Source organism: Artibeus jamaicensis, unplaced genomic scaffold, assembly GCF_021234435.1.
Source record: "Artibeus jamaicensis isolate MK-2021 breed Jamaican fruit bat unplaced genomic scaffold, CSHL_Jam_final contig_1285, whole genome shotgun sequence".
Taxonomy (NCBI): domain Eukaryota; kingdom Metazoa; phylum Chordata; class Mammalia; order Chiroptera; family Phyllostomidae; genus Artibeus; species Artibeus jamaicensis.
In genome coordinates this window covers 184,993-329,171 of record NW_026521250.1, presented here as the reverse complement: position 1 = coordinate 329,171, position 144,179 = coordinate 184,993, and the positions used below count along the sequence as shown (strand labels likewise).

At 43.7% G+C, this 144,179-nt stretch overlaps 2 protein-coding genes and 2 pseudogenes across 3 annotated transcripts; 1 reads left to right on the top strand and 3 right to left on the bottom strand.

Annotated features, from left to right (window-relative positions):
• Positions 1-30,555: 30,555 nt before the first annotated feature.
• On the bottom strand, positions 30,556-37,620 carry LOC119051575 (importin subunit alpha-1-like; annotated as a pseudogene).
• Positions 36,481-98,232, top strand: NLRP3 (NLR family pyrin domain containing 3). Of its 2 annotated transcripts, XM_053667072.1 has the most exons (11): positions 36,481-36,538; positions 54,601-54,734; positions 68,100-68,419; positions 71,424-71,528; positions 72,235-73,999; positions 75,985-76,155; positions 78,218-78,388; positions 79,551-79,721; positions 93,802-93,972; positions 94,438-94,608; positions 97,667-98,232. In XM_053667072.1, exons 3-11 carry the CDS (start codon positions 68,143-68,145, stop codon positions 97,764-97,766), a joined length of 3,102 nt encoding a protein of 1,033 aa, XP_053523047.1. In that variant the 5' UTR covers positions 36,481-36,538; positions 54,601-54,734; positions 68,100-68,142; the 3' UTR covers positions 97,767-98,232. The 2 variants fall into 2 exon arrangements, with proteins under 2 accessions (XP_053523047.1, XP_037004307.2); XM_037148412.2 differs by lacking the exons at positions 36,481-36,538; positions 54,601-54,734 and adding an exon at positions 65,794-65,871.
• On the bottom strand, positions 46,678-47,066 carry LOC119051577 (protein chibby homolog 1-like; annotated as a pseudogene).
• A 26,997-nt stretch (positions 98,233-125,229) lies between the features above and the next one.
• On the bottom strand, positions 125,230-126,198 carry LOC119035445 (olfactory receptor 2B11). The gene has a single exon (XM_037126762.2). It carries the CDS (start codon positions 126,196-126,198, stop codon positions 125,230-125,232), a length of 969 nt encoding a protein of 322 aa, XP_036982657.2.
• Between the last annotated feature and the right edge of the window lie 17,981 nt (positions 126,199-144,179).

The window sequence follows — 144,179 nt, the reverse complement described above, 5'->3', positions numbered from 1 at the left end:
CCTGTGCATTTCCCTTCATTTCAATTAGTTTAGCCTTCATATGTTCCTCTAATTTGTGACTAAAATGAACCAGTTCTGTGAGCATCCTTATCACCAGTGTTTTGAACTGTGCATCTGAGAGTTTGGCTATTTCTTTGTTGCTTAGAGTTATGGGCTCTGGGGCTTTGAGCTGTTCTTCTTGAGCCATAATGTTTTGCTCTGTTCACACCTGTTAGGTATGAGGAGCAGAGCCTTAGGTGTTCGCGAGGGTGGGGTCACCCAGGTCGCTGGTTTGTGACGCTGTATGTGGGGGCGGGGTCAGAGAGGGACAATAGTGATCCCCTCTGCTGCTTCTCGCCACTGGGGCCTTTGAGGTCTGTCTCAGTCTCACTGCCTGCTCCTTCGCAGGTTATCTGCACTCGAATGTGTGACTGCGATCAGCCCTCAGTGGGTCCACCCGCTTCTCCACACCTGGGAACTGCCCATGATGGCTGGTGCATCTGGGTTGTGTGCCCAGGTGGGTCACATGGATCTTTTCTGCCTGACCCCGCTCTGCTGCTGGCTCTGCTCCTCTTACCGGTTTGGATGAAGGGTTTGTTGTTGTTAGACTTCCGTATAGTTCAATTTTTGTGGTTTGGCTGCCTTTTTGTTGCTAAAAGTTTATTGTTTTTAAACTTGGTTGTGAGAGAAGGCAGAGTATTTCCACCTATGCCTCCATCTTAGCAGAAGTCCTTTCCAAACTAAACAGCTTTTGCCACACAAAGAAAACCATCAACAACACAAAAAGACAACCTACTAGACAGGAAAATACATTTGCAAATGACATATCCAATAAGGGGATTAATACCCAAAATTTGGAAAGAGCTAATACAACCCAATATCAACACAATAGTAACAACAAACAACCTGATTAAAAAATGGCCTGCGGTCCTGAATAGACACTTCTCCAAAGAGGACACGCAGAGCACCCATAGACAGAGGAAAAGATGCTCCACATCACAAATCATCAGGGAAATGCAAATTAAAGCCAGATGAGACCTCACACCTGTCAGAGTGGCTACTACCATCAATAAATCAAGAAAAAAGTGCTAGCAGGGATGTGGGGAAAAGGGAACCCCACTCACTGTTAGCTGCAGACTGGTGCAGCTGCGGTGGAGAACAGTATGGAGTTTCCTCAAAACATTAAAAAGTAATATTACCATATGACCCAGCAATTCTACCTCTGGGCATTTATCCAAATAAATTGAAAATATTTATTCAAAAAGATACATGTACCCCTGTGTTCAAAGCAGCTTTATTTACAATAGCAAAGATATGGAAGAAACCTAGGTGTACATCAATGGACAAGTGGATAAAAAAAGATGTGGTACATATACAGCAGAATATTACACAGCCAGATATATATAAAAAGAATGAAACCTTACCATATGCGACATTTATGGACCCAGACATTGTCATGCTGGTAAAATAAGTCAGGCAGAAAAAGACAAATATGTGAATTCACTTATATGTGTAATCTAAAAAAAAAAACAAACCCAAAACAAAACAAAACAGAAAAATGTTCACAGATACAAAAAACAAACTGATAGTTGCCAGAAGGACAGGGTGCGTTAGGGGCTAGGCAAAAAAGTAAAGGGATTAAGAAGTACAGATTGAAAAAAATTTTTTAAAAAGTACAAATTGGTACTTATAAAACAGTCACAAGGATGTAAGTACAGCATAGAGAATATAGTCAACAATATTGTAACAACTATGTGTGGTGGAATTAGACTTGCTGGGCATCACTGTGTAAGTTATAGAAATGTCTAGTCATTACATTGTACACTTAAAACCGATACATTGTAGATCAACTATAATTTTAGAAATAAATTTTAAAATAATAAAGCAGTTCTCTGCAGAACTTGCCCTCACCTTTCCCCACCCCCATCTTTCCCCAGGGCCCGCCCTCTCTCTGCCTTCCACTGGCTGGAAGCCTCTCCTTTGTCTTTTGTCCTTCGTGGTGTTATCCGTAATCCCTCTTTCTCCTGAGTTCCAAGGGCCCTTCTAGTGCCTCTGTAACTTCCTGAATAAGATTTTCCTTATAATCTGACAAATAATAATAAAGTGGTGTACATAGTGCGCACAGTGTACCCTCTGCATTGCCAGCTCCCAAGAGCAGACTGAAACAGCGCACCTATTCGTTGCAAAACTCCACGTATAAGTGGGCCCTGGCAATTCAAACACATGCTGTTCATGGATAACTTACTGTCACTAAATTTTTTAAACAGGCAATGATCCATTTCAGGAATTTTCTGACACTCTCTAGCTACTGGCGTTTCTAGAGACTTTTTCCACGTCTTCCTTTGACCCTTACCTTGAGATTTTCTGCCCCAGTTCCAAGGCGATGGTGAGGAGTTCCCGGACAGCAACAAACAGTTTTTGGGTGTCAGCAGGGTGCCTGAGAGTACACCTCAATTCTGACACTGTCTACCCAGAGACAGCATCTGTTTCCACAAGTGATGAGTACAGTCCTGCAAAGAGAGTTCAGTCCTCTGCACACACAGACACACGTGCACACGCAAGTCACAGAAGTCAGCTCTCACCTGTGCTTCTGACCAGCCAGCTACAGACTGGAGGTTCCAACTAGGGTGCCAATCGGAAGTTCAGGTTGTTTTCTGCACTTAAGACCAATTTGCCATAAATCACAGGTCCCCCCAACCTCCTTTAATTCCGTTAATTTGCTCAAGCAGCTCACAGAAATCGGAGAAACATTTTACTTACTAGATCACCAGTTCATTATAGAAGGACAAGACTCAGGAAATCCAGGTGGAAGGGACATAAGGACAAGGTATGTAGGGAAGGGGCAGGGAGCTTGCATACCCTCTCTAGTGGCACCCCTCTCCCAGAACCTCCCTGTGTTCACCAACTGGGAGCTCTCCACATCCTGGCTCTTGAGGTTTTGTGGAGGCTTCATTGCTGAGGCAGGACTGATTAAGTCATTGGTACTTCACCTCGAGCCCTCTTCCCTTCCTAGAGGTCAGGGTGTGGTACCAAAGTTACAATCCTCTAATCTCAGGCTGGTTCCCTGGAGGTCCACCCCCACACTTGGGTACTTAACAAAATCAACTCATTCCCATAACAAAAGCCACCTTTATCACTGTCCACACTAAGCAAATATGTACTTTGGTCATCTGAATAACCAAATATAGATTTCTTTTACAAATCAGTGTTGTAGCCCCATCCCTTCAAGCTCGATTTACTTCATGTGCAAATCAGGGTGGAAGTGAAGGTCCTTTAATGGGTAGAAACATGCCCCCCCACTCCCAAAAGATATGTTTATGTGACCTTATTTGGAAATAGGGTCTTTGCAGCTGTAAATGAGTTGTTAGGTAGAGATAAACTGAATTAAGGTGAGTGAGCCTGAAGTCCAGTGATGGGCGTCTTTATAGGCAGGACATGTGAATGCAGATGCACAGGATGAAGCACAGTGAGGATGGAGGCAGAGACCTGAGTAATGAATGTGTCCACAAGGCCAGAAACAGTGGAGCCTTCAGACAGACAAGCCTTGCCCCAACCTTGATTTCAGCGTCTGGGCTCTGGAGCTGACAGACGATAAATTCTTGTCCTTTTAAGTCACCTGGTTGGTGGTGAGATATGCGCTGCCAGCCCTGGGAAAGTGACACAGGCCTGGAAACACCCACCGTGCACAGTGCTGCCCCGAGAGGTTGAGAGGTTAGGGACCTTGCAGCTGGTTTACTGTGGTGTTTGTGGGTGATGAGTATTTGCAGTCTGTTGTTCACAGTCTTTTGTAGATAAATTTGGACCCTTCAATGAGACATGAAATTTGTCACCTTCAGCTTTTTTCTGCCTTTTATCTCCCACACCTAACTGGTTAAAATGACAGTGTCATCTCCCCTTCCCCTGCCCCCATCTACCTTCTTCTTTGCATTCTGGTTGCCTTTGTTCAGCCATCTCTCAGAATATTGAGATAAGGTCCAATGGCTTTGTTGTCCTCATCTCTGAGTTCATTCAATTTGATATTCATTGGGCATCAACTCAGAGCAGCCTGGGTAAGGGTGAGCAAGTGGGGCTTATTCCAGAAGACCTGAAAACCTCATAGTGTTATACCCAGCTAGGAAAATTACAGCTAGGGCATTACCCAACCCTAAATCTGCAGTTCCTGGAACAGGGTAATGAACAAACATCTGGGAACAATTGGGTTTAAAATTCTAGCCAAATAAAGTAACTAACCCCGGGCCCACCAGAAAGTGCCCGCCAGCAGCAGCACCCACCAATCAGGGACCCTCGCCGTTTTTAAATAAGCCAATAGCTAACCGCCACCTCTGCTTCTGTATGCCTTTGCTTGCTTGCTAGAAAATATAAATACCCAGTAGTCTGTAAGCCAGGCGCGACTTCCATTTTGTAGCTCTGAGTAGCTACGTGACTCTGGTCACAGTTGGGGAAGTTCGCCCCTGCGCAGGAAGATCTTTGGCCGTTAAAATTTTTATCAATTCGGTTCCGGACTCCGAGAGTGTGTATTTACCCGCCGATCGTCTACAACAGTAGGCATAGCAGGAAGGTAAAACAAGTGAACATATGGCTCTTCTGCAAAAAGGGAAGCATGACCTTTTGGGTAGAGCTCTCCTGGAGGACAGGTATGCAGAAGCCGCATCCCCTGCAGGGGTGTTTGCAGCTGGGAGGGGGATCTGCGGGTAAGGAGCATCTCAAGATAAATATATGTATTTATCCTCATCCAATGACATTTTTTTTCATTGCTTTTAGAGAGAGGGGGGAGGAGAGAGAAACTTTGATGTGAGAAAGAAGCATCCATTTGTTGCCTTTCATATGCAACTGGACCTGGATGGGGAAGTGGGTGGGGATGGCCCTCCAGCCAACTGAGTCATACCAGCCAGGACTCAGTGCCTATTTTTGCAGGGAACTGACAGGGTAGTCAGCAGGCAGGCAGAGCTCACCATCTACCTGGAGTAGCTCCAAGGTGGCCTTCGTTACTAGTGATGCCTGTTTAGGGTTTACTGGGTTTTCCAAAGCTTGAAAGCAGAGGAAAGGGCTTCTGGGAAGCTTATGCAAAGGTGAGCTGTGCTACTTGCTGGCTGGGAGGTGAAGTATGAGATCATCACACAGCAGGCTGAAGAGTTTGGATTTCACTCTGAAGCCAGCATTTCTCACACTTTTCTGCCTGTAGCCCAGAGAAAGACACACACATAAATATTCAGCTTAACAATCTCTGCTTTACTCTATTCTGCTAGAAAAAGGCTAGGCTGTTGTTGGCAATGAAAAAAAGAGGGCAGGGGAAATCTATGGCAAGTAACCTCACAGGTGATCTGGTCATAAATTCCTAACTGGGCAGGTCATGGTGGTAGTCTTAGGCCCCAGGCCTATGACTTTACTACCAAAAGTTTCCTCTTTGTCTTAAGCAAGCCTGGTGAGTTGATTCTATGCCTCTGTCTTAAGGGCAACCCCCTTCACAACAGCACTTGATCTCAACTGCCTGTCATTGAACCTCCACCTTCATGGAATCTTCCTCATGTTTCCCCATGACTCCAAATGCATAAAAGAAACCGCAAAACTGTCATTTTTCAAAAAGTCTGAGACACTGCTTCCCAGCAACTGTAGTCAGTTTGGCTCAAATAACCTTTTATAAAAATTCTCTGCAGGTTCTGATGCTCTTGCATTGCCAGTTCTCTCCTGACCTGAACTCCACTCAGGCTTCCTGCAGTGTTTTTTCAAGTAGAACTGATTTTGGGCTTCCATGTTTATCTCCGCATGGTCAACTTTCAGCAAGAATCCTGTCACTTTAACCAGAACGCTGAGCCCTTAAGAAATCTGACCGCGCTGGATACCTGGTCAGTCAGGTCCCTCAAGCTCCACTCCCTCCGGTGATGTGGTCAGCAGGAATGCCCTTAGGTCAGGTGGGTTTAGCCAGAACCCCTTTCCTGCATAGTCTCACGGTGCTCAGCAAGTGACATGGACAATTTAAATTTGTTCTTTAATGCTGTCAAAAGCTGTTGTGGGGGCTCAGAACCAGTCACCTCAAGATATGTCTCTGTGGCCCTGACAGGTGTGGCTCGGGGGTTGAGTGTCCCACCACAGAATGAAAGGTCAGGGCCCAAGTCTGGTTGTAGGCCAGGCCCCTCCCTGCTCTTGCTGACCCGTTTGGGTCAGGAGAGAAGCAACAAATTCCATGTTTCTCTCCCTCTTTTTCTCCCTCCCTTCCCCTCTTCAAAGAATAAACAAACCAATAAACAAAACCAGATGTGCCTCTGTGGTATGTGGGTTGTTTTGAGTTAGAGGCAACCAAGACCTTGTGGACTTGAAAAATATCTGCACACTTGACTACCTAGGAGACTTGAATTAGGGGCCTTGCCCATAATCAGAGAGTATCAGATAACATCTTCTGATGTAGCTACAGGGCAGGACAAACCTGGAATCTCTAAACATCCACTCTCACCCTCCTCCTGCACTGACCCTCTGAGGTCCTCAAGGCACCCTCCCTCTACCCAAGCACAGGATGTCTTATGCACCCCACTTTCCCTTTGTGTCTCTGAACCTCTCCTGCATGCAGGTCCCCATGCATAAGTATGCACTAAAGGCAGTTCTGCTAACCTGTCTCATGTCTGTGTGCTTATTAGCTCAGCCAGAAGGACACTGAGGGTAGAGGAGTGTCTTGTCCAACACTGTGATGGGTCTTTCAATAGAATGGAGTATAATGAAAGGTTCTCCTCAGGCCAAGGGGGACCAGAACACTTGAAGGGTACCAGAGTTTAGTTAGCATTTTTGGAAATCCCAGGAGGGATCAGTGTGGGTCGCTGGCTCACTGGCATGACAAGGAAATGACAATTATTTGGTTGAAGGTGAAAGAAGATGCCCTACAACGGTTACTGAATCCAGCAGTCACCAAAGGGGGCCCTTATCAGTCTTGGCCACTGTCAGGTTGTGCAAAGATATTTTTAGGCAAGAATTCTCCCCCAAATGCATGGAAAGGCTGGGAATCAATACCCCTCAGCTTGTAGTAGTTTGCAGATGTGGGCAAAAGAAGGGAGTGCTGTAATAAGTCACAACTTCTAACTACGCAGGTATGGTGGTAGCCTCCCACCTCTTCTCAACTTGTAACTTCTTGAGTGAGGTGTTAAGCCAGCCCTTGTGTATCTAGGTTAACACACCTTTAAGATGCCAGAAGTAATATCCCTTGAAAACACGCCCACCTCGAGAGAGCACAGAATCTTGTTAACTCTTATATCCAACTCCTGCCTTGCTTTCTCTCACCTCCACTGAATCTTCTTTACAGTCCCTCCTTAATTACAATACCTAAAAAATATTCTAGAGCATTTGAGACCTTGCTTCTTGGCATATTACATTAGTTGGGCTCAAGTAAACTCTTGTAAAAATTCTCCACAGGTTTGGATGTTGTTATATCAACCCAGAGAAGGAGCACCCCAAAGCTTGCATTGTGGACTTTAGAAATTAGAAAGTTCTGGCTCCTAAACATCACTCCAAATGTCCAAAAATATAATCCTGCACTTGTAGGTGGGCCTTTGATCTGACTCTTGCTGTTGACCTTCCTGGGAATCTCCAAGCTGTGCCAGGAGGGAGGCTGACAGAATACTAAGTGGTCAGAGGCACTATGTGTAACTAACTTGATGTGGAATGCCTGCCATCCTGTGTGGCTTTCTTGGTCCAGGTGTGCACCTAAGAAATGTTCAAACCTGTAGATAATTTTTTATCAGTTTATTTGAGTCAAACTGGCAATAAACATGTTGGGGAGCAAGACCCTAAATGCCCCAGAGAATGACAGTTTTGCAATTTTTAAATGCATTTGAAATTAAGGAGTAAATGTACAGAAGATTCCATAGAGGTGGGAGAAAGCAAGGTGGGAATTGTGATGGGGGAGCTCAAGAAGTTAAACATTTTTAGCTTTAAATTATAGCTAACAGGCTTAGTGATTAATACAGGTAGAAAGCTACTGTTCCAGGAAATGGGATGTATGATGGGACCCATCCTGCGTCCAGAAGACTGCCCAGAAATTCGAGGGTTGTGCCCCAGGAGGACTGAAGGGATCAAGACGGTAACTGAGCCATTGTGCTCTAGGGAGAGAATGCCCTTAGATCAGGATGCAGATAAATAGTCACAGACGAAAGGATGCTAGGAAAATTGCCAGACTGCAGATTTTATCTTTTTCCTGAATTCCAAAGCCCTTACCCATTTTTTTTCTTAAATTCCAAACCCTTTACCCACCCTCTTCTTCTTGTAAAAAGGTCAGTTTGAGACAAGATGTAAGACAGTGGGTCTTTTAGGATACATGATCCACTGTCTTCTCAGATCTCCCAGCACCTGAAAAAAATTGTCCATAAAGATTCAATCTGACTTCCAGCTGAGATGGAGGCGTAGGTAGACACACTGTGCCTCCTTGCACAACCAAAATTAAGGACAACAAAAATTTAGAAACAAAAAAACAACCAGAACTGACAGAAAATTGAACTGTACGGAAGTCTGACAACCATACATCCAGATCAGTAAGAGGGGCAGAGAGGGGTCACAGCAGAAAAAAGCAGTGGCTGGCAGACCCAGGCACTCAGGTGGCGGTTGGCAGACCCCAGGTATAGGGTGGCAATGAGCAGACCCAGCAAGGTGCACAAGGCATCTGGCTGACCATGGTCCCGCATTCATGTGCAAATCAACCAGACAAAAACAGGCAGCAAGACAGACCATGCAACCCAGGGCCCCAGTGCCAGGAAGTGAAGCCTAAAAGCACTGATTGAAAACACTTGTGGGGATTGAGGTGCCTAGAGAGACTTCCAGTCTCACAGGAGAGTTTGTTGGACAGACCAACAGGGTAGAATGTACACAAGCCCACCCAACCAGGAACCAGCACCAGAAGAGCCCAATTTGCTTGTGGGAAGCAGCAGAAGAGACTGAAATTCAAGAGAGAATGAACCAAGTGCCATTGTTCCCTCTCTGACTCCACCCCCACATAGAGCATCATGACCCAGTGACTGGTTTGCCCCGCCCTGGTGAACACCTAAGGCTCTGCCCCTCACTATGTCACAGGCCTGGCCAGACCCGCCCCCCACAAATGGTTCAAATGGAAGAACAGGTCAAAGCCCCAGAGCCAATACATCTAAGTGACCAAGAGATAGCCAACCTATTAGATGCATAGTTCAAAACACTGGTGATCAGGATGCTCACAGAATTGGTTGACTTTGGTTGCAAATTAGATGAAAAAATGAAGGCTATGCTACGTGAAATGAAGGAAAATGCATAGGGAACCAATAGCGATGGGAAGAAAGCTGGGACTCAAATCAATGGAGTGGACCAGAAGGAAGAAAAGAAACAACAAAACAGAAAAGAAGAAAGAAAGAAGAATTCCAAAAAAAAAATGAGGAGAGGCTTACGAACCTCCAGAACATCTTTAAATGTTCCAACATCCAAATCATAGGGGTGTCAGAAGGAGAAGAGGAAGAGCAACAAGTGGAAAACTTATTTGAACCAATAATAGAGGAGAACTTCTCCATTCTGGCAAAGGAAATAGACTTCCAGGAAGTCCAGGAAGCTCAGAGAGACCCCTTGGGTCTCTGTTCAACACCCAAGGAGGAACACACCAAGGCACAGCATCATTAAGTTACTCAAGATTAAAATGAAGGAGAGAATTCTAGAAGCAGCAAGAGATAAGGGGACAGTCACCTACAAAGGAGTTCCCATCAGACTGTCAGCTGATTTCTCAGAAGAAACCTGGCAGGGAAGAAGAGGCTGGAGAGAAATATTCCAAGTCACAAAATCCAAAGACCTACATCCAAAATTGCTTTATTCAGCAAAGCTTTCATTTAGAATGGAAGGGCAGATAAAGCACTTCTCAGATAAGGTCAAGTTCAAGGAGTTCATCATCAACTAATCCCTTATTATATGAAATGTTAAAGGAATTTATCTAAGAAAAAGGAGATAAGAATACGAATAGTAAAAAGACAGCAAACTCACAGTTATTAACAACCACACCTAAAATAAAAGCAAACTAAGCAAACAACTGGAACAGGAACAGAACCACAGAAATGGAGTTCACATGTAGAGCAAAAGGAGAGTGGGAGGAGGAGAGAGGGGGGAAAAGGTACAGAGAATAAGTAGCATAGACAGTAGGGAGAAAATAGGGGGAGGGCAAGAATAGTATAAAAAATATAGAAGCTAAAGGACTTATGACACATGGACATGAAGTAAAGGGGTGAATGTGGGTGGGAGGGGGTGTGCAGGGTGGAGGGGAGTGAAAGGTGGAAAATGGGACAACTGTAATAGCATAATCAATAAAATATATTTAAAAAAAGATTCAATCCTTCTCTCTGCTTACTGGTTCTGATTGTGACAAGCATCAAGAACACCCTGACTTTTCTGATTTCAGCTGGACTGCAGGATATTTAAGATTATATGCTTTCTAGAGGGTGATTCCATTTTAGGAAAGAGGGGTGTAAAAGTGGCCATTTCAAAGGTGTGTTAACTTGTATTACGGAAACAAGGGATGGGCCTTGATGAAGGCAAAGATAAGCCTTTTACTAAAATGTCATAGGCCTGGGGCATGGCTGCCCATCATGACCTACCCAGATACCAATTTTAATCAGGCCACCTGTGAGGTTACTTTCCTGAAGAACCCCTTTTTGTTCTCACAGATTTCACACTCTAGGAAGAGATGGTTTAAATGTTATTTTATACTCCTTTTTCTCTCTCTTTCTTCCATTAGAAGAATGTTTATTTAGAGAGTTATGTCCCTGGCTGGTGTGGCTCAGTGGATTGAGTACTGGCCTGTGAGCTGAAAGGTCACTGGTTCCATTCCCCATAAGGGCATGTTTGTGGTTTGTGAGGCCAGGTCCCTGATGCATGTGTGAGGCAGCTGATTGATGTTTCTCTTGCACGTTGAAGTTTCCCTCCCTTTCTCCCTCCCTTCCCTGCTCTAAAAATAAAAATAAAGTTACAGAGGGAGTAGAGGGAGATAGCTGGGCTTCGTGGGCTAGGGAATGAGTTACAGAAACAAAAAAGGGGACCTTGGAGCTTAGGAGAAAGAAAAGTGAAGGTAGTGCTCTGGAGGGAGGAGGGGAGAGGGTGCCTTCCATTTCTTGTTTTACGTTAGTTATTCTCAGGTGCAAGGCAGCAATTTACATGTATCCTTACTGTTATTTTAAATGAATCTGCATGTCTCACGGTCAGTTATTACTTACCTCACGACTATTTGGTATAATTCCTTTAAAAGCATTTTTTTAAATTTGTTGCTTCTACTAATATGGAGTTAATAAATTTCTGATAAATCCTCAGAAATGATCCAGTATCAAACTTCTTAACTAGGTTGAAAATAAGGCCCAGAAAAGTGAAGGAGCCACATGTAGGGCACTGGAGGAATCTCTGGGGAAATGACATGGGCACTTTACCCTGATTCCTAGGCTCATTGGCAAGGACCCTGCCTGGCCTCTACCATTACGGAGCCTTCCCTTCACTGGGCCACACACAGCAGGCCCTTCACCTCTATTTCCCATTGGAAGCCTGTGGCCTCAATGGTTCCTTCTCCCCCATCCCACCATGGCAATGGCCAAGGGCTCTGGGAGTTTCTGGGACCAGTCCCTCCAGTGGGGGATGCTCTTCACAGACCTTCCTGGGCCCCTGTGGTGGGGGGAGGGCTGTGCTGGCCACAAGGGAGGGTGTAAGACTGTGGCCACCACCACAATCCTGGCTGGGAAGGTGGGGAGGTAGGGTGAGCCCATCTCCCAAGCCTGTGGGCACCTTGATAGGAATTTTTGAGAGTCTAGAGATACCCACTGTTGGTCGCCAGTGGCCACTGACTCCGGGTGCCAGGCCTCAGTGATAGTGTTTTTGGACAGGGATTGGGCAAGAGTGGGTCAACCTCAGGCTGGCTGCAGTGTGTGGGTCTTTGACGTCGTGCAGAAAAGATTTCAAAGCTAGAGTCCAAGTGGTTTTGAGAGTCCGTTTATTAAGACTGGGGGCAAAGGAATGGAGGGTAGAAGAAGCAAAAGGAGAGAGCCTAGGCAGGGCTCTACTTTGCCTCCCTAGGAACTTTGTAGGAAAGGAGTGAGCCAAGGAGGGGCTGCTCTTAGCTCACTGGGAAGTCAGAGAAAAGGGGGCCCTGGAGACAGGATCAGGGGGAAGCCTGTGTGGAGCTGCCGCTGCCCACTGCTTCCCTGGCTGGAAGTCTCCGGGGGACCCTTACAGTGTAGGAGGAAGTGAAAAGTTCATGCCCGGGAAAGGGCACGGGCATGCCCTAGAGTGAGCCCGCACCGGGTCTTCGTCTTGAGGGTTTTTTAATCTTTCTTCTGTGGGTGAGAATCTTAGGGGAGGGATCCAGTGGAATATTCATCAGTTTTACAGGTGTGTTTGTAATATGCTGATGCATAAGAATGAGCACATAGGGGAGTTTGGGATTATTCTTTGGTCTTCTTTACTCTTTTACCTTTATCTTGGGCCTGTCTGGTTTTTAATGGAGTTTTTGTTATTTGTTCCTCTGACTTCATTGGGTTCAGTTGGCACAAATGACATTAACTGGGTCTCTGTCCTGTATCTCCCAGACCAGGGAGATTTAAGCTGTGTATTGTCTGCTCAGGGAGGAAAGGTACAAACCATTCACTCTCAACAGTTCTCGGTTAGGGGAGATAAGGTCATGCAATTCACCAGCTGGATGTAAGTTGGTCAAACTGTTTGGCTTTGTTTAATTTTCTTATCTCAGTTTCCCCATTCTACTTGCCCAGGACTTTCCCTAGCTTTTTACTGTCTTGTTACAATAAGCAGGGCAGGCCTTGGCCCACTGGGAGAGGTGGGACAGGTCTGAGGTAGCCCCTCCCATCCCCATAAGTGAATGGAGAGAGACCTCAGGGGTGAACGTTTATTTCCAAATTACCATGCAGACACTTGAAATCAGGATCCATCGGCATTTCAGTCCACCCATTTCTACAGCAGAAGGCTTAAAGACATTTAAAGAGCAAATAGTTTTCTTAGGGAATATCCTTGAAAAAGGAAGCTATGGCAAGGTATATAAATGTCAAATCTGCACAAAAAAGGTGCCGTTGTAAGTGACACATTCCTAATTGGGCAGATCTGTGTCCCACCCCAGGCATTTAACTTCCTTAGGGAGAGGCTGATCTTGGCCTGAAGCCCCTGTGCCCATTGTTTCTGAGCATCTAGGTGACATGCTTTGAAAGGCCTCCTTTTGGACCCTCCTTCTGAGGGAACCACGCTTAAGAGAGCACCGAATTGTAACTGTGCTGTACTCCAATCCCTGTCTTACTTTCTCTCACCTTCATGTAATCTTCCTTACATTCCTTCTCCTTTAAATTCCTTCCTTCCTCCATGATTTCAAATGCATTAAAGAATCTGCAAAAGCTGCTGTTCTTCAGGGCATTTGACATCTTGCTTCTTTGGCATATACATCAGTTTGGCTCTCTACAGGTTTGGGTGTAATTTCTTTTTTTCCATGGGCAAATGACTATGTTGCATACCTGAAATTAATGTAATGTTGTATGTCTACTGTAATGAAAAAATACATTTTTAAAAAAAGAAAGTGCCCTGGCCAGCGTGGCTCAGTCAGTTGGGTGACTTCCCACACACCAAAGGGTTACAGCTGCAATTCCCAGTCAGTGCACCTGCCTGGGTAGCAGGCTCATTCCTGGTTGGGGTGCCTGGGAGAGGCACCCACAGACGTTCCTCTCTCCTATCAATGTTTCCCTCCCTTCCCCTCTCTCTAAATAAATGAATAAAATCTTAAGAAAAAAATAAGGAAACCATGTCGTCTATATCTCTCAGTCCTGAGGCTTTTTTGTTGATGCAAGTTAAAGGAATAAGCAGGAGATAAAGACTGGACCTGCTTTAGCAGAGTGGGGCGGGGCAGAGGGCTGAGGTGCCCCCTCACAATCTGGAAGGACACTGAGACTCCCGCGGGGGTGGGCCCTCTGCCTGCAACTTCAGGCACCTCCAGCTCAGAGCTCCTGTCTCCTTCAACTATTTCCTCACCAGTATCTGGGCACAGGGTGGCTTCCCTCCCCTTTTTCCTCTTCTGGGACCATGGCCAATCTGCAGGCCTGTAAAACCTTTATGCTTCTCTCACTGGGGGGCATGCGTGCGGCACAGTTCGAGAGTCCACTTTCTCTGGGGTTGGTGGTGCAGCTCCACTGAGAGAGTGAGAATTAGGAGCCAGGCTTTAAACCTGGAGCTTTGCAGTAACCCCTCTTTAGGTCCATGAGGTGTGCAGGGCTCAGTCAAGTCGTGAGTCCATGCTGCCACCACAGCCGTTTAATGGAGAGGTGAGTGCAGATTGGCTGTCTGAGCCCATCGCCCTAGTTGGGGAAATAAGTCTACAGATCCTGGGGTTTCTGATATACGACTTTTGTTTTCTCAAGACCTGCCAGAAGTAGGAATCAAGGGAGTACCCAATAGCCCAGCTATTGAGGACTTCCCCACAGTTCTCCCCACAGTTTGATGGGTTCTTCTCCAGGACAAAAGAAGACAACCCCCACTAGCAATGTTTTGGTTTGGGTGTCAACCTGGCTTCCAAAAGTCCTCAGAAGTAAACACACAACCTATGTATGAAAAGCTACCCAAATACACGATTTGGAATCTACCCTAAATAACCAACATTAAGGTGCACTATGCATTTGAAATGATCCAAATATATGTTTCTTTTTTTAAGTATATTTTATCGATCATGCTATTACAGTTCTCCCATCTTTTTCTCCCCTTTTTTCCCCTTAGCCCTGCACACCCCTCCCACCAGCATTGCCCCCCCCTCCCTTAGTTCATGTCCATGGGTTGTACTTGTAAGTTCTTTGGCTTCTCCATTTCCTATGCTATTCTTAACTTCCCCCTGTCTATTTTGTACCTACCAATTACTCTTCTGATTTGCTATACCATTTTCCCCATTCTCCCTCCACTGCTGATAATCCTCCATGTGATCTCCATTTCTGTGCTTCTGTTCCTGCTGTACTTGTTTGCTTAGTTTATTTTTGTTTTTGTTCTCAGGTTCAGTTGTTGATAGTTGTCTGTTGCTGTTTTACTGTTCATAGTTTTGATCTTCTTTTTCTTAGATAAGTTCCTTTAACATTGCGTATAATAAGGGCTTGGTGATGATGAACTCCTTTAACGACCTTATCTGAGAAGCACTTTATGTGCCCTTCTGTTCTAAGTGAAAGCTTTGCTGGATAGAGCAATTGTGGATGTAGGTCCTTGCCTCTCATGACTTGGAATACTTTTTTCCAGCCCCTTCTTGCCTGTAAGGTTTCTTTTGAGAAATCAGCTGACAGTCTGATGGGAACTCCTTTGTAGGTGACTGCCCCCTTATCTGTTGCTGCTTCTAGGATTCTCTCCTTCATTTTAATCTCGGCTAACGTAATGATGATGTGCCTTGGTATGTTCCTTCTTGGGTCCAACTTCTTTGGGACTCTTTGAGTTTCCTGGATTTCCTGGAAGCCTATTTCCTTTGCCAGATTGGAGAAGTTCTCCTTCATTATTTGAGCAAATAGGTTTTCAAGTTCTTGCTCTTCCTCTTCTCCTTCTGGCACCCCTATAATTCGGATGTTGGAAAGTTAAAGTTGTCCCAGAGGTTCCTAGCCTCTCCTCATTTTTAAAAAAAATCTTACTTCTTTATTCTGTTTCAGTTGAATGTTTACTGCTTCATTCTGGTCCAAAGGGTTGATTTGAGTCTCGGTTTTCTTCCCATCACTGTTGGTTTCCTGTATATTTTTCTTTATTTCACTTTGCATAGCCTTCACTTTTTTGTCTATTTTGTGACCATACTCAATCATTTCTGTGAGCAACCTGATTACCAGCGTTTTGAACTCTGCATCTGATAGGTTCGCTATCTCTTCATTGCTTAGTTCTATTTTTGGAGCTTTGATCTGTTCTTTCATTTGGGCCATATTTCTTTTTTTTTAAAGATTTTTTTTTTTTTTTAATCTTTAGAGTAGAAGGGAAGGAGAGAGGGAGAGAAATATCAATGTATGGTTGCCTCTTGTGCGTCCCCTGCTGGGAACTGGCCTGCAACCCATGCATGTGCCCTGACTGTGAACCGAACCTCGATCCTTTGGTTCGCAGGCCCCCACTCAATCCACTGAGTTATAGCAGGCAGGACTGGGCCATATTTCTTTGTCTGGGTGCACCTCTTACATAGTAAGGAGCAGAGGCTTAGGCCTTTAGAGGTGGGGCAAGCTACTCATGGCACTATGTTGTGGTGCTGTATGTGGGGAAGTGTTCAGAGAGAGAACAAAGCTGCTTACTCAGCTCTCGGCTGGCTTTCAGTCACTTCACTGTCTACCCACAAGCAAATTGAGCTCTTCTGGTGCTGATTCCAGGGCGGGTATGTTTGTGTATGTTCCACAACCCTGTGGGTCTCTCCACTGAACTCTCTTGTGAGGCCGAGAGTCTCTCCCACTGCAACAATCCCCAGAGGTTTTTACAACCAGAGGTTTTGAAGCTTTCTTTTCCTGGGTTGGAACCCTGGGTATTGTGGTCTCTCTCATTCCCTGGTTGTTCTTTCTGGTTATTCACATGCAAATGTGGGACTGCCAGCTGCCATCTTGCCCATGCAGTCCTCCAGCTGTTGTCTTGCCACTAGTCCTCTCTGCTCCTGTTGCCTGTCTCTGCCCCCCCTAATGGTCTGGATGAATGTTTTTTCTTTAACTCCTTGGTTGTTGGACTTCGATTTTCTGGCAGATCTGGTTGTTGTTTTTTAAATTTGTTGTTGTCCTTTTTTTGGTTGTGCGAGAAGGCAAAATGTATCTATCTGTGCCTCCATCTTGGCTGGAAGTCCAAATATACATCTCCAAGAGGGTCTAGAGCAGTGCATGTTTTATTCAGAACAAAGACAAGCAAGACATTGAGGGAGGGAAATGTAAGATTTTGTTTTTTGCTCTTGCATTTGTATGTTTTGGATCACAGGACAAAGTTATGGTTAGAGAGGGGCAGTCATCACACTCTGCTGGAGTAAGTATTGTTTCCTGAAACTTCTTTCCATTTTATACATACATGCATCTTTACATACATATAAACACATAAGTACTAGGTGTGATGGTAACTGTATGTCTTTCTTTGGGTTTTTATTGTAAAACATGTGAAAGACAGTACCCATGTTAGACCATGAGTTCTTTATAGTGCTCAGTTGTGGGTTTTTTTGTGTTGTAATGAGAATGCAGCCTCCACAAACCTTCTCAAAGGAAAGAACTAGGCAAGAGTCTTCCAAACCAACTCTTCAGCATTTCCACCCATAGTATTACTCAGCAAGCTGGGGCAGCAGCTGCATCACTGGACACCCGTTTCTTTAAGGCTAAGGCTCCTAGGTCCTAGAATTTCTGGGGGCAGGGCCAAACAAGCCTTCCTTTTTCATAAGTTCCCCAGCTGTGTCTTTTAAACACAGATGTTGGAGGACCACTGCTCTGGGTGATATTGGTACATACTGAACATTTTCAGTCATTACCCATGGGTGCCATTGTATTTTTTTCTATGAGATATAACCGACATATAACATTGCTTTAGTTGTAGGTGAACAACACAATCATTTGATATATGTGCACCTATTCTTTAGTATCTACAAGTGATTGTGTCCAGGACCCCCAGGGACACTAAAATCTGTGGATGTGCCAGTCCCTTATGTAACCTACATCCAATTGTCTCTATAGAGTACCGTAACACATAATACAATGGGAATGTTATGTAAATAGTTGTTATACTGTGTTGTTTAAGGAATAACGACAAGAAAAAAGTCTCAGATGCAACCATTGTAGGCCTAACTACATAGTACATGACAGCAACAATGTAACTTAAAAAATATATTTTCCACTAGTTGGTTGAATCCTGGGATGCAGAACCCTGGAATCCAGAGGGCCACCTGTCTATATTGTGAAATAAGCTTAGTTAACATCCACCCTTATACAATTAACTTTTTTCTTTTTTTCATGATTTTATTTATTTATTTTTAGAGAGAGGAGAAGAGAGAGAGAAAGAGAGGGAGGGAAACATGAATGTGCAGTTGCTTCTTACACATGCCGTACTGGGGACCTGGCCCACAATCCAGGCATGTGCCCTGCCTGGGAATCGCAGTGACCCTTTGCTTTGTAGGCTAGTGAGCAATCCACTGAGCCACACCAGCCAGAAATGAGAGCTTTTAAGAGCTACTCTCTTAGCAACTTTCAGATGTACCACACAGCAGTGTCATCTGTAGTCACCACCCTGTACATTACATCCCAGGGCTTACTTATCTCATATGTTGAAGTTTGTATATTTTGACCTCTTCTACCCATTTCATACACTTCCCCCACCCACTGTGTTTTAACATGGACCTAAAGGAAAGTTTTATTGCAAGGAGGGAATATAAAGCCTGAAGCCTCACTCTCTGCCCAAGCTCCAGCTTTGGGGCTTTCGGGCTTTCAGGGGTTCCCCAACAGTGTGAAGGCAAAGGTGCACCTTGCACCTGGTGGTAAGTGGGGTGTTTTCAGTTATGAGCTCTCTGCACAATGTCCACTGTTACTGTTTGTTAGAAGTTGTGTACTCTTCTAAAATAAATTGGCTTGCTGACTCAAGGCTTAAAAATATTTTTCCAGGTACAGTACTACGTGGAGAGCCTCTCTGTCCAGATCCTGGGGGAGTGGTCCTCTCTGAGCCTCACTGGCCTGGGGCCAAAGACTGACTGCTGTGCAGTCCTGGTCTCAGGTATTCCTGAGGCGTCCAGTGGGTCAGGCCTGGAGCTTGCCAGGGATTTTTCACCCAGAGGTCACAGAAGGTGGAAAGGAACAGGGGGTGACAAAGGCACTATCCACTAGACAGTGGGGCTCCAGACCAAAGGCACAGGAGCTCCAGCCATGTAGGTGCTGTGGGAACAAAGCATCCACAACAGAATCAGAGGGACTGCACAGTGGAGGAAATGAAGACCATGAGAGCCATAAGCCCTAGACGTTTTAAAAACCAATTTCAAGGTCATGCATTTCCACCCGGAGGAGTCACAAGTCCCTCCCTTGCATCCACGGAGTTGAGCGAATTTCCCACCAGTTTCACTTTGCTGTAACAACCAGGGGGTGATAAGGTGCTCCGGGTGTCTGTAGCATTCAGGTTCCGATTCGTAGGTGAGTCTAGCCCTCAGCTTTAAAACGACTGCTGGCTCCTCCACCTGTGCTGGTGACACCCCAGAGCTACTCGAAGGGTATGAGTGCCCAGCCCACATGCACCTTGGTCGGGGAGTCGGGGGCAGTGGGGGGTGGGGAGGGGTGAGGTGGGGTGGGGCGGGCGGGATTGGCCCGACTCCACATGCCAGGCCGCCCGCGGCCGCGCGCACACGCCCCGGTCAAGTGCGCACCTGGTCTTGCACTGGGCAAAATTTTATTTTTCTTGTCTTTTTTCAACTTAACAGACTTACAGGTACAGGGATGACTTCGGCTGAGCAAGGCCAAGGCATACTTCGTGCGCCCTCTTGTGGACACACGTTGGCTCTTTGCACACCCAGGTGAAACGAAATGACCCCTAACCTTTCTCCCTTGTCCATTTGCAACAGTGAAGGATCACGAAGGGCCTTTTCTTCTTTCTGTTGTTTTTCTTCTTAATTTTCTCCTCCCCCTCCTCATATTTCCTCCCTTTCCTCCTTCTCCTCCGCCTCCTCTCCCCACCCCTTCTTGTGTCTCCCCTTCTGTGCACTGAATTAGGGATTGAAATGCCCTGGAGAGGAGTTCCAGAGGAGGCCAGAGGGGCGGTCTTACTGTCGCGACTAGCCAGTCTCATGGCTTTTCTTTTTAGTTGTTTGTGACAACGTTGTTGGAAGGAAATAAATTACAAAACTTTAGTACATCAATTGTCATTGTATATATAGTACCAGCGCAAATGTGAATATTGTCTCATACCATTAGTCCCCATATAATTGAGGATGCATCTTGCTAGATATATATGCATCTGTTTCAGATATCTGGGGGCATACTTTTGTATGAAAAGAAGATATTACTAACAAGGACTCCTGGTGGCTAACTGGGCTTGGTTATGAAAACAGGGCCTAACAGCTGTTTCTGCATAATAGCCTCTCGAGCACACTGCTCTGTAGGTAGGAGCCTGCCTAGCCTTTCTGCCAGCCTGGACTAGCACTTCAACAAATAGAATGAGATGGGCGGGTATATCCCCTTGGCCTTCACCAACCAATCAGAGTGGCTCTATTCTGACCAGTCAGTACTTTTTGGACCAATCAAACTTTGACCATTTGGAATCCTGATTTGCACGAGGATGAACCAATCCGGGACCAGGGATACGGACTTCTTTCTGTAAGAGCTCCTTTCTGATTCAGAGAGCCTCTTCCTGGTTACTTAAAGGAGCAGTGGAGCAGATTCAGCAGCGCACAGCTGCCCCACTAGAGAGGGGCCTGGCTGCAGGCTTCAGAGCTGGGCTGCTTCATAATGGGGCTGTAACACTATTCAGCTGTTTGGTGGCTGTGCCGAATCACAATTGATCTGTTTGCACCGAATAAAAATTCCTTCTTTATTGCACCCCAAATTAGGGGTTCCTGTTGGTGTTGAATTGGTGCCAATGACCACTGGTGACACATTTTAGCCAGGATGGCTCTGCGCATAGCCCTGGGGGCTGACCTGTGAACAAGGCATGTGGATTTCTTATACTTCAGTCATCTCTCTGTGTGTGTATTACCTGGACAAAAGAGGTTTGTTTGTTTGTTTGTTTAAAAAAACTTACTTTACTTAAAGTAGATCACAAGATACATATATTTGGCATGGAGTTTTCTTCACTTAGCAACACAATTTGTGTGCTTTGTACTATGAAATCATTCCCCATCTGTGGGCCTCCTGTTTGTTTTTATTTTCTTTGTACAACAAACACCTCTTCCTTGAGCACACCTGAACACAAATCTTGTGAATGTGGGTCAATATTTCTTCAGAAGAGACACCTAGACATGGTGACACCACATCAGAGGTGACTGCAAATCATGCTTTAATGCACACTCTCAGGACATGGTGAATGAAGCACACCTGTTTGCCCACTTTGTGGTCAGTGACAGATACGATTAGCAGAAACTTAATGTTTCTGCTAATCTGAGAGATGAAAAATGTTTTTTAGTGCTATAATTTTCTTTTCCTAATCACTGGAAAGACAATTATCTTTGTACATGATCATTTTTATGTCAGTGGCAGTCAGCATCCCAGATGGCCCTGATGCTCACACTTGTGTGTGACCAACAATATATGGCATAAAGGTGATTAGGTTCCCTTCAGGATCAGGTTATAAAGGGCCCGTGGCTTTCATCTAGTCACTTTTTTACTCTGTTTCCTCTCCCCTTGTGTTGTATTACCAGCTCTGGGAAGCCAGCATCTGCATCATGACCAGGAACCGAGTCTTCTCCCAGCTTGCCTGGTGCTACCTCATAACTGGATGCTCTGGATTTTCTGTAGCTCCTGGAAAGTGGGAGCCAGAGCCACCCACCTAGCCCCCTGCCATGTCTCTGACCCACAGACACCCACTTGTTAGACTTGTGGCAATAGATGGCTAAGATGATGCCTCATCTGCTTGTTTATTCTTAAGAGCCCTTTATACATTTTGGATATTAATAATTTATTATATAAAGTGAGAATCTTTTTACAAATACACCCTTTATCATTTATCTTTCTAACTTTATTTCTGGTGTCTTTTGTCAAGCACAAGAATATAGGAAATGTGAAGCTGACATTTCCAAAAGTGATTAGTGGAATAAATATTTTAAGCCAAAGTAGAGAGAGAATACTGTGAAATTAAAGAAGATCTTTGGATGTGTTGGGAAGGGTCACGACTAAGAGCCCTGAAACAAATCCGCACTCAAGCCTGGGGCTCATGCAGACCCATGGAGGTTTTGGCTTCATGGAGAAGGGTGTTTTAGGGGAGTGATGAGTGGAACGGATTTGGGGGTGCAGATATGCAGTTTAACTGTGACTTCCTGCCAGGTCTAATCCTATATACATATTTAAGTGCACTGTAGTGCAGTTTCTCACCTGTCAAATAATAGTTTTCACCATATAGGGTTATTGTATGAATAAAACATTTAATGGATGTGCTGTACAATGCTGTACTGACATATAACATTTCTAGATTACGGGGTAGAGCATTATGTGTAGCATATGTACAGTTACATAGGTACTATAGTATAATTTACAATATGGTCTACCATATACACAGTCATTGCTTACATGTAGCAGCACTATATTACAAGCTGTGATTATTCTGTAAATTTCAGTTCCCTTATCCATAGATTGGGGGTGTTGATATTGTCAATAGTGTACTCTAGACAGGATGGCTGTCAGGGTTAGTGATAATAAGAAACATATAGTTAGTATTTGTTGCTGTTTCCTGCCACGGAATTTCTAAAACCCTGGGAATTTACTGCATGATATAGGTGAGAGAAACATATTTTGTTCTTCACAATAAGCCCCTATCAACCTTACCTGAATTTGTGCTAATGAGGTGACTCAAGGTGGGGCCTTTGGGTAGCTTCAGCCTAGGGGCTGGTTGCCAGGAGAACCAACCATTTGATTAGAGGGTTGGAACTTCAGCTCCACCCCCAGTCCTTGGAGAGGGCAGAGAGGCTGGAGGTTGAGTTCTGTCTCCAGTGGTCAGTGATTTAGTCAATTACACTGACATAATGGAATCTCCATGAAACCCCTAAATGATGGAGTTCAGGAAGCTTCAAGATTAGGGAACAGATGCCAGCTCTAGGCGGGTGGAATGACTAGGGACAGCACGGAAGCTCTGTGACCCCTCCCCCAACAACACCAGCCCAATAGCTTTTGCTATTGTAACTGAGCAATCTGGGGCTTGTCCACGTGGCATTTTGATGCATGACCCAACAATTACTGTTGAAGGAAACGGGTTTTTATTGACAGGATTCCAACCTCAGGTTGGGGCACTAAGAGCACTACTGCTTGGAGCCCTGTTCTCCCACAAGACCCAGCACTTCCCTGGCTCCCCACCAGGCTATAAGCCACAACCATGCCCCGAAGTCCCCCACATTCTTATTTGGTCTTAAGCCTGTTGCTCAAACAGTCCTCCAACCCTTCTGGAAGGTGCTCTTGTGGATTTCAGAGTCACCATCCCCTCACTTCAGTTCTCTCCTTCAGGATCTGTGGTATATTGTCCTCAGCCTCTATGCAATGATTCAGGGAAATATGTGCTGTGTTACACTGGATCATGGTGGAGTCTGGAAAATCACACATCCCAAGAGAGTGGCTTCTCTGTAACATCCTTCAAAAAAGCAGAAGTCAGCACACCCAGTCACAGTTCAGTTCAGCTCCAAGCACCTCTCATGAATCTGTGCTTGGTTAGGCAGGTCCCCGCATGGCTCCATCACCCTTTCCTCTAAATGGCTTACAGACTGCATGCCTGCTTCTTCACTACACCAGGCTGCATGGTGGAATCCCCCTACTTCATGGCTCCTCCCTCATAGCTACCTGCTTTTCTCTCAACCCACCCTCATTCAAATGGTTGGCTGAAAACTTCCTATGTGACCCCTTATCTGGCCCCTCCTGTGATATTCTACATTTGCCAATTCCCCTGTATCTTTTACCTCCTCTGGCTGCCACATTTAGTCAGGGTAAGACTTCCCCATGACATACAGACACCTGAGGTGAGCATTCACATCCCCTGGCTATGTCAAAGCCACTACGCGTTCTCAGAGTCACTACTCCTTTCAGCAGCCACTTCCTTGCAGGAAAGACATGGCTATCAACTTGCCATTGTAATGCAAAGTGTCTAAAACACCATATTATTCCCCTCCCCCAATTAAAGTTTGTTGGGGTTTTCAGGGGGTCCATGCTTTGCACCCTGTTACACTATGTTTCTCTCCCGTTTGGCTGTTACTGAGTTGTATCCTGTACTTGGCAGAAGTCACGGCTGATCTGAGAGATACCAACAAGCTCTTTTCTTAAATATTGTTACATATATTGGGTGCATAAGTTTAATGTCATGACTAGCTTGAACATTATAGCTTAACATTAGTCACGCATTCAGTTTATAAAAAACCACCAGGTTTATAATAAACCAGTAATGTGCTTTCCTAAGTTCTGTGAGTTATTCTGGAAATTTATGAAACTTGAATTGGGGAGTGGGAATGGAAACCCTTGAATTTATTGTTAGTAGGATCAGTGACAACCTGAACTTGTGATGGGCTTCCGAGTGGGGGCCCTCTTCTTGTGGGACTGAGCCCTGAACCCCATGAGATTTAACAATAACTTCAGGTTGAGAGTGTCAGAATTGAGTTGTAGGACACCCAATTATTGTCCACAGAATCAGAAACTTGGTTGTTGGGTGACACATTTGGTGTCAGCAGTGGGAGTGAAATAATTCAGTGGGTTCTATAGGGGAATATTAATAAAGTGTTCTGCATTGTCCAGGCACATGGTTTTTATATAATGATTACTGTGAAATTACTGAGAAAAGGTGTTTTTTAATTGATATTTATAATTCAACAGATATTGTACACCTACTCTTTTTTTATTTGTTTTTTCAATATATTTTATTGATTATGCCATTACAGTTGTCCTATTCCCCTCTTCATTCCCTTCCACCCTGCACATCCCCTCCCTCACCATTCCCCCCCTTTTGTTTATGTTCATGTATCACAAGTTCTTTAGATTCTATATTTTCCATAGTATTCTTGCCCTGACCCCTGTCTATTTTCTACCTACTGTCTATGCTACTTATTCTCTGTACCTTCTCCCCCATTCTCCTCCTCCCACTCTCCTGTTGCTAACCCTCCATGTGATCTCCATTTCTATGGTTCTGCTCCTGATCTAGCTGTCCTCTTAGATTGCTTTTGTTTTAGGTGTGGTTGTTAACAACTGTGAGTTTGCTGTCCTTTCACTGTTCATCTTTTTTTATCTTCTTTTTCTTAGATAAGTCTCTTTAACATTTCATATAATAAGGGCTTGGTGATGATGAACTCCTTCACTCCTAAGGTGAATTTGACCTTATCTGAGAAGCACTTTATCTGCCCTTCCATTCCAAATGAAAGCTTTGCTGGATAGAGTAATCTTGGTTGTAGGTCTTTGGATTTCATGACTTGGAATACTTCTTTCCAGCCCCTTCTTGCCTGTAAAGTCTCTTTTGAGAAATCAGCTGACAGTCTGATGGGAATTCCTTTGCAGGTGACTGTCCCCTTATCTCTTGCTGCTTCTAGGATTCTCTCCTTCATTTTAATCTTGGCTAATGTAATTATGATGTGCCTTGGTGTGTTCCTTTTTGGGTCCAACTTCTTTGGGACTCTTTGAGCTTCCTGGATTTCCTGGAAGTCTATTTCCTTTGCCAGATTGCAGAAGTTCTCCTTTATTATTTGTTCAAATATGTTTTCCACTTGCTCTTCTTCTTTCTCTTCTGGTACCCCTATAATTTGGATGTTGGAACATTTAAAGAAGTCCTGGAGGTTCCTAAGCCTCTCCTCATTTTTAAAAAATTCTTGTTTCTTCATTCTTTTCTGTTTGGCCATTTTTTCTTCCTTCTGGTCCACTCTCTTGATTTGAGTCCCAGTTTCCTTTCCATCACTATTGGTTTCCTGTGCATTTCCCTTCATTTCAGTTAGTTTAGCCTTCATATGTTCCTCTAATTTGTGGCTAAAATCAACCAGTTCTATGAGCATCCTAATCACCAGTGTTTTGAACTGTGCATCTGATAGATTGGCTATCTCTTGGTCGCTTAGAAGTATTGACTCTGGGGCTTTGAGCTATTCTTGTTTTTGAGCCATAATGTTTTGGTCTGGTCACACCAGTTAAGTATGAGGGGCAAAGCCTTAGGTGTTTACCAGAGCGGGGTGACCCAGTCTCTGGGTTGTGATGGTGTATGTGGGGGTGGGGTCAGAGAGGGGCAATGGCGTCCGTTCTGCTCTCTCTCAGATTTCAGTCCCTGCTGCTGCTTCCTGCAAGCAAACCTGGCCCCTCTGGTGCCGGCTCCCGGGTGTTTGGGCCTGTGCACCCTCCAGGACCCTGTGGGTCTCTCCAACAAACTCTCTATGAGCCTGGGAGCCTCTCCGGGGACCTCGACCTGGAAAGTATTTCCAATTGGTGCTTTCAGGCTTTAATTTCCATTGCTGGGGCCCTAGCCTGAGTAGTCTGTCTCACTGCTTGCTCCTTCGCTTGGTTTATCTGTGTGCGAACATATGACCTTGGTCAGCCAGCCTCCTTGCGCCTTCACAAGGTCCGCCCATTGCCACCCCGTGCCTGGGATCTGCCAACCGCCGCCTGCATGCCTGGGTACCCCCTGCCTATCTTTCCTGCCTGACCCTACTCCGAGAGCCGCTGACTCCGCCCCTCTTACCTGTCTGGCTGAATGGTTCATTGCTGTCAGACCTCCTTACAGTTCAATTTTCTGTGTATTGGCTGCATTTTTGTTACTAAAACTTTGTTGTCTTTAAACTTGGTTGTGTGAGAAGGTACAGTGTTTCCACCTATGCCTCCATCTCAGCTGGAAGTCTGTACACTTACTCTTTTCAAAGCTTGCTACTGAACCCTGGGAGAAGCAGGCAAAGAGGCAACTGTGTGTAAGGTGGGTTGCAATTCTGCTCTGATGGTTAGGAATAAAGATACATAGAGAAACCTGGAGCTCCATGGCCCAGGGGCTCAGCCGGTTACAGCATCATCCCAATGCACCAAGGTTGTAGGATGGATGCCCAGTCAGGGCACATATAAGAATCAACTAATGAATGCATCAATAAGTGGAACAACAAACTGGTGTTTCTCTCTCACTCAATCAATTAAAAAAAAAACATGGACAGTGAGACAGTTTGACCTGCTGGGTCATCTGCTTCTTCCCCCTTCTCCTCACTTCTTCTGGGCTATTCTAGATGTGGGTATCTGAGAGTCAATTTATTATATATATGCCACCAAGATAGAGATAAAATTGGGAGTACTGGAGGGAGGGGATTTTGGGGCCATGCTCCTACCCTGGAGCCTGGAGACATAGGCTAAGCAGGCAGAGCTTTGTCTCACTGAGTTTGGCTGCTGTAACAGTGTCTCAGACTGGCACCTCCCACAACAAAGATCATGCCTCTCAGTTCTGTGGGCCCCAAGTCTGTGTGCAGGGTGCTGATGGGGTAAGTTTCATTCTTATGCCTCTTCTCTTGACTGATTGTTGGCTCTCCTCTCATGGAATGCTCATATGGCCTCTTCTTTGTCTTTGTGGAGAGAGACATGTCACTCTTGCTCTTTGTATGGGGGTACTAACCCCCATGAGAGCCTTCGCTTCAGGGTCTCGTGTGTCCCTGACCATCACCCAAAGCCCCTTTCTCAGACCATCCCTGTGGGGGGAGTGCTGCAACACATGGAGTTGGGGGGTCACAGATATTTAGCACATAACAGGCCTGAACATCTCATCTCAGTCTTGACAAACCACCTTGTGACCCCTGAAACCCCAGGTCAAGGTGAGTTGGAAGAGGCAGAGGGAGACAGACGGACACCTGGCTGTGCGGGGCTCTCTGTTCTGTGAGTCCCAGAACTGAAATATTCCTTCCTGCAGTAACCTTGGCCAGCTTCCTAATGATGGGATGCAGACAGTTCTCAGCTCCCTGGTTGGCCCAAACTGTGTGATCTAAACCATTAATTTCCATTAAATTAAAGACAGCAGGACCAGTTTTCACTCCGGAGTGCATCACATAGATTCTTTTCTATTATTATTATTTATTTATTTAAATTTAATTATTTTTCAATTACACTATTCTGTCTTTTTTCTTTTTTTAAAATTTTTATTTTATTTTATTTTTTTTATTGATTATGCTGTTACAGTTGTTCTATTCCCCCCCTTCATTCCCCTCCACCCTACCCCCCGGTCCCCACCATTACCCACCCTTTAGTTTATGACCATGTGTCTCAAGTTCTTTAAATTCTATATTTCCCATACTATTCTTGCCCCCCCATCTATTTTCTTTCTACTGTCTATGCTACTTATTTTCTGTACCTTCTCCCCCTATCTCCTCCTCCCAACTCCCTTGTTGCTAACCCTCCTTGAGATCTTTATTTCTATGTTTCCACTCCTGATCTAGCTGTCCTTTTAGTTTGCTTTCGTTTTAGATGTGGTTGTTAATAACTGTGAGTTTGTTGTCCTTTCACTGTTCATGTTTCTTTAACTTCTTTTTCTTAGATAAGTCCCTTTAACATTTCATATAATAAGGGCTTGGTGATGATGAACTCCTTGAATTTGATCTTATCTGAGAAGCACCTTATCTGCCCTTCCATTCTAAATGAAATTTTTGCTGGATAGAGCAATCTTGGTTGTAGGTCTTTGGATTTCATGACTTGGAATACCTCTTTCCAGCCCCTTCTTGCCTGTAAGGTCTCTTTTGAGAAATCTGCTGACAGTCTGATGGGGACTCCTTTGTAGGTGACTGTCCCCTTAGCTCTTGCTGCTTCTAGGATTCTCTCCTTCATTTTAATCTTGGCTAATGTAATTATGATGTGCCTTGGTGTGTTCCTTCTTGGGTCCAACTTCTTTGGTACTCTCTGAGCTTCCTGGATTTCCTGGAAGCCTATTTCCTTTGCCAGATTGGGGAAATTCTCCTTTATTATTTGTTCAAATAAGTTTTCCACTGGTGGCTGTTCCTTTCCCCCTTCTGGTACCCCTATAATTCGGACGTTGGAGCATTTAAAGATGTCCTGGAGGTTCCTAAGACTCTCCTCATTTTTTTGAATTCTTGCTTCTTCACTCTTTTCTGTTTGGCCATTATTTGCTTTCTTCTGGTCCACTCCATTGATTTGAGTCCCAGTTTCCTTTTCATCGCTATTGGTTTCCTGTGCAATTCCATTCATTTCAATTAGTTTCGTCTTCATATGTTTGTCTAATTTGTGGCTATAATCAACCAGTTCTGTGAGGATCCTGATCACCAGTGTTTTAAACTGTGCGTCTGAGAGTTTTGCTATTTCTTCATCACTTAGATTTATAGGCTCTGGGGCTTTGAGATCTTCTTGAGCCATTTTTGGTCTGTTCATGCCTGTTAAGTCTGAGGAGCGGAGCCTTGGACTCCCAGGTCACTGGGTTGTGACTCTGTATGTGGAGGCGAGGTCAGAGCGGGGAAATGGTGGCCCCCTCTGCTGTTTCTCGCAGCTGGGTGATGAGCAGAGCCTTAGGTTGTTCACCGGGGCAGGGCCACTTAGGTCGCTGGATTATATGTGGAGGTGGGGTCAGAGCAGGGAAATGGCGGTGCCCTTCGCCACCGCTTGCTGCTGGGGCTGCTGGCTCTCGTTCAATCGCCCACTCCCTTGCTCGTCTATCCACACACGAATGCGCAACCACAGTCAACCCGCAGCCCTGCTTCCTCACTGTTTCCCCGTGATTGCTCGCTGAGTTGCCCACCAGGTCCAACCCTGCACCTGGATTCCGCATGCCTGAGTCTGTCTGACTGAGTTTTCCTGTGCTACCCCACTGTGCCAGCTGCTGGTTTCGCCCCTCTTACCAGTCAGGCTAAAGAATTTGTTGTTATCAGACTTCCGGAAAGTTCAATTTTTTGTGTTCTGGCTGTGTTTTCTGTTGCTATTATTTAGTTGCCTCTAAACTTGGTTGTGTGAGAAAGCACGGTGTCTTCTCCTATACTTCCATCTTGGCGTAAGTTCACATAGAGTTTTTGTATGAATAAATGCAGTTCAATATTGCGCAGCTCCCACCTGCAGTGCTGGGCAATGGGATTGTGCTGGAAACCACTGTGTTTTCCCCCACCCACAAAAACGTCTGAACCTAGTTTTCGTAATTCTAGTTCAGTTTCTTTGAAGAGAAAACTGCCTGCTTTTTTAAGTGAGTCATACAACTTCTCTTTTCAGTCCTGACGTCCCTAATACAGTTTCTACATTTTTCTAGGAAGTTCTAACAGATATTTTCTCTTTAATTTGTTTATTTATCAGTTACAGTTGGTCTACAATAGATTCAGGAGTGTGGAACTTTTCAATTCGTAAGAGAGAAAATAACACACAGTAGGGGGTGAAGGCAGTGTGGGGAGCTTTGGAAGGCAGGCCTCCAGATGAGCAACTGCAGCTCTCAGAATGGGCAGCGAATGCTCATGAGAACTGCCACCTTCCAGAGTGTCAAATGATTTTTTCCCCTCTCATGAAGGGTTGATGAGACTCTCAATAAATAGTACAAGACACAAGATATCACACTGGACTGGCTGCATATGGGTGGGGAGGGTCCAGCTGCTCTGCACTGATGAGGACATTAATGAGATGTGCAGAGTATGAAAAAATGTTATCCCCTTAATGAAACTTGTTTGCTTATTTATTTTGGGGAACAGTAATTTTTTAATGAAAAATGTGTTAGGTTTACCCATTTGTTATTATTTTAAATAAGTCAATAAGCATTTAATGTTTTTTCTTCAATTAAAAAAATTTTTTGGTGAAACTTAATCTTTATTTACAAGACACTGTAAGATAGGAAATTCCACATAGAAATAAGAAATTCATTGAAAGGAGAAGTTTCATACAGTATGTACAGTTTGGAATTGTTCAAGTATAGTTTCATCGTAAAAAGTGCTACAATTACAAACCGCATTTAAAAAGTTCTTAGTAGAGAAACAGTAAGACAAACTTATACCAAACAGCACACAACAAACAACGTTTTATGCCTCAGCTGTACAATCTAAAAGTTAAAGGTCCTGGGAGTGCCATCCTGAACTTGGAACATATAAGCCATCAGAGGTAATTTCTGGCACAACATTTTGATCTTCCTCTTCCTTTACAGAGAAATACCTCTCAATCAAGTTTAATGAAGCTTTGTATACAGATTCATTTTTAGGGTTTTGTAGATCTTCAATTTTGTCCAAATCTCCACATTCTTCAATCATTATACTAAGTTTCTCAGTTTTGCCTAGTTTCTCAGCAGCCTGGAAACATTTGAAATGGCATCCAGAATAACCAGAATAATTTTGGTATCATTCACAGTTAAGAGGTTCACCAATGTTTCTATTATGCTACAGTGAACAAGGTATACAATCTGTTCAACTGTTCCACTGCTTGTATAGTTGGTCACAGCCAACAGCTTCCTTTTGTGTCTTAAAGTCTGCCTTAGACAGAACAACAACGAGGAATGGGTAGTCTATGAATCATGTGAGCCCATGATTCACAACTTGCTGTATCTGGTCCTGGCGGCCAGCTGTGATATTTGACATTGTCCATGTAGCTTGCTTCTACATATTAGTCTTAGAGTTCATAAACAGGCTGGGAAACATAGCAAGTGTTCCTGCATCTATTACAACCTGAGTCTGTTCATCTGTCCAAGTGACAATATTTCCTTTGGCTTTTAGTGCAGGAGTCACAACTGGCAATTTAGTAGCTCTGAGGAGCTTTACAAGCTGGGGCACAACTACTCTTTTCAATCCACTCATTTGGACCATCAGTAAGGTAGGAGATGGTCCAGCAGTTATCTGCTAATACTTCTGGGTCATCATGATGCAAGAGACAAACCAAAGTAGGAAGAATCTGCTCAACAGCATCTAATGGGGGTGCAGGATTCTTGTTGCAGCAAAGGTTTGACGGTGTCCAGGTAAGATTATGTAAGTAACCACACGCTAAAGATGACATATCAGGAACTGCAAGAAGAGCCAACAGTGGAACAACTGCACCATACTTGATAACCATGTTTCAGAAAACTGAACCATCACCTGCGATGTTTCCCAGAGCCCATATGGCTTGTTCAGTGATGTGAGCATGAAGAGATGCCAACAGAGAAATGAATGCTGGGATAGCACCTCCATCTACTACAGCCTTGGTCTATTCTGATATCCCAGAAGCAATGTTAGTGAAGGCCCAGGCAGATTCAAACTGAATGGGACTACAATCAGTTCTGCCCAAGAAGGATACAAATTTTGGAATTAAACCAGCCTAGATTATGTTGTCTATGCCTGGCTGTTTTCCCATAGAAAGCAATTTCCTTGAAGCCTGAGTAGCTTGGAGATGGCTTTCCAAATTGTTGCTATTTATGCCTTTGACAATGTCCTCAACAGACCAATTTATAGTGCCCTGGTTGCTGTAGGTTTTCCTGCAGCAGAGAAGTAACATTATCAGAAAAGGAGCTTACATTTCTCCTTTTCAGCATCTGTTCATCCTTAGCTTTTCTCAGCTCCACATTAACTTCTATTTGGTGATGCCTCATTTCTGTTCTGTCTTTCCCCTTGTTCTTAAACTTTTAAGGCAGGCAGCTGGTGAGTTAGCATTCTCACTGACAGATGTGGTTATGAGACAAAGGGCGATAGCTGCACAGCTGGCTTAGTTTTTTTGCAGGAGATGGTGCGAGGTGGACAGGCTGCAGTTTGGTTGCTCTGAAAATGCCCAATACTGAGCAGCACGAAGACTGTGTCTAAATTTCTGATAGAGTAAGTACATATCAATGTTATCCTTACACAAAAGTCCTGTTTTCTTAAAAAATATATTTTATTGATTATGCTATTACAGTTGTCCCATTTCCCCCCTTCATTCCCCTCCACCCTGCACACCCTTTCCCACCCACATTCCCCCTCTTTAGTTCATGTCCATGTGTCATAAATTCTACATTTCCCACACTACTCTTGCCCTCCCCCTGTCTATTTTCTCCCCACTGTCTATGCTACTTATTCTCTGTACCTTTTCCCCCTCTCTCCTCCTCCCACTCCCCTGTTACTAACCCTCCATGTGATCTCCATTTCTGTGGTTCTGTTCCTGTTCCAGTTATTTGCTTAGTTTGCTTTTGTTTTAGGTGTGGTTGTTAATAACTGTGAGTTTGCTGTCTTTTTACTGTTCATATTTTTTGTCTTCCTTTTCTTAGATAAGTTCCTTTAACATTTCATATAATAAGGGCTTGGTGATGATGAACTCCTTGAACTTGACGTTACCTGAGAAGCACTTTATCTGCCCTTCCATTCTAAATGAAAGCTTTGATGGATAGAGCAATCTTGGATGTAGGTCCTTGTCTTTCATGACTTGGAATACTTCTTCCCAGCCTCTTCTTGCCTGCAAGGTCTCTTTTGAGAAATCAGCTGACAGTCTGATGGGAACTCCTTTGTAGGTGACTATCCCCTTATCTCTTGCTGCTTCTAGAATCCTCTCCTTCATTTTAATCTTGGTTAATGTAATTATGATGTTCCTCTTTGGTATACACCTCTTGGTGTGTTCCTCCTTGGGTCCACCTTCTTTGGGACTCTCTGAGCTTCCTGGACTTCCTAGAAGTCTATTTCCTATGCCAGATTGGTGAAGTTTTCCTCTATTATTGGTTCAAATAAGTTTTAAACTTGTTGCTCTTCCTCTTCCCCTTCTGGTACCCCAATAATTTGGATGTTGAAATGTTTAAAGATGTCCTGGAGGTTCCTAAGCCTCTCTTCATTTCTTTTGAAATTCTTCTTTCTTCCTTCTTTTCTGTTTGGTTGTTTCTTTCTTCCTTCTGGTCCACTCCATTGATTTGAGTCCCAGTTTTCTTCCCATTGCTATTGGTTCCCTGTGCATTTTCCTTCATTTCACTTAGCGTAGCCTTCATTTTTTCATCTAATTTGTGACCCAAATCAACCAATTCTGTGAGCATCCTATCCTGATTACCAGTGCTTTGAACTGTGCATCTGATAGGTTGACTATCTCTTGGTCACTTAGATGTATTGGCTCTGGGGCTTTGATATGTTCTTTTGTTTGAGCCATTTTTTTTTTTTGGTCTAGTCGCGCCTGTTATATAGTGAGGGGCAGAGCCTTAGGTGTTCACCAGGGTGGGGCAACCCAGATGCTGAGTTGTGGTGGTGTATGTGGGGGTGGAGTCAGAGAGAGAACAATGGCACTTGGTTCATTCTCTCTTGGATTTCAGTTCCTTCTGCTGCTTCCCACAATTAAATTGGGCCCTTCTGGTGCTGGTTCCCAGGTGGGTGGGCTTGTGTATGTTCTAGGACCCTGCGGGTCTCTCCAACAAACTCTCCTGTGAAACCGGGAGTCTCTCTGGGCACCTCAATCTTCACAGGTGTTTTCAATCGGTGTTTTGAGACGTTGGTTTGCGTGGTCTGTCTTGCTGCTCATTTTTGTCTGGTTTATCTGTGCACAGATGTGGGACCGTGGTCAGCTAGATGCCTTGTGCACCTCACTGGGTCTGCTCATTGCCACCCCAAGCCTGGGGTCTGCCAACCGCTGCCTGCACGCCCTGGTCACCAGCCACTGCTTTTTCCTGCCACTACCCCTCTTACTGGTCTGGATGACCTCTTATTGGACTTCCATACAGTTCAATTTTCTGTCAGTTCTGGTTGTTTTTTTGTTTCTAAATTTTTGTTGTTCTTAATTTTGGTTGTGCGAGGAGGCACAGTGTGTCTACCTATGCCTCCATCTTGGCCGGAAGTCCCTGTTTGTTTTTTTTAAAGATTTTATTTATTTTTAGAGAGAGGGCAAGGGAAGGAGGAGATGGAGAGAAACATCAGTGTGTGGTTGCCCCTCATGTGCGCCCTACTGGGACCTGGCTGGCAACCCAGGTGTGTGCCCTGACTGGGAATTGAACTCACAATCCTTTGGTTCACAGTCCGGGGCTCAGTTGATTGAGCCACATCAGCCAGGGCAGAGTCCTGGGTTCTTATTTCTGAGAACAGATCTTGGAGCTGCTGATGTGGCCTTGAGAGTATTTTAGGCCCTGAACAAATGGACCTTCTGAGTCTCAGGTGACCTTTAATGTCTCTTGACTCTAGACAGTGGCAGGTGGCTCCCTGCCATGCAGGTTTCCAGGCACCTGCCTTAAGAGTGGGCATTGGTGAGGGTGGAGGGAGGGGCACCACCAGAGATCAGTGGTCCACAGGGTGGGGCTCCAGGTGGTAAAGACAGGGGATACCTCCTTCTCTGCTTCACCCAGGGTTTGGCTGCTTTTCTGTTCAGGTGTAAGAGACAGAGCACAGGGCCAGATTAAAATACTGCTTATATAATCTTACTAACCCATGTCATCCCAATTAACTCAATAAAAAAATTCTGCTGGTGGTGGGCGTCAGCCAGGGTATAGTGTTCCAGAGACCCTCACCTCCAGAGAGAGAACCAGACCCAGCAGAGAGGGATCACAGGTGCCCACAATCCCTGGAGCCTTGGACCCACCTTCCTAATGAAATGGAGCTGGCACAGCAGCCCCAGCAGGGAGCAGTACTGCCAGGCTGAGCAGCAGTGGTGCCAGGAGCCCAGTTCCTCTGCCTCTGAACACACCAAGTCCCCCAGCAAAGGGAAGTTGGCCCCAGACTTCAAGAAGTCAGGTTTAGGCCCTGGCTGGTGTAGCTCAGTGGATTGAGCTCGGGCCTGTGAACCAGATAATCGAGGTTCGATTCCCAGTCAGGGCACATGCCTGGGTTGCAGGTCGGTTCCCTGCAGGCCAGCAGGGAATGCACAAAGGGCAACCATACATTGATGTTTCTCTCCCTTTCTCCTTCCCTTCCCCTCTAAAGATAAATAAATAAATTAAACAAAAAAAGAAGTCAGGTTTAGGGACTGACTGCTCTTGCAACCAAATGACTTTTTTTCTCCCTAAATTCAAAATAATAACTGTTTATAATACTCCCACTTCTGTTAGTCACCCATTTCTCCCCCACATCTCCAAACAACTATATTAATATTCATCCAGACAGACATTGTCTTTCCCCAGTATCCCGTCCTCCACCAGCCTCTAGGAATGCCCAAGCTTCAAGACACCCTCAGTTCTCCAGGGCTGTTTGCACTACTCTCTCCTCTGAGCTTTTCCTCTTCTCTTCACCTGCGGGCAGGGGTGCAGAGCTGATTGCCGCTACCACCACGACCAGCAGAGGGCAGCAGCCGAAGGGGGATTCCTTGCCCCTAGGGAAGCACCTAGGAGAGCCTAGTAGTCTGTCACGGGCGGGGGAGGGAGGGAGGCAAGCACCTCAGCCTGGTTTGCTCAGAGGTCTGGGGGAGGAGAAAGTTCGGTGGCGCGCTGAGACCCGACCTCCAGAAGCGGCTAGTGGGGAAAGGGGAAGTGAGTGTGGGCAGGAAAGTTGTGACAGCAGTGCCAGCCCACTTCCATTTTTTTCTTTCATTTTTCTTTTGGTTTGAGAATCCCAGTGCATTTATAAAAGCAGAAGAAATGAGAAGCAGGATTGCAAAAGTGTGGTGTATTTTAAATGTTTACCTTGAATAAACCTCCATTTACAGAAAACTCAAGGTCCAGTGCAATAAACTTAGTTCTATGTCAAAAGAAAAAAAAAAAAGTAATGGGAACATCTGACCCAGCGCAAGGTTTGAATGCTTTTAAAAATTGATTTATTTAATCCCATTGATCTCACTTGGAATCTAGGTGAACTGGGGTATATTGCACCATTAGGAGACTGAGCGACTGCTATTAAAGAACAATTCTGACACTTGTTAACTTGGAAAGGAGCCCTGACCAGTGCGGCTGGGCTGGGTTGGGTTGGGTTAGCTGGTTGGTTGCCCTTGGATTCCGGGTCCGGGCACTTGCCTGGGTTGCCCTGGGCCCTGCCCCGCCGATGCCTCTGCGAGAGGAAACTGGTGAATGTTTCCTTCTGGAATCGATCCTTATCTCCCTCTCTCTCTCCCTCCCTTCCCTCCCTCTAAAAATACATAAACAAACAACTTTGAAAACGAGAGGTGAAAAGAAATGCTTTCCACAGGACACCGTAACACAGGTATTGCGATGAGGGGGCCAGCCAGACACTCGCGCAGCAGCAAGAGCCTTGGCAGGAGCTCTGGGACTTGCCGGGACCCGCAGTCCAAGTGGGAGGGAAGGTGGGCTGGGGGGGGGGGGCCCAGCGTGGGCAGCAGCGAAGGCCGCCTCCGGCTCCCGTGCTTCCGCCTGCAGGGGTCGACTGTGTGCACCTTGGGGTTGCAGGGGTGAGGAATGTTAGCTCCCTTTCCCCTCAGGGGAGGTACTGTACGGCTTGGTTGAGAAAGAACATGGAGGGCGTGGTGTTCCCGGACTCACTTGCCCAGGGTGGTGCGGCCTCCTGCTGTGCTGGGTGGGAGGAAGAAGGCGCAGGTCCTGGCTCAGGGGCTGCAAGTTCTCACCATTCCTGTGGAAAGTTAGTAGAGGACCTTCAGTAACTGGCTTCATTTGCTGCCTGCCTTTAGGGCACAGGTGGCAAACCCAAGGTCCTTGGGCAAATCTAGCCCTCCACCTTGTTTTAGCCCACCCAGCACCTTGTTTCTACCCAGCAGCAGCACTTAACTGTTAAGTAGTTATACTTATACAGCCCTAAAATTACATTCAGCCCTTTGAAGGCAACGGAGAGGCTGATGTGGCCCCTGGTGAAAATGAGTTTGACACCCCTGCTCTAGGGAAATTTTCAGAAACTTTAAGTGGTTGTTATTTTGACGGTTTGTACTGGTTGTGGTCATCTGGCTTCAGTACGGGTTCCTGGGCTCCTCACACTGCTAGTGCCGAGGTGGATCCTTCTTCCACAGGAGCTTTCTGGAAGGAGTGCTGCCACCGTGGTGACTCTGCGGACGCGTGACTGCTCTGGCAGGTGCCCGGCCAACCTGCCTGTCTGTGAGGGGCTGGGAGCGCTGTGCAGCCAGGCGCCTTGGACATGGGAAATGCAACCAACTGGAATATAAGTTGGTTGTGAAAATTATGTGCAGACACTTTAAAATTTTACATTTTATTATCTACACTATTACAGTTATCCCCACTTTCCCTCCTCTTTGTCCCCCTCTACCCTGCCCCCTCCAGGAGACCCCCACACTCTTGTTCCAGTCCATGGTCACACATGTACGATCTTTGACTACTCCTTCCACCCAGTCCCTCCTCTCCCTCCCTGGGAGGGAGCTGTCAGACAGACAGCTGTCAGTCTGTTCCAGGTGTCCACGCCTGTTTCTACCTTGTTCATCAGTTTACTTTGTCCTTTAGATTCTATGTATAGGCAAGGTAATTTTAAAAGTTAATTTCAAAATGTGAAAACAAATGCAGTGCCCCTCAACATCATTTTAGAATATCTTCTTTCTTTATGTGCTTGGATTAAGTTAGTTTATACTCTAGCAAGATTTTTTCCTTGTAAAGCAGTCATGGGCTTAGTATGCATGTATGTATGTACTTATTTTAAGAGAGAGGAAAAGGGAGGGAGAAAGAGAGGGAGAGAAATGTTGATGTCAGAGAGAAACATTGACTGGTCTCCTCCCACATGCGCCCTGACTGGGGACCGAACCTGCAACCCAGAAATGTGCTGTGACCAGGAACAGAACCTGCCACCCTTGGTTTGGGGGATGATATCCAACCCCCTGAGGCATATCGGTCAGGGCATCTTAGTGTTTTTAAGATTCTTTTTTTAAAATTAAAATTAAAATATTATTTTTTTAATTGTTGTTCAAGTACAGCTGTCTCCATTTTCCTGCCACTATCTTCCCCCCCCCCCCCCCCCCAGTCCTACCCTCTTTGGCTTTGTCCATGGGTTCTTTCTACTTGTTCCTTGATGACCCTTCCCCTTCTTTTCCCCATTATCACCCTCCCTCCTCCCCTCTGGTGACTACTGTTAATTTGTTCTTCATTTCAATGTCTGTGGTTGTATCTGTTCATTTTTTCTGGACTATCTGCTGGAACGAATGTGGACGTGTACACAGTTCCTAAGCCACACTGTGTTTTAAGGTTTCAGGGAAAAGCGTGGGCGGCTTGAGGGATCTTCTTTCTAAACGTCGTCTCTGTCGTCGTCTCTGTTTACTTTTGCCCATAGGGTTGTTTCCTCACCTTTGAAAGATGGGCCCAAGGGCTGTGCCCCTGAGTCAGTTATTTCCAAACCACTTTGTGCCTTCTTAGTAGGTAGATTCTGTCATTCCTGTATTTTAGGAAAGTTTTCTTTTCTTTCTTTTTTTTTTTTGTTACAGCATTTGCTCTTGTCTTTGGGGACAAAGATTGCATGAGTTGGCTCTTTGCCTTATGCAGCCTTTCTTTCCCTTTAAAGTCCTCTTAAACATTTGTCCCTGCCTCTCGATTTTGCTCTGTGTTTTGAGCACCCTCTCCACCACATGGAATGATCTAGCAGATCGGGGGTTTCTTTTACTTTTTTAACAAAGATTTTATTTATTTTATATTTTTAGAGAGAGGGGAAGGGAGAGAGAGAAACATTGATGTGAGAGAGAAACATTGATTGGCTGCTTCTGTATGCATCCTGACTGGGGACTGAACCCTACGACCCTGGCCTGTACCCTGCCGGGGAATCGAACTGGCAACCATTTATTTTATGGGATGATGCCCAACCAACTGAGCCACACTAGTCAGGACTTTTGTTTGTTTGTTTTGCTGCCCTACCTTAATTTCTGTAAGGTTCTCCATTTTCAGTTGATTGTAGCTTATCAGCCCCTCATTTCAGCTCCTTTTCTTCCCGTGACCCTTACTGTCCAGCCCTCGATGTCTCTTCTTCAGTTTCTTCTTTGACAGATACCACATTCTGTAAATTATTTGATTTCATGGGAAGCCAGTGGTTCTTAATTGTATTTTCTATGGCTGCCGTAACAAATTGCCACAAATGTATTGGCTTAAAAAAACAAAAATTATCTTGTAGTTCTGCAGTTCTGAAGTCCCAGAGAGCCTCACTGGGCTGACCTCAGGGTGTTGCAGGCTCTTCCTTCCTGAGTCTCCAGCAGCACCCAGCTGCTCTCCTTCCCTGGAGGCCCTTCCCTAAGTCCCTGTCAGTGGAACCCCCTGAATCCTTTCACCCCCTCCTCCACTGCTGAGGTCCTTGTGTGCCACCTGGATAAACCAGGACACTCTCTGTGATTTAAGACCCACTGAGTAAATCTACCCCACCTGCTGCCTCAATGCCTCTTTGTCATGTAATGTGGCATGTTCATGGTCTGAAGACTGGCTGCCATGCCAATTTCCACCTGCTTTGCGGCAGTGCTCTTCATTATCTGTGTTGGCCAGATGCCTTTCCTCCTGCCCTATCTTTGCATAGTTTTCACGATTGTTCCTTTAAAAATATCCATGACTCTTCTTTGAAATAATGGAGCTTTCCCTGGACTAACTCATTTTGGAAGAGTAGCTGGGGAAGCCTAGTACATCCCTAGGGTTCTGTGGACCCTCAGGGGGCCTGTTCAGGGGTCGGGGGAGGGTCTGTGAACTTGGGTGGGAAAAATTTAATCTTGATTTTTTCTCTAATGAATGCAGACAACACAGCCCAGTAGTGACTGTTGATTCTATTCATTTGTCACTGGTAGAAATTAGAGATATTTTCTTTTTTTAAGGTTTTATTTCTCTATTTCTAGAGAGAGGGGAAGGGAGGGAGAATGAGTGGGAGAGAAACATCAGTGTGTGGTTGCCTCTCGTGTGCTCCCAACTGGGGACCTCACCTCCAACCCAGGCATGTGCCCTGACTGGGAATTGAACTAGCAATTCTCTGGCTTGCAGGCCAGTGCTCAATCCATTGATCCACACCAGCCAGGACTAGAGATATTTTCTTTCTTTCTTTTTTTTTTTTTGTGTGTGAATGGTGCAGTTTTATTTTATTTTTTTTCTTTTTTTTTAAATTGATTATGCTGTTACAGTTGTTCTATTCCCCCCTTCATTCCCCTCCCCCCTGCCCCCCATCCCCACCATTACCCCCCTTTAGTTTATGTCCATGTGTCTCAAGTCCTTTAGGTTCTATATTTCCCATGCTATTCTTGCCCCCCCCCCCCCCCCATCTATTTTCTATCTACTATCTATGCTACTTATTTTCTGTACCTTCTCCCCCCATCTCCTCCTCCCACTCCCCTGTTGCTAACCCTCCTTGAGATCTTCATTTCTATGTTTCCACTCCTGATCTAGCTGTCCTTTTAGTTTGCTTTTGTTTTAGGTGTAGTTAATAACTGTGAGTTTGTTGTCCTTTCACTGTTCATGTTTCTTTAACTTCTTTTTCTTAGATAAGTCCCTTTAACATTTCATATAATAAGGGCTTGGTGATGATGAACTCCTTGAATTTGATCTTATCTGAGAAGCACTTTATCTGTCCTTCCATTCTAAATGAAAGTTTTGCTGGATAGAGCAATCTTGGTTGTAGGTCTTTGGATTTCATGACTTGGAATATTTCTTTCCAGCCCCTTCTTGCCTGTAAGGTCTCTTTTGAGAAATCAGCTGACAGTCTGATGGGGACTCCTTTGTAGGTGATTGTCCCCTTAGCTCTTGCTGCTTCTAGGATTCTCTCCATTTTAATTTTGGCTAATGTAATTATGATGTGCCTTGGTGTGTTTCTTCTTGAGTCCAACTTTTTTGGTACTCTCTGAGCTTCTTGGATTTCTTGGAAGTCTATTTCCTTTGCCAGATTGGGGAAATTTTCTTTTATTATTTGTTCAAATAAGTTTTCCACTGGTGGCTGTGCCTTTTCCCCTTCTGGTACCCCTATAATTCGGATATTGGAGCGTTTAAAGATGTCCTGGAGGTTCCTAAGACTCTCCTCATTTCTTTGAATTCTTGCTCCTTGACTCTTTTCTGTTTGGCCATTATTTGCTTTCTTCTGGTCCACTCCATTGATTTGAGTCCCAGTTTCCTTTTCATCGCTATTGGTTTCCTGTGGAATTCCATTCATTTCCATTAGTTTAGCCTTCATATGTTTCTCTAATTTGTGGCTATAATCAACCAGTTCTGTGAGGATCCTGATGACCAGTGTTTTAAACTGTGCATCTGAGAGTTTTGCTATTTCTTCGTCGCTTAGATTTATCTCTGGGGCTTTGAGGTCTTCTTGCGACATTTTTGGTCTGTTCTGGCCCTTTAAGTGAGAGAAGCGGCGCCTTGGACTCCCAGGTCGCTGGGTTGTGACTCTGTATGTGGAGGCGTGGTCAGAGCGGGGAAATGGCAGCGCCCTCTACCGCCGCTCGCCGCGGGGACGCTGGGCCCCGGTTCAACCGCCCACTCCCTCGCCTGTCCGCTCGTGAGCAAATAGGCGACCGCAGTCAACACGCAGCACCGCCTCCCCACTGTCTCCTCTGCAGTCGCTCACCTGGTGGGTTGCTCGGTCGCTCACTAGGTCCAGTCCTGTGTTTGGAACCCGTGTGTCTGGATTTGCGCGTCTGGATTCCGCGCCTGGGTCCGTCCGACCAGTCCTCCTGTGCAACCCCTCACCAGATGCTGGTTTCGCCCCTTACCGGTCGGGCTGAAGAATTTGTTGTTTACGGACTTCCAAAAAGTTCAATTTTCCGTGTTCTGGTTGTGTTTTCTGATGCTAATATTTAGTTGTCCCTAAACTTGGTTGTGTGAGAAGGCACGGCACATCCACCTATACCTCCATCTTGGCGGAAGTCCTAGAGATATTTTCAAAACACTTCACAGCTGGTATTTTGAAATATCAGTTACCCTCATCACCATTCCCAAATTATACCAGTTATTGGGCCAACTGCTAGATCTTATTAATTGATGCATAAATATCACAAACTTAAAAATACTTTGGTAGCTGCATTTCACTATCAGGCTGCCTCTGTAGCTTATGAATTTTATTTAGTGCATTTGAGAACACTGTTTGGAGAAGGGTCTATCTATGTCATCAGGCCACAGGACAGAGGCCAGCCTTCCTATCTTGTCCGGCCTTCTCTTCTCCTCTTTGCTGGGTATAGTCTTCTTCCAAGTAACAGAAAACTTCCTTGACTCATGTGATAACCATGCCAGGTACAAATTGGTGCTTCCCTTGGCCTTGTCCTGGCTGCCAGGCGTTGATGTGGGTCAGGCTGCCATCACTCAGCTTCTCCCCACACTGGTAGCAGACAGTCACCACACTTGAGAATTGCATGGCCTGTGCCATCCCATCGCTGTCACAAGATGGAAATGGAGAGAAAACACTGGAGAAATTTCCAGACAGACTTTACTGAGCTCGTGCTTGAGCATAAGGAGTCAGCCCAGAGGTAGGGAGGCTTCTAGTAGTGGATAAATGGGGCCTCTGGAACCCAGAATTTGGGTCTGTTGGAAAGCCAGAGGGTGTTTCTATTGAATCTTCCATGAGAAGGAAGTGGCAGTCAGGTTCACAGAAGAAATGGGAGGATTGGTTCTGCTCCGAAGCCATTCACCGACGCCCCAAGTCTGCCAGACCTCTTTGCCTGGCCCATGCACCTGACTCCTCAGCAGGCTTAAGCTCTGCAGAGCAGTACCAGGAGTCCAGAGGCTGGTGTCACCAGAAGGTGAGCACTCCACCAGGAAAGATGGCTACTACAGTATCTGACAATGACTCAGTGCCAGGAACCTGGTGGTTGTTCCCCCCACATGTCTCTCCAGAACTACAAACTTCAGACTCTCCTTGGGCAACTTCAGTCTGCACTCCCCTCTTCCGCCAGAGCCCAGGGTAAGAGGCTGTGAGCAAAATGTTGTGCATTGGCCCTTCAAGAGGGTGCTTGTGTCTCCAGCAGACTTTGCCTCTCTATAGTGAACAGAAACACTGCTGCTTTTTTTAGCCAGATGCTTTGTGGTCTCTTCTCCCCAGCTTTGGTGCTCTGGGCTGGGAAGCCTGGCCTGAGGTTCAGGCCTCCTGCCTCTCAGGGACAAACTCTGGCAGCTGAGATGTCCCTCTGGCCCCTTTGCCATCACCCGTGGGAGCAGGGCCAGCTCCTTTCATGTCTCTACCCTTTTTATCTGGATGTGCCTTCTTGTGCAAATCCTTGGTTGTAAGACAGCTCTTCAGCTAGTCTTTAGTTGGTTTTACGATGATTGCTCCCCAATTTAGTTGTATTTCCAGTTTGGTCCTGAGAGGAGCTGAGTACAAGATCCACCTATTCCACCACCATCTGAAAAGTTGTGTGCTTTTGAAAAAAATATTTAATTTGTTTATTTATTTTTAGAGAGAGGGGAAGGGAGGGAGAAAGAGAGGGAGAGAAACATCAGTCGGTTTCCTCTTGCTCGCCACCACTCAGGGACCTGGCCCACAGACCAGGCATGTGTCCTGACTGAGAACACAGCCTGTGACAGTTTCATTTGTGGTAGATGCCCAGCCCACTGCGCACATCAGTCAGGGTGAAAAGTTTTGTACTTGAAATTTGTTCAGACAGGAATCTTAATCATGTTTACCACACACACACACACACACACACACACACACATACACACACGTAACTATGTTCGGTAACAGATGTGTTAAGTCACCTTGTTTGGGTAATCATTTCACAACATATAAATGTATCAAATAATCACATTATACACTTTAAACTCACACAGTGTTATTTGTCAATTATCTCAATAAGTCTGCATTGGGGGAATGATATGACTGAGAATCACAAGTTGGGAATTCAAAATCTTACAGTTTCTAGCAGACAGTATAAATGAGGTGTGTGCTAAATTGAAGAGGTGCAGGGGTAACGGAGGCCGTGGACCACTGAAGAATCCATGCTCTAGCTCAGGTGGGCCATCTATCCTGGCTCTGGGTTTTATGTTGCTTGAAGAAATGAGATGGTTGAATTGGTTTTAGAATTCTAAGACTTTGAAACCTATTAATAAAATTTATTCAAAGAAAAATATCTGATTTTGTTTTTGGCAACTAATTTAAAAATACAAGTAAATTGGAAGGCCAAGATTTTCCTCTAACCTTCACAATGAAATATTTGCCTTCTCTTCCTAAGGAATAATTAATTATAAATTTATTTTAAAGGAGACAAAATATAGGGAAAAAACACTCAGAATTATACAGAAAAAAATTCTAGAAATAATTTAATTTACTCTTACGTGAAAATGTTTATACTTCATCAGTAAAATGAAATGTAAATGACATAAATTTTACATGTCATTGAGTTTTAGTAAGGTTCACAAATTCTCACCATACCACACCTACTGCTTTTGAGACATAATTTATCGATTTTTGCTCAGAATGTTTGCTTTTATTCTAGATTCAATTTTGCAATAAAAACTAGATTTTCTTTAACTTGATCAGCCCTCCAAAACCACTGGGGGGCGCTGAGGAGGAGAGTTGGGGCTTGTGATGAGGGTCTCTGGTTCTGAGGTTCTTTCTAGGGAGTAATTATAGAGAACAGCTTGAAAAACACAAAAAAGGAAGAGCTGAGTGGAAACAAAATGCCAATTCCAAATAAAGTGCATAGGATGTTTGCATTTCAGAAAGCGTAAGGGCCCAAGCATTGTGGGACTCTGGAATACTTAGACTCATAAAACCATGAAAACCAGTCTCAACTGAGACACCAGGGATGGCCAAATGAGGAGCATGTGTGCCCACAGCTTGGCCGTAGGGAAACGTCCCTCCATGGAGAGGGAGAGTAAGTGGCGGCACACAGGGCCTACACCAGGCTTCTCCTTACAACGACTCATGGGGACTCAATAATGCAAAATTATCACTTTATGTTCTCGCACGGAATTCCTTTTTGATACACTGCCCCTTCCTGCTCCATGTGACTTGTCCAACGGTTACTTTCAGTCTAAATGTAGTCTCTTTCCTAAAAATCTCAGCCTCTTTGGCAATCTCCATGTCCTGTCCCTTCTCTCCTTTTTGTTGGGGGAGGTACCTATTGGTGAGTTCATCTCTGTCCTTGCTGGGCCCCTCTGAGCTGTCCCAACCTGGGCCTAGATACTGGCTTCCTACCCAGCTGTACTCAGCACTGCATCCTCTTCCCAGTCTCAGCCCCCTTGAGATTTCTGGTTGCTCCACAATGTGTGCTTCCTCCTTGGGTCTGGGTCATGAAGGGTTTTTTGAGTATGTTGTTGTAACTGTAGATAGTTGGACTACTGGGGAGCTTCCCCCATTGACCAGAATGGCACAGGAGTAGGTTTTTACACTGAGTGTGCCAAAAGCTAGAAAAACAAATGGATAGGGCTCAAGCACACCAAATACTAGAAGACAGGAGCCAAGTGTGCCAAAAGATAGCAAGATAATTAGACAGAAAAAGACCTCCCCTCCTTATCCTTGCTCGAGCAGGAAGCGGGGATGTTCTATGAGACAGGAGTCCTCCATTCTCCCAGGTCATGACGCATGAATAAACCTGTTTCCTTTTGCACCACCACCTGCCTCATGAGTTTGGCTTTTGTTGTGGCAGGCAGCCAAGGTTACATTTCAGTTACAGTTGTTAGTGACCCAGATGAGACAGTGTAGGTTTTGGTAAGTCCTGGATAACTCAGGCTATCTCTTTTTTCTTGATGAGTCTGATTAAAATTTGTCAATCTTGTTTATCTTTTCAAAGAATCAGCTCTTGGATTCATTGATTTTTAGTATTTTTTAAGACTTTATTTTGTTTATTTCTGCTCTTATCTTTTTAAAGACATAACATCATTTAATTAAAAAAAGTAGTGTAAACAGGAAAGTAGCACAAAAATATAGTGTTGCATAGAAGGTTAGTGCCTGCTGCTGAGAAACTGAAGCCAGAGGAGGTTGTGGATTTGGGGAATGAGCACTCTTTAAAGGATGGAGAGAGTGGCCTGAGGGGCAGGAGACCAGGGGAGCTGCTCCTCTGAAACCACCTCATTCAGGGCTCTTTAGATCTCAGCCATGCCCTAAATACCAACATGAGGGGATGCAATTATTAACTCCAGCTGATTCTCCCAAGAGTGTCTGTCCAATGAGAGTGCATTTGGGACAGGTGCATTTGTATGTTAAGTGACTGAAGAGCACCCAAAGTCTTACTACCACTAGTCTTCCACAAGGCCTAGTTCACAGACTGGCCTCCCTGTGCTGTGCAATCAGAGTCATTGCTATTTATTGCCCTGGCCTAGAATCTGGGCTTCCTCTATTATGTTGTCACCTTTCTATTGCCACTCAAGGGTGCTGGTGCCATGGTACTCTCTCCTAGGACTTAATCCACTAGTTTGGTTAAAAACAAAACAAATCAAAACAAAACAAAACAAACCTTCAGCTTTACCCTACTCCTCTGATCAGTAGATTTCTCCCTATTCTTCTAACACATGTCTTTGGAGATCTTCATTTCCTTCTCCAGTTGACACTTTCAGTTCATCCAATTTCTTCTTCATTATTTGGTATTTTGCCATGGTCTCAGAGAACATGTCAAGCAGGATGTCCACTTTGATCTACAAGAAACTGTTTTCTTCTGGAGACACTGAGCTTCCCTCCAGTCCACACCTCCCGTAATTCCTGCCTGTGCTATCCAATAACAGTTTTCAAACTTCAGGTTTGTCCAGCCAGATTCGCAGTGGGATTCCATAGTCAAGACCCAGTGCTACCTCCCAGGTCGACTGATCCAAATTATGCAAGTTGGAGAGAGAAGCAGACTTCCAAGGGGTGTCTTTTTTGGACTGAACATATTCCCAAAGAGAGGCATCTTTGGCCTGATGCATTCCAGAAGCCAGTTCCAAGTAAACACCTAGACCACCTGAAAGCTGCCCCGAGGGTCCGCGATACTTGCGGTGACCACAAACATGGGCCTCTCCCTCTGCTCTGATCTTAGTTATTTCCTTCTGTTCACTCACTTTGGGCTTTGTTTGTTGTTCTTTCACAAGTTCCTTTAAGTGTAAAATTAGATTATTTACTCAAGATTTTTCTTATTCCTGAAGTAGGCCTGTAATGCTGTGAATTTCTCTCTTAGGACAGTGCTCCCTGTGTCCCACAGATTTTGGGTTGTGTGTTCTCATTTTCATTTGTTTCAGGTATCTTTGATTTCTTCCTCGACCTCATTGTTAATCCATTCATTGTTGAATAACATGTTTAGCTTCCATATCTTTATGTATTTTTCAGTTTTCTTCTTGTGATTGATTTCTAGTTTCATAACATTACAGCCAGAGAAGATGCTTGATATGATTTCAATCTTCTTAAATTTATTGAGACTTATATTTTGCCTTAACATGTGGTCTATCCTAGAAAACATTTCATGTGCACTTGAAAAGAATTTGTGTTCTGATCTGTAGTTAGATCTGTTATCCATTGTGTAACACGGAAAATTTATATTCTGCTGCTTTGGAATGAAATACTCTAAAGATGTCAATTAAATTCATTTGATCTAGTGTGTTGTTTAAGGCTGTTATCTCCTAGTTGATTCTCTGTCTGGAAAATATATCCATTGATGTCAAGGGGATATTATAATCCCCTACTATCACTGTTTTACTGTCTGACTCCCCTTTATGTCCCTCAAGATTTGCTTACATATTTAGGTGCTCCTATTTTTGATATATAACTGTTTACTAGAGTTATCCTCTTGTTGGATTGTTCCCTTTATCATTATGTAGTGTCCTTGTATTTTACTATAGCCATAATTTTAAAGTCTATTTTTTAAGATATAAGTATTGCTACCCCAGCTTTTAAAAAAAATTTCAGTTGCATGAAATATTTATTCTATCCTTTTACTTTTAGGTTGTATGTATTTTTCTTTCTGAAGTGGGTTTCTCTTTTTTAAAAATGTTTTATTTATTTATTTATTTGTGTATTTATTTAGAGAGGGGAAGGTAGAGAGAGAGGGAGTGAAACATCAGTGTGAGAGAGAAGCACTGATTGGTTGCCTCTCAGATGCATCTAGACTAGGGACTGAACCCACAGCCCAGACATGTGCCCTGACTGGGAGTCAAACCAGTGACCTTTCGCTTTCCTGGATGATGCCCAACTGAGCCACACCAGTCAGAGCTGAAGTAGGTCTCTTATAGACAGCAGATATAAGGGTCTTGTATTCTTATCCATTCAGGTACCTTATGTCTCTTGATTTAAGCCATTTAAGCCATTAAATGGAGTATTTAAGCCATTTACATTTAAAGTAATTATTAACAGAAACATATTTATTGCCATTTTATTTTTTAAAACTATGTTCTTCTGTTTTTTCCTTTTTATCCTTAAAACAAGCCTTTTAAGATTTGTTGTAATATGGTTTGGTGGTAACAGACTACTTTAGCTTCTTCTTTTCTGGGAAGCTTTTTATTTCTCCTTCAATTTTGTAATTGTTACTTTGAACTCTATATCTGATCAATTGCTTGCCTCCATCTCATTTAGCTTTTCTTTTGGAGAATTCTCTTGTTCTTTTATTTGGGGTTTGTTTCTTTGTCTCCCCATTTTGGTTGCTTCTTTTTGTTTGTTTCTATGTATTAGGTAGATCTTTAAAGACTCTGGTACAGACCTAGGTGAGACGCTGCCTATGACTGTCCCTGGGCAACCTGTTTAGAGATATCAGTGATGCACAGTTTGTGGCTTCCTCTGCTGGGCCAGGGCACATGCTGAAAGACCAGGCTGTGCACCAAGGCTGGCTTTAACCTGCTCTGGTCCCAGCACAGGTCATCTAAAGTCTCAGAGATCCCAGAGATCCGCCTCCACCTGCAGCCTGCCTCTTAGTCTCAGTCACTGAAATATTCCCCAGCTGTACGCTTCATCCAGGCTTAAGCTCCACAGGGTAGAAGGAGAGGGATTTCTGGGGGTAGGAATATTGCTTCCCCTCAGGCTGGCATAGCTTTGAGGGGAGTGCTCTACCTGAGACTGATGATTCTGCAGTATGAGGGAATGACTGAGCTCAGAGATCCTAGTAGCTGATCGTTGGATTCTCTCCTCAGAGCTACCAGCCCCAGACTCTCCTCCTCACGTGTCTCTAGTCCACTCTGCTCTCTTTCTGCCAGAGCCCAGGATAAGTGGTCACAAGTGAGATTTTGAGTATTTAACCCTTTAAGAGAAGTTCCATGTCTCTAGCCATCTATCCCTGGTGGACAGAAACTCCACTGCTTTTCACAGCCAGGTGTTACACAGATGCCTTTCCAGGTTCTGGTACTTCTAGGCTGGGGAGTCTATCTTGAGGTTTAGACCTCACAAATCTCAGGGGACCCCCCCCAACAGCTGAAATATCCTTCTGTAACTTCAGCTGCTGCCTGTGGGAGCCCATCCAGCCCTCTTGCACCTCCACACTTCCTACCAGTCTTAATGTGGTAGAATGATTGCTTCCATAAGTTCTTTTTAAAATTTTTTAAAAAAATATATTTTATTGATTATTCCATTACAGTTGTTCTATTTCCCCCTTCATTCCCCTCCACCCTGCACACCCCCTCCCCCCACACTCCCCCCTTAGTTTATGACCACCTGTCTCAAGTTCCTTAGATTCTATATTTCCCATACTAATCTTGCCCCCTTCCCTATCTATTTTCTATCTACTGTCTATGCTTCTTATTTTCTGTACCTTCCCCCCCTTCTCCTTCTCCCACTCCCTTGTTGCTAACCCTGCATGAGATCTTCATTTCTATGGTTCTGCTCCTGATCTAGCTGTCCTTTTAGTTTGCTTTTGTTTTAGGTGTGGTTGTTAATAACTGTGAGTTTGCTGTCCTTTCACTGTTCATCTTTTTTATCTTCTTTTTCTTAGATAAGTCCCTTTAACACTTCATATAATAAGGGCTTGGTGATGATGAACTCCTAGAATTTGATCTTATCTGAGAAGCACTTTATCTGTCCTTCCATTCTAAATGAAAGCTTTGCTGGATAGATCAATCTTGGATGTAGGTGTTTGGATTTCATGACTTGGAATACCTCTTTCCAGCCCCTTCTTGCCTGTAAGGTCTCTTTTGAGAAATCTGCTGACAGTCTGATGGGGACTCCTTTGTAGGTGACTGTCCCCTTATCTCTTGCTGCTTCTAGGATTCTCTCCTTCATTATAATCTTGGTTAATGTAATGATGATGTGTCTTGGTGTGTTTCTTCTTGGGTACAACTTCTTTGGGAGTCTCTGAGCTTCCTGGATTTCCTGGAAGTCTATTTCCTTTGCCAGATTGGGGAAATTCTCCTTTATTATTTGTTCAAATAAGCTTTCCACTGGTGGCTGTTCCTTTCCCCCTTTTGGTACCTCTATAATTTGGATGTTGAAGAGTTTAAAGATGTCCTGGAGGTTCCTAAGCCTCTCCTCATTTTTTTGAATTCTTGTTTCTTCATCCTTTTCTCTTTGGTCATTTTTTTCCCCTCTTTCTGGTCCATTCCATTGATTTGAGTCCCAGTTTCCTTTCCATTACTATTGGTTTCCTGTGCATTTCCCTTCATTTCAATTAGTTTAGCCTTCATATGTTCCTCTAATTTGTGACTGAAATCAACCAGTTCTGTGAGCATCCTGATCACCAGTGTTTTGAACTGTGCATCTGAAAGTTTGGCTATTTCTTCATTGCTTAGATTTATGGGCTCTGGGGCTCTGAGTTGTTCTTGAGCCATGTTTTGATCTGTTCATGCCTGTTATGTATGAGGAACGGAGCCTTAGGTGTTCACCAGGGCGGGGCCCCCCAGGTTGCTGGTTTGTGACGCTGTATGTGGGGGCAGGGTCAGAGAGGGACAATGGCGGTTCCCTCTGCTGCTTCTTGCCACTGGGGCCTGCACAGTCTGTCTCACCGCTCGCCCCTTCACTGGTTTATCTGCGCGCGAATGTGTGACCGTGGTCAGCCCTCAGTGGGTTCGCCTGCTACTCCACACCTGGGATCTGCCTACAGCTGCAGGTGTGCCTGGGTCATACGCCCAGGTCGGTCCGGTGGATCTTTCCTGTGGACCGCGCTCTGCTGCTGGCTCTGCCCCTCTTACCAGTTTGGCTGAAGGGTTCATTGTTGTCAGACTTCTGTATAGTTCAATTTTCCGTGGTTTGGCTGCGTTTCTGCTGCTAAAACTTTGTTGTTTTTAAACTTAGTTGTGCGAGGAGGTACAGTGCTTCCACCTATGCCTTCATCTTGGAGGAAGACCCTCCCATAAGTTTTTCGTTATAAGGTTTCTCTCTAGCTAGTGTTCAGCTGGTTATTCAAGATGAATTTTCTATAATATAGTTGTAATTCCAGTTTGTCCTGGAGGAGGTTAGTGCTTAATATCTTTAAGCCAATTAAACTGAATTCTTTTTATATAAGCTACTTTTATTAATCTTCTCCAGAGGTATGCAAACATACATATTAGAAAAAAAACAGCCACGAGACAAGTACAATAAGGCAAAATACCGCTAATTTATAACAGTTGAAATAAACTAAGTTTATTCATTCAGATGTAAAGGCTTTAAGCTTTTTATTTGTACTTGAACAATTTTTTTAAAAGGTTTTATTTATTTATTTTTAGAGAGAGGGGAAGGGAGGGAAACAGGGAGAGGAACATTGACATGCAAGTGAAACATCAGTCAGATGTCTCTCACATGCCCCCTCCAGGTACCTGGCCTGCAACCCAGGCATGTGCCCTGACCAGGAATTGAACCTGTGATCTTTTGCTTTGTGGGATGACACCCAACCTACTGAGCCATGCTGGTCAGGGCTTGATGAACAGTTTTTAAGGAGATTGGGTGTGGGTACTGCTTAGGCAAGGGAAATTTTTTAGCAGCTTTTGTTTTTTTCTTAAACTTTTTTCTCTCATTTCCCCTCCTTTGGTTTATTCAGTTTTAGACAGTTGTGGGCTGTGTTTACATTTCTGATTATCAATTGGAAGACCTTGGAACTTATTGAGTCATAGGAAAATGCTAATAGAGTTTAAATCTTGCCAAAATTTTTTTCACTGCATTTTGTACTTTTTATTTTTTCAATTACAGTTTATATTCAGTATTATTTTGTATTAGTTTCAGGTAGAGAGCATAGTGGTTAGACAATTTTAAACTTTACAAACTGCTCCCCTTGACATTTCAAGTACCCACCTGGTACCATTCACAGTTGTTACAAAGTATTACTGACTGTATTTTCTATGCTGCACTTTACCTCCCCACGACTATTTGTATCTACCAATCTGTACTTCTCAATCCCCTCACCTTTTCACCCAGTCCCATAAACCTCCTTCCCTCTGGCATCCATCAGTCTGTTCTCTGTGTCTGTGAATCTGTTTCTGTTTTGTTGTTTATTTTGTTCTTTAGATTGCACATATGAGTGGGATCATATGGTATTTGTGTTTCTCTGACCAACTTACTTCACATAATACCGTCTAGGCCTGACCATGTTGTTGCAAATGGTAAGATTCATTAGACTTCTAATTTTGCCAAATTTCTGATCATAGAATCATTAGATCCTCGAAATTTTGTGCCAAGTTTCAGCCAGGACAAACAGTAAGAAAGTTTAAAGTGCTTACCCAGATGTCCAAAGTTTATTTTTTAGGACCTTTTAGAAATTATTTTAGTGAATTCCTTTGTCCTGTAGAGGTTTGGTTCTCTATCCTTACAACATCTGTCTTATGACAAACAACATACAGAAAGACAGGATCAGGAGACAAGAGAGCACAATTCAGTGAGTACTGACACATCAGGAACCTTGTGAGCCAAGCCACTGACCACCCCCTCCCCAGCACCTCTTACATGTGGGGGCTGTGGAAAATCCCTCCAGAGAAAAAGTGACTCTTTCCAATAAGGTAGCAAACTCCTGTGGCATCTTGTCATTTGCTGGCACCTTGGCAATCTCTCCCCATTGAGGGGAAAAACCCCTCCCCCTATGTCAAATAAAGGCATTTGACCTTAAGCAACAAAGAAGAGAGGTTTGGCTCCAAGAGGGCTTCAGGGAGGCAGCAACCCATGAACACTGAGCACGAAAGAGGCTCTGCAGGTGCTGTACCTGGTTCCAGTGGACCCTGGACCATGAAGGTGAGGCCACTTCCTATCCTGTCTGACTATGCTGAATAGGCTAACCTAAAGATAAAAGGCTTTCAAATTGAGAGGCAACAAGCGCTTACTTGAGATTAAAAAAAAAAACAAAACAAACTAAAGAAAGACACTGAAATAGAGAACAGGCTGACAGTGACAAGTGGGGAGAAGGGAGGGAATTTCATGGGAAAAGGGGAAGGGTTTACAGGAAAAAGTATAAAGGACACACGGACAAAAACTAGGTGGTGTGGAAATGGGAGGGAGGTGGGGAGGACTGGGGGAGGGGGCTGGGATGGGAGTAAAAGACAGAAAACTGTAGTTGAACAGCAATTAAAATTTTAAAAAAGAATAAAAAGAATAGCTGTTAAGGAATCCCTAATTCTGGCAGAAACCCAGTGTTCCAATTAGGAGACAAAGGCAAAGAGTACTAAGAGAAAGGCAAGGGGAACAATGACATCAGTGGAAGGAAGGAATTGCTATTGGTGCAGGGAAACTAGTGATATTAATTTAATTTAACTTAATTTTTATTGTACTTTTTCCAATACCATTTAGTTCCCTTATATACTCCCCCACAATCACCACACTGTTGTCCATGAGTCCTCTTTCCTTTTGCTCAGTCCTTCCACCCCTTACTCCCTCCCTGATCTTAATTTTAAAGTGTTTTCAATTTTTAGCCCAGTAGTTATTAACATCTGCTTTCTTGTTATTCTTGCAAACAGTTCTTTGGGACACAGGGTTGCTTTCAGCCTCCTTCCAAGGGTCACTCTGCCCCTTTGACTTTCCCAGTTTTGAGGCAGAAGATGTACGAGGCAGCTCCTCTGGTGTGGCAGGTCTGCCTCCATTTGAAAGTGGCTCTGTTTATGGGGTTTTTTTTTTTTTTTTTTTTACTCTCAGACCCTCTACACTCGCTAGTAGCTTTTGCGACTCCTCATTCTGGGGCTTGAGCTTTGAGTCCTCACTTAGGCACGGGGAGAGTCTGGGTCCTCCAGAGAGACAGAGTCAACAGGATGTATATGTATTATATATATGTATATATAATATTAACACATGTTATAGGCTGAGTGTTTGTGTCTACCCCAAATTCGTATGACAGGGTTTGGAAGTGGAAACCTTTGAGAGGTTATTTGGTCCTGAGAGTGAAGCCTTTACGAATGTGAGTAGTGCTCTTGAGAAGACCTCTCACTCCTTCAGTCATGTGAGAAAAGGTAAAACGGTGGCCTCCTATGAACCAGCAAGTGTTGAATCTTCTGGTGACTCATCTTGGATTTCCAGCATCGAGAACTGTGAGAAATAAAAGTTTGTTGTTTTCTAAAGATGTATTTTATTTATTTTTACAGAGTAGGGAAGGGAGAGAGAGGGGGAGAGAAACATCGATGTGAGAGAGAAACATTGATCAGTTGCGTCTCATCCATTCCCCAGCTGGGGACCAAACCAACAACCTAGCCATGTGCCCTGACCAGGAATTGAACTGGTGAGTTTTCGCTTTATGGGACAACACTCCAGCCAATTGAGCCACACTAGTCGGGGCAAAAGTTGGTTGTTTAAGCCCTACATTTGATGGTATTGTATTTTGTTATAGCAGCCTGAACAGGATAAGACCCTATACACATACACACACATTATATATCTATATTTCATTTTTAAAAATCCTCACCCAAGGAGATATATTTTTACTGATTTTAGAGAGTAGAAAGGGGAAAGAGAGAGAGAGAGAGGGAGAGAGAGAGAGAGAGAGAGACACTGATGTGAGAAACATTGATTTGTTGCCTCTCACATGTGCCCTGACTGTGGATCAAACCCCCAACATTTTGCTGTATAGGACTACAGGCCAACCAGCTGAGACACCTGGCCAGGGCTATATCTATTTCTATATAAATACTTTATATATAGAGAGAGATACTTTAAATAATTGGGTCGTGTATTTGTGGGGCTGGAAAGTCTGAAATTGCAGGGCAGACTGGACCAGAGAAGTTTTGTTGCAGTCTTGAGTCTGAAACCAAACTGCAGGAAAAATTCCCTCTTCTTCTGGGGACCTCAGTCTTTCTCTTAAGAGAGGCCTTTCTCTGAAGGCCTTCGGTTGGTTGGGTGAGGCTGACCCACTTTATGGAGGGTACTCTGCTTTACTCGATGTCTACTGATTAAAGGTTAATCTCATCTAAAAACCACCTTCCAGACTGGTGTTTTGACCACATACCTGTGTACTGTGGCCCAGGCAAGTTGATACATAACGTCCTCCACGGCAGGAGTTGCTACGTATCTACTTCTCTGTTCCGTCTTCTGTTGAATCTTTCATGTTCTTTAAAGTTGTTCTTATGTCACCCCACAATTTTCTGTTGTTGTAGTTTATGAGATAAAATGTATTTTGAGTTCACAAATGTTCACACTATTTGGAGCTCAAGAAATCTCTCTCAGAGCTCACTTCATTATAAAAGCCTTTCATTCAAGACCATTGTTCTACAAGCAGACTTGACTTGGGTGGTGAACATACAAAAAAATACACAGATGGTATATCATAGAATTGCACGTTTGAAACTCATTAATGAATATCACCCCAGTCAATTAAAAAACCTCTAAAAGTCTAGGTAAGTGAGCTCTCTTATACAGAAGATTAAATCTGAAAATCTACATGAGTTGAAGACATTTAAGGAGCAGAATACAGAATGTAAGTTATATTGAAATACATAAATTGCTAAAATAGCTTAAATAAGAAATAATTTAGAAAAAATATGGTGGAAATCTACTATTTATAAGTCATATATTTTCAGGGAGTTGTAATGTTATTTGGTACCAATAGTCTGGCTAAGAATAATGCAATGAGACCCGAAAGGCAGTATTTTAAGTCAAATTATACTCCTGGAAACTTTGTAAATTACTTTGTGCTATTTTTTATATATCTAAATGGGGGAAAAGGTTGATATCCCTTGAAATAAAACAGAATTCTGGATCTTGGAGTTAAAAATAGAAAAGATAAACCAAAAACCATTGGTCTAGCTTGGAATTCAGAACTGTCGGATATTTTGGAGCTGTGTTTGCCCCAGGGAAAACCATGAGGGGCACCTGTGCAGGACTGGCTGTGGCTGATAGAATGGGTGTTTTCAGAAATACTTAACCATCTTTAGGGCCCATATTACTGCCCATCAGCACAGGTACCAGGTGTTAGTAAAGCTGCACCTGTATCAGTGTTAGCATAGAGTTTACTGCAGGGAATGGAGACTCACAGAGAAGAACAATTGATCAAAGTTGTTCTTGTAGATCGGCACCTACTGTGAGGGTGACCTTTCAATGTAAGCACCAGAAAAGTGTTATTAGATACTTCCCACGAAGATGGAGGCCTAGCTAGATACACTGTGACTTTTCGCACAATCAAAAGAAGGACAACAACAAATTTAAAAACAAAAAATGACTAGAACTACCAGAAAATTGAACTGTATGGAAGTCTGACAATCAAGGAGTTAAAGAAGAAACATTCATCCAGACTGGTAGGGGGGACAGAGATGGGCAGCTGGGATGAAGAGGACTCAAGGTGAGGCAGTGGCTGAAGGACCTGGGCAGGTGAGATGGTAGCTGGCAGAGTAAGCAGGAGGTACAACTGGGGAGCGAGACAGACTGTACAACCCAGGGTTCCAGCTTAGGGAGATAAAGCCTCAAAATCTCTGACTGATAAAACCTGTGGGCATTGTGGCGATGGGAGAAACACCCAGTCTCACAGGAGAGTGTGTTGGAGAGACCCATAGGGTCCTAGAATGTATACAAACTCACCCACCTGGAAATCAGAACCAGAAGGGCCCAATTTGCTTGTGGATAGCAGAGGAAGTGACTGAAAGTCAGCTGAGAGCTGAGCAAGCCTCATTGTTCCCTCTCAAATCTCTTTTCCACATTCAGTGCTAAACACAGCAATGTGAATTGCCCTACCCTGGCCAATACCTAAGGCTCAACCCCTTAGAATGTAATAAGCATGGCAAGACAAAAAAATATGGCCCAAATGAAAGAACAGATCAAAGCTCCAGAAAAAATACAACTAAGTGATGAAGAGATAGCCAGCCTATCAGACGCAGAGTTCAAAACACTGGTAATCAGGATGCTCACAGAAATGGTTGAGTATGGTCACAAAATAGAGGAAGAAGTGAAGGCTATGCAAAATGAAATAAAGGGAAATGTGCAGGGAATCAACAGTGACAGGAAGGAAACCTGGACTCAAATCAATGATTTGCACCAGAAGAAAGAAAGAAACATTCAACCAGAACAAAATGAAGAAACAAGAGTTCAAAAATATGAGAAGAGGCTTAGGAACCTCTGGGCAACTTAAAATGTTCCAACATCTAAATCATAGCGGTGCCAGAAGGAGAAGAGGAAGAACAAGAAATTGAAAACTTATTTGAACAAATAATGAAGGAGAAATTCCCCAATCCGGCAAAGGAAATACACTTTCTGGAAGTCCCAGAAATGCAGAGAGTCCCAAAGAAGTTGGACCCAAGGAAGCACACACCAAGGCACATCATACTTACATTACCCAAGATTAAAGATAAGGAGAGAATCTTAAAAGCAGCAAGAGAAAAGGAGACAGTCACCTACAAAGGAGTTTCCATAAGGCTATCAGCTGATTTCTCAGAAGAAACCTTGCAGGCAAGAAGGGGCTGGAAAGAAGTATTCGAAGTTCAGGAAAGGCAAGAACCTACATCCAAGACGACTTTATCCAGCAATGCTATCATTTTGAATGGAAGGGCAGATAAAGTGCTTCCCAGATAAGGTCAAGTTAAAGGAGTTCATCATCATCAAGCCCTTATTATATAAAATGTTAAACTTATCTAAGAAAAAGAAGAAGCTAAAAAATATGAACGGTAAAAGGACAACAAATTTACAACTATCGACAACCAAACCTAAAAAAAAACCCAAAAATAAAAACAAAGACAATCTAAGCAAACAACTAGAACAGAATGACAGAAAGGGAGATCCTCAGTGGTCACCTCAGTGGTGAGGGGTAGGGAAGGATGGGGGGAAATGTACAGCAAATAAGTAGCATAATTAGTAGGTACAAAATAGACAGGGGAAGGTTAAGAATAGTATGGGAAATAGAGAAGCCCAAGAACTTATGTGTAGTTCATGACCCATAGAAATGAACTAGGTAGGGGGGATGTGGGTGAGAGTGGGTTGCAGGGCAGAGGGGAATAAATGTGGGAAAATGGGACAACTGTAATAGCATAATCGATAAAATATATTTTTAAAAAAAGACAGCCTGCCTAAGGCTAGGATGGACACACTTCCCCATCCACTTCCAAATACATGTGACTTATTCAAGTGCTGGCTCTATGGGTAGGAAAAGAGTGAGGAAACACCATAGGGGTTTTCTAAACCCTCAAATCCAGACAGTAAACGTTAAAGTATTGGTGTGGAGACAAAGACCCAAATCATTTCAAGTCAAGCTTCTATCAGAAAGCCCAAAGCAAAGCAGTGATCACAGCTGGACACCCTGAATTCTATGTATGTCCCTGGGCCCAAATGCCCTCACATCCTGAGCCTCAGCTCCACTCCACTGGTGGTCATGCCTCTGGGCTGTGGGTGCTGTCACTTTTCCTGTGTGTGCATGAGAAAGCACATGGCTTCTCTGGCAGAGAGACTCTCTTTGGCTGTTGGCACTTGCCATTTGTCAACCTTGCACTCAGCACAGTGAAATTCAAACACAATCAATCAAAGTTAACCATCTAGTGCTAGGTGCACTAGTAGCATTCTAAGGGCTCAGTGGCCCCATGTGGGGACAGCAGCACAAAATAGGATACTACATCACTGCAGTTTTACTGGTCAGCCCGAGTCTGACTCCTCTCATCACCGGGAAGGCTTCCTGAAGCTAAATGCCTCATGCTTGGAAACCTGGAAGGATTTCCTGTAGATATTATTCTGTCAGATATTAGGCAAGTTATTGAAGATATGTATAGTATTACTAATTTTTAGTATATATATATAATATATATATATATATTTATGTGTGTGTGTGTTGGTACTGTTTAGACAAATCTGGAAGAACTATATTTGAAACTAGAAATAAGTGGGAGCATACAGAGGACTTTTATTTTCTACACTATACATTTTTACTGACCTTTTTCCAACTTCGTAATTAAAACAGAAAAAAAAAAGAGTAAGTGTTACTTAGCACAGGGATTTGGTGGCTTTGACAGGATGTTCCTTCCCTGGCTGCTGTGGCTTAGTGGAATGGGCCACAAACCAGAAGGTCATCAGTTTGATTTTCTGTCAGGGCACATGCCTGGGGTGCCTGGGTTGCTGGAGGGTCCCTGGCTAGGGGTGAGTGGGAGCAGCCAACTGATGTTTTTCTCTCTCTTTCTCCTTCCCTCCTCCTCTTTCTGAAAATAAATAAATAAAATGTTTTTTTTTAAAAGAAATAGGATGTTCCTGAAAGTCAGGCTTGCCTCTTTACCAAGCCTTCATCAGCACAGCAGTCTTCTGTGTAAAAAGGCCCTTTGTTTCTACTCCCCCAATAGGTGCTGATTCTCTTTCCTATGCCTTCTAATCCATGTCAAGTCACAAACTGCAAAAACACTAGGCATGAAGAGTGTACATTGCACAGGAGGGGAGCAGATCCCACAGGTGTTCTGACCAACATAAACTGGCTGACTTCTTCCTTGCTAAAAGGACCCCAAACCTGTGCAAGTGTCCACCCCTTCCCTGTAGGACTCCGAAAGAGTTAACCCATTTCTCCAACTCCATTGTAGGTTCCGGGGGCCCTAGTAATGATAGTGTAAGGGGTGGGCTGGCAAGTAAATTCTGGCTACAGGACCTAAACTTCACAGAGAAATAGCTCATGCTCCTAAGAAAGAATTTTTATAATATTTGGTCTTTTGCTGTCAATCGATGTGGTCGATCAAAGGAAGATACCTGGAATGACCATGGCATTTTGTGACTATGGAGGACCTTAGTCACACTCTGAAGATGGCAGAGCTGGAAATGGAAGGGACAAGTCCACTGAAGTGATCACCATGCATGCCTCAGTGTTTAAGCAATTTAATAGCACTTTTCCTTTTTTAAAATTTATTTTATTGATTATGCCATCCTGGGTCTAAAAGGCCACACACCATAGCATTTTGCCTGTGATGCTCTGGAAAATGGACAACTTTAGCTAGAAAAACCAGGCCCATGGTTGCCAGGATCTATAGGTAGGGACAGAGGTTGATTATGAAGTGGTGCATGGAGAGATTGGGGGGTGATAGAAGTGTTCTGTCTCTCAACTGTGGCAGTGGTTGTGTGGCCATATGTGCTTGTGAGAACTCAGAAACCTGTGTATGAAAAAGGCCTGGATTTTTACTGCACGTCCAGTAATCTCATTTACTCAATTCACCCAAATAAAAACAAACAAAAGACCCCTGTCAAGAGAACTAAAGGATAAACTGCAATTCACTAGAGCCCAACCATTTCATTAGAATATATACATACATATGAGGTCTGCTCAGAAAAAGTCCGGCCATTGTTAATATAACAAGAACAGTTTGTGTGACATTAATGTAACCTGGCAGCCATTGATGTAAGTGGACTGGAATGCCCATGGTGAATAATGACAACTTCACTGTACTAGTCAGTGGGGGCAGTGGATGCCATTGAGTGAGCATGTGTACTGTGTGGCCATCACATTCAAAATGACTAAGTACAGCAAAAATCAGCATTAAATTTTGCACAAAGCTTGAACATTCCTCTGTGGAAACTACTTGGATGATTCAGAAGGCTATGGGCAACTAGTGATTGGCAGCTTTACTGCACACACCTGCTCATGCATCACGTCTTGTGCAGAGTTTTTTTCTTTGGTGAAACATCATATCACCCAGGTGACTCAGCTCCACTTCAGCCCAGATTTGGTGCCCTGCAACTTCTGGCTTTTCCCAAAACCTTGTTCTCTTTTAATATATTTTATTGATTATACTAATACAGTTGTCCCATTTCTTCCCCCTTTATTCCCATCCACCCTGTATGTCCCCTTCTACCCTCATCCTCCCTTTAGTTCATGTCCTTGAGTCATACATATAAGTCCTTTGGTTTCTACTTTTTCTATGCTATTCTTAACCTCCCCCTGTCTATTTTGTATCTACCATTTATGCTACTTATTCTCTGTACCTTTTCCTCCCTCACCTCCTCCCACTCCCCCACCCACTCCCTTACTGATAACCCTCCATGTGATTTCTATTTGTATGAGTCTATTCCTGTTCTAGGTGTTGCTTAGTTGTTTTTTTTAGGTTCAGTCATTAATAGCTGTGAGTTTATTGTCATTTTACTGTTCATAGTTCTAAGTCCCTTTAACATTTTATATAATAAGTGCTGAGTGATAACGAACTTTTTTAACTTGACCTTATCCGAGAAGCACTTTATCTGCCCTTCTATTCTAAATGAAAGCTTTGCTGGATAGAGCAATCTTGGATGTAGGTCCTTGACATTCATGATTTTGAATACTTCTTTCCAGCCCCCCCACCCCCGCATGTCTTTAAAAAATATTTGATTTATTTATCTTTAGAGGGGAAGGGAAGGACAGAGTGCGAGAAACACCAATGGATTATTGTCTCTTGTGCGTCCCCTGCTGGGAACTGGCCTGCAACCCAGGCATGTGCCTTGACTGGGAATTGAACTGCAATCCCTTGGTTCACAGGGCCACACTCAATTCACTGAGCCATACTATCCAGGGCTCCAGCTCCTTCTTGCTTGTAAGGTTTCTTTTGAGAAATCAGCTGATAGTCTAATGGGAATTCCTTTGTAGGTAACTGTCTCTTTATCTCTCACTGCTTCTAGAATTCTCTCCTTCATTTTAATCTTGGATAATGTAATTATGATGTGCCTTGGAGTGTTCCTCCTTGGGTCCACCTTCTTTGGGACTCTCTGTGCTTCCTGGACTTTCTGAAAGTGTATTTCCTTTGCCAGATTGAGGAAGTTCTCCTTCATTAGTTGTTCAAATAAGTTTTCAGTTTCTTGCTCTTGTTCTTCTTCTGGCACCCCTGTGATTCAGATATCAGAATGTTTAAAGTTGTCCTGGAGGTTCTAAGCCTCTCCTCATTTTTTTGAATTCTTGTTTCTTCATTTGTTCTGGTTGAATGTTTCTTCCTTCTGCTCCAAACCATTGATTTGAGTCCTGGTTTCCTTCCCATCACTGTTGGTTCCCTGGAGATTTTTCTTTATTTCACATAAGGCCACCTTCATTGCTGCCTGGGTCTTTTTTTTATGCTTTTGTAGTACCCAGCAAGTTCCTGGAGCATCCTGATTACTAGTGTTTTGAACTTTGCATCTGATAGGTTGGCTATCTCTTCATCGCTTAGTTGTATTTTTCCTGGACCTTTCATCTATTCTTTAATTTGGGACGTTTTTTTGTGTGTCTCGGTGCACCTGTTATGTAGTAAGGGGTGGAGCCTTAAGTGTTCACCAGGGTGGGGCAACACACATCAATATGTTGTGATGCTGAATGTGGGGGAGGGGTCCAAGAGGGAGCAGTGCTGCTTGCTCTGCTCTCTGCTGGTTTTCAGTCACTTCCCCTACTACCCTCTAGCAAATTGGGCCTTTCTGGTGCTGGCTCCCCGGTAGATGGGCTTGTGTATGTTCTAGGACCCCGTGGGTCTCTCCAAAGAACTCTTCTGTGAGGCTGGGAGTTTTTCCTGCTGTGGCCTCAACACCCACAGGTGTTTTCAGTCAGAGGCTTTGAGGCTTTATTTCCCCATGCTAGAACTCTGGGTTGTGTGGTCTATCTCACTTCCCAGTTGTTCCTCCTGGTGAAACTGCACACAAATGTGGGACCACCCAGTCTGCAAGTCACCACATCCCTGGGTCCACCAGCTGCTGCCTTGCCCTGAGTCTTCTCTGCCTGGCTGCCCATCTCTGCCCCTCCTACTGGTCTGGATGAATGTTTCTTCTTTAAGTCCTTGTATGTCAGACTTCCATGCAGTTCAATTTTCTGGCAGTTCTGGATGTTTTTTGTTTTTAAATTTGTTGCAGTCCTTGTTTTGGTTGTGTGAGGAGGCACAATGCATCTACTTAGGCCTCCATCTTGGCTGAAAGTCCCCTCTTTTCCCAAAACTTAAGTCACCTTTTGAAAGGGAAGAGACTTCAGACCATTGATAAGATTCAGGAAAATACAATGGGACAGCTGATGGCAATTAGGAGAGTTGTGAGAGGTTTCGAGGTTCCTACTTTGAAGGGGACTGAAGTGTCATTGTTTTATGTAGAATGTTTCTTGTATCTTGGATCTTCTTTAACAAGTGTCTCTATTTTTCATAGTACATGGCTGGATACCTTCTGGATAGACCTTGTATTACTAGAACAATATGAAAAGTACATAATTGTTCAAGGAGGAAAAAATAATTCACAATTTGTTTTGATTATTCAACAACAAAAATTAAATCTCATCCTGGAAGTCAGACCCCTCAAATTTAAGTATCAATTTCACCATTAACTTGTTGACTGCATCCTTAAAAAGTCCTAAATTAACTCAATTTCTCTTTATTTGTACAAATGCATGTAGCACAGCATGCCTCTTTCACAGGCAGGTTCTGATAAGCATTTGTTGTTTTGTGAAAATATTTTATTCATTTATTTTTAGAGAGAGGGGAAGGGGTGGAGAAAGAGAGAGAAAAACACTGCTGTGTGACAGAAGCATCTCTTGTTCCCAGCCGGGGATCAAACCTGCAACCCAGCACGTGTCCTGACTGGGAATTGAACTGGTGACATTTCAGTTGGCAGGATGGCGCCCAAACACCAGAGCCACACCAGTCAGGGCCTGATAACCATTTAATGGGAGGATTTCTTTTAGGGCTTATGTTGAAGAAGCAGTGTTAGTTAATTTCACTTATTTAGTTTGTTGTTTTCATTTACTGTTTTAGTTTGGTTTGAATAATGCAAGTTCGTGGCAACAAAATGAAGATTTAACTATATAGAAAGGTACGAAGGAGAAAGGGAAAGTTCCCTCATTCCTAAAAAGAAAACCCATTGTTCCTGGTGCATGAGGCACCCCTTTCCCTTAGGAAGTTGATCTTACTACTGTCTCTGTCTCTCGACCTCCAGGGTCCTTGCTGCCCCCACAGGACCTGGCCTCAGTGACACGGAGGGGAGGGACCTGGCTGTTCTCCCACCTCAGCCACAGGAGAAGCAGAGGCCTCTCTCCCATATCCCCGAGCTGTGTGGAGTTCCAACAGTGGCAGTACCGGGAGTTGGCCACTCAGATTGGCTTCTCTGAATCAGGTTTCATTTCCAAGGCCTCATATTTATCTATTTGCTCAATCCTTAGGGCAGTCACTTTTGTCCCACTTGATAGATGAGGAGACCAAGGCACAAAGAGACAAAGTCAATTGCCAGTTGCTGCTATGCTGTACTTGGACACTTGTTTTTGCTCCAGAGTCCCTCAGCCCACTTGAGGTGCTGAGTGCCCACCCCCCCACTCCTTTACTCTCTTGAACTCATGCTGCTGTTAGACTGTGGTCCTGAAGCCACTGTGAGAGCCAGGACACTGGCCTCTGGGCTTGTCACCCAGCTCCCTAAGTGAAGCACAGAGCTGCCCAGCTTTGTGGGAGTGCCCGGCTCACACTAGGTGCTCCACAAATGTCAGCCAAGTAAGTGAGTCAGTGATTCAGGGAGTGGAATCTGTGCCTATTGAGAAAAATAAAATCAGGGCTTTGGAGAGGTATCTGTGCTCCTATGTTTATTGCATCTTATTTACAATAGCCAAGACATAAAAGCAGGCATGAAAAGAATAAAAGCTTGCCATTTGTGATAGCATGAATGGACCTAGAGCGCATTATGCCAAGTGAAATAGTAAGACACATACTCTATAACCTCACTTATATATGAAATCTGAAATAGCCAAACATAGAGTAGAATGGCAGTTGTCTGCATTGGGAGGAGGCAGAAAAGGCATTTTAGTTAAAGGGTAGTTTAAGTTTCTGTTGTACAAGATGACAAAGTCCCAGAGGTCTACTGCACAGCATGGTGCCTGTAGTGAACAATACTGCACTGTGTATTACCATTTGCTAAAAGGGCAGACCTTATGTTCAGTGTCCTTATTGCACATGTATGTCATTGTCATCATCATCATCATCATCATCATCAGAGAGGACACTTTGGGAGGTGATAAATGTGTTTCTGGCCTTGATGGTGATGGTTTCATGGTGTACACTTACCTCAATAAAATGGTTAAAAATTAACAGTCCATGGAGAGAATCCCTACTGCCTGCCACAGCCACCATGTGACATCTTAGAGAGCCTGGGATCCCCTGTTCATTAGCCCTGGGGGGATCCGCATTGCATTCTTCTGTCCTTACAACACTCACACAGGTGCTGAACCTTCCTACCCTGCTTCACCCATCCCACCACCTGGTGGCTCCCGAGAGAGGCCAGACTTCAGTGGCTGTATCCAGGCCCTGCTTTGAGAACACTGTTCTCTTGGGTTGGAAAACCCAAGAGATGTGAGTAACTGTCAGTTAGTCTCTGCCTTTGCCTGTGGTGCAATCTTGTTCAGTCCACACTGAGACCACATCCTTCCTGACCTTGCTGGGCTGTAATAACTACAGTTCACTAAGTTTCGTCTTAGACTATAAATTCACCAAGCTTCCTCTTGGGCTGTTCCTGATGCCAGCATCTGGGTGAGTCCAGCTCCGTGGAACAGGGTGGCCACATGGGCCTGGGGAGGAATAGGGAGAGTGTTTCCAGGGCCAGACTCACAAGGGATTTCTTCTGTCAGCCTTCTGTGTATCCTTTAACAGCATTTCTGGAATGTTCTTGTATAGTTATCATTATGTGGACTCTCTGTGCCTCTGTGGTGTGGGCTGGGGACAGGAGCAGTATCACAGCTTGTGTTCAGGACTCCTGCACATTAGCCAAGTGGAGGGCTGAGATGGGCATCCTTACAAACCAAGAGACAGAAGAGGGAAGAGTCTGGGATGGGGGATGAGAGCTGGAGGAGGAGAGCTGGAGTCTTGATGTGGATGGAAAGGTTGGTGAGCAAGTGGGTCTATTTGAAGATAAAACACTCCCCCAGTCAAATACATAAGGGGATGGACTTAGACAGACATGTGAGGCCAGAAGTGGAGAGGCAAGAGCAGAGCTAGAAGGCAGAGTGATGAGCATGTTGGTGTACACCAAATGGTGGGTACCATGAATCACCATCGGGCCATTCCCTCTGTTGTTGTTGTCTGTGGCTTTGGTGGATGAGCTTTTCTCAACTCAGTAATATGAAGGGATAGAGCCCAAACAAAGTCACGTGTCCATCCCTCCATCCAAAACCTAGGAGATGTGAGAGAGTGAAAGAGCTGATTTCTACTCTTTGTGCAACTTGAAGTCTAACTTGGAAGCCTGAGTTGTTGAATGTGATAATGAGTCTTCATGTGATAAAGGCTGGGAGAGTGTCTTTGTCTTTTAACTACTGTTTACTGTCTTTGATTGTTTCTGTTCCAATCTGGCTGAGGTAACTAGTTAAGTGGTGGAACCAATAGTCTCACATCTTTTCAGGCTGTGAAAAGCACAGCTTAGGGACCTGAACTCAGAAACCAAGGAGTTTGGTCTCCATCCTGGCTTTGTCCCTTGCTGGCTTCATCTCTCTGCCTTGGTCTACACTTGCATCATGCTGTGGGTGAGGCCCCCATCATTCAGGGGGCCTTGTGCAGGTGAGGGGGGAGGAAGCATCAGCCATGTCTAGCTCCCGAGACACTCTCAGTCAGTGTGACATACTCTAATGATCACAATCACACATTTTACAGGACACATTAGAAAGATGTGTGTTCACTGTTCCCCTGTGCACTCAGGTGCTGCCTCACTGCAGTCTCTCTCCTGCAGAGGGCTGTTGGAGGGCATCCAGGACTATCCCCTCCCACCCACCTCTCCAGGATCACCACAGTTACTCACTTCCTGCTCTCCTCCTTTGTTCCCCAATCTCTTTTCCTGAGGTCAACAGAGAAACAAGGAACTGGAGTCTTTCAGTTGGAATGAACTTAATAACCATTTTTTCTACTCTGTCATTTTATAGACAAGGAAACTAAAGTTGAGGGATAGTGACACATTTGCCCAAGATTGTGGCCCAGTCAGCAGTGTCCTGGGACCCTCACAGGTGACACCATGCAGTGTCCTTGGCACCCACTACCCTGCTGGTATGACTGTCTCTGGGTTAATATTGTTTCTCCCCACAGGGATGTCTTCCTTCTTGGCTCAGGACACTCCTGAGTTGAGCCAAGAGAACAACTGTCTGGTAGGCATTGGGCTCACTTTTCAGAACTGCAGATGAAGTTCATTACAGTTCAATGACTTATTTCCTTTCAGTCTTCTGACTTTTTGATCATGTGATTCTCTTTGAGGATAGACTTTGAAAGAGACTCTGTTGGGGTGGCTGGTGACGTGGGCTGTGAAAGAATTCACAAAGAGAAGAAAATGCAGAGAGCAAAGTTTTATTGACTTTCTCAGAGGGGAAAGGGGCTCGGTGTGGAGAGATACACCAGCAGCAAAAAATTAGTGCTGTGAGCTTTTATTGAGTGATAAAGTGGGAGGGGGCCACAGCTGGGTATTCATGGCGATTAGTCGTAAATCGAGAGGTTTCAGGCTGATCATGCAGGCTTCAGTTTGTTCTGCTGTTATCTTTGGGTTTAGGGTCTGGATGTTCTGGTCTGGCATGTCCTGTTTGTGTAAGTTTTAAAGCACCTGCATGGGGGATGCTTTTAGTAATCTCTCCAGTCCTGTAAATAGGGGCTCACAGAAACAACAGCTAATTATGCCAGATGGGCTCAAGGAAGAGATAGCTAGCTCCGGTAAAGGGGGCCTGAACGGGGCCTTTTTGTCCTTTTACTCTCCTTACCCATATGCTGTTTCCACCCCCACTTCTCAGCTGGACCTACTCCCTAAGGCCCTGACCAGGGCTGCAGATAGGCATGGCAAGTGTTCGCTGCAAGCTGGCCCACTACCTGGAGGACCTGGAGGACATGGACTTGAAGAAGTTCAAGATGCACTTAGAAGACTATCCCCCTCAGAAGGGCTGCACTGCCCTCCCCCGGGGCCAGACAGAGAAAGCAGATCCTGTGGATCTAGCCACCCTCATGATCGACTTCAATGGGGAGCAGAAGGCATGGGGCATGGCAGTCTGGATTTTTGCTGCAATCAACAGGAGAGACCTTTATGAGAAGGCCAAGAGGGATGAGCCAGAGTGGGGTGAGTACAAGGAGAAAAGAATTTGTTTTAATTCGATAAGATAGATGTACAATAACACAAAATTTACCATCTTAGCGATCTTTAAGTGTATGTTTCAGGAGTGTTCAACACATTCATGTTGCTATACAATCCATCACCAGAATGCTTTTCCACCTTGCAAAACTGTTTCCATGAAACAACAATTCCCCAGCCCCTTCCCCCAGCCCCTGGCACCCAACATCTACTTTTTGTCTGTATGAATTTGACTCCTCTAGGGACATCATATAAGTGGAATCATATAGGATTCGCCTTTTAGTGTGGCTGGCTTATTTCATTTAGCATAAAGTCCTCAATCTTCATTCATGTTGCCATATATGACAAGATTTCATTCCTTTTTAAGTCAGAGTAATATTCCATGGTAAGTACGTACCACATATTGTTTATATTTCCACATACCAGTGGACATTCAGGCTGCTTCTAGCTTTGTGTTATTGTGAATAATGATGCTATGAACATGGGTGTACACATTTCTTTGAGACCCTGCTTTTAGTTCTTTTAGGTATATGCCCAGAAGTGGAATTATTGAATTACATGGTAATTCTATGTTTCCTTTTTTTTGAGGAACTGTCACACTGTTTTCCACAGTGCCTGCACCATTTTACATTCCCACCAACAATGCACTAAGGTTCTAATTTCTCCACATCCTTGCAAACATTCATTTTATGTATTTTTATTGTTGTTGTTGTTGTAGCTGTCCTAGTGGGTGCGAGATGATATTGCAAAGGTGTTTGATTTGCATTTCCCTATTGACTGGAGATATAGAGTGCCTTTTCATGAGCTTCTTGGCCATTTATGTTTGAAGAAAAGTCTATTCAAGCCCTTTTCCCATGTTTTAATTGAGTTGCTTATTTTTTGTTGTTGACTTGAAGGAGCTCTTTATATATCGTGGATACTAAGCCCCTATTAGGCATGCAATTTGCAAATAATTTCTCTCATTTCATCCATGTGTTGCCTTTTTACTCTGTTAATGGTAGCTTTTGATGCATCAAAGTTGATGTGTTTGTTTTTTAATCATTTCTTTTATTTTGCTCAGTTTCATTCTCTTTGTCCCTCTCATGATCATGCTATGAGAAGGTGGAAGAAAGCTGTTTGCTTTTTTCTAACTCCTTTAGAAACCCAGGTCAGGGTTCACATACCCCTAGGAAGCTTCCCTGATTAGTCCCACTTTATCCACATCTCTCCTGCATCTGAAACTTGCTGCAACTCTGTCTGTAGCTCCTTCTGTGTCTGCCAGCAGGGCCCACCAGCTGGAATCTCTGGCACAGTCTGCCCACTTGCAGACTGTGCAAAGTGCATGAGAAGCCTCTCAGGATGCTCCTTTGGGAGTGCGGACAGGGCGGGAGCAGCTTGGTCTCCTCAGCAAGGGAAGGTCACAAGGTGGTCTCAGAGAAATCGAGAAAGTCACAGACTGATGATGTTGAGCTAGTAGAAAGGAGGCATTTCAATGACGCAGCAGGTCAGAGGAAGCACGGTGAGGTGGGGAAGCAATGTGGGTGTGACAAGGAAGAGAAAATGCTAGAGGGTGTGAGGAGGGTACATAGCAGTGGGTGTTACAAACAAATTGCATGTGATGACACATTGTAGTCTCATGTTTAGTAACCAAATTCAAGTGAATCCTAGTTTCAGTTTTTATGGATTTTGATCATTTCTCACAAGAACCCCATGAGGCCAGCACTTTCAAATGAATTTTCCATTTCATTACACTAAATGCAGTATGACAGCCTCATGGAGACACCGGTATGATTCATGTATAAGAGACACCCAGAGGAGTCAAGTTCACAGACACAGCAAGAGGTTGTTGCAAGGGGCTCCAGGGAGAGGGCAATGGAAAACCATTATTCAATGGGCACAGATTTTTAGTTTTTGCAAGAATCCTGGAATTGCCCAGGGCTGTGTCCTCATCAGGGCCTAGGCCAGGTGAGGCCCAGGTGAATCTGTGGCCCAAGCCTGGCTCGTAACCACTGGGGCATCTTGGCTCCCACATGTGTTTTTTGAGGTGGAAGGATTATGACCAGGGTCAGAACTTCTTTTTGGGGGGTGGGAAGAGCGGCTAGAGTCAGGCTTTAGGTGAGAGGTAAGCTGTGGTTTTGCTTTGAGTTAATGTGGGTTTTGTTTTGTGACCAGGCCACCAGTAGCATTTGCCCTCGGGGTAAGGAGAGGCCTATTAGCACTCCCTCATGTTCCCATGGGCTCCTGCCTACCCGCAGGCGTCTACACCGTGTGCTTCCCCTGGTGCCTTGTTCTCGCTCTATTGTGTCTAAGTTTCTCCTGGTAAATGCCACTTTGAAACGTGTCATTTAGTAACCATTCAGATCTGTGATCCTCAACTGCAGGTGCAGGTTGGAACTTTAAGAATATAATGGTGCCTGAAAAAGGGTCATGGGAGTGAAGCCATGGATACAGTATTTTTAAAGCTTCATAGGTGAATCTAAAGTCAGCCAGAATTCTGCACCACCAAGTTAGACACAAACCACATTGGTAATTCTCCCCCTTGAAGACCCAGAATGTGGGTACGACAAATTCCAGGCATTTGGGAGGGATCAGGGAAGGGTGATCCTGCTGGCCCTTGGCCACCTTGGGGATACTGGTGAGCATGAAGAGACCCCAACACCAGACCACTGGGGGTAGGGGAGACAGCCACAGACACATGAGGAACAGAGAAACCTGCTGCCGCACATGTTTGCAGGTTGCTTTCTGGGCCTAGGAAGGAGATTCTGAGACTGGATTCTGTGGGCACATGATGCTTAGAGGGTGGATCAATGCCATGGCTTTGAAATTAGGACCACTGCCATGCCCCCTGGCCAGACCGTCGGCTGCACACCTGCTGTCTGCAACTCTGAGCTGTGTTTTGGTTTGACTGATGTCCTGGCAGGGGCCTTTGACTTGTGCCTAGTGTGGGGTCTCAGTGACATCACCCTAGTCAGGAGTCCTAGTTTTTGACAGCATGTTTCTCCTTTATTTTCAGATAGTGCACAGGTGTCTGTGGTATGCCGGGAAGACAGCCTTGAAGAGGAATGGATGGGCCTATTGGGGTACCTTTCCAGAATCTCTATTTGCAAAAAGAAGAAAGGTAACCATGGGGGTGGTGTTATCCACTGGGTTTGGAGATTTGGTCTGGGAGGCCTTGGAAAGCTGGGGAGCAGGTTGCCTGGAGGGCTCCTGCTCCTTGAAGCACAAAGGCCCTGTTCAGGAAATCCTGGTAGCTGAGGACATGGTACAGTGTCCTCACTGTACCCAATGCTGTACCCAAACCAAGGGGAGACCATTGAGAGTTTTGGATTTTAAAAGGCATGGGCTTTGTACTACCTAAGGGAGTATCATTACATAAAAATGACTTTCTGGCCCTGGTTGGTGTAGCTCAGTGGCTTGAGTGATGGCCAGCGAACCAAGGGGTCGCCAGTTCAATTCCCAGTCAGGGCACATGCCTGGGTTGCAGGGCAGGTCTGCAGTAGGACGTGTGTGAGAGGCAACAATGCATTGATGTTTCCATCTCCTTCTCCTTCCCTTCCCCTCTTTCTAAAAATAAATAAATAAAATCTTTTAAAAAATGATATTCTGGTTGGGGGCAGCACCCAGACTTTTGGCTGTTCTTCTGCTTAACTGTGTATAGAAAAATGTTGACACCCCAGAATTATACCTGGTTGTGGGGAGGAACTGCACCCCCATTTCTTTGCTCCAGTCACCTCTCCCTAGGGATGACAGGCCTCTGTAGAGAGCTCATCTCAGGGGGACGTGCTTGGGCTTTCCCGGAGTCTCACTTTCTGTCTCTGCTATAGATTACTGTAAGAAATACAGAAATCATGTGAGAAGCAGATTCCAGTGCATTAAAGACAGGAATGCCCGTCTGGGAGAGAGCGTGAACCTCTATAAGCGCTACACCAGGCTGCGGCTCGTCAAGGAGTACCCAAGCCAGCAGGAACGGGAGCAGGAATTCATGGCCATTGGCAGGACTGTGGCCCAGATGCAGGACAGCCCTCTTAGTTCCATAAACTTGGAGTTGCTGTTTGAGTCTGAGGACCCTCACTCAGAGCCTGTGCACACGGTGGTGTTCCAGGGCTCGGCGGGCATCGGCAAGACAATTCTGGCCAGGAAGATCATGCTAGACTGGGCGTCAGAGAAACTGTACCAGGACAGGTTTGACTACCTGTTCTATATCCACTGCCGGGAGGTGAGCCTGGGGACATGCAGGAGCCTGGGGGACCTGATGGCCAGCTGCTGCCCTGACCCCAACCCTCCCCTATGCAAGATCATGAGGAAGCCGGCCAGGATCCTCTTCCTTATGGATGGCTTCGACGAGCTTCAGGGAGCCTTTGATGAGCATGCAGAGGTGCTCTGCGCAGACTGGCAGGAGGTGCAGCGTGTGGACATTGTCCTAAGCAGCCTCATCAGAAAGAAGCTGCTCCCTGAAGCCTCACTGCTCATCACCACGAGGCCTGTGGCCCTGGAGAAGCTGCACCACCTTCTGGACCGTCCGCGGCACGTGGAGATTCTGGGTTTCTCAGAGGCCAAGAAGAAGGAGTATTTCTTTAAATACTTCTCTGATAAGCAGCAGGCCTGGGAAGCCTTTAGGCTGATCCAGGAAAATGACGTCCTCTTCACCATGTGCTTCATCCCCCTGGTCTGCTGGATTGTGTGCACCGGGCTGAAACAGCAGATGGACAGTGGCAAAAGTGTCACCCAGACTTCTAAGACCACCACTGCAGTGTACATCTTCTTCCTCTCCAGCCTGTTGCAGTCTCAAGCAGGGAGCCAGAGGCAGCATGTCTCTGCCAACCTTCGGGGCCTCTGCTCATTGGCTGCGGATGGAATATGGAACCAGAAGATCCTGTTTGAGGAGGGTGACCTCAGGAACCACGGCCTGCAGAAGGCCGATGTGTCTGCGTTCCTGAGGGTGAACCTATTCCAGAAGGAGGTGGACTGTGAGAAGTTCTACAGCTTCATACACATGACTTTCCAGGAGTTCTTTGCTGCCATGTACTACTTGCTGGAGGAGGAGGAGCAGCGGGGGACCAAGAACATACCACAGAGTCCTTGTGAGCTCCCCAGCCGAGATGTGAGAGTCCTTCTTGAAAATTATGGCAAGTTTGAAAAGGGGTATCTGATTTTTGTTGTCCGTTTCCTCTTTGGCCTCATAAATCAGGAGAGAACCTCCTACCTGGAGAAGAAGCTGAGTTGTAAGATTTCCCAGCACATTAGGCTGGAGCTGCTGAGGTGGATTGAGGTACAAGCCAGGGCCCCAACCCTGAGGATGCAGCCCAGCCAGCTAGAGCTATTCTACTGCTTGTACGAGATGCAGGAGGCAGACTTCGTACGCAGGGCCATGTGCCACTTCCCCAGAATGGAGATCAGTCTCTCCACCAGAATGGATCACGTGGTTTCTTCTTTCTGCATCAAGAACTGTTCCAGTGTGCAATTCCTTTCCCTGAGGTGGCTCCATAACTCGCCCAAGGAGGAGGAAGAGGAGGAGGAGGAGGAGGCAGCCAGATACTCCAATGTGGACCAGTGTGTCATCCCAGGCACTCATTCTGCCTCCTCTCATCGGTAAGGAGACTGGACTCAGGCAGGTGGTAGAGCCTGCCCTCCACTTTTCCACCACCTTTCTCTTGGCACTTTCTCCTTCTTCCTGCTTCTCAACTGTCTTTCAAATGCAGTTGCCATAGCTCTGTAATACTGCAGCCACCACCATTGCCAGTAGATCCCTTCATTGGTAGAGACTGATCAGTAGAACAAGGGTAGCTGTATAAGTGGGATGAGAAAAAGCCAAGGAAGCAATAGGGAACTGAGTAAAATGTTTGTAATCTCAAGTCGCTTGCAGTCCACTTGGAGTCTAGTGTGATAATAGCTAGTCAATATTAAAAAGGCAAATGTGGCCCAGCGACTCTGCCCCAGGATCACAGAGGACAGAAGGCCCTCCCACACTGGACACTGGGGGAGGTCTCTCTGGGTGAAGTCTGTGGCTTGACAGATGGGGGATGGGGTGAGGGTGAGTGGAGAGGAGGGAGAGGGATTTGGGCAGTGGGTCTGGTGAGAACAACACATGAATGTGTTCTGAGGAAGAGTGTGTGCAGGAGACAATGGGGAGGGACAGGGCTTCATTAAAGAAATGTGAAAAGGGGAAACTGAGGAAAACAGGGCTAGAGGGGAGAGAGTGCTCCAAGGCCCCACACTGTGCTTGCAACCAGGCAGCAGCCACCAGCAGTGCCACCTTCAGGGTCTGTTTGCCCATGTGCAGGGTTTGGGCACCCAAGGCTGCACTGGCAGGCAGTGGAGCAGCTGTTACCTGACTTCTGAAGTCCCCCTGGGGACTGCCACAGCCCCAGAAGCTGTGGGAAGGTGGCTGCTCTGTGAGGGCATGGGTGTGACCTCTGAAGGAGACACTAGACGTGGGACAAAATTAAGGAGAATGGAGGCTGGACCCTTTCATCAGCAGCAATGAATTTTCAACTCCTTTTCTCTGCTTCTCCAGCACCTTTATTGTCTGGTTTCCAAGGACCACTCCCTGGGGCTTCAGCAGTGGCTAAGACCAAGGTCCTGCTCACAGCAACTTAAGGTTCCCTTGTGGGGACAGCTGGGAGTCTCAGGCAGACTGAGGAAGTTGGGCTATGGCAAGAACACTTGCAGAGTGCACCTGAGGCTCCAAGAGGAGCCCCCAGCTGGCTGCTCCTGAAGGATGGGGTGTGAGAAGGCTCAGAGGGTGGGAAGTGGGAAAGCAATATATATTTCCATGGTGGCAAGTAGTTTAGAATAGCTAGAAAGAATATAGGGAAGGTAAAGAGAGAGAGTGAGAGAAGGAGACCCACTCACTGGAGCCCTAAAAGCAAGGCTGAGAAAACAAGAGGCCTGACCAAGCCTGCATGACTGTGAGGAAGCTCATAAAGACTCACAGAGACACGGTGGGTGGAAAGCCTGCCATTGTTTCTCCAGATCCCAGCTCCCTTCCTCTGAGGGCAGGTGCTTGCTTCGTGTGTTCTAGAACCTTCTAGGCACCACGGCAGGGGTACCCACCCAGTGCCAGTTAGAAGTGCTGGCCCAACCCTAGACCCGTGGAGTCAGAGTCTGTATTTGAATGAGACTGTACATTGGAATCACCAGGAAGTCTTAGAAATACTGATAAGTCTGGTCCACATTATTCCCAGGATGTTGCCTGGCCTAGGGATCTTTGAGAACACTTCTGCCACCCTCATGTGGCTGGGGTGAGAACTGCTCTCTGTGTCGCTTAGCAGAGGGACAGCTCAGTCACAGGGGCTGGCAGTGGGTGGGGTGGGGGGGCACCTGAAGGAGGGCCACAGGGGGTTTGCAGTCAGCCAAAGTCACAGGCTCACAGCATCTCTGTGTAATGTGCAGAGCAGTCTCAACCCAGGTCCCTGCCCCCACTCATCCTCCACAGACAGCCTGTGGTTCGCTCACTTCTCATTGCTGGGAGGCCTTTGTCTCAGCGGGTGTCAGCCACTCCTGGCCCCTTAGCTTGTTTGCTGTACTTGCAGGCTGATTTTATTCTCACTTTACTCCTTCCTTCCAATTTCTAGGGTGGCAAACTGCTGTCTCCCTTCCAGTTTTTGCCAGGGCCTCTTCTCTGTCCTGAGCACGAAGCAGAACCTCACAGACTTGAACCTCAGTGACAATCCTCTGGGGGATGCAGGGGTGAAGATATTGTGTGAAATGCTCCAGAATCCTGGCTCTAACATTCAGAGATTGTGGTAAGGACCTGTGTGTGTGTGTGTGTGTGTGTGTGTGTGTGTGTGTGTGTGTGTGTGTGTGTGACAGCAAGACAGAGGACTGGACAAAGATGTCAGGGGCCAGATCAGTGGCTCTTGGTTTCTTAGGGCCTCCATCACACTGTGTCACAGGCCAGGGGCTTAAACAACAGACACTTATTTCCCACAGCCCTGGAGGCTGGAAGTGCGAGGCGAAGTTGTGTGGAGGGCAAACTCCCTCTGAGGCCTGTCCCCTCGGGTGTGGCTGATGTCTTCCTCCGGGCCCGTGCAGGTCTGTCTCCTTGTCGTAAAAGGATGCCAGGTATGTCAGATTAGAGGCTACTCTAGTAACCTCATGTTAACTCCCTTACCTCTTTAAAGGCCTAATCTCCAAATGCAGCCACATTCTGAGGTCCTAGAGGTTAAGACATCACTGTATGAATTTTTTTGTGGGGGACACAGTTCAGCACATGACAAGGGAGAAAGCAGAATGGACTGGAGTCCGGTTACTTAGGAAACATCAGATAGAGAGGGACAAAAGGGAACTGAAAACAGGTGGTAAAAAGGGATGATCTCCAGTGTCTTCCATTTCCTCACAGGTCATGCTTATGGGTGGGAATCTGAGAGTTTCATCACATACAGAGAAGGCTGGAGCCCCTGAGCACATTTTGTGTGGATTGACTTGTCCCTCAGAAACCCCTGGTAGCTTTGTTCTGAGCGTGTGCTTTGAACCCACTCACAGATCAGGCTTGTGTGCCTGAGTGGAGCACGTGGTGTTTGGGCCGTCCCTGCAGCTCATAATACAGCTGCTTGGTGACCAGCCCAGCACTCGAATGCCTTCCTTCTGTCTTGTTCATTATACCCACCCCATCCCTGGTTTTCTCAGTTTTACCTCCTTTACAAGCCATGGTCCCCTTTCCTCATCCTCACTCCATCAGCTCAGGCCCAACAACCACAGCCACTTGCTTGGACAGTGTGATGGCTTCCAAGACCAGTGGCTTCCCAGGCAGGGTTTGTGTGGGTCTGGCTGCTGTCCCCGCGGTGACTGAGCAGCGTCTGGGTGCATGTTTCTGCTCAGATGTATGCACCGAAGGGAGAGCAGCTGTTTGCTCTCCCTCCAACCCTTGTCAGGGCAGAAATCAGAGAGGTGACTCTACCTTCATCATGATTTTCCACTCTTAAATGCTTTTGCACTTTGCTCTTTTGATAAATTACAAATCTTTGTAATTTTGGCTTTGAAGGCCCTGGCTGGGTTTGGTACTTCCCTGACTCTCTGCTCACCAGCCCCCACTGCTGCTTCTATCCCCATTGCCCCTGTGGGTGTCCCTGTGGGATTCCAGGGACAGAGACATGAGCAGGAACACATGGGTGGTGATGAGGTGCTTTGTAGGTACTTACAGGTTAACTGCCCACTTGCTCCTGGAGCTGGTGTGGAGGTGGGAAAGAAGGTAGGGGGTCCAGAAAGCTCTGGGACAGCTGCACTGCTGGCGTGGAAAGGAGCTGAGCTGTTTATTATTCTTGTTCCTACAACAAGGACAAATCATTGTTATTGTTGTAGTGTGTGTGTGTACATGCATGCACACTTGTGAATGTGAGCATGTATGTGAGTGCATGTACATGTGTCGGTATAAAACAAATCAAGAATCAGCCACTTGCTCCCTCTGTGTGGAAGGGGTCTGGGATGGCAACACTAAGCAGAACAGCAGGATGAGGTTGGCAAAAAGACGGTGATGACCCCTAGAAAGTTCAGCGTCTGTGTGAGGGAGTTCACTGCCCTTTTTATCTACAGAACAGGAACGTGTTACTTACGTATTTGACACCTGACCATCGTTGAGGAAGGGAGTTCACTGCTGGGGCTCAGCAGTGTGTCCCTTCCCTATATGTCTTGGGCCATATTCAGGTTCTGATAAGATGACACTTTCCAAAAAAAATTCATTGTGATTTTCCCTTTGTAATATGAGAACACAAGGACCTGTTTGGGCTCCAAACACTCGCGCAGACGGGAGGCAGCACAGGTAATGTGCGTTCTGTGTTCTGACACTTTTGCTCATGTGCTTGGCTCCAGGTTGAGGCGGTGCCGCCTTTCCCACCTCTGCTGCTCCCACCTTGCCACCGCACTGAGTGGCTCTGTGTCACTGTTGGAGTTGGATCTGAGCCACAATGCCCTGGCGCACCGCGGGCTCCGGCTCCTGTGTGTGGGACTGCGGTGTGCTTTCTGCCCCTTGGAGAAACTATGGTGAGTAAGCTGAGGCTTCAGTGAGCTTCAGGCTGAGCGCTTGTGCACAGACAGTCGGCCGTGGCTCACCTTTGGGTGTTGGTCAGGTAGTGTTGCTGGGGGAAAGGCCACATACTGAGCCCTGGATGGGAAACTTGGACAAAGGAATTATGTTGCTTTAAAGGTATTCACAGCCCCGCTGAAAATACACAGCCAGTGTAAGCACTGCTCTAGAAGGGTCTTAGGACTCTTCTTGATTATAAACCAAACCAAACCAAACCAAACCAAACCAAACCAAACCAAACCAGAAAACATGTGCTGGTGAGAATGTGGGGAAATTTGAAATCTTACATATAGCTGGTAGGAATGTTAAATGGCCCAGCTGCTGCAGAAACCAGTGTGTCAGTTCCTTAAAAAAATTAAATATAGAATTACCAAATGACTTAGCCATTTCAAGTCTTGGGATCTATCCCAAGGAATTGAAATGAGGCATTCAAACAGGTATTTGTATACCCATTTCCACAGCAGTGTTATTTGCAATAGCCAAAGGGTGGAGGCAACCCAAGTGCCCATAGATGAATATATAGATTTTTAAAATGTGATATATGCACAAATATAGTCTTAAAAGGAGTTGTGACACATGATACAACACGGGAAAACCTTGAAGACATTATACTAAGTAAAATAAGCCAGACACAACAGGATAAATTCTGTACAATCCACTTACACAAATGAGGCCCCTAGAGTGGTGTGAGTCATAGAGACAAAAAGTAGAAGGGTAGGTGCCAGGGGCTTGGGGAGGGGAACTGGGAATTCTTGTTTCAAGGGGACAGTGTCAGTTTGGGAAAATGGAGAAGTTCTGGAGATGGACTGTGGGGATGGTTGCATAACAATGTGAATGTACTTAATGCCACTGAGCTGTATGGTTAAAAAGGGTTATGATGGCAAGTTGTATGTTGTGCATATTCAACACAATAATAAATGTTGGGAGCTGAGAAGATGTTGAAGAAGCTTCTTGGGCTTAGAAGGTCACAAGCAGAAAAGGAAATCAAAAGCTAATATAGAGCTTGGATGTACTCTCCCTGTGTGTGGCTTGGACTAGAGGTGGTGACGGGACACATGCTTCTGGGTTCACAGCAGAGTGGGTGACAGGTATGTTGACATTCTGCCATCTCTGCTGAAGGTTGATCAACTGCTGTCTCACGTCGGCCTGCTGTGCAGATCTTGCATCCATCCTGACCACCAGCCAGTCCCTGACCAGACTCTACGTGGGGGAAAATGCTCTGGGTGACTCGGGAGTTAGAATGCTGTGTGAAAAAGCCAAGCATCCACAATGTAAGCTGCAGAAACTGGGGTAAGTGTTCATGGTATCTCAGTAGAAAAGCAACTTTTTTCAAAGTTGCATTATTGGGAAATTTGGGGCTTACTCAGGTAGAATTGAGGGTAGAGAACAAAGGAGACAATTTCTGAAAGGGTTTGAAGATACTACCTACTGCTAGTAAGGTATTTATGACTATAGAGTTGGAGACTCAGAGTCGAAAAAAATCCAAGAGATTGTGTCTCTCAGTTCTCCACTTGCTTTTAAAACATTTATGGGGATAGTCACCTGTTTTATGTGTGAACACTTCTATGCAAGTCAGCCACTGCTGCAAAATGTGGCCACTGCTGCACACTGTGGCCACTTCAGTAGGAGGGAGTTCTTATCCTGACAGGGCTACTATGTTGGGTTCTGTGCATTGGTTCTGCTCCTAAGGGTTCTGCTGCCGCAGGTTGGGGGTTGCTGGTCCCAATGCCCAGGGCTGCAGGTCCACACTTGTCCCCACCAAGCCCAGGAGGAGGACCAGGGCCCAGGGCTGCCGTGACATTACCCTGGCATCTGAGGCTCCAGTAATCTAGTTTAGCCTCTGTCCCCATCCAGCCCTTGATGGGTGCTGTGCTTTAGCCTGTGCAGCTGCTAGAGAGACGGGCTTTTTCAGGCTTCCCTGTATTTCCTTGGGCTTGGGAGAGAGCAGGCTTTCTTTCCAATTGTCCAATATCATTTTTGGCTTTTCCTGGGCTTGCATCCTTATCTTATCCAATCCTACCCAATCTTTTCCCCGATTTTCTCAGGTGTGTCTCCTATCCTTTATGGTTGCCATCTTGGCTCTTACTGTGCCTCCCTCATAGTAGAAGGAACTCCTCATGCATCTCTTCCTTCCCCCTCCTAATCCGGGGGACTGGCCACTTGTTTCCTGGGATGATTGGAAACCTAGTTTTTTTCTGCCCACTCAGGTTAATCCATTTATTTGAAGGAGCAATTCCAGGTATTCCCTGGAGTGTCTGAAACTGTATTTTCTCAACTTTATCAGGCTAAGCCAGTTTTCTCCCTTCTCTTTTGTTAATACCATAGTAGCTGCTGACACTAACATTATCCCTTTATAATGAACTGGTGATCTAGTAAGTAACACGTTTCTCTGAGTTCTGTGGCCAGTCTAGCACATTAATTAAACCCAAGGAGAAGTTGTGGGACCCTCTGATTTACAATTGGTTGGTCAGAGGTGATGGTGCAGCTGGCACCTGAAGGGAGCCAGGCAGCATGCAGGCTTGCAGGACTGAACCCCAGCCTGCGGAATCTGATATTGTCTCTGGGCAGATAGTGTCAGAACTAAGCTGAATTTTTGGACACCCTGCTTATATCTGAGAACTGTTTGTTGATGTAGGTACCCCTCCCCCATGTTAGAAATGAGGTCTCAGAACAGCTAAAAGGAGAGATTGTTGTGTTGTCTTGGAGAACTCACTCCTTGTATCATTGTGTAATGTCCCTCTTTATTCCTGATAACTTTCATTGCTGTGAAGGCTGTGCTGCCCGAAATTAATTAATGTAGCTGTTTCTGCTTTTTAAAAAAATTTTTCATGCTTTATTGAGGTATGATGGATCAATAAAAATCATACACACTTAATAAGTACAACATGATGTTTTGATATGTATATGTATACATTGTGAATTAATTTCCACAAATGGTTCATCACTTCACATCCTTACCTTTTTCTTTGTAGTAACAACACTTGAGCTCTATTTTCTTAGCAAATAGCAGGCATATAATGTATTGCCATCAACTACAGCAATCATCCTGCACACAGGTCTAGAGCGCTACTGGTGTTCTAACCCAGAGTTTCTGCCCTTTGATCAGTCTCCCTCCCTCACCACCAGCCCCAGTAACGACCACCCAACTCTGTTACTGAGAGTTTGCCTTCTGTTTTTAGGTTCCACATGTGTGTGTGATTGTGCAACACTTGTCTTACTTTGTCTGACTTACCTAATTTAGCATAATATCCCCTCGGTTCATCCATGTTGTTACAGATGGCAGAATTTCATTTTTTAAATTGTTTTTTATTTAATTATTTTTCAAGTACAGTTTTCTGCCTTTTATTCCCTTCCCAGCCCACCCCCTATGCTCCCCACCTCCCTCCCATTTCCTCCCCCTGCCTTAGTTTTTGTCCATGTGTCCTTTATACTTGTTCCTGTGAATCCTTCCCCTTTACCCCTGAAATTCTCTCCCCTCTCCCCTCTGGTCCCTGTCAGTCTGTTCTGTATTTCACTGTCTTTGGTTATATTTTGTTTGCTTGTTTGTTTTGTTAGGTTCCTGTTAAAGGTGAGATCATATGGTATTTGTCTTTCACCGCTTGGCTTATTTCACTCAGCATAATGCTTTCTAGTTCCATCCATGCTGTTGCAAAGGGTAGGAGCTCCTTCTTTCTTTCTGCTGCATAGAATTCCATTGTGTAAATGTACTATAGTTTTTGGATCCATTCATTTACTGATGGGCACCTAGGTTGCTTCAAACACTTGGCTATTGTAAATTGTGCTGCTATGAACATTGGGGTGCAAGGTTCTTTTGGTGTTTCGGGGTTCTTAGGATATACTCCCAAAAGTGGGATTGCTGGGTCAAAAGGCAGGTCCATTTTTAGTTTTCTTAGAAAATTCCATACTGTTTTCCATAATGGTTGTACCTGTCTGCAATCCCACCAACAGTGAACTAGGGCCCCCTTTACCCCCCAACCTTTCCAACATTTGTTGTTTGTTGCTTTGTTTATGATGGCCATTCTGACTGGTGTAAAGTGGTATCTCATTGTGGTTTTAATTTGCATCTCTCTGATAGCTAGCAATATTGAGCATCTTTTCATGTGTCTCTGGATCCTCTCTATGTTCTCCTTGGAGAAGTGTCTGTTCAAGTCCTTTGCCCATTTTTTAATTGGGTTGGTTGTCTTCTTAGAGTGGAGTCATGTGAGTTCTTTGTATATTTTGGAGATTAAACCTTTGTCTGAGGTATCATTGGCTAGTATATTTTCCCAAACAGTTGGTTCTCTTTTTATCTTAATACTATTTTCTTTAGCCATGCAGAAGCTTTTTATTTTGATGAGATCCCATTTGTTTATTCTTTCCTTTATGTCCCTTTCGCTAGGGGACATATCAGTAAAAATGTTGCTGTGTGAAATATCTGAGATTTTCCTGCCAATGTTCTCCTCTAGGACTTTAATGGTGTCACAGCTTATATTTAAGTCTTTTATCCACCTTGAATTTATTTTGGTGTATGGCGTAAGTCTGTGCTCAAGTTTCATTTTTTTGCACGTAGCTGTCCAGTTCTCCCAACATCATTTGTTGAGAGGCTATCTTTACTCCATTTTATGTTACTGCCCCCTTTGTCAAATATTAATTGACTGTAGAGACTTGGGTTTATTTCTGGGCTCTCTGTTCTGTTCCATTGGTCTATGTGCCTGTTTTTATGCCAGTGCTAGGCTGTTTTGATTACAGTGGCCTTGTAATATGGTTTGGTAACAGGTATTGTGATCCCTCCTACTTTGTTCTTCTGTCTCAAAATTGCAGTTGCTATTTGGGGTCGTTTATGGTTCCATATAAATTTTTGAAGTGTTTCTTCTATGTCTTCAAAATATGCCATTGGTATTCTAGTAGGTTTTGCATTAAATCTGTAAATTGCTTTGGGTCATATGGACATTTTGATTATGTGAATTTTTCCAATCCATAAACACTGTATTTGTTTCCATTTGTTTGTGTCTTCCTTGATTTCTTTCTTCAGTGTTGTGTAGTTTTCTGTATACAGATCTTTTACCTCCTTGGTTAGGTTTATTCCCAGATATTTTATTTTTCTTTTTGCTATATCAAATGTTTTTTTTTTATTTCTGATTCTGCTGATTCACTGTTAGTATACAAAAATGCCTTTGATTTCTGGATATTGACTTTGTATTCCACTGTTTTGCCAAATTCATTTATTATGTTGAGCAGTTTTTGGGTAGAGTCTATAGGATTTTCCGTGTACACTATCATGTGATCTGCAAACAATGACAGTTTTGCTTCCTCCTTTCCGATTTGGATGCCTTTTATTTCCTTTTCTTGTCTGATCGCTGTGGCTAAAACTTCCAATACTATATTGACAAGAAGTGGTAAAAGCGGACAACCTTGTCTTGTTCCTGATCTTAGTAAAAAAGCTTTTAGCTTTTACCCATTGAGTATGATGTTGGCTGTAGGTCTCTCATATATGGCCTTTATTATATTGAGGAATGCTCCCTCTATTCTCACTGTGCTGAGTGTTTTTTATCATAAATGGGTGTTGTACCTTATCAGAAGCTTTTCCGCATCTCTTGACATGATCATGTGATTTTTGTCTTTGCTTTTGTTTATGTGATGTATTACATTTGCTGATTTGCAGATATTGAACCATCCTTGCATCCCTGGGATGAATCCCACTTGGTCATGGTATATGATCTTTTTAATGTATTGCTGGATGTGATTCGCTAATATTATACTAAGGATTTTAGCATCTATGTTCATCAGAGATATTGGCCTGAAGTTTTCTTTCTTTGTTGTGTCTTTATCTGGTTTTGGAATTAGGATGATGCTGGCTTCATACAAAGAGTTTGGGAGTCTTCCATCATTTTGGATTTTTTTGGAATAGTCTGTGAAGAATAGGGGTTAGCTCTTCCTTAAATGCTTTGTAGACATCTCGTGTGAAACCATCTAGTCCAGGGCTTTTGTGTGTTGGGAATTTTCTGATTACTGCTTCAATTTCATTTGCTGTTATTGGTCTGTTCAGGCTTTCTGTTTTTTCTTCATTGAGTTTTAGAAGATTATATTTTTCTAGAAATTTGTCCATTTCCCCTAGGTTTTCAAATTTCTTGGCATACAGTTCTTCATAGTAATTTCTTACAATCCCTTCTATTTCTGTGGTGTCAGTTGTAATCTCTCCTCTTTCATTTCTGATTGTGTTTATTTGTGTCCTCTCTCTTCTTTTCTTGATGAGCCTAATTAAACGCTTGTTGATTTTGTTTATCTTTTCAAAAAACCAGCTCCTGGATTCATTGATCCTTAGAATTGTGCTTTTAGTCTCTATGTCAATAATTCTGTTCTGATCTTGAATATTTTTATCCTTCTACTTGCTCTGGGCTGTCTTTGTTGTTGTTCCTTGAGTTCTTGCAGGTATAGGGTTAGGTTGTTTGTTTGAATGTTTCTATCTTTTTTAAATAGGCCTGCATTGCTATGAACTTCCCTCTCAGGACTGCCTTTTCTGTGTTCCATAACTTTTGGGTTGTTGTAAGATTGTTTTCATTTGTTTCCATAAACTTTTTGACTTCTTCCCTAATTTCATTCTTGACCCATTCATTGTTTAATAGCATGCCATTCAATCTCCATGATTTTAAGTGTTTTGGTTTTTTTTTTCTCTTGGAGTTTCTAGTTTCAGTCCGTTTTGGTGGGAGAAAATGCATGATATGATTTTAATTTTGTTGAATTTTTTGAGGTTTGTTTTGTGTCCTGTCATGTGGTCTGTGTTTGAAAATGTTCCATGTGCATTTGAAAAGAATGTGTATTTAGCTTCTTTGAGATGAAAGGCTTTTATATATACCAGTTAAGTCCATTTCATCTAGGGTATTGTTTAATGCCACAATATCTTTGTTGATATTTTGTTCGGAAGATCTGTCCATTTTTGACAGTGGGGTATTAAAATCCCCTACTATAATTGTGTTGCTGTCCATATCTTTGTTGAAGTCCTCTAAGATTTTCTTTATATATTTGGGTGCTCTTATGTTGAGTGCATATATATTTACAATGTTAATTTCTTTTTAGTGGATTCTCCCCTTGAGTATAATGAAGTGACCTTCTGGGTCTCTCTTTATGGCCCTTTTATTTAAAAGTCTATTTTGTCTGATATGAGTATTGCTACCCCAGCTTTTTTTTCTGTCTATTTGCTTGGAAAATGTGTTTCCAGCCCTTCACTTTTAGTCTGTGTAGGTCTTTTGTCCTGAGGTGGGTCTCTTGTACACAGCATATGTGTGGGTCATGCTTTCTTATCCATTCAGCTATTCTGTGTCTTTTGATTGGAGCATTTAATCCATTTATGTTTAAGGTTATTATTGATAGGTACTTATTCACTGCCATTTTTGTACCTGTGTTCCTCTTTGTCTGCCTCTTTTTCTTCCTTTCCTTAAAGCAGTCCTTTTAGCATGTCTTGCAGAGCTGGTTTGGTGGAGGTGTATTGTTTTAGACTTCTTTTGTCTTGGAAGTTCTTTATTTGGCCTTCTATCTTGATTGAGAGCCTTGCTGGGTAAAGTAGCCTTGGTTGCAGGCCTCTGGTTCTCATTACTTGGAATATTTCATGCCATTCTCTTCTTGCTTGGAGTGTTTCCAATGAGAAGTCAGTAGCTAACCTTATTGGGGCTCCCTTGTATGTTACTTTCTTTTCCTCCCTTGCTGCCTTTAAGATTCTCTCTTTGTCTTAGACTTTTGCCATTTTAATGATGATGTGTCTTGAAGTAGGTCTCTATGTTCCTCTTGATTGGGACTCTCTGTGATTCCTGGATTTGTGTGACTTTTTCTCTCATCAAATTAGGAAAATTTTCCATCATTACTTGTTCAACTAGGTTATCTGACCCTTGTTCTTCTCCTTCTGGTACTCCTGTTGTTCGGATATTATTACGTTTCATATTGTCTTGCATTTCCCTTAACCCCTCTTCATTTTTTCTGAGCCTCTTTTCCTTTTCTTGCTCCTTTTGGTGTTTTTTCCTACTTTATCCTCCAACTCTCTGATTGGATCTTCTGCTTCATCAGTCCTGCTTTTGACTCCTTCCACCGTGTTCTTCAGTTCAGAAATTGTATTCTTCATTTCCTCTTGGCCTTTGCTGATAGTTTCTATTTCCTTTTTCATGTTGATATAGTTTGCAGTGAGTTCATTGTAATTCCCTTGTAGTTTCTGGTAGCTCATTGTGAGCTCTTTGATCTTCCTGATAACCAGTGCTTTGAATTCAGTATCTGGTAGCTGACTCGCCTTTATTTCATGTAACATTCTTTCTGTGGCTTCCTCCTTTCCTTTTGTTTTGGGGATTGTTTCTTTGTCTTCCCATTGTTTGTGAGACTCTTCTTGTTAGCTTCAGCTTCTTGAATTGATTTGTTCTGGCTCTCTAGGTTTATGGGGTGAACTTCTGTGGTAGAATACCTGTGAGATTCAGGGATGTAGACTCCTTGATCTCCCAAGCTCACTGGTCTTGGGCTGACCTTTAAGTTTGCTCTGTGTTTGTCTTTGGGTTTTAGTTGTTTTGGGGTCTCTCTTTTGTGGGTCTTTCACATCAGCTGGTTAACTGATGTTCCCTCTGTCCACCTCCTATTTTAATTTGTTGTACTAGTGAGGGCAGGTTGTGTTGAAGGTAGTTCTTCCATGTGTACAAGGTTTTGAGGATTCTCTTTTGCTCTTTTTCAGTTGTTTGTACTGGGTAGTTTCTCCACTATATAGTTGTATTTCCAGATAGACCTTGGACTGAGGTTTGTGTGGTTTCCACTCCCTCCTTCACCTTCTTCTGTTGTTATTTGTTGGTGGTTCCTTTGTTGTTGGGTTTCCTCTTCCAATGGGTATCCTGGTGTTCACCCCTCTTCCACCTACTCTTTTTTTTTGTGATGAGTTGGAGAGGAAAAAATGGTCTGTGACAGCAGGAGAGTATTCTATGATATTTACAGTAGCATCCAGTAGAGAAGAGACAGAAGATCTTTATGCTATGTATAGTGTTAACCATAATCTTCAACCCAACTAGTCACTTTTAAGAAAGGATGAACAGAAGATAAGATTCTTGTTGTTAAGGGAAGGCTTGTGAGTTGGATCTATAAAGCAGTGAGGTTGTGGGAGGTGAGATTCTGAGTTAAGATGAGAGTAAAGGATAGTAAATAGGTGTAGTGTGTGAGAGAATAGAGCTAACCACTATAGTAATAAAGTTTAGGAAACTGTAAAGTGGGCTAAGATCCAGGAGGGGTGTTTTGAAGTATTTACAGTTGTAGAGAACAGCTATTATTTACAATAATATTAGAACAACAATCATATGATAGACTCTATGTGATCTGGATAACATGAATAGGGGGTATAGAACTTTGGGTAGTGTGCTAAACAAAAACAAGTGGCATGAAGTATAAAAAATTAGCAATACAAGCCCTGGCTGGTGTAGCTCAGTGGATTGAGCGCGGGCTTGGGAGCCACATGATCATGGTTCGATTCCCAGTCAGATCACATGCCTGGGTTGCAGGCCAGTTCACTTCAGGGGATGCATGAGAGGCAACCATACATTGATATTTCTCTCCTTCTCTCCTTCCCTTTCTCTCTAATAATAAATAAATAAAATCTTAAAAAAAATTTGTAATACACTCTGGAGTAGAGAACAGGGGAAACCTGTCAAATGATACAATATAACCAGCCAAGGCTAAGAAGCCTATACAGAAAGAGGAGGAATACAAAGATAGTATTAAAATGTAAAAGAAGTGAGAATAATAAAAATAATAATAATGATAATAATAATAATAATACACAGCAACTTGTGGCTTCTCTGCTATATCAAAGTGAAATTTGTGTCTCTGTCTCTACTGTTGGGATGCTCCCTCTTTGGATCCAGTTCTGATCTTTTCGCAATTCTAAGTTGTTTGTGTCCCTTGTAGGTAAAAGAGAAGAAAACAAAGAAACAAACAAACAAAAAAAGGCAGGAGAAGGGAGGAAAAAGTGATAAGTTTGGAAAGAAAGGAAGAAGAAATAAAATAGGAAAGAAGAAAGGAGAGGATGAAAGTATTGAAAGATAAAACAATAATAAAATTAAAAAGATACAAGATTACTAAAAAAAATTACTACAAAAAAACCCACCCAAAAGACATCTTTTATTGGTTTCAAATTGGCCAAACTGGTTTTTCTGGCTGCAGCAGGCTGGAGGTCAATTGGTGTGGTTTTTCTGTGAGTGCTCTCCCAAGAGCTAGCCCAGCACCTCTCCCCAGTGCCCCACAAAGGTGATCTAGGTTCTTTTCAGAGCACTTTCCTCTTTCATCCTATTTTTGTTTTTCTCTTTTTTTCTTTTGTGGTTTTAATTGAGTATTTATATGATTTTACTATGTTTCTTTTATTAGCATATATTATATATACATATATACATATATATACATATGTGTGTATATATATATTTTAGTGGTTACCCTAGACTTTTTGGTATACATTTACAACTAATTTAAGTCCAGTTTCAAATAATCTTTTTATTAAAAATTTTTATTTATTTTTAGACAGAGGGGAAGAGAGGGAGAAACATCAATGTGTGGTTGCCTCTCATGCACCCCCTGTTGGGGACTTTGGCTGTCAACCCAGGCTTGTGCCCTGACTGGGAATTGAACTGGCGACCCTTTGGTTCCCAGGCTGGCACTCAGTCCACTGAGCCACACCAGCCGGGGCCACTTTCAAATAATCTTCTACTGCTTCACAGGTAGTATGGATACTTTTTATTAACAAAATAGTCCTAATTCCTCCCTCCTGTTACTTGTATCATGGCTGTCATTAATTTCACTTCTATATAAGTGTATATCTATCTACACATCAGTATAAATAATCAAATACATTTTTCTATTATTATTTTGAACATGATGCTATTTGATCAATTAAAAATAAGAAAGATAAAAGGTTTTATTTTTACCTTTTCTTTATTTGTTTCTGATGCTTTCTTTCTTTATGTGCATTTAACCAATATTATTTTATTTCTCTGTAAAAAACTCTCAAAAATATCTCTTTTGAGGTGGGTTTATTTGCAACAGTTTTTCTCTTTTTTTTGTCTGAAAAAGTCTGTTTCTTTTTCATTTTTTATGAATAATTTCACAGGGAATAGACTTTTAGGTTTTTTTTTCTCTCTCAACACTAAATATTTCACTTCATTCTCTTCTTGTTCACATGATTTCTGAGGAGAAGTCAGATGTAATTCTTGTATTTGCTCTTCAATTGACAAGGATTATTTTTCTCCTCTGGCTTCTCTCAGGACTTTTCTTTTATATTTGATTTTTTATATTCTAAAAATGATATGCCTGGCTGTAGGTTTTTGTCTGTTTGTTTTGCATTTGATGCTGCTTGGTGTTCTCTGAGCTGTGTGGGTCTGTGGTTAGGGTTCCACCCTGATGGTGGGCAAAGTTTTGGCCATTATTGCTTCACATGTCTCTTCTGTTCCTTTGTGTCCTTCTTTTCTTCTGGAATCCCCATCATGTGTATGTTACACTCATACATGGACTTTTATTGTTGTTTCTTAGTTCTTGGATATTCTGTTCTTTTTTTTTTTTTTTGGTGTTTTTCTTTCTTGTTAACTTTTTCAGCTTTGGAAATTTGTGTTAAAATCCTAAAGCACAAAGATTGTTTTTTCTCAGTCATTTACAGTCTCCCGTTAACCCCATAAAAGATGTTCTATATTTCTGTTACAATGATTTTTATCTCTAACATATCTTTTTGGGTCTTTCTTGGAATTTCCTTCTCTCTGCTCACATTATCAGTCCTTGCACATTGTCTACTTTATCCATAAAGACCCTTCGTGTATTAATTGTACTTGTTTTAAATTTCTGATCTGTTCATTTTAACAGTGCTGTAATATGTGAGTCTGGTTCTGATTTTTTTCTGTCTCTTTAAACTATGATTTTTGCCTTTTACTATGTCTTGTTAATTTTTTCTTGATAGCCAGACATGCTGTATGGGGTAAAGGAATTTCTGCAAATAGGCCTTTACTTACACAGTGATGAGGTATGGAGCAGGATGCATCTGTCACCCTAGGATTAGGTTTCAGTCCTTGGTGCCCCTAGGCCTCCTGCAAGCCTCTCAGAGTTCACATTCCCTGTCTTGTTAGTGAAACAGGCCCCCACAGGGGCTCATACTGAGGACTCCTTTCTCTGAGGTCAGTTAAGCTGTGACAATATCCCAGCAGAGCAGGTTTTGAGTAACCAGTCTCTCCTGTGAATAAATCCTGTTAAGAAGAACAGAGTTCTTTTCCCCCTCCTCCTACTAAAAGCAGAAAGAGATAAAAAAAAAACATATTTTATTGATTATACTATTACAGTTTTCCAATTTCCTCCCTTCATTCCCCTCCACCCTGCACACCCTCTCCCACCCACATCCCCCTGCTTTAGCTCATGTCCATGTGTCATAAGTTCTTCAGCTTCTACATTTCTCATATTATTCTTACCCTCCCCTGTCTATTTTTTATCTACCATCTATGCTACTTATTCTCTGTACCTTTTCACGCTCTCTCCTCCTCCCACTCCCCTGTTGCTAACCCTCCATGTGATCTCCATTTCTGTGGTTCTGTTCCTGGTCTAGTTTTTTGCTTAGTTTCTGTTTTTGTTTTAAGTGTGGTTGTTAATAATAATTGTGAGTTTGCTGTCCTTTCACTGTTCATATTTTTTATTTTCTTTTTCTTAGATAAGTTCCTTTAACATTTCATATAATAAGGACTTGGTGATGATGAACTCCTTGAACTTGACCTTATCTGAGAAGTGTTTTATCTGCCCTTCCATTCTAAATGAAAGCTTTGCTGGATAGAGTAATCTTGGTTGTAGGTCTTTGGTTTTCATGACTTGGAATACTTCTTTCCAGCCTCTTCTTGCCTGCAAGGTCTCCTTTGAGAAATCAGCTGACAGTCAGGTGGGAACTCCTTTGTAGGTTACTGTCTCTTTATCTCTTGCTGCTTCTAGAATTCTCTCATTTTAATCTTGGCTAATGTAATTATGGTGTGCCTTGGTCTGTTCTTCCTTGCGTCCAACTTCTTGGGGATTCTCTGAGCTTCCTGGATTTCCTGGAAGTCTATTTCCTTTGCCAGATTGGGGAAGTTCTTCTTTATTATTTGTTCAAATAAGTTTCCCACTTGTTGCTCTTCTTCTTCCCCTTGTGGTACCCCTATTATTTGGATGTGCACTGTCTTCCTTGGCCTGGAGGGTCCCCTTATTTTCCCACCCCTAGCTTCCATCTAGGAAGCACCTTCTTCTCAATCTTGAAGTAATTTCTTTCATCCTCTGTCTTTTTCCATTTAAAAGAACAAATAAAAACAGCACCCGTATCTTGGTTTAGTAATGACTCAATGAGTTGATACTATTAAAAGTCATCATCCCTTGCTAGGTACGTAGTAAATGTTCAACAAATGTAAAATCTTCCTCAGTTTTTTTTTTTTTGTGAGACTTTTTTTCTGACATAAGGTATATATCATTATTAAAATTTAGAAAAACAATATTTTTAAGTTAATATGGTGAATGAAATGATATCTGTGCTAAGTAAATGTGCAACACTGTTGAACAGATCAGTTGAAACCAAGATACATGATGTTGGTTGCCATGCTCTGACCTAGTGGATTGGTTGGGAGGACTTGCTTGTTCAATTTTCTCAACAGTTCATTATGTGCTGGGTACTCTTCCTTCAGTTTCAGTGATTGCCAACATTTTGATCATTCAGATGTGAGTTATTCCTAACAACCTCTTCATCTAATTGTGACTGCTACCACTTCACCATGTTCCTCAAACATCTGTTTCAAAGTCCCTTCTAGTCCTTTTTCTGGAAATAGTGTTGATATTCGCTATTCTATAACTTTCAAAATATTCTTTCCTTCCCTTTTTGATGCCTGTCTCCAGTATCCTGGGATGTTCTCCATTTTGCCAGTTGCTTAGTCTGTTTGAGCTGCCATAACAAGACTACCATAGACTGGGTGGCTTAACCAATGAACATTTATTTTTCACAGTTCTGGAGGCCAGAAGCACAAGATCACAGCTCTGACACAGGACCCAGTTCCAAATGAGGGCTCTTCAGGCCCACTGTCACTTTCCCACTGAGTTCTTTCCCAGTGTGGGGCAAGGGAGCTCTTGGAGTCTTGGTTAGAAGGGCACCAATCCTACATTGAGGTCCCCACACTGAAGACCTGATCAAACCTCCCAAAGGCCTCTTAATGCCATCACACTGGCAGTTACAAATTTCCCATATGGGTTTTAGAGGGATACAAACAGTAGGTCTGTAACAGTTAGTAATCCTGCACATTCCTTCTGCATGTTCACTAAGGACCTGTGGTGAACTTAGCTGGAGACAAGGCTTACTAGGAGCCACTTGTGACTCGCTTGGTTTCTGCTCATCCCTCCTGGGTCCACTTCCTTCTCCATCCTGCTGACTCTGTCTTTTTTGCTCTGACTTAGGAGAAGATGGAGAGCAGGGGGCAGATCAGCACTTTATTTCCTTGACAATCTGTTCATGCTCCACAGTCTGAATGACTTCTTTCTGTGTTCTCATTCTTCCTGATTTTCAGACCCATTAGAGCTCAACAACATGTGATTATTAAAAATTCTGGTATAAAGATATGTGATTATATGAGATGTTCTTCAACCAAGGTCTCCGGCCTCACACATGTGCCTTTCTGTAACTGTGTCCCACCCTCTGAGTGCTATGCAGGAGTGGAAGCTCTCTATTCCAGGGCCCTCATGCTCTTGTTGGGTAAGAAAATAAGCTCACTTGACCCAAAAGTAGTGCATCCAAATCCTAATGCCACAAAGTGCAATTCACAGCCAGGCCTTTATGCCTCCAGGGGTGCTTATAGCAAAGTCAGTGTGCTATGGACAGGTGGGCAGCAGGCAGCAGCGACCCTAGAAAACTTAAATCTGGGCTCCCTCTCCACCATGCACTTGCTCTTTGACCTTAAGAGAAACACACAATTTTATGAGCCTGAGATTTCTCATCTGTAAAAAATATGTAATACTGACTATTGCATGGCCACCTTGCCTGGCTGATGTAAGAATCAAGTGAGGCAGGTCTCTGCAGTGCTGTGGGACTACCTGAGATGGAAGAAGCAGTGAAGAGGAGCATTCTCAGCTTGTGGGCCTCTGTGTGAGGAGGAGGACCGTGGAGGTGTCTGGCTGAATTTGCTTTTACTCTCTCTTCTTCTGACCCCAGCACAGTCTCTGCTGAGACTATCACTTGTGTATCTTGTGGGACCAGAGACAGGGATTTGTGTTTCCTCAGGTTATCTGTGGGGCTGGCTCAGACATCTCTGAGGAAGTATGCAGCTTTTCTGATAAGATGAGGCTCCATGGTGACAGAGCCATGTGGTGTCCAAGGAAGGCTGCACCCTGAGGACTTGTCCTGCTTCCTCTACAGGCTGGTGAAGGTGGGCCTTACATCCGGTTGTTGTCTGGCTCTGTCCTCGGTGCTCAGTTCTAACCAGAACCTCACACACCTTTACCTGCGAGGCAATGCTCTTGGAGACATGGGTGTGAAGCTGTTGTGTAAGGGACTCTTGCACCCCAACTGCAAGCTTCAGATGTTGGAGTAAGTTTCTTAGCTTGTCAAAATGATGGGAGGATGGTGGGGTCGGGGTTGGGGAAGTGATGGTGAGTTCATCGGTACCTAAGAATGAGTACGACCAAACCACGGGTATGGGGCTGGGGGCTCTCCCTCCAGGTGGCTGATGGTGAGGGCTAGGGCTCTACTTATCACCAACCTCTCTACCACCAAGAGAGTGTGCATGGTGTGGATCTTGTACTCTAAGGAAATTTAGGGGGAGACACCAAATTTGGGAAAAATCAATTCAGAAACTGCTACTGCTGCTTGGATCTGGATAATCCAGTAGCCTGGGGGGAAAATACTCTCATCTGCAAAGAATAACCATGGCACATACAATTACTCTGGGCTTGTTCATCCTGCACTTTTTATTTGAAACATTACAGGCCAAGCTCGGGGAGACCTGGGGGAGGGTAAGGGGATGTTTTCTTTGAACTGCTCTCTTTCTTGCAGACTAGACAACTGTAGCCTCTCCTCACACTGCTGTTGGGATCTCTCCACACTCCTGACCTTCAACCAGAGCCTGAGACAGCTGAGCCTGGGCAGCAATGACCTGGGCGATCTTGGGGTCATGCTGTTCTGTAAAGTGCTGAGACAGCAGAGCTGCCTCCTGAAAAGCCTTCAGTAAGTGCTCCCTGCAGGGGGTGAGGGCCACTTACCAAAAACCAAGGTGGTTTTTTGTACTCAGGTAAACGGTGGGCCTGGGCTAGCTGTTGCAGATACTTTATAAAAATGATAGAGAAGTTATGAACTACATATTCTACTTCATTCAGACATTGAGAATATTCAAGGGTCAGTTGGAATGAAAGGACTTTCACATTCTTAAAAGAAATGTAAGGCCCAGTGAAAGTAGCCAAATGGAGTTGTTCCTCTGCAGGGGCTTGGACTTCGCAGACCTAGACCTGTCTGTGGTTCATCCTGATTGCAAAGGTCTTGTCGTGGAGGGTGTTGTTGGTCTTGTTTATGAGGATTTCTTAAAGGAGAGAGAGTGCCTCAGAAACAGCAAGGAGGGAAGTTCCATCACATTCAGCCAGCTCAGTGTGGGGCGGCCACTGGCTCCCTTTAGTGCCAGGATCCCCTGGAGAGGCGTCTACCTCTCTAGGAAGAGCTTCTGGGAGCACACCCCAAGGCCACGCCTCCACTGCACAAGGTTCCTTCCTTGGCTGTTGAGACCACACGCTGTCCTTGGTATTTCCCCCTACTTCATAGCTGTTTCTGCTCAGTCTTCTTTTTTGCTTATCATTGTCCTGATATCTACATGCTGAATTCCCTGGGACTCAACCATCATCTCATTTTTCTTCTCTACATTTTCTCCTTCATACATATTGTCCAGTTTTCTGGCTTTACCCTACATGTGCTGTACCCCCCCAGTTTATATCTCCATGAATACCATGTCCAAATGCTTATCTGCCCCACCCACTTGGGTGTCTGATAAGCCTCCCAGATTTACATGTTCAAATCCAAACCTGGGCCATTCCACTCTGAAGCTGCTCCTGGTCTCAGTCTGGTAACCATCTGAACTTCTCATGCCAGAGAAGGCTGATGCCACCTTTGATACCCCTCTCCCTTCTGCTCATTCACTCTGTAGGCATGTTCTGTGCGCTCTGCTCCCACAGCAGACCCGCTCATTGACCACCTCTTGCCAGCTTCATGGTTCTCACCCCAGTTCAGGCTGCCATCACCTGTCTGGATTGTCACGCTGGCTTCTGACAGACTCCTCCGCATCTATTTTCTTGCCATAGAAGAGGGAGTGTGCATCTGAAACAGGAGTCCCCTCTGCCAACATGTACCAGGGACTTCCTGTTATATTCCCAGAGAGTGCCAAAGGACCCGTGTGACCTAGCCATGCTGTTTCTGCAAACTCATTCTCTTCTGGCCCTGTTCCTTCTGCTCCTTGCACACTGGCCTCCTTGTGCTGTTACACAGACATGTCCTCCCTGAACTTCCACCTACTGTTTCCTCTGCCTGGAACTCTCCCCTTGGAATATCCATGTGCCTCATTCCCGCACCCTTCACTGTTCTGCCAAATGATCTTCCTCAGAGCAGGTGATTCCTGCCATCCTGTCGAGAACACCAGGCCAGCGCACTTTCTTCTTCCCTTCTTGTTTCCCCCCAGTGTTGACCACTGTCATGCGCACTAGGCAATTTTCTCGTTTATTTGTCATCTATGTCCTGCCCCGGGAATATAAATTCTATTAACCCAGGGACCTCTGTCCTTGTCCATGACCTCAAGGCCAGAACTGACTGGAATGCAGGTTTGAACAGAAGTTTGAGTCAGTATTGCACCCTTGGTCCAACACAGTGGAACATCTTTGCTACAGGAAAAGCCAAATGCCCCAGAGCTAAGAGAACTGGAGGAACAGAGGGAGGGATTGAGCAGGATGAACCAGGCTGTTGCTGCATGGGGTCACTGACCCAGACCTCAAGGTTACTCTGAGGATAAGGGACAGGCTCCAGATAGACTGGGGCATCCACGGATGCAGTCAGCCTGTCCTGCCACCTTGGCTGCCACAAAAAATAGCACAGATGGGGTACCTTGAACAACAGACCTTTATTTCTCACAGTTCTGGAGGGAGGACACTCCAGGGTCTGCCTGCTTGGTTTCTGGGGAAAGCTGTCTCCTGAGTTGGTAGTGGGTACCCTTGTGCTGTGTCCTCTTATGGCAGAGAGACTGAGAACACTGATATCACCTCCTAGAGGAACACTAAGTCCATCATGAGGACCAACCCAGTGACCTGTGTAACCCTAATCACCTCCTGAAGGCTCATCTCCAAATACCAGCATATCGAGTTTAGGGCTTCAACATAGAAATTTTGGAGGAGCATAAGCTTTCAATCCACAACAAAGTCAAATCACAGTTGTTAGAAATGAGGCAGGACAAATGGCATGATTTCTCAGCTAAGCGGCAAGGAAAAGTTTAAAAAAGAGAGGGAGAGAGAATTTATGTTTAAGAAGACTTGAGAGGCATAACAAGCAATTTCAATGTGTGGACTTTATATGGCTCCTGATAAATGAACATGATATAAAAAAATGACCAGATAGTTGAAGGACTTTATTTACTTATTTATTAAGATTTTATTTATCTATCTTTAGAGGGGAAGGGAAGGAGAGAGGGAGAGAAATATCAATATATGGTTTCCTCTCATGTGTCCCCTGCTGGGAACTGGCCTGCAACCCAGGCATGTGCCCTGACTGGGAATTGAACCACGATCCTTTGGATTCAGGCCTGCACTCAATTCGCTGAGCTATACCAGCCAGGGCCAGTTGAAGAACTTTAAACCTATTGGACATATGTTGATATTAAAGAATTATTGTTAACTTTTTAAGCTGTGATAATGGCATTGTGGTTATGTTTAAAAAGTTCTTTATTTAGTGTCATTCCATGAACTATTTATAGGTGACATGCTGTCTTTAACTGAAACAGGATTGGCTGTTAATTGTCGGACTTGCGTAACAGGCATAGGGGATTTATCACACTATTCTCTCTATGATTGCATATGTTGAAACATTTTCAGACTTGAAGGTTCAAACAGAACACAAACCATATTAGGTAGGAAGTGCAGTTATTGAAGCATTGAGAAGTGTGAAAGAATGCGGGAAGTGAACTGAGAAGTTTAAAGCCAAGGCTCCGAGAGTGTTCATTTGAAAAGTGTAACTCCAGACTCTCTGTTTGCTTTTACAGGTTGTGTAAAATGTATTTCAATTATGAGACAATCTGCGCATTAGAAACACTTCAAGAAGAAAAGCCCGAGTTGACTGTTATCTTCGAGTCTCCTCGGTAGTGCTGGCAGTGGGGCTGCCAGACCCCAGTGGCCAAGCCCAGCCAGCCCTGGGTGCATGGGTGTGAGGGAGCATGCGTCCAGCCTCGCCCTGTCTGGAGGAAGGCCGGCACTCTGCAGTCCTCAGCCATGTAGGAGGGCGAGCTTGCCACCAGTGTCTTTGAGAGAGACTGGGAGCATCTCCTTACCCCAGGCTAAGGCTCAGGAGCAACAGAACTGTCCCCATGGTGTGGTTCTTGGTGCAGCACTTAGAGGATGGGCTCCTCTTGGTGTAACTAACTCATTCACTAAAGCACTTTGTCCATCTTCTTCTTCCTCTTTTTACTGTCTCCAAATTGCTTCCCCTCATGTGTGTTCCCCTATTTTGTTCTGTTCATCCTGTCATCTTTTTCTTAACTGACCAGAAGGGAATTAATTCGCTATATATTATGCTGCAATTTTGTGGCAGCAACTTATTTATTTTTAATTTTGTAAGAGTGATATTTTCTAATAAAATAATTCACATTTATTGGACCTGGTTGTATTTATTAAATTGTTTTCTTTCTTCAATTTTAAAAAGGAGTGCCTAGAGATCTTTTTACTTATTTACCTAAGCTACAAAAGATAAATTAAATTGCTTTATAAATTAAAAAATCTCTTTTCCAAATGATTTGATTATAATGAATGGAAAATGGAGTCTGCTTACTCTAAATCTAAAGGTGGAAATGTTAGCTGTGGTTGGAGAGGAGGCTGAAAATTAGAGGAATGAAGGCTTTAGAATCAATGGAGCCAACACTTAGAGGCAGAACCAGCATGTTTGCCTTCAGTTATAAGAAATCATCTGGGATTTACTTCATCCCAGGAGCATTTAATCTACCATACTTCACATGGCATTAAATCATCAGTAAATATTGCTAATTGCTTCTCTACACATGGGGCAACTCAACCACATGGAATTAGTTACTTAGGTGGAAATACTACTTCCTCTGTCAAATGGCTGACCAGACCTCAGCGACCCAGAGTATGGCCTGTTGATGGAAGGGGCTTGTGCAACAATGTAAATCAATGACATCACCAATTTACAGTTTTGCTTGTTTTGTAGGTAAGCTGACTTCTCTTCATGGTAAAGCTTTCTTGGTAAAGGAAGCAGTATGTGACTTATATTTGGGTTCAAACTCTTTATCCTGTCTAGAGCCAGCACTGGAAGTAACTTGGATCTAGATATTGGTTTTTGCATCTCCATGAAATGAGCTACAGAAGACTGCCTCCCTGGTACAGACACTTCAACCTGCAGATAAAATGTATTAAAAACAAATCAATGCTTGAAATAGGAAAAAAAAAACCCCAACTTCTGGGCACTAGGAACCAAGATGGGTTCCAAGCTTACTCCATTAGTGACCCAGAGGACTATGTAAATAGATACAAAAACCCCACAATCTAACTACTTTAAAAAATCATTTTATTTTTCAATTAAAGTTGACATACATTATTGTATTAGTTGCAGGTTTACACCCCAGTGATTGACATTTGCATAACTTACTAAGTGATCATCTCAATAAATCTAGCACCTATCTAATGCATAGTTATTACAATATTATTGAGTATGCTCTCCATGCTGTACTTTATATCCCTGTGACTATTTTGTAACAACCAATTTGTACTTCTTAGTCGCTTCACCTCTTCCACCCATTCTTCCATCCCCCCTCCCATTTGGCAACCATCAAACTGTTTTCTGTATCAATGAGTCTGTTTTGGTTGTGCTTATTTGTTTTGTTTTTTAGATTCAATTGTTGATAAATACATATTTATTGCCATTTTATTGTTCAACTTTATGATCTTTTTCTTTTCCTCCCTCTTAAAGAAGACACTTTAACATTTTATGTAACACTGGTTTGGTAAGGATGAACTCCATTAGCTTTTTCTTGTCTGGGAAGCTCTTTATCTGCCTTTTGATTCTAAATGATAGCTTTGCTGGCAGAGTAATCTTGGTTGTAGATCCTTGCTTTTCAACACTTTGAATATTTCTTGCCAGTCCCTTCTAGCCTGCAAAGTTTCTGTTGAGAAATCAGCTGACAGTCTTATGGGAGCTCACCTATAGGTAACTAACTGCTTTTCTCTTGCTGCTTTTAAGATTCTCTGTCTTTAACCTTTAGCATTTTAATTATGATGTGTCTTGATGTGAGCCTCTTTGGGTCCAACTTGTTTGGGACTCTCTGAGCTTCCTTGTATGTTGAATGCCACTTTTATAAAAAATGACCTAATTTTCCAACTGAAAACTGAGCACATTGTATATAAACCAGGCATAAGACTCCAAGTAGAGAAGAAGTCAGACCAGCTGGAGACCTCAGGACCCAAGAACAATATGTCAGTGAGGTCACCAGGTTTGTTTGCTTGCTTGTTTTGGATACATAAATACAGACTTGAAGCTGAAGAAGCTCTTTTCAACAAGCAATACTGGAGCAATTGGACATCCAGATATTAAATAAATAAACCTTGACTTAAACCTATAACTTTGGGTAGGAATTAACTCCAAATGGATCATGGAGTTACATCTAAAGCGTACAACAAAACTTAAAAAAAAACAACATGGAATAAAATTTCTACAGCTTGGTGAAAGGATTTTAAATATGACACTGAATGCATGATCCATAAAAGGAAAAAATGGTAAATCAGACTTCATCAAAATTTAAAATCATTGCTGTGTGTTTTTTGTTAAAATGATGAAAATTCAATACACCAGCTGGGGAAATATTTCTCAACCACATACATATCTGACAAAAACATATCTAGAATATACAAGAAAATCTCTAACTCATCAAGAAAAGCCAATTAGAAAATAGGTAAAATATAGGATGCATTGAAAATGTTATGCTTAAGCAAGATGAAAAATATTTATTATTAATAGCCATTAGGAATATTCTAACTAAAACCACAGTGAGATGTCATTGCACATCTGTCAGAAGGGCTAAAATTTTTAAAAAAAGTGACAACACCAAGTGCTCTTGAAGGTGCAGAGACCTGGGATCGCTGATGTGTTGCTGATGGAGACAATAAATTGTCCAGCCATTTTGGGAAGGATACATCAGTCCTTATAAAGCTAGACTTGTGTTAACTATATGACTCAGCATTTATCCCAGAGACAGCAATCCTACTGAATACACAAAAGGACTTCCGGCCAAGATGGAGGTGTAGGTAAACACACTGTGCCTCTTCCCAAAACTGAAAAAAGGACAACAACAATTTAAAAACAAAAAACAACCAGAAATGACAGAAAATCAAACTGTATGGAAGTCTGACAACCAAGGAGTGAAAGAAGAAACATTCATCCAGACCAGTAGGAGGGGTGGAGTTGGGAAGCCAAGGCAGAGAGGACTTTCAGCAAGGCGGTGGCTGGCAGACCAGGCAGTCCCACATTCACAAGCAGATAAACCAGGTGAAACAAAGGGGGAACAGGATGGACTGCACAATCCAGGGCTCCACCTCAGGGAAATAAACCCTCAAAGCCTCTGACTGAAAACACCTATGGGGGTTGAGGCAGCAGGAAAAACTCCCAGCCTCACAGGAAAATTCACTGGAGAGACCCACAGGGTCCTACAACTTACACAAACCCACCCACATGGGAATCAGCACCAGAAGGGCCCACTTTGCTTGTGGGAAGTGAGGGAAGTGACTGAAATCCTGCAGAGTGGAGCAAGCGCCATTGTTTCCTCTCAGACCCCTTCTCCACCTATAGCGTCACAACACAGCTACATGGGTTGCCCCGCCCAAGTGAACACCTAAGGCTCTGCTCCTCACTACTTAACAGGCATGTCAAGACAAAAAAAAAATAGCCCAAATGAAAGAACAGATCAAAGCCCCAGAAAAAATACAACTAAGCAATGAAGTAGCCAACCTATCACATACACTCTTCAAAACACTGGTGATCAGGATGCACACAAAACTGGTTGAATTTGGTTGCAAGTTAGATGAGAAAATGAAGGCTAAACTAAGTGAAATGAAGGGAAATATACAAGGAACCAATAGTGATGGGAAGGAAACTGGAACTCAAATCAATGGAGTGGACCAGAAGAAAGAAAGAAACATCGAATCAGAAAAGAATGAAAAAACAAGAATTCAAAAAAATGAAGAGAGGCTTAGGAACCTCCAAAATATCTTCAAATGTTCCAATATCCAAATCACAGGGGTGCCAGAAGGAGAAGAAGAAGAGCAACAAATGGAAAACTTATTTGAACAACTAATAGAGAAGAACTTCCCCAATCTGGCAAAGGAAATAGACTTCCAGGAAGTCCAGGAAGCTCAGAGAGTCCCAAAGAAGTTGGGCCCAAGGAGGAACACATCAAGGCACATCATAATTACATTAGCCAAGATTAAAATGAAGGAGAGAATTCTAGAAGCAGCAAGAGATAAGAGGACAGTTGCCTACAAAGGAGTTCCCATCAGACTGTCAGCTGATTTCTCAAAAGAGACCTTGCAGGCAAGAAGGAGCTAGAAAGAAGTATTCCAAGTCATGAAATCCAAAGACCTACATCCAAGATTGCTCTATCCAGCAAAGCTTTCATTTGGAATGGAAGGACAGATAAAGCGCTTCTCAGATGAGGTCAAGTTAAAAGAGTTTATCATCACCAAGCCCTTATTATGTGAAATCTTAAAGGGATTTATTTAAGAAAAATAAGGTAAAATATATATACAGTAAAATGACAGCAAACTCACAATTATTGATAACCACACCTAAAAGAAAAACAAACTAAGCAAACAATTAGACCAGGAACAGAACGACAGAAATGGAGATCACATGGAGGGGAGTGGGAGAGGGAGAAAGGGGGAAAAGATACAGAAAATAAGTAGCATAGGTGGTAGGTAGAAAATAGTCGGAGGGGGGGGGCCAGAATAGTATGGGAAAAGTAGAAGGTAAGGAACTTGTGTGTATGATGCACGGACATGAACTAAAGGTGGGGAATGTGGGTAGGAGGGGGTATGCAGGGTGGAGGGGAGTGAAGGGGGAAAATGGGACAACTGTAATAGCATAATCAATAAAATATATTAAAAATACACAAAAGCCTGTTTATAAGTGTTCCTAGCAACTTTATTCATAATGGCCTCAAACTGAAAGCAACCCAGATGCCCCACCATGGGATACTATTTGGCAATAAAAGGAACAGACCATTTATAAAAGGAACACCCCGCAATTTGGATGAATCTCCAGGGAATTATGCTGAGTGAAAAAAGCCAACCCTGAAAGGTTGCATACCCTGTGATTCTAGTTGTAGAAAATACTTGAACTGACAAAAATGCAGCAACACAACAGATGAGTTGCTGCCAGGACTTGGAGGGGAGTGACGGCACTGTGAGGGAAGCCAGTGCAGCTTGCAGAAGAGAATGTACACAGAGCCACTTTGAAATGGAGCCAGAGCTCCCACCCCACAAGGATGGCCTTGCATGTCATATGCCTTGGATTTTTGGGGTATTGAAACAGGGCAAAGTAATTTTCAGTGGGGCCTAAGTAACGTCGTGTCCCTAAGACCTGTTTGCAAAGATAATCAGAAAGCAGAGGTTGTGACTACAGGACCATGATTACTAGACTGAAGTTAATTAACATTGTTTCAAAATAGCGTCATTATGTTATGTCACCCGCACCAACAGAAATTCTTTCCTTCTATGATGTTACTGTTCCCCTTCCCTTTCTCACAGATATACCTTGCCTTCACCCCCTAATTGGAACGGTTTGGGGTTCTGCCTGAATCAGTGCTTTCCGAATAGCTATTCTTTTTTGATTTCAAATAAATGCTTGTTGCTGCTCACTTTGGCCTTATATTTTTTGGTTAATAGGTTGTAAAGGGTGACATAAAGGATTCTTGGAATGGAAATGCTTTGTGTCTTCTGTGTATCGATATAAATAGGCTGGTCATGATATTTTGCAAGGTGTCACCATTGGTAGACTCTGGATAATGTGTTTACGGATCTCTTCATTAATTCTTACAGCTGCATGAACATCTACAATGATCTCAAAATACAATGTTTATTTAAAAATAAATCCTGTGTAGCAAGCACAGCGACACAGTGCCTTAGTCATGAGATTGTAACCATTTTCAGATTATTGTTTTCTTTAGGGTGTTTCATAAATGAGAACTCACATATCTGCTGTTCCTCATTATCCTTCACCTGGAGATGTGGGGATGGCGTTCAGTGGAACCCATAAAGCGGCCACAGCGTGCCTTCCTCTTAATCCAAAGGCTGGATTCCTTTGGCAGCGTTGAGAATCGGTAAGCCAGCGTCTCGAAGCTGCAAGCCCACCCGGGGACCTGTCAGCTTTGTGTGAAGCAGGGCCGGCAGTGTGCAGCCTGGGGCCTGCTTCGCATGCAGCGTGCTTGCTGGGCCCCAGCGTGAGGGGTTACCCGCGAGCGGTGGGCCACTGGCTGGTGCTGGGGAGGAGACTGCCTCTTTCCTCTTTGCTTCTTGTTTTCTGCTCTTGCCCATTTGATCCCAGCAATGCTTTTTCTATTTGATCCTAGCAGTGTTTTTCTTTCTGGCCGGCTGTGGACCGGGTCAGCAGCAGTGAGTGGGACCCAGTTGGATTTCTGCGGGAGGGGGCGGGGGTGCCCCCGGGGACAGCAGCACACCCAGTAACGCGCGTCTTGGAAGCTACAAGTCTCAGGGTTGTCAGGCAGGTCCAGTCCTCTCCCGTGTTTCCCCAACGCTCAGGCTGCAGCTGCTCCCATCGGCCTGCCCTCCTTCCACAGCTCCTTCAGAATTCCTTGTAGTAGATTCTCGTGTAAAGTAAGGGTGCGGTGCGTTTCCCACCCGAAGCCCAACTGGATCGACATGACCCTCCTCCACCAGCGCAGGGTCCGCGGTGGGACGCCCTTCGGTCGGCCTTTGGCCTCAGTGCTTGGGGTCTAGTACCCCGAGCATGGGATGCCGCCCCCTAGTGCCGGGAGCCACTAACCGCACAGCAGCGGTGTCTGGAGGCTGGGTCTTCACTGAACCCTCAGGAACCTATCTTTCCGTTTCGAGAGACTCCTGAGAGCCCCTCACGCCCTTGTTTCTCAAGGTGCAGCAGATAAGGGAGTGAGAATGGAGGTCACCACAGTGTAAAAGCGGTCGGTAATTTCTGCACCCGCTGGGAAGGTGGCTCCGGGCTGAATGCAGCTGGTGGGGAGAGTGCAGTGGAGGAGCTCACAGCTGGGTGGGAGGGCAGGTTCTGAGGGAGCCTTGCACCTGGCCCCGGGGGACCGCACACCAGCACTGCCTCCCCACATGTCTTAGGGAAGGAGGATGAGCAGGAACAGCCTTCCAGGAACACCATCCTGATCACTGAGATCTGGTGCTTTTTGAGCATGTGTGCCCACAGGCCAGGTGGATCAGAACAGGGACCCCACAAAGTCGTCCACCTGGTAGTGATGGTAGGACAGCTCCATAGGGGTGGGCAACTGCACCAAGTTGCTAAAAGTCCTGTTCACTCAGACCAGGAAGGCCAGCCTGTGACACGGTGTTGGTGCATGGTAACCACAGTGTCAGGGTCAGCACATGGCCACAGAGTGCTTGGAGGTGGTGACCAGCAGCAGCTCCCAGTCCCAGGAAAATGTAGACCCGAGTGTCTTGTGCAGCTCCAGAGGTTGACCAGCAACTGGGGGTGCAGGTGCTGGTGAGGCCCAGGCCCAGGAGGGGAGCTGGATAAGGAAGAAGCACATGGTTGCATAGAGGAGTGGCCCAGGTGGAACACAAGATAAGGGGTGGTGTTGCCTACCAGGGTGACTGTGTGAAGAATGGACACAGTTGCAGACAAAATCACTTCCAGCCTGAGGCTTTCCGAGGGCCCAAAAGGATGAAGCCATATGGGATGGTGCCATGGGTGTGTCCATCCAGCAGCGGGAAGGAGCATCACATCAAATAGAAGACCATCTAGAGGAGGCAGAGCGGAGTGATGTCTGGTTTGCCACAATTGTTTGTCCTATACTAATACCTCCTGCAGGCTTCACTAGCCTTTCCTCTGCATTGCCCCCTTCTGGGGTGTTCTCACCTGTTCATGTCTTTGGAATTCTGGGCTTCCCAAAATGCAGAGAGCCTTTGACCAGGAGAAAACCACATGTTGATCTTTATCCCATCGGATAAGGAGGATGTGATGAACATGCATGTGATTTTCAGTTCCTTGAGGCAAAAATCTCACTTTATTCATCTCGATGTCCCCCAAGGAGACTTGCACAGTAGAGTACACACTAAAGTCTGACCATTGCCAGTTCTGACTGTCTGTTTCCTCTCTGCAAAGCCAACATCATAGCGGTAGCTCTTTATGGTACTTCTCATTATAACCAGTAATAAAGCCAATATAAACTTCTGCTCCCTACTTGTGATTTTCCAGCTGATATCACTGACCCCAAACAATCCTCACGATGCATTTCTGTATCAATATTACTCTTATTCAAGGAGAATTTCATGTTTCCTTTACTTTCCCACCACCCTCCAGTCTGTGAGTACCTCTGTGGGAATGTCCTCCTTGGAGCTCCGAGGTACATCTAGGGCATGTTAGCCCAGCTAGACCCTCTGAATGAAGGGGAGGCAGAAGCCATTTCTGGGCCAAGCTCTAGCAGGGCCCCAGCAGGGACCCAGCAGGGTGGGCTAACTTTCTTTTTGGTGACCCCCTCCCCCACTTTCCTATACTCCCTGACTCCTTAGCAGTATTTTCCGGGATCTCAGTGGTCTGTGTTTTCATACACTTTCGTGAATCTGTGTTGCAGCCCAGCAATGATATAGGCAAGTGTCAGCATTTCTGATAGAAGCAGCCTCTAGCAGCACAGTCATGAGCTGAGAGTCACAGTCCTATTTGTGATTCTTAGAAGGAATCAGTCACCACCCAGTGGCTTGCTCTACAAATAAGCTATATTTTGTCCATCATCAAGCTTTATTTGAAATACATTTATTCTGCCTAGAGTCTTTAATTTTCTACATTTCTAAACAAAATGACTGCTTTCAGGTCCAAGACTGTGTTATGCTATAAACCCTAGTCCCTTCACTCCAAGCTCAGGAACCATCATCTGTTATCTGTGTTGTGGCATCTTTTTAAAAAAATTATATTTATTGATCATTCTATTACAGGTGTCCTGAATTTTCCTTCCTTGGCCCCTCCACCCAGCACCACTCCTTCCCTCAGGCAGTCCCCACTCATTGTTCATGTCCATGGGTCATGCATATAAGTTCTTTGGCTACTCCGTTTCCTGTACTGTGCTTTACATCCCCATGGCTATTCTGTAACTACCTATTTGTACTTCTTTATCCCCTCACCTCTTCGCCCATTCTCCAACATCCCCCTTCCATCTGGTACCATCAAAATGCCCTCCGTATCCATGATTCCATCTCTGTTCATGTTTGCTTAGTTTGTTTTGTAGATACAATTGTTGACAGATATGCATTTTTTTGCCATGTTATTGTTCATAGTTTTGATCTTCTTCTTTTTCCTAAAAAAGTCCCTTTAACATTTCATATAATACTGGCTTGGTGATAATGCACTCTTTTAGTGTTTTCTTGTGCAGACAGCTCCAGCTCTTTATCTGCTCTTGCATTAGAAATGCTAGTATTGCTGTATAGAGTAATCTAGATTGTAGGTCCCTGCTTTTCATAACATTGAATATGCCTTCCCAATCCCTTCTAGCCTGCAAAATTCCTTTTGAGAAATAAGCTAATACTCTTATTGGAACTCCCCCATAAGTAACTAACTTCTCTTGCTGCTTTTAAGATTCTCTCTTTACCTTTAACCTTTGGCATTTTAATTATGATGTGTTATGGAGTGGGCCTCTTTATATCCATCTTGTTTGGGACTCTCGGTGCTTCCTGGACCCACATGTCTATTTCCTTCACCAAATTAGGGAAGTTTTCTTTCATTATTGTTTCAAATAGGTTTCCAAATTCTTGCTATTTCTCTTCTCCTTCTGGCACTTCTATGACACAAATGTTAGAATGCTAGAAGTTGTCCCAGAGGCAGTGTATACTATCCTCATTTTTTTAGATTCTCTTACCTTTTTTTCTCTTTATTTATACTTTATTTATACCATTTTATCATCAATAAATGTAGAGGATTCTTCTTCTTCTTTTTCTTTTTTGCTTAGAATTAAAAAAAATTTTATTTAGTTATTTTTCAGGTACAGTTTTTTGTATATTTCTCCCATCCCAGCCTCCCCTGCCCTGTCTTCCCACCTCCTTCCCATTTCCACTCCCTTAGTTCTTGTCCCTGTGTCCTTCCTATTTGTCCCTCCAAATCCCTCTCCTTTTTTCCCTTTAAATTCCCTTCCCTCTCCCCTCTGGTCACTGTCCCCTTGTTCTCTACAAGGGACAAATTTCAGTGTCTTTGTTTTTATTCTGCTTGCTTGTTTGTTTTGTTGTTTAGCTTCCTGTTACAGGTGAGATCATATGGTATTTGTCCTTCAATGCCTGGCCTATTTCACTCAGCATAATGCTTTCCAGTTCCATCCATGTTGTTGCAAAGGGTAGTAGCTCCTTCTTTCTCTCTGCAGCATAGAATTCCATTGTGTATATGTACCACAATTTTTGGATCCATTCATTTGCTGATGGGCACCTAGGTTGCTTCCAACTCTTGGCTATTGTAAATTGTGCTGCTATGCACATTGTGGTGCATAGGTTCTTTGAAATTGATGTTTTAGGATTCTTAGGATATAATCCTAGCAGTGGAATTGCTGGGTCAAAAGGCAGGTCGATTTTTATTTTTCTGAGAAAATTCCATACTGTTTTCCATAATGGTTGTACCAGTCTGCAATCCCACCAACAGTGAACTAAGGACCCCTTTTCCCCACACCCTCTCCAACATTTGTTGTTTGTTTATGATAGCCATCCTGACTGGTGTAAAGTGGTATCTCATCATGGTTTTAATTTGCATCTCTCTGATGGCTAACGATATTGAGCATCTCTTCATGTGTCTCTGGATGTTCTGTATGTCCTCCTTGGAGAAGTGTCTGTTCAAGTCATTTTCCCATTTTTTAATTGGGTTGGGTGTCTTCTTAGAGTGGAGTCGTATAAGTTCTTTGTATATTTTGGAGATTAAACCTTTGTCTGAGGTATCATTGGCAAATATGTTTTCCCATACAGTTGGTTGTCTTTTTAATATAATACTGTTTTCTTTAGCCATGCAGAAGCTTTTTATTTTGATGAGATCCCATTTGTTTATTCTTTTCTTTATATTCCTTGCTCTAGGGACACATCAGTAAAAATGTTGCTGTGTGAAATATCTGAGATTTTCCTGCCAATGTTCTCCTCTAGGACTTTAATGGTGTCACGGCTTATATTTAAGTCTTTTGTCCACCTTGAATTTATTTTGGTGTATGGTGTAAGTTGGTGCTCAAGTTTCATTGATTCTCTTATCTTCTTCTTGTTCTGATTGGCTGTTTTTTGCTTCCTTATGTTCCAAATCACTGATTTGATTCTTGGCTTCATCCACTCTACTGTTGTTTCCCTGTAAATTGTTCTTTATTTCAATGAGCGAATCATTTCTGACTGGATCTTTTATGCTGCTGAGGCCCTCACTAAGTTCCTTGAGCATCATTACAACCAGTGTTTTGGACTCTGCATCCGATAGATTGCTTATCTTCATTTTTTTTTTCTGGAGTTTTGATTTGTTTTTTCATTTGGGTCATGTTTCTTTGTCTCCTTGTTTTGGCAGCCTCTCTGTGTTTGTTTCTATGTATTAGGTAGAGCTGCTATGACTCCCTGTCTTGGTAGTGTGGCTTAATGTAGTAAATGTCCTGTAAGGTCCAGTGGCACAGCCTCCCCTATCACCCAAGCTGGGTATTCAAGGTACGCCCTACATGTGGGCTGAATAAACTCCCTTCTTGTAGTTGAACCTCGGTTGCTGTTGGCAAATCAATGGGAGGAATTTACCTAGGCCAATCAGCTGCAAAGACTGGCTGTGACCACTGATCAAAAACCTCTACCCTCTGTGGAGGATTAGCTGTGCATGGGCAGGGTGGTGGTGTTCCAACATGGTCTGTAACTATCCAGTGGGTGTGCTGGCCCTGGGGTTTCTCTGGTGGTGTAGGCCAAGGTCAGCCCCCACCTGTATTTTTCCCAGGGCACCCTGAATGAGCTATAAAGCAATCTGAGATGGCTGCTACTTGTGCTGGGCCTGGGGATTCTCAGGCAAAGCCATGCTGTGAATCTGAGCTGCCTGCTACTAGTGCTGGACCTGGGGCTCACTGAAGCTAGCTGTTGCTTGTTTGAAAGGATTTAGAAACTTGTGAAGCATGAGCCAAGACAAGCCATTCATATGGAAACGCCTCTGTGAACAGCTATAAATTGGGTGGGCAGAGACTCAGGGGATCTCCAGCATGGAGAAAAGAGTGTGAGCCAGGTTGATGGAGTCTCAGGCATGGCACCAGCTGGCTGTCTCTGTGGCTCTCTTCGGGGAGGGCTCAGAATATGGGCAATGGCCTCTGCCCACCTTTCTGTCCAGGAGAAAGTTGTCCCTTACCTCTCCCCTTGGTGCCAGACACTACCATTTCTCCCTGTATGCCACTGGTGCCTTTCAAGCTGCTACCCTGGTGCTGGTGCTCAGAGGAAATGGTCTGAGTAAGTTTGTGTGTGGTTTCTTTAAGTGGAACTACTTGGGACTCCAGAAATTTATTCCATAAACTCAATCCTTGCTGGTCTTTGCAGCCAGAAGTTATGGGAACTTATCTTCCTGGCACTGGAACCCTGGGCTGGGGGCCTGGTGTGGAGCTGGGACTTCTCACTCCTGAGATATCCCTCCTGAATTTTTATATACCACATGTGGATGTGGGACCATCCTGTTCTGATTCCATAGTTGCCAGACTTCCATTCAACTTGATTTCTGATGGTTCTAAGTGATGGTTGTTCTATAATTTAGTTGTAATTTTGGTGGGGTTGTGCAAGGAGGCAAGCCATGTTTACTTATGCCACCATATTGACTGGAAGTCTCCATATGTTATTTGTTCTAGGTATTGTGTGTGCTAATGGAAGAAAATCCATGTATACAGAATTGTACATATAAGCAAGTCTAACTTCCTCATTCAGCTTCAATCCTTTGTCCTTGCAAGTAGCCACTGTCATGGTTTAATATATGTGTGTCCATTAGGACACATACAAAGGCAACCATGTACATTTTTCTAAAGGTGGAGAGAAGGTGGAAGGCTGGTCATCATCAATAGGGTAGGTCTATGCTTAGGTTTTCTCTTTCTTCTTCTAGTTACCAATGCAAAGACAAAAACCACTAACCACAAACCACATTATGCTAGAGGGGCAACACTACATTTAAATTAATTGATTGATTTGCAGTGAAATGTATTTGAGATATGCCATTACATTAGTTTCAAGAGTATAACATAGTGATTCAATATTAGTATATACTGAAAAATGATCACCACAATAAGTTTAGTGCCCGTTAGTCACCACAGAGTCACATAATTTTCTTCTTGTGATTAGAACTTTTTAAATTTTTAACTGCACTTTACATTCAATACTATTTTGTATTAGTTTCAGGTGTACACTATAGTGGTTAGACAATCATATACTTTGCAAAGTGTTCTCCTTGATAATTCCAGTACTCTTCTGACACCATACATAGCTATTAGAGTATTATTGAATATATTCCCTATGCTGTACTTTATGTTCTTGTGAATACTTTGTAGCTATGAATTTGTATTTCCTAATCCCTTCACCTTTTCCACCCAGCATCCCCCCCCACACCCTTCCTTCTGGCAACCATTAGTTTATTCTCTGCTTCAATGTTCTCTATTTATTTTGTTCTTCAGGTTCTACATATAAGTAAAATCATATGGTATTTTTCTTCCTCTGATTGACTTATTTCACTGAGCATAATACCCTCTAGGCCCATCCATGCTGCCACTCTTTTTTATGGCTAATATTCTATTGGATACATACCATGGCTTTTTAATTTAAATTAATTTAATTTTTTATTGTTGTTCAAGTACAATTGTCTCCATTTCCCCTCAACATTCCCCCCAACCCCAGCCATCCCCACTTCCCACTCTTGATCCTTCCCTCCTTTGGTTTTGTTCATGTGTCCTTTATAGATGTTCCTGAACACCCTTTCCTCCTTCCCCCATTATTTTTATTTACTTGTCTATTAATGGGCAACTGGGCTGCTTCTAAATCTCGGTGATTGTAAATAACACTGCAGTGAACATAGAAGTGCATATATTCCTTCAAGTTAGTGTTTCAAGTTTCTTTTGATATATTCTCTGAAGTGGAATCTCTGGGTGATAAGGCAGTTCCATCTTTCCTTTTTTGAGATATTTCCATACTGCTTCCACAGTGGCTGTACCAATCTGCATTCTCACCAACAGTGCACCAGGGTTTCCTTTTCTCCACATCTTTGCCAGAACTTGCTTTCTGTTGATTTATTGATGACAGCCATTCTGTCATCAGTATGGGTATGAGATGATATCTCACTGTAGCTTTAATCTGCATCTTTCTGATGATTAAATGACATTGAGCATCTTTTCATATGTTTATTGACCATCTGTATTTTTAAAGATTTTTCTCTAACTTTCAAATATACATTACAGACTTCCAGCCAAGATGGAGGTGTAGGTAGACACACTGTGCTTCCTCACACAACCAAAATAAGGACAACAAAAATTTAAAAACAAACAAACAAAAACCCAGAACTGACAGAAAATTGAACTGTATGGAAGTCCAACAACCGAGGAGTTAAAATAGACACATTCATCCAGACCAGTTGGGTGAGGGGGAGGGTAGTCTCAGCAAAAAAAAAAAAAAAAAAGTGGTTGTGGACGCCAAGGCAGAGGACAGGACTTGTGGCAGCAGCGAAGTGAGGCGGCAAGGTGGCTGGCAGACCGGGCAGTCACACATTCATGTGCAGATAAACCAGGTGAAACTAGGGGGAACAGGATGGACTGCACAACCCAGGGCTCCACCTCAGGGAAGTAAAGCCTCAAAACCTCTGACTGAAAACACCTGTGGGGGTTGAGGTGCTGAGACAGATTCCCACCCTCACAGGAGAGTTCCTTGGAGAGACCCACAGGATCCTAGAATGTACACAAGCCCACCCATACTGGAATCAGCACCAGAAGGGCCCAGTTAGCTTGGGGGAAGTGGCAGAAAGGACTGAAATTCTACAGAGAACAGAGCAAATGCCACTGTTTCCTTTCTGACCCCTCCCTAACATACAGCGTCACAACCCAGCCACTGGGTTGCCCTGCCCTGGTGAACACCTAAGGCTCCACCCCTTGCTATATAATAGGTGTGACAAGACCAAAAAAAAAAAAATGGCCCAATGGAAGAACAGATCAAAGTTCCAGTAAAAAAATATAACTAAGAGACGAACAGGTAGCCAACCTATCACATGTACACTTCAAAACACTGGTGATCAGGATACTCACAGAATTGGTTGAATTTGGTCACAAATTAGATAAGAAAAGGAAGGCTACACTAAGTGAAATAAAGGAAAGTGTACAGGGAACCAATAGTGATAGGAAGGAAACTGGAACTCAAATCAATGGAGTAGACCAGAAGGAAGAAAGAAACATCTAATCAGAAATAAATGAAAAAATAAGAATTCAAAAAAAAATGAGGAGAGGCTTAGGAACCTCCAGGACATCTTTAAATGTTCCAACATCCAAATTATAGGGGTGCTGGAAGGTAAAGAGGAAGAGAAACAAGTGGAAAACTTATTTGAACAACTAATAGAGAAGAACTTCCCCAATCTGGCAAAGGAAATAGACTTCCAGGAAGCCCAGGAAGCTCAGAGAGTCCCAAAGAAGTTGGAACCAAGGAGGAACACACTAAGGCACATCATAATTACATTACCCAAGATTAAAGATAAGGAGAGAATCTTAAAAGCAGTCAGAGAAAAAGAGACAGTCACCTACAAATGAGTGCCCATCAGACTGTCAGCTGATTTCTCAAAAGAGACTTTGCAGGCAAGAAGGGGTTGGAAAGAAGTATTCCAAATCATGAAAGGCAAGGACCTACATGCAAGATTGCTCTATCCAGCAAAGCTTTCATTTGGAATGGAAGGGCAGATAAAGCGCTTCTCAGATAAGATTAAGTTAAAGAAGTTCATCATCACCAAGCCCTTATTATATAAAAAGTTAAAGGGACTTATCTAAGAAAAAGAAAATAAAAGATATGAACAGTAAAAAGACAGCAAACTCACAATTATTAATAACCGCACCTAAAACAAAAGCAAACTTAGCAAACAACTAGAACAGGAACAGAACCACAGAAATGATCACATGGAGGGTTAGCAACAAGGGAGTGGGAGAGGGAGAAAGGGGGAAAAGATACAGAGAATAAGTAGCATAGACGGTGGGGAGAAAATAGACAGGGGGAGGGCAAGAATAATATGAGAAATGTAGAAGCTTAAGATTTTGTGACACATGGACATGAATTAAAGGGGGGGAATGTGGGTGGGAGAGGGTGTTCAGGGTGGAGAGGAATGAAGGGGGGAAATGGGGCAACTTTAATAGCATAATCAGTAAACTATATTAAAATATATATACATTGCAGTATTATCTACTATAGTCACTATGCTGTATATTACAGCCCCACAATTTATTTAGTTTATAACTTACAGTTTTATTTTTTGACCCCTTTCATGCATTTTTGCCACTTCCACACCTGCCTTTTGCAGCAAGCAAGCTGTTTTCTGTCTCTATGCATTCTCTCTCTCTTTTTTTTAAGATTCACATATGAAGGAGATTATACTAAATTTGTCTCTTTCTGTCTGACTTACTTCACTTAGCATAATGCTCTCAAAGTCCATTCATGTAAAAATCGCTAGATTTCTTTCCTTCTATGACTGAATAATATTCTGTTTTATGTATACATATATTCCATTTAATACATATGACTCTTTTATATGTTAAATGGAATATATATGAACATTATTCAACCTGCTTGAATAAGAAAGAAATCATATATATATATATATATATATAATTGTGTGTGTGTATATGTATTTCACATCATCTTCATCCATGCATTCATATGTGCATCAACCCTTTTGTTGTTCCCAAATCTTAGCTATAGTAAATTATGCTGCAATAAACTTGAGGGTATATATATATATATATTTTTTCAAGCTAGTGTTTTCATTTCCTTTGGATAAATACCCAGAAGTAGAATTGCTGGATCATATGGCAGCTATGTTTTTAATTTTGTGAGGACTCTTCACAAACTTATCTTCTAGTATCACCTGAGAGGGCTCGAGCCATTCACTTCACCATCAGTGAACCTCAGGGGCAGCATAGTGGCTGTCTTTGTGCAGGGAGACTGCTAATTGAGCAGAGCCACCTGCTTGCCCTTGGATGGTTCTGCTACTCTAGAATTGACCCAGGAAGCAGGATTTTATTTCATTTTATCTTTATTATTATTTTTTATCTTCAAGCAAGAACATGCATATTGATTTTACCTTTTAAATTTATCGTTTTTAAAATATATTTTATTGATTATGCCATTACAGTTGCTTATTTCCCCCATTCATTCCTCTCTGCCCTGTACTCCTCCTCCCACCCACATTCCCTTCTACCTCTTAGTTCATGTCCATGGATTGTACATAAAAGTTCTTTGGCTTCTCTATTTTCTATACTATTCTTAACCTCCCCTTCTCTATTTTCTACCTACAGCTTATGCTTTTTATTTCATGTAACCTTTTCCCCCATTCTCTCCCCTCTCCCTCCCTGCTGATAACCCTCCATGAGATCTCCATTTCTGTGATTCTGTTTCTGTTTTAGTTGTTTGCTTAGCTTGTTTTTTTTTTAGGTTCAGTTGTTGACTGTTGTGAGTTTGTTGTCAATTTACTATGTTTTTTATCATCTTCTTTTTCTTAGATAAGTACCTTTAATATTTCATATAATAAGGGCTTGGTGATGATCAACTCCATTCCTTTAAATTGACCTTAGATGCACTTTATCTGCCCTTCCATTCTAAATGAAAGCTTTGCTGGATAGAGTCATCTTGGATGTAGTTCCTTGCCTTTCATGACTTGGAATATTTCTCTCTAGCCTCTTCTTGCCTGCCAGGTTTCTTCTGAGAAATCAGCTGATAGTCTTATGGGAACTCCTTTGTAGGTAACTCTCTCCTTTTTTCCTGCTACTTTGAAGATTCTCTCCTTATCTTTACTCTTGGGTAAGGTAAGTATGATGTGCCTTGGTGTGTGCTTCCTTGGGTCCAAATTCTTTGGGACTCTGAGCTTCCTGGTCTTCCTGGAAGTCTATTTCCTTGGTCAGATTAGGGAAGTTCTCCTTCATTTTTTTGTTCAAGTAAGTTTTCAGGTTCTTGCTCTTCCCTTTCTCCTTCTGGCACCCCTATGGTTTGGATGTTGGAACATTTTAAGTTGTCCCAGATGTTCCTAAGCCTTTCCTCATTTTTTTTGAATACTCGTTTCTTCATTCTATTCTGGTTGAATGTTTATTTCTTCCTTGTGTTCCAAATCATTGATTTGAACTTGGTTTCCTTCCTGTCACTGTTGATTCCCTGTACATATTCCTTTATTTCACTTACATAGCCTTCACTTTTTTCTCTATTTTTCAACCATAGTCAACCAATTGTGTGGGTATCCTGATTACCAGGATTTTGAACTGTACATCTGATAGGTTGGCTATCTCTTCATCACTTAGTTCTATTTTTGAAGCTTTGATCTGTTCTTTCACTTGGGCCATATTTTTTTTGTATTGGCACACCATTACATTCTAAGGGATGGACCTAAGGTATTTGCCAGGGTTGGGCAATCCACATTGCTGCATTGTAATGCTGCCTGGAGGGGAGGGGTCTGAGAGGGGGCAGTCCCACTTGCTCAGCTCTCAGCCAGCTTTCAGTCACTACCCTTGCTACCCACAAAGAAATTGGGTCCCTCTGGTGCTGATTCCTGGGTGGGTGGGCTTGTGTATGTTCTAGGACCCTCTGGGTCTCTCCAAGGCACTCACCTGTGAGGCTTGGAGTTTCTCCCACTGCCACAACCACTACAGGTTTTTAAGGCCATAGGTTTTGAAGTTTTCTTTTCTCATGCTGAAACCCTGGGTTGTGTGGTCTGTCTCACTCCCCAGTTTTATTTTTGGTTATCTGCATACAAATGTAGGACCACCAGGTACTGGTCCTCCAGCCACCATCTTGTGATACATCCTCTCTGCCTCAGCTGCCCATCTTTACCACTCCTACCAGTCTGAGTGAATGTTTCTTCTTTAACTCTTTGGTTGTTGCACTTTCATACAGTTTGATTTTCTGGCAGATCTGTTTGTATTTTATTTTTAAATTTGCTGTTGTCCATCTTTTGGTTGTGCAAGGAGGCAAAGTGTATCTAGCTATACATCCGTCTTGGGCAGGCTATCAGCTGATTTCTTAAAGAAAAATTTGCATGCTAGAAAGAATTAGCCAGAAATATTCAAAGCAATGAAAAGCAAAGACCTACAATGATGATTACTCTTCCCAACAAAGCTATCATTTAGAATTCAAGGACAGATAAAGAGCTCCCCAGACAAGAAAAATACTAAAGGAATTCATCATCACCAAACCACTAATTTATGAAATGTTAAAGGGATTTTTCTAAGAAAGAGAAGATAAAAATCTGAACAATCAAAAGGCAATAAATACATTTCTATCAACAATTGAATCTTACAAACACAATAAGCAAACAAGCACAACAGAAACAGAATCATAGAGAATATTTTGATGGTTGCCACATGGGAGGACGGTTGGGGGCCATGGGTGCAAAAGGTGAAAGGATTAAGAATACAAATTGGTAGTTACGGAATAGTCATGCAGATATGAAGTACACATAGGGAATAGAGCAGCCAAAGAACATATACACTTGACTCATGAACATGCGCAATGGTGTGGGGATTACTTGAGGGAATGTGGTGGGCCTAGGTGCAGGGGGACAAAGGGTGCAAAATTAGGACAACTGAAATAGCATGATCAATAAAACATAATTAAAAAAAAGAAAGAGGCTGCCAATTGTGCCAGTCACATGCTTGGTGATTTAATCAATCATGTCTATTAATGAAATCCCCATAAGACACTGAGGCACAGCTTCCTGGTTGGCATGTACACTGATATGCTGGGAGGTGGCACACTCTGACTCTCCAAGGACAGGCCATGGAGCCTCTGCATCCTCCCAAAAGCAGGCCTGGCCCTGTGCAGCTCCACTGTTTTGCTGTTTGTGTCTCATGAACGGTCGCCAGAAGTATAGTGCTTTCAATGAGTTATGGGACCACCTCTAGGAAGTCATTGAAGCTGAATCATGGGCAAGTTTACATAAGTCAGAAGTGTGGGTGGTGCCTGAGACTTGCAGTTGGCATTTGAAGTGCAGGAAATCTGGTGTGACTGAGCTCCTTGAACCTGTGAGACCTGTGCCAGCTTAAGTGTTAGTGTCAACATTGGATTGGGTTTTTGGACACCTGGTTGGAAAGGAGGTGTTGGCGTTTGCATGTAGGGTCCCAACGCTCCACTCACCTTCTACCTTGGGCAGATTCCTCCACTTTTCTTTATGTGTATAAATGCATACAGTGTGAGGCAAATATAGGTTTACAGTTGTGAGTATGAAACAGAGTTTATTTTTGTATTATTACTTATTAATTATTGTGTTATTTTCCATATCAACTGTGAACCTATTTTTGCCCCATCCTGTATAATGATTATATCCACTTTACTGTTTTCAGACTTGGGATTACCAGTGCACTTAGAACAGTACCTAGAAAACAACGAAGTCTGTTTACCTCTTTTTCCCCTCTCACTCCCTCTGAGGGTTAAATGTCAAAGGTCAAAGGTCAACGGCCAGGCAGCATTCTTGGTGCCTATTCCTGACCCAGGAAAGATGGAGAGGTTTGTTCTTGTGACCCTGAAAAGGCAAAAGTTGTCTGTTTTCAAGCCTTGTGATAGGCTGTTTAGCTGTATTCAGAATTACCTTAATAGATGCAGAAGCTAAATTTTAGGAGTTAATATTGATGCTTCAGGCATCAGAATATCTGCTATTGTTAATTTCTTCCATTAGTGTCTTTCGTGCCTTGGCCCATGCTGCATATTCTAGTTAAGGAGTTGCCAGGTCAGAGTCATGCTCTTCCGTATCTCAGAGCAGAGCCAGCAGCTAGAGTACAGTCATGTGACAGAAACTAGACCAGTTGTTTTAACAAAGGAAGGTTAACAACAACAAAAAAAGAATGTTAACAAGAGTAAAGCCTTTGACTGTGTGGATCATGAAAAGCTATGGGCTTCTCTGGCAGACATGAGTGTGCCTCAGCACTTAACCAACCTGGTGCGTAACCTGTAGTGTGGACAGGAGGCCCTGCCAGGACAGAGCATGGAGAGATGGAAAGGGTTCAAACCAGAGAGCACTTTATCTTCCTATTTGTTTAATCTGAATGCAGAACACATGTGGAAAACTGGACTAGACTCAGAAGTAGGAGTGAGAACCAATGAAAGAAATAGCAATAACTTCAGGCACGCAGATGGCACCATCCCACGGGAGCTAACAGCAGTGATGTGAAACAACTTCTGATGAAAGTGGAGGAAGATAGTGACAAAGCAGGACTGTGCTTGAACATCAGGAGGACAAAAATCAAAACTGCAGAAGAAATACACAACTGAACATAGACAATGAAGACACTGAAAGTGTTAAAGATGTGCTTACCTTGTTTCAGTCAATGCAAATGGAGACTGCAGCCAAGAAATCAAGGGAAGGCTGAGATTCTGAAAGACAGCAATGGGAGAGTTGGGAAAGGTCACCAAGGACAAAGATGTGTCACTAGAGGCCAAGGCTAAGATCATCCACACCCTCATATTCCTGATTATTGTGCATGAATGTGAAAGTTGAACAGTGAAGAAGGTTGATAGGAAAATGGATTCCTTTGAAATGTGGTTGTGGGGGAGAGCTCTAGGGAGACCCTGGACCACCAGAAAGATGAACCAGTGGGTCTTTGTTGCAAAGTAAGCCTGAAACATCACTGGAGGAAAAATGACAAAACTGAAGCTGCTCGATGTCAGATACATTATGAGAAGGCAGATTCTTTGGAAAAGACAATGATGCTTGGGAAAAGAGAAGGCAGCAGGGAGAGAAGAGGACCCAGTATGAGACTGATGATTTCCTAAAAGCTGTGGGCCTGAGTTAGCAGGAGCTGTGCAGGGCTGCTGAGGACAGGACACTGTGGATGTCACTCATCAATAGTCAGAGCTGACTCAAGGGCACATAATGACAGCAATGTTTAATCAGAGACTGGCTACCTGAAAAGACAAAAAAAAAAAACCCATCTTCATGGAAGGAGTGACTTTCTTGAGCAGGTAGATCAGATTCATTAGAACTTAGACATTTAGAGGAGGGTCCATGGAATCAACTCCCAGCTTTTGAGAAGGGAGACTGCTGAGCTGACGTTGGCATCTCTGAGAGGAATAAAGGCTGGTTGTGCAGATGTTGCAAACCCAAGTCAGCTGGTGCTTCTGGAATGAGCTTCCACCACCTGGGTGAAGTAGCATTGCTGAGGTGGCATCAGGCCAAAGGACAACAGGATGTGCTAAGTCCTTCTCTCTCCTGCAGCCTGGCAGTCTGACAACAGGGCATCCAGCCAGAATAGTTTATAGGAAGCAACCAACAAGCAGAAGTCTTCTCAGAGTCCCATGTCTGTGTCACAAAGAGGAAGATGGGGTCAACTTGCTGTCTAGAGACAGTAGCTTCATAGGAGGCATAGGTTACTGGGAATGGAGCATGGATATAAAGAAGCAACCGTGAAAATCGAGTGTGTGCACCAGGGGTAATTAAGAGAGGATTCAGGAGCTGGGAGTAAGGAAACAGAGGAGAATTTCTGACACTTCTACTCTGTCAAGGAATCTTCATGACATTGAGACTGCAAGTTGAAAGGAAGACAATAAATCTCAGTTTAGCTTGAGGTTAAGATCATGATTCTGGTGTTCTTGCTAGGTGTTACACGCATTTTGTAGTGAACTTGGGGTAAAGTTAGAGAATGAAAGAAGGAGTTCTCATGATGCACCAGCAGGGACGTCTATTCAGCATCACTCAGTGCCATTGGTTGTTACTATGTTGTCTAGATAGTCAAATGCAATAAGTGTAAAACTGCCCCTCTGAACCACACTCTCAATGGTAGTACAGCAGTGCATTCAAAGTGTGTGTCTTCACTCCTGTGGTAAATCACACACTTAGAGAAATGCTCTAAGGACTTACTTAACTGTGCCTTCACCCCAGAATAAAGTGAGGGCAGCAAGACTCCGTGTTCCATGAGGAAGCATAACATGGTTAAATTCATCCAAAAGAATTTTGCTAAACCACATGTAGAATGAAAAATATATTTTTCTCATTAACCAGGAAAAGGAGGCTGCATGAGAACGTGCCTTGATTCAACTTCAGCAACAATGATGGTTTTGAAAGAGTGCCTGGCGAAGAATGCACACATTGTGTCCATGCTTCTTCATGAGTGTTCTTCACACTTCTCCACAAATACTCGTAAAAGCAGAGGACAGTGAATTCCAGGGCCCCTCCCGTAATACAGAGCAGAGCACCAGAAGTATACAAAATGGTTGAAATCTTGGGTTTCATTACAAAAATATATCCTCATTTTCTATCTATGATATCAGTTTATTATAATGAAAGCATGCTTTAAGTTAATGATCAGTTATTTAAATATTTCCCCCTGTAACATTGATTAACATTAATGGTTCCGGAAAATTCACCCTGTATATCTTATAGATTTACACAACTCTGATATTTAATACTCCAGGGGTTACTGTCATTCCAGCTGTCTCTTGCTCCCTGCCAAACCACTCCAAACTTAGTGATTTAGAATAACTGTTTTATTCTATTTCATAATTTGTGGGTTAGGAATTTGGCAGAGTTCCACTCAGAGTTTCTGCTGCTCCTTTACTGAGGCCGTTGGGTGACATTTAACTGCTGGGCAGGCTGCTCAGGTGGGTCTAGCATCGGTCCCGGGGAGACAGCCCCTGAGGCCACCTCCCTAGCATGGATGCCTTGGGGTAGCTAGACTTCTCCCTTGGTGACCGAGGGTCCCAGAGAGAGCAGCACTAGTTGGAAGCTCTCAGATTTCTTATGAACTTGCTCTGCAGACTTAGAATACCATTGTCACTTTATCCAAATGGTTTCCACCTGTCACTGTGAGAAGCAGGAGGGGCTCTGAGGCCACCTTTAATCTGGTACATCTAGTTTGAGAACCAAGTGCTCACTACTCTCAGTGTGTCCTGGAGTTAGGCCAGATCACTCCACAGTTACACGTATGATGAATTGCCTCTCTTTGTGTCCATGTCACTTTGCTTTCACTGAATTGTTTTGGCCTCTGCTACTAGGAAGAGTTAGAAGAAAAGCCTGTATGTGTCATTATGAGTGTTCACAGAGGTAGTTCTGAAGGGCTTTGGCTTCTATCCAGGGGCTGCTCGGTGCCAGCCCAGGGAAAACTGCTCTGTGTTCTGGGTACCAGAACAGCCACGGCTCTTTCATGTTTCTCAAGTCCTGCAGCTCTGTGACTTATATTTCCTTTTTGCCTTTACTCCAGTAAAACCTCTTCAGTTTTCCTTTATGTCCTAATTGCTACATATTTTTTATACTTTACATTTTATGGTTGCTTAGTATGTGACATCTATGGCAGGGAGATATAAGCAAGTAAATTAAGTATAGATAAATCAAGAACATGAAAGAACATGCAAGTGGAAGCCCCAGCCTTATGGCTTTGTCCTAATAGGAGGCGGCATGTGGACTTCAGTGTGGTCTCTGCTCCCTTGGTGACCAGGGGGAGGTGATCCAGTCACTGCAGCCCCTCTAATAATTCGATTCTTATGTGACAACAAAGTCTCATAAAAGCAATTACTATGTCATGAGGTTCCTTGAAGTTTAAACAAGGTGTTGTAGAAGAATACAGTTAATCTAGTGTCTGTTTCTTGGAAGCTTCCACAAATAGTAGCCATTATGATGACTTGGAAATTGTTATTTAAAGTTGTATTGTCCTTCAGTGTGATTGTGTTTGTATTTTGTGTTCTCAACTAGAAGGTATTCTTGGTTTTAGGTAAAGAATATGCTGTTGGATCTGTACCCATAATATCTAACACAGAGTCTTATATGAGAATGGTTAACATGCTTGTGCTTGGTCAGTTGGCGGTGGGGACACTTTCTGTAGAACAAAACTTGAACTATGGAAAGAAACATCATCTCAGCTCATGGGAAGGAGAAGTGATCTACTTCATTTTTGGAATTGTTTTTGAAGTTTTGTAAAGTTTATGGAGGTTTAAATCTATAGCAAAGGAGACAAATTTATTATAAGTAATACAAGATTTGTTTGAGTTTCACATTATGTTTAGTTAGGAGTAATGGGAAAGGAAGAGAGAAGATGGAAAGAAGCAAATGGGAGAAAAATAGAAGAAAAAGAGCAAGACTAAATGGGGAAAGTATCAGGTACTTAGGAATTAAATAACTAGACAAGAAGACTTCCGCCAAGATGGAGGTTTAGGTGGATCTGCCGTGCCTCCTCACACAACCAAGTTTAGGGACAACTAAATATTAGCATCAGAAAACACAACCAGAACACGGAAAACTGAACTTTTTGGAAGTCCGCTAACAACAAATTCTTCAGCCCGACTGGTAAGGGGCGAAACCGGCGTCTGGTGAGGAGTTACAAAGGAGGGCTCGGTGGGACCCGGGCGCGGAATCCAGAGGCGCAAATCCAGTCGCACGGGTTCCAAACCCAGGATTGGACCTAGTGAGCGACCGAGCAACCCACCGGGTGAGCGACTGCAGAGGAGACAGTGGGGAGGCGGTGAAGCGTGTTGACTGCGGTTGCCTAATTGCGCGCGAGCGAGGGAGTGGGCGGTTGGACCGGCCGCGGCGGCGATAGCGGCCAAGGCGATAGAGGGCGCCGCCATTTCCCCGCTCTGACCACGCCCCCACATACAACGTCACAACCAAGCGACCTGGGACTCCAAGGCGCCGCTTCTCCCACTTAAAGGGCCAGAACAGACCAAAAATGTCGCAGGAAGACCTCAAAGCCCCAGAGATAAATCTAAGCGATGAAGAAATAGCAAAACTCTCAGACGCACAGTTTAAAACACTGGTCATCAGCTTCCTCATAGATCTGGTTGATTATAGCCACAAATTAGAGAAACATATGAAGGCTAAATTAAGGGAAATGAATGGAATTCCACAGGAAACCCATAGAGATGAAAAGGAAACTGGGACTCAAATCAATGGAGTGGACCAGAAGAAACCAAATAATGGCCAAACAGAAAAGAGTCAAGGAGCAAGAATTCAAAGAAATGAGGAGAGTCTTAGGAACCTCCAGGACATCTTTAAACGCTCCAATATCCGAATTATAGGGGTACCAGAAGGGGGAAAGACACAACCACCAGTGGAAAAACTATTTGAACAAATAATAAAAGAAAATTTCCCCAATCTGGCAAAGGAAATAGACTTCCAAGAAATCCAAGAAGCCCAGAGAGTACCAAAAAAGTTGGACTCGAGAAGAAACACACCAAGGCATATCATAATTACATTAGCCAAAATTAAAATGAAGGAGAGAATCCTAGAAGCAGCAAGAGCTAAGGGGACAATCACCTACAAAGGAGTCCCCATCAGGCTGTCAGCAGATTTCTCAAAAGAGACCTTACAGGCAAGAAGGGGCTGGAAAGAAATATTCCAAGTCATGAAATCTAAAGACCTACAACCAAGATTGCTCTATCCAGCAAAACTTTCATTTAGAATGGAAGGACAGATAAGGTGCTCATTTAGAATGGAAGGACAGATAAGACCAAATTCAAGGAGTTCATCATCACCAAGCCGTTATTATATGAAATGTTAAAGGGACTTATCGAAGAAAAAGAAGTTAAAGAAACATGAACAGTGAAAGGACAACAAACTCACAGTTATTAACAACCACACCTAAAACGAAAGCAAACTAAAAGGACAGCTAGATCAGGAGCGGAAACATAGAAATGAAGATCTCAAGGAGGGTTAGCAACAGGGGAGTGGGAGGAGGAGATGGGGGAGAAGGTACAGAAAACAAGTAGCATAGACAGTAGATAGAAAATAGATGGGGGGGGGCAAGAATAGCATGGGAAATATAGAACCTAAAGGACTTGAGACACATGGACATAAACTAAAGGGGGGAAATGGTGGGGTTGGGGGGGCAGGGTGGAGGGGAATGAAGGGGGGAATAGAACAACTGTAACAGCATAATCAATTTAAAAAAAAATAAATTAAATTAAAAAAATAAATAAATAACTGGACAAATAGTTATTGAATGCCAATTCTCTTTTAGCACTTTCTAAAAACATATGGCCTCTTAGAATGAGAGAGACCATGGGGACAGGTAGGACATAGGTGCTGTGACCACACAGGAGGAGAGATGTTGGACAGGGGATTAGGGGAATCCTGAAATCTCTAAAACAACTTACACTGTTTGCTTATTGGTTCCTAAAGCGAAAGGTTCTCTGAGCACACGACCTACCTGCTGGGTCTGTGGCCATGGAGGGGACCCCATGGTCTTCACCTTCTGCAGAGCCGCCATAGCTTTGCCAGCAGTTTTCTCAGAGCTCTCTTCACATCCTTGTTCCTCAGTGTGTAGATGAAGGGATTGAGGGTAGGGGTGATGATGGAGTAGAAGAGGGAGATAAACTTGCCTTGCTCTTGGGAGTAGCTGGATGGGGGCTGCATGTACATGTAGATGGCAGGAAGGTAGAAGAGGGAGACCACTGCCAGGTGGGAGGAGCAGGTCCCAACAGCCTTGTGCCGAGCCTTGGAAGACTGGATCTTGAGTACCACCAGGACGATGAAGCTATAGGAGAGCAGGATGAGCACCATGGGGACCAGTGCAAAGAGGGCTACCACCATGGGGACCAGCATGGCCAGTGTGGCATCATTCACAGTGGTGTCAGCACAGGACAGTTTGATCATAGCTGACACCTCACAGAATAATCTGTCTAGCACCTGCTGCTCACAGAGAGGCAACTGCACCATCAAGACTACCTGAACCAGGGAGTTGTAAAAGCCACTTAGCCAAGCCACAGCCACAGGCTGCTGAAAAAGAGGGCAGTGCATGATGAAGGCATTTTGCAGTGGCTTACAGATGGTCATGTAGTGGTCCTGAGCCATGGCAGCCTGCACAATGCACTCGGTGCCTCCCAGCCAGTGGAAAACCACATACTGCACTGTGCAGCCCCTGTAGCTGATGGTCTTCTTGGAGCTTCCCAGGTTGACCAGCATCTGGGGGACTGTGGTGGTGGTATAGCAGAGGTCCAGGAAGAAAGGGTGGCTGAGGAAGAAGTACATGGGGCTGTGGAGCTCGGGGTCCAGCTGGGACACAAGGATGATGGCAATGTTCCCCAATGTGGCAAGAACGTAGGACACCAAGAGGACCACAAAGAGAGGGAGTTCCAGCCATGGCTTGCCAGAAACACCCAGGAGGATGAAGTCCCTGGGAGGACCCCCCAGGAAGCTCTGGTTGTCAGCTCTCATGGTGAGGCATTTTCTGGCACCTGTGATGAATCAAAAAAGTTGGAAGGAGTGAATGAAACCTGAGAAAGGAACTGTCTTCCTCAGTCTGTGACTGCGCTTCCCCACAAAGGCGTCACTTGACTTTCCTCCAGGGAGACATTGAGATGTGGGGCAGAGGTCAGAACCAGGGGGCAGAACAGCTGTGGATGTGTCCTGCTTTTCCTCCTACTCTGTGATCTTGACTATGCCTTTTAATCTGTCTGAACTTCAATGCCTGCACCTGAAACAAGGGCAGAGCATTCCTGCTTCAGCCTTAGAGTCTGGCATGATATAGGGACATTTCCTTTGTAAAAGCATAGTGTGTAGACATTATCTTCTGATTCTGTCAAAGTCTGCCATAGCTCCATCACCATTAGAGTATTTGTCTTGTCACTACGCACACATTGACGAGGAATTTACCACTTTTCTTAGGTTCTCTCATTTTGCATTATGGAGGTGGGGGTGGGAGGGAGGTGAGAGGTGGCATGAGGTGAGCTTAAGGGCTCTATGTAAGCAACTGGGGAGCCCTTACTCTGAACAGACCCTGGCCCTCTGGGCCACCCCAGTTGCTCCCTCCATCATCCTCAAACACAGACAGCACTGTCCCTCACTGTGGCAGCAAGGGAGCACTGTCTGACACCGTCTGAGTCTCCAGGGGAAGGAGCTCAGTCACTCCCTCCCCTGACTTGATCATGGCACCTGTGTGACCTCAGAGGAGAGGCTTTGAGCACAGGGCCAAAAATGTTGATGCAACAAGGAACAGAGCCCCTGGTGTTGGCTGCTGAAGGGTCAGATGCCCTCCAGGCCAGTTTGGACATTTGAATTCCCTGCACAGCTTCCTCTCCGAGTTGGAAAATACAACGATTTGGTTTCGGCCTCCAACCACCTACACTCTCCCCAGGACTGTACTCCCTCAAGTTCGTCATGGGGATGATATAGTCACGTAGGCCTGAAAGTACATTGAATCCTGTCCGCAGGTCATTTGTGACACATTCATTGTTAGTGTTTTATTTGGTGCTTTTTGCAAAAACTATGAAATGCTAGGAGATCTGCTCAGGTTGGGTGCTGCAACAACCCCCCCTTCCTAGATTCTGAGGAACTCTAGGACTATTTGAAAACAACTCAAACTCTGGGGCTTAAAAGGGTAAAAATGTGCAAATTGCCTTTCTTCCTCTGTTGTTTTAAAACTACATACCATTTGCTAGCAAGTCCCATATTCTTGTGGAACACCCAGTTATTGCAATTCTTCCAACTATTCTATTAAAAATACATCTAGAGTAAATCTTAGAGAATCTGATTATTTTACCTCTAAAGGGAACACAGGACCCTGCTGCTGATTTAGTGTGCCAGGCAGGGCAAAATCAGAACAGTCCACTTTTTATGATTAAAAAGCAATTATGCCATTTCTCTTTCTTAAATTACTGATTCCAAGATTTCTTCTCAGGGTCTAAACTGGGCAAGAAAAGGAAATGTTGCAGAGATAAGGAGGAAAGATAAAAGGATGACGGGACTAAGAAAGTTAGAGGGGTAGATATAGGCCACACATGAAAAATACAAATTACCAGGCACTAACCATGAGCCAGGTGCTGTGATAACACCTTCATAAAGTATCTGAGTTTGTCCTTTCATGACTCAGTGACATGTGTGTCTTTTACCCCAGTTTTACTGTGATCAGAGTGGTGTGGGGATGATAGCTGGTCTCCCTTAGTTTATTCACACAGGAGGGAGCAGCAAAGCCAAGACTGAAAGCTAAGGTGTAGCTTTTCACCATTATTCTCTCCAGCAGCTTGCTTTTTAAAAGGCAGTTGATGAAAAGCATTAGTGCAAATGGCTGAGGCAGAGAGAAGGCCTGAAAGAGGAGAGTTACATCACCAGAAGGAAAGGAGCACAGGAAGCCCGGAGAGGCATTTTGTAATTTCCAGTTCAGTGTGCCAGGCACATGTGGGTGCATGTGCACACCAACACACACCCTCCTCACACACCTGCCCACCAGCATTCAGCCCTTCCCACATGGAGCTCTGCTTCGGATCCAGCCTCCGCACTCCCTTGTCCCTCTTCTGTCTTCCTACTCCCCAACCAGAGATGTTTTCCAAGGCGCTGCCTCACTTTTCTGGGTGAATACGATCCTTCCTGAGTCAGCCCTTCACAGAATCCTTCCAGGGCCATTTCCAGCTGTCAGCTCTTCGTTGATCTCCAGCCTTCCTCCTGATGTTGTTGTGGAGTAGGGAGGGTGGTGGTGGGGAGACGGCGGTGGCATCATACGTTGAATTGCCAGCCATTCCTCCAGCCCCCCCAACCCCCCCACCAGGGCCCCCTTACCCCATATCTGACCAGCCCCTTCAACCTCAACTCTGCTGCCTGTGCATCAGTCACCCTGACTCAAAGCAGCCGAGTGATTTCTAACAACGTTCTACTCCTCCCTCACCACATTTCACCAGTGGCTGTGGCCTAGGCATGGCTGTGTACACCCTCACCCCAGCTGTCCTGGGCAGGCAGCACCCTCCAGACTCCTTAGCACCCACTATCTCCCTGCAGGAGTCCCCTCCCTGTCCCAGCCATTACTCACCTTCACAGCACAGTTGCCTTTCTCAGAGTCAAGGCTTCAGAGCAAAGCTGTCCTTGGGACTGCCAGGTGCCTAACACAGAAGAAGGCCATCTCTGTAGACAGTCCCGTGGTGAGAGTAGGGACTGCATTCTTCCCATGTGGCTCCCTGGCAGTCTCTTCTGACACAGTCACACCCCGTGGATCACTTTCATGGCCGTCCTTACACCAGCCTGCTGGCAGGCCAGGCTGTGAACATATGGATGGACCTGTGGTGTATATTGTTCTCTGTGACTTAGAATCCTTGGGACACGTGCAAACATGTCATCCTATTGCCTGATATTTGACAGAGCACCTCATTTGCTCCAACAAACAAGAATGGAAATCTGGAAATAAGCTCATGGGGAGGGAAAACAATGAGGAGTTTATGGACTTCAATTGTCTCTTAGCTCCAAAGACCTCTCCCTTGGACCTCAAATTCAGCCTGAATCTGTTGTCCAGATGAGACGGGAAGGCCCAGTTTAACTGCTGAGGCTGTACATGTGGCAGGTGAGGGAGGTGGGGTCCTGAGGACAAGGCTAATGATGACGATACTTTTCTTCATGAGTATTAACAGGGGCCCTTTCATCACAAAAAGAAACAAGTCTTTTTCTCATGAGCAGTGTGTCTCCCTTGTCCAGGTCATGAGCTGATTGTTGGAAGTTCTGATCACAGTAAAGCCAAGAAGCTGGCACACTAAGGGTCTGCAAGTACCATGTGCACTGTGTCCTGCTTGCTGTGATCTGTTCTCGCTCACCCTGTCTTTCTGGGCCCACTGCATCCTTCTCCCTGGAGTGACCCCTCCCTGTCCAGGGCACCTGGATTCTACTTGTAGCTTCCTCCAAAAGTACCCTGGCTGATTCCCCACCATGGACCATCCTTTGGGGTCTCCACGTGAGAGGTTTTGAGGAGCACTGACAACTGTATCTTCACAAGATGCTGAGGCATAATTTTTCAAAGGGCTTTCATTTCAGACATTAAACAACATCTCCCTAACAAATAGCAGGAGAAGGGCAGTGAGCCAGCACTGGAGCACCGTTTGTCAGCCTGAGCGCCAGGCACTAGGGACGCAGGCAGACTGAGACTTCAGATGGGTTGGGGTCTTAGTCCTCCTCGAGGTGAGTTCAGGGGCATGAATCCAGGGGCTGAGCCATTGAAGCCCCCATTGCTGGTTCACACAGGCAGACATTACCTCCTCACAGGCCCCAGATGTGTAACCTGTGATCCCATGTACGTGTGTGACTTTTCGTTAAACACCCTGTGAAGCTGACATGTTTATGTCTTGTCAGCTTAAGAACTTGCCTAAAGGGAAACTTAATAATGTGCTTTATCATTTGCTAGTAATTTCCAATATGTTGAATTTTACTGCTTGTGGAGATTGTAACTTCCTAACAAACAAGTATCTATCTTACATGTTGTGTCATTCAGAGCACTTAGAATGTGTGAGTAATGCAATTAATTCATGGAATGATTACTGATTTTGTTAACAAACAGCTCCTTGTTCTGTATGGCACGTAGCATCCCAGGCCCATCTGTGGTTCTCCCTGGTGGTGGTGGAAGAAAAGGAGAGGAGGAGGGGCTGGAACACAGTAGGGTCAGCCTCCAGGACCCCAAGGACAGGACACAAACCACAAAAGGAGTTTGCCAGCCCCTGTAAGCCTCGCCTGTCACTGAGACAGGGACAGTCCCCTCCTGCACATGCCAGCTCCCCACTCATATTCCATTGCCTTTGTTCTTTAAATATTTCAATTAGCTGTGAAAATTCAGCTCAATGCCTGCTTTCTCTGGGGAGGGTACTATCTGCATTACTCACTCTGTTCCTCTCATTTTTACAGCCATACTGAGCTTCATTTGGTATTACGGTGGTGTTTTAGCATTGCCAAAAACACCAAGGAGCTGCAGACGCGAGGCTCAGGGCTCTTACACACCTGGGCAACATCCATCCTCCTGATGACTGTTACAAGGTCTACCTAGAGGCAGGGACAGCATGTACCACTCCTGCTGTCTTCTAGTCTGGAGTACACAATTTGACACGTGCTGCTGCTTCATGCATGGCCACTGTCCTCCATGTCCGCTTGGTCTCCAGCACAGACCAGCACTCATATTGCTCTGCCCTGACCCACCTCTACTGCATTGTACAGACTTTCACTTGTTTGGAGCAGAGGACTAAGCACTTACCTCCATGGTCTCCAGCTCCCAGTGGATTGGGTTAAGGAACAAAGGCAGGCCGTGATGGTCATAGCTGGGGAGGGGCATCTAGGGATGGGTCATCGGAAATGCTCTTTGTATTCTAATGGAAGAAAAGACATAACTCGTTTGCTCAGATGAGGCTGCTGGGACCCTGCCCTTACCTGAGCCTCACTTTCTGAGCAGTGTGGAGAGGCTATTCTCAGTCTAGAAAAGTCTGCTTTCCATCAAAGCATGCTCATTGGGGTGACTCAGGGCTCTCTGGGTTATGTCTGGGTGACACATGAGTCTGTGGTTCTGCTCCAGCCCTTGTTCCTGGAGCACCTGCAGAGACTCTGGTATGGCAGAGAGGCTTATGTGCGTACTGTCACGGAGGTTACTTCTGAGGTTAAGTTTCTTAGGTGACAAGCCACCCTCATGCCATGTCCCCTTTTAAATTTATCTCTCAGATTAAATTTGACCTCATCCTCTCCATTCATTTCTATAAGGGCTCTGTCCTTCTCCCCAGGCATTGAGAGGAAAGCCTTGCTCTCCTCTGGCTGGGAAATTATCCCTGATGTTCTGTTTAATTAGTATCTGAGGGTTAGTTGATCTAATTGGTGTAGTGTGTGAGTGTGGAGTACTTGCAATTAATGGCAAATCCTAGAGTACCAGAGGAAATGGACCAATAATTAGGAATGAGGATGCTGTATTTTTAACTCTCTAGGGTAGGTGGGGGTTTCCCGAAAGTCAGAGTGGAAGCCTGACTTGTATAGCACATCTGTCAGTCAGATGCGGGCCCTGCGTATGCTGCGTATGTTTCCCTGATGGATTTGGGAATTAGATGCTGAGAAACCTTGCAGAAATATTTGTCCATCCCCCTTTCTCCATTTTCTTTTTATAATCTTTAAAAACTCTTTTAAAATACTTAATTTTTATTGTATTTTATTCCCTTCACAACTTTTTCCACCACCACCTAACCCCAGTCCTGCACCAAGCTCACCACTCATGTCTGTGTGCCTTTGAGCAGGTTACCTGGCCTCTCTGTGCCTCACCAGCCCCTTTGTCTCCAGCACAGACCAGAGAAGCATGGGAAGCATGTGCACTGCCCTTCACAGGCTGCTGCAACTGCAAATGAGCTGGATTTTGTTAAGCACTCAGAACAGTGACTGGCACTGAACGATCACTTTGAATTTTTTTCCTGATGACTACACATGCTCTCAGTGCCAGTTCTATTTGTCATATGGAGAGGAGGGACAGAAGAGTCTTTAGTGACATCTAGCCCGAAGTGGTGTAAGTCTTAATGCATGAGCTGTGGATCTCATGAACCCACACCAGTACTAGAGACCACCACGAACAGTGACGCCTTTCATACAGTTCCTTCCCTCTCCAGCTGTCGACTTGACCATCTGTGGCCTTTAGTTCCAGATGTTGAGTGGGCATCGGGTGAAATCATAGCAATTGTTTCATTTTTACATTCTGGGGTTTTAGGAAGACTTGTCCAGGACTAGAGGGAGGAGAGATGGCCCCCTCAAAGGTAGAGGGGAGACTGTGCTGGGCAATGGTGGGAAAATTCCCTGATTCTCAGCATTGCCCTACTGTGCTCTCCCATGGAGAGCCAGACCCGGGGTGTGGCATGCCTTAGGAACTGTCCTGACATCCAGCTGGGAGCATTTGCAGAGACAGCGAGGCTCAAGTATCTTGTCATTGAAAAAATGAGGTGGAACCAACAGTTTTGTGCTGAGAAATTGGTGGTTTACTGTAGATGGAAACTCTCATAATGGAGACTGATGCAGGGTCCCTTTTGGGTCACGTCATATCACCTCCTCACGCCCTGTAGATACCAGTCCTGCTACTCACCCTGAGGGCGGTCTCTGCAACTCCAGACGGCAAGGCCCCCTGCAAGTTACAGTTTTGTTTCCCTGATGGATTTGGGAATTAGATGCTGAGAAACCTTGCAGAAATATTTGTCCATCCCCCTTTCTCCATTTTCTTTTTATAATTTTTAAAAACTCTTTTAAAATACTTAATTTTTATTGTATTTTATTCTTTTCATACCTTCTTTCATCACCACCTACCCCCAACCCTGCAATCACCACACCATTGTCTGTGTCCATGAGTCCCTTTTCTTTTGTGTCCAATCCCTCTACTCCCCACCCCCTACCCCCCAGAGCTGTCAGCCTGCTCTCCATCTTTGAGTCTGGCGTATTTTGCTTGCTAGTTCAGTGTGTTCCTTAAATTCCACATATGAGTGAAATCCTATGGTCCCCATCTTTCTCTGATGGGCTTATTTCACTTCCATCTGAGCTGTCAACAAAGTAAAAATTTTTTTCTATTTTACAACTGACTAGTATTCTGTTGTGTAAATGTACCATAGCTGTTTTATCTGCTCATGTACTGCTGGACACTTGGCCCACTTCCAAATCTTGGCTATTGTAAATAATGCTACAGTGAACACAGTGGTGCATATATTCTTTCGAATTAGAATTTTGGCTTTCTTCAGATAAATTCCCAGAAGTGGTATTGCTGTGTCATAAGAAAGTTTCATTTTCAATTTTTTGAAGAAACTCCATACTGCTTTCCACAGTAACTTCACCAATCTGCATTCCCACCAACAGTGTACAGGGTTTGTTCACTTGTCTGTTGATTTATAAATGGTTGCCACTCTGACAGGTGTGAGGCAATATCTGAGTGGTTTTGATTTGCATTTCTCTGATGACTAGTGACATTGAGCATATTTTTATATGTTTATTGTTCACCTGTATGTCCTATTTGGAGAGCTGTCTATTCAGGTCCATTGCTCAATTTTTAATTGGATTGTTTTTTTATGTTGAGTTTTTAAAGTTCTTTATAACTTTTGGTTATTAATGTATCATCAGATGCATGGGCAAATATGTTCTCTCATTCAGTGAGTTGTCTTCATTTGGTGATGGTTTTCTTAACTGTGCAAAAACTTCTTATTTTTATGTAGCTCTATTTGCTTATTATTTCTTTTGTTTCCTTTGTTGAGGGGGGATATATATATATAATTCCTATGAGAAATCTCTGAGATATTACTGCTTATGTTTTCTTTTAGGATTTTTATGGTTTTGAGTTTAAAATTTAAGTCTTTTTAAGAAGTAATTTTAAATTGTTTATGCTATTACGGTTGTCCCAATTTTCCCCCTTTGCCTCCCTCCCCCCTTTCTACAGTCAAATCCCAAACTGTTGTTTGTGTCCATAAGTGATGCCTACATGTTCTTTGACTAATCTCTTCACCTTCTTTCAATGAGTTCTGCCCTTCCACCTTCCACTTTTACAGCTGTCTGTTCCTTGTTTCTTTAAAAATATTTTATTTATTTATTTTTAGAGAGAGGGGGAGGGAGGGAAAAAGAGAGGGAGAGAAACATCAATGTGTACTTTCCTCTTGAGCACCCTCCACTTGGGACCTGGCCTGCAACCCAGGCATGTGCCCTGACTGGGAATTAAACAAGCGAAGCTTTGGTTCACAAGCTAGTGCTCAATACACTGAGCCACACCAGCCAGGGCTATTCCTTATTTCTGTGCCTCTGATTCATTTTGCTCTTTTGTTTATTTTGTTCCTTAGATTCCAGTTATAAGTGAGATCATGAGTATCTGACTTTCATTGCCTGGTTTATTTTATTTAGCATAAGGGTCACCATTTCCATCCATGCTGTAGCAAAGGGTAAGAATTCTTTCTTTTTCACTGCTGTGTATTATTCCATTGTGTAAGTGTACCACAGCTTTTTTATCTACTCATCTACCAGTGGGCACTTAGACTGTTTCCAAATCTTGGTGAATATAAATAATATTTCTATGAACAGAGCGGGTGCATATATTCTTTTGAATTGGTGTTTTGGGATTTTTTGGATATTCCCAGCAGTGGCATCACTTGGTCAGAATGCAGTTGCATTTTTAATTTTCTGAGGAACCCCTACACTTTTTTCTAGAGTGGCTGCCCCAATCTGCATTCCTACCAACAGTGCACTAGAGTTCCCTTTTCTACACACCCTTGCCAGAAGTTATTTGTTGATTTACTAATGATGGTCATTCTGACAGGTGTGAGGTGATATCTCATTGTGATTTTATATGTATCTCTCTGATTGCCGGTGATGTCGAGCATTTTTTATATGTCTATGGGCTACCTGTATGCCCTCCTTTGGAGAAGTGTATATTCAGGTCCTCTGCCATTTTTTAATTGGAATGTCTTCCTGGTGTTGAGTCATATTAGTTCTTTGTATGTTTTGGAGATTAAACCCTTTGAATGTATCATTGGCAAATGTTCCCTTTTCATTTTGCTGATGGTTTCTTTAGCTGTGCAGAAGCTTTTAAATTTGATTTAGTCCCATTGATTAATGAGATATATCAGCAAAAATATTGCTACACAAGATATCTGAAATTTTGCTGCTTATGTTTTTCTCTAGAATTTTTATGATACTGTGACTTATGTTTCTGTTATCCATTTTGAGCTTCTTCTAGTGTATGGTGCAAATTGGTAGTCTAGTCTCTCTTTTTTTTTTTTTGCAAGTACTAGTCCAGTTATGCCTCCTTTGTCAAATATTAATTGACCATAGAGACATGGGTTTATTTCTGGGCTTTCTATTCTGTTCTATTGATCTACGTTCTGTTCTTTTGCCAGTACCAGGCTGTTTTGATTACAGTGGCCTTGTAGTATAGTTTTATATCAGGTATTGTGATTCCCCCAACTTAGTTGTTTTTCCTCAGGATTGCTGAGGCTATTTGGGATCTATTCTAGTTCCATATACATTATTGGGTATTTTCTCTAGATCTGTGAGATATGCCACTGATATTTTAATAGGAAATTGCATTGAACATGTAGATTCCTTTGGTAGTATGGTCATTTTGGTGATGCTAATAGTTTCAGTTCATGAGCACAGATTATACTTCCATTTATTTATATTTTTCTCAATTTCTTCAGTGTCCTATAGTTTTCTGAGTATAGGTCTTTTACCTCCTTGGTTAAATGTTTTTCTGTTGCTGTAACAACAACAATAACACTTATTATTTTTGTTGTTGAAATAGTAAATGGGATTGTTTTCTTAGTTTCTCTTTCTGATAGTTCATTATTGATGTATAGAAATGCCATTGATTTCTGAGTATTAATTTTTTTTACTTTGCCAATTTTATTTATTATGTCTAGTAGTTTTTTTTTGTGTGTGGCCTAGAGGGACTTCTATGTACAGTACCACGTCATGTGCAAATAATGACAGTTTTACTTCCTCCTTTCCAATTTGGGTGCCTTTTATTTCTTCTTGTCTGATCACTGTCACTAGGACTTCCAGTACTATGTTAAATGAGAGTGTTAAAAGTGGACATCCCTATATTGTTCTTAATTTTAGAGAGAACAATTTTAGTTTTTGCCCATTGAGTACGATGTTGGCTGTAGACTTTTTTCATAGATGGCCTTTATTATATTGAGGTATGATCCCTCTGTTCCCAGTTTGCTGAGAGCTTTTATCATAAGTGGGTGCTGGATATTATCACATGCTTTCTCTGCATCCATTGATATGATCATGTGAAATTTATCTTTTATTTTGTTTATGTGATATGTTGCAGTTATTGATTTGCAAATATTGTACCAATCTTGCATCCTAGGGATAAATCCCACTTGACCATGGTGCATGATCTTTTTAATGTATTGGTGGATCTGGTTTGCTAGTATGTTGTTGAGGCTTTTAGCACCAATGCTCATCAGGAATATTGGCCTATAGTTTTCTTTTTTTGTTGTGTTTTTTTTTTACCTGCTTTTGAAATTATGAGAATACTGACTTTGTAGAAAGAGCATGGAAGCCTTTGCTCTTCTTGAAGTTTTTGAATAGTTTGAGAAGGATTGATGTTAGTACTTTTTTATTTTTTTTAATATTTAAAAAAATATTTTATTTATTTATTTTTAGAGAGAAGGGAAGGGAGGGAAAAAGAGGAGAGAAACATCAACGTGTGGTGGTCTCTCACGCGCCCCCTACTGGGGACCTGGCCCACAACGCAGACATGTGCCCTGACTGGAAATCAAACCTCCTGCCCTTCCTTTCACAGGCTGACGCTCAATCCACTGAGCTGCATCAGCCAGGGCTATATTTCTTTAAATGATTGGTAAAATTCACCTGTGAAGCCATCTGGTCCAGGACAGTTGCTTGCTGGGCTTTTTGAATTCTGCTTCTATTTCATTAGCTGTTATTAGTCTATGCAGTTGTTCTGCTTCTTCCTGATTCAGTCTTGGGAAATTGTTGATTCTAGAAAATTATTCATTTTGCCCAAGTGGTCCATTTCTTGGCATATATTGTAGTTGTTCATACTATTTTCTTACAATCCTTTGTATTTCTGTGTTTCTGTTGTTATTTCTCTTGTTTCCTTTCTGATTTTATTTATTTAGGTCTTTTTTTTTTTCTTAAAAAGTCTCATTAAATGTTCATTAATTTTATTATTTCAAAGAACCAGCTCCTGGGGACTTACAGTCAACGTGGCAGCATAGGTAGACATGGCTTGCCTCTTTGCACAACCATGTCAAAATTATGACTAAAATATAGAATAGCCATCACTTAGAAATGTCAGAAATTAAGTTGAATGGAAGTCTGACGACTATGGAATTAAAGAAACCATATTCATTCAGACTGGAAGTAGGGGTGCAGACGTGGAATGGGCTGGTCTCACCCACACGTGGTGGATAAAAATTTGAGAGGTATGTCTCAGGAGTGAGGAATCTGAGCCCCACACCAGGTGCCCCAGCCAAGGGTTTCGGTGCCAGGAAGATAAGCCCCCACAACTTCTGGATGCACAAACTAGCAGGGATTAAGTTGGTGGAAGAAACTTTTGGAGCCCCAAACAGTTTCTCTTACAGAATCCAACACAGGTACTTACCTTCTTAGACTCACTCCCTCTGAGCTCCTGAACCAGGGCAGCAGCTTGAAAGGCACCAGTGGCATATGGGGAGGAAATGAAGTGTCTGGCATCAAGGCGAGCAGAGGCCATTAACCCTTTTCTGAACCCTCCCCCCACAGAGATGGCAAGTGGGTGCCATATATGAAACTCCACCAACCTAGTTATAACTGTTTTACTTGCCTTGGAGATCCCCAGAGACTCTGTCACACCCAACTTTTATGCCCATCCAACTGTTTTTCCATACAAAAGGCTGATCTTGGCTCATGCTTCACAACTTCATAAATTCTATTAAAGAAGCAATAGCTGGCTTCAGTGAGCCCCAGGCATGGCACTAGCAATCTTCAGCCTAGATTCACAACTTGGCTTCACTTGGGAATCTTGAAGCCCAGCACCAGTAGCAGCCATCTCAGATTGCTTTATAGCTCAGTCAGGGTGGTCCCAGGCCAAACATAGGTGGGGGCTGACCTTGGCCTGCACCACCCAGGAAACCTCAGGGCCAGTGTACCCAGTTGACAGCTATAGACAATTTCAGGGGAACACAATCCTGCCCCTGCACAGCTGATCCTCCATGGAGGATGGAAGTTGGTGGTCAGTGGTCATAGCCTATTCTTGCAGATGACTAGCCTGGGTAAATCCCTCCCATTGATCTTCCAACAGCAATCAAGGCTCAATTATAAGAGGGAGGTGTATTCATCCCACACAAAGTGTGCACCTTGATAGGGGAGGCTATGCTACTGGACTTGACATGACACCTAGTACATTAGGCCACACTACCAAAACACAGAGTCAAAGCAGCTCTACCTAATACATAGAAACAAAAACAGGGAGGCAGCCAAAACAAGGAGACAAAGAAACATGGCTCAAATGAAAAAAACAGATCAAAACTCCAGAAAAAGAGTGAAACAAAATGGAGATAAGCAATCTATCAGATGCAGAGTTCAAAACAGTGGCTATAAGGATGCTTAAGGAAATTAGTGAGAACATCAATAGCATAAGAAAATCCAGTCAGAAATGAAGGATTCACTCATTGAAATAAAGAATAATTTACAGAGAAACAACAGTGGAATGGATGAAGCTGAGATTTAGTCAGTGATTTGGAACATTAGGAGGCAAAATCAACCAATCAGAACAAGAAGAAAAAAGAATCCAAGAAAATGAGGAAAGTAAAAGCAGCTGCTGGGTCAAGTTCAAGAGTTCCAATATTAATATTGTAGAGGTGCCAGAAGAAGAGAAAGAGCAAGTACTTGGAAACCTATTTGAAAACATAATGAAAGAAAACTTCCCTAATTTGGTGAAGGAAATAGACATGCAGGTCCAGGAAGCAAGGACAGTCCCAAACAAGATGGATGCAAAGAGGTCCACTCCATCATAATTAAAATGCCAAAAGTTAAAGATAAAGAGAGAATCTTAAAAGCAGCAAGAGAAAAGAAGTTAGTTACTTATGGGGGAGTTCCAATAAAAGTATTAGCTTATTTCTCAAAAGAATCTTTGCAGGCTAGAAGGGGTTGGCAAGAAATAGTCAAAGTCATGAAAAGCAGGGACCTATGGCCAAGATTGCTCTGCCCAGCAAAGTTATAATTTACAAGAGCAGATAAAGAGCTTCTCAAATGAGAAACAATTAAAAGGCATTCATCATCACCAAACCATTAAAGGAACTTATTTAAGAATAAGAAGATTAAAACTATGAACAATAAAATGGCCAAAAAATACATATCTATCAACAATTAAATCTAAAAAACAAAGTAAGCAAACAAGTCGAATAGAGACAGAAACATGAATACAGAGAGTGTTTTGATGTTTGCCAGTAGGGAGGAGCATGTGGAAGAATGGGTGAAGAGGTAAAAGGATCAAGAAGTACTTGAACAACAATAAAAATATTTATGATAGCATATTTTACAATGAAAAAACAGATAGGTAGTTACATAAAATAGGTAGTTACAGAATAACCATGGGGAAATAAAATACAGTATAGGAAATGGAGTAGCCAAAGAACTGATTCACATGACCCAGGGACATGAACAATGTTGTGGGGATTGTCTAACAATATGGGATTAAGTGGAGGAGTTCAAAGGGGGGAAATCAGGACAGCTGTAATAGCATAATAAAATGTAATTTAAAAATCGATATTATGTACAACAAACAAAACAAATAAACCAAAAACAGCAAAGAACTAGCATCTGGCTTTGTTGGTCATTTGAATTGTTTATTTGTCTCTATGTCTCATTTATTTCTGCTCTGATCTTGATCATTTCCTTCCTTCTACTCCCTTTGGGCTTTCTTGTTGTTATTTTAGTTCTTTTAAGTGTAAGGTTAGGTTGTTTATTTGAGATCTTTTTTATCTTTTTGAGGTTTGCTAATAATGCTATAGACTTCCCTTTCAGGGCTGCTTTCACTGTGTCCCACAGGTTTTGGGTTATTTTGTGTTCATTTTAATTTGTTTCCAGGTACTTTTTGATTTCTCCTCCTGGTATTCCTATGATATGGATAATTTTATGTTTCATGTTGTCCCAAGTTTCCCTAAAACCACCCTTGTTCTTTTTAAGTCTTTTTTCTTTTTGTTGTTCTGATTGTATTTTTTTACTACCCTGTCTTCCAAATCACTGATTTCAGACCTCTGCTTCATATAGCCTGTTTTTAATTCCTTCTAGTATATTCTTTATTTCAGATATTGCACTCTTCACTTACACCTGGTTCTTATTTGAGGTTTCCATGTCCTTTTACATGCCGATGTGGTTTCCACTAAGTCCCCTGTAGTTCTCCCTAAGTTCCTTGAGCATCCTTATAACAATTAACTTTGAACTTTATGTCTGATAGATTTCTTACCTCAATTTCGATTAGCTATTTTTCTGGGGATTCTTCTATTTCTTTTGTTTGGGGGTTGTTTCTTTCTCTCCCCATTTTAGCTGACTCTTTTTGTTTGTTTCCAAATATTAGATAGTTCCACTATGACTCCCTATCTTTATGGGGTGTCCTTATGCGGTAGGAATCCTGTGGGACTCAGTGGTGCAGTCCCTTGTTCTGAGCAGGGTGTTCTAGGAATGCCCCTTACACAGTTTATGTGAACTCTCCTATTGTATGTGGGTCATTTTATTGTTTATTGCTGGTTTGTTTTTTGGTGGGTTCTTGTTTCTTCTTGGCTGACTGAGAGGCTCAGTCTCCAACATGTCTGCTATGCTGTTATACCAGTGCTGAAAGAACAAAGCCAAACAACACAGAAAAGCAAACACACAGAAGCAAATAAACTCTACAACAAAAACAGCAAAATCAATGGTAAAAGAGCAAAGGATAATAGAATAAGAGAAATAGAATACTGTAAGAAAAGCAAGAATACATAAGACCAAAGGAAAGAAAAATGATTACGAGAAGATGGGGGAGGAGAAACAAGAGTAAGGAATAAATATGGAATTGCCACAAAAGAACAAAGAGAGGGAAATATAAAATTTAAAAAATAAGAAAAGAAAGGAAGAAAGCAAAATGGAGTAAGAAAATAAAGAGTAAAATACAAGATTTGAAAAAAAAATAAAAATTGAAGAAAAAGAAAAAATCATATAAAGCTATACAAAAGAGAAAATAACAAATAATGAAAGAACAAAGTGAAATTTGGTTCAGCAGAGTTTGGTGCTTGCCTGCTGGGTTCTCTCTCTGGATATGACTCTGAAGTTGTCTGCAGCTGGTGCAAGCCAATGTCAGATGCTGTCCAGTCTAGCTCTAGGCAGCCTGTTTGAAGCTATAAACAATCCACAGTTTGTGAATGTCTCCTTCAGGATTGGCTGAATCTGGGGTGGGCTTTACTGCTCTGTAAGTCTGGCTTTTTATCAGAATAGAGCCCAGGGTTGGGTCAGCTAATGACTGAAGGAACTGCCTGAAACATCTCCACCTGCCTCTCCCTGTGTTCCTGCTGTTAGTCACAGTCTAGCCACTGACCTGTCTGTATCTGGGAGGGCTTCTGGTGGAATAGGGTGATGAGACCCCTGGATCTCCCATGGAAGGTGCCATTCAGGCTCAGGGAAGATGGTAGGTGTGTTTCCCCACCCCTAAGCCACTGTCCAATTATTTGTCTGAACTCAGCAGGGTGGTACCCATGGTAGGCTAATGGGTGGGACCCCCAGAGCCCAGATTTTGGGTCTGTCAGAAACCAGGAGGGTGTTTCTATGACTCTCCCATGAGGAGAAAGCACCAGTCTGGCTCCCAGGGAAGTGTATGGAGTGGCCACATCCTAAAACCAGTTTCTGACACTCCCTGAGTCTGCATATATTGCTGTCTCCTCAGCAGAGGTTAAGATGCAGGAAAAGAACAAAAAGGGGGTGAGCATGATTCCAGAGGACTGGGTGAGCATGATTCATGAGGGGGTGAGCATGATTCCAGAGGATGGGGCAAGCATGATTCTAGAAGGTGAAGTGAGCAATATCCCAGAGGGTGCAGTAATTTTTTCCCCTGGGAGGGGCTTGCTATTCTCAAGAGAGATGACAGCTACAATATTGAGGTACCTCCAAGCACAGAAATCTTCACAACCACTCCTCCATGTCTCTCTCCAGCGCCCCCCCCCCAGACCATCCTCAGGTGATTCCAATCTGTACTGCTCTCCCTTTGCTGAAGCCCAAGGTGAGTGGCTGTGAATAAAAAAAGCCTGTCTTTGGCCCTTTAAAGAAAAAAACAGTAGTGACCTTGTTTCCAGAGGGCTCTGCCTCTCCTTGGCAGTGAAAAACCCTGTGGCTTTTCACTGCTGGAGGCTATGTGGGCAGCTGATCCCAGCACTGGCACTCAGTGCTTGGGAACCTGTTCTGGGGTCCAGGTTTCAATTCTTTCATGGGCACAGCTGTGCCACAACCTCGGCCCACCACCTATGTGAGTGGGGCCATCCATTTTCATGTCCCCAACATTCCTGCCAGTTTGTTTCTGCCCATCTTCCGCCAAAAGTCTCTTTTTCTCATAGTCTTCAGTTGTTTATTTCAGGTGACCATTCCTCTCTTTACTTTTAGTTTCAGATTGGTTCTGCAAGTGGGTGCCAAGAAGATCCTCCTACTCTACCACTATCTTGTGACACCTCTTTTTTCCTTTTTCTCTTCCTATTCTTTATTTAATTTAATTTTTTATTATTTTCTCTTTCTTTATTATTATTATTTTTTTTAGCTACCTGCTTTCCTTTTGTATTCTCTTTTCTGTTTCTTTTTTCTCTGTTTTGTATTTTATTATTGTTTATTCTTTCTTTTCTTCTTTTTAATTTTTTCCATTTGTTGATGTTGTTTCAGTCTCTTTTTGCTTTTATGACTCTTGTTGTGGTTGTTGTTGTTGGTGGTGGTTTGTTTTTTTGGTGAATCGTTTTCAGTTTTGTCTTGTTTTGTTCAGTCAGCATTTGTACAATTTGCACAGTATGGTTGGAGATGAGGCTCACAGTATACTGGTCTGAGGGTTGAGCCCACCCATGAATGGGACAACAGCAGTCAAGAACCAGTTGCAACAAGAAGACAGAACCCACACAACAATCATTCCTAAAACACCCAGTTCCAGTGATCAAGAAGACTGCCCCACTGGGTCCCACAGTGCATCTACTACAGATAGCCACTCCACAGCATTTCTATTTAATGCATAGAAACAAACACAAAGAGACCGCCAAAATGGAGAGACAAAGAAACAGGTCCCAAATGAAAAAACAAGAGGAATCTCCAGAAAAAGAGCTAAGTGAAATGAAGGTGAGCAACTTACCAGAACCAGAGTTCAAGGTAATGATTATAAGGATGTTCAACAGTGTGAAAAAAATACCTAGAAATCATGAAAAATACCAGACAGAAATGAGAAATAATATATCTGAAACAAAAAATATATACTAGAAGGGCCCTGGCTAATGTGGCTTGGTTGGTTGAAGCATCATTCCATGAACTGATGGGTCAAGGGTTTGATTCCCAGTTAAATCACATGCCCAGGTTGCAGGTTCAGTCCCCTGTCAAGGTACATACAAGAGTCAGCTGATCAATGTGTCTCCCTCACATTGATGTAGAAACTCTTTCTCTCTTCCCTTCTTTCTGAAGTCAATGAGCATGTCCTCAAATTAGTATACAAAAATTTAAAAACACACTAGGAGAAATAATAACATATTAGCCTAACTGATAAAAATGGATGAAGCAGAGAATTAAATCAGCTAATTAGAAGATATGGTAGAAAAAAATTACTCAATCAGAGCATCAAAAGTAAAAATGAATTAAAAAGCAGGAAGATAGTGTAAGGGATCTTTGGGACAACATGAAACATAATAATACCTGCATTATAGAGGTACCAGGAGGGGAAGTGAGGGAGAGTAAGGGATAGACAACCTGTTTGAAGA

Excerpts from the sequence above, each read along its gene's own strand:
- NLRP3 (XM_053667072.1), top strand. The coding sequence starts at position 68,143 with ATGGCAAGTGTTCGCTGCAAGCTGGCCCACTACCTGGAGGACCTGGAG. Across the intron at positions 71,529-72,234 it reads TATTTGCAAAAAGAAGAAAG|ATTACTGTAAGAAATACAGA; the intron begins GTAACCATGGGG and ends TCTCTGCTATAG. Across the intron at positions 93,973-94,437 it reads TGCAAGCTTCAGATGTTGGA|ACTAGACAACTGTAGCCTCT; the intron begins GTAAGTTTCTTA and ends TCTTTCTTGCAG.
- LOC119035445 (XM_037126762.2), bottom strand. The coding sequence starts at position 126,198 with ATGAGAGCTGACAACCAGAGCTTCCTGGGGGGTCCTCCCAGGGACTTC.